The sequence below is a fragment of the Camelina sativa genome, chromosome 15 (assembly GCF_030686135.1).
Source record: "Camelina sativa cultivar CO46 ecotype springtype chromosome 15, ASM3068613v1".
NCBI lineage: Eukaryota > Viridiplantae > Streptophyta > Magnoliopsida > Brassicales > Brassicaceae > Camelina > Camelina sativa.
The window spans coordinates 16793778-16936286 of record NC_141894.1 but is presented as its reverse complement, the minus strand read 5'-3'; the positions used below and the strand labels follow the sequence as shown (position 1 = coordinate 16936286).

At 34.9% G+C, this 142509-nt stretch overlaps 15 protein-coding genes, 2 long non-coding RNA genes and 8 pseudogenes across 25 annotated transcripts; 12 read left to right on the top strand and 13 right to left on the bottom strand.

Annotated features, from left to right (window-relative positions):
* The first annotated feature begins 9211 nt into the window (after positions 1–9211).
* Positions 9212–10063, top strand: LOC109129118 (putative defensin-like protein 148; annotated as a pseudogene).
* Positions 10064–16020: 5957 nt separating this feature from the next.
* On the bottom strand, positions 16021–26909 carry LOC104748573 (protein NRT1/ PTR FAMILY 4.1-like; annotated as a pseudogene).
* Positions 26910–27717: 808 nt separating this feature from the next.
* Positions 27718–29657, top strand: LOC147926752 (uncharacterized). The gene is made up of 2 exons (XM_087486973.1): positions 27718–28019; positions 28106–29657. The coding sequence occupies exons 1-2, from the start codon at positions 27988–27990 to the stop codon at positions 29037–29039; spliced, it is 966 nt and encodes a 321-aa protein (XP_087343099.1). The 5' UTR covers positions 27718–27987; the 3' UTR covers positions 29040–29657.
* Positions 29658–29849: 192 nt separating this feature from the next.
* LOC104772841 (uncharacterized) lies at positions 29850–33713 on the top strand. 3 transcript variants are annotated; one of them, XM_087486970.1, is made up of 6 exons: positions 30008–31948; positions 32041–32389; positions 32453–32632; positions 32720–32819; positions 32893–33283; positions 33383–33713. In XM_087486970.1, exons 1-6 carry the CDS (start codon positions 30100–30102, stop codon positions 33706–33708), a joined length of 3195 nt encoding a protein of 1064 aa, XP_087343096.1. In that variant the 5' UTR covers positions 30008–30099; the 3' UTR covers positions 33709–33713. The 3 variants fall into 3 exon arrangements, 2 of the variants coding, with proteins under 2 accessions (XP_087343096.1, XP_087343097.1); XR_015581585.1 differs by lacking the exons at positions 30008–31948; positions 32041–32389; positions 32453–32632; positions 33383–33713 and adding an exon at positions 29850–29966 and having other exon boundaries at positions 32893–32909; XM_087486971.1 differs by lacking the exons at positions 32720–32819; positions 32893–33283; positions 33383–33713 and having other exon boundaries at positions 32041–32566.
* Positions 33714–33906: 193 nt separating this feature from the next.
* Positions 33907–36746, top strand: LOC104757305 (uncharacterized). The gene is made up of 5 exons (XM_087486972.1): positions 33907–34874; positions 35259–35391; positions 35481–35768; positions 35853–36059; positions 36146–36746. Exons 1-5 carry the CDS (start codon positions 34327–34329, stop codon positions 36491–36493), a joined length of 1524 nt encoding a protein of 507 aa, XP_087343098.1. The 5' UTR covers positions 33907–34326; the 3' UTR covers positions 36494–36746.
* Positions 36747–41051: 4305 nt separating this feature from the next.
* On the top strand, positions 41052–43945 carry LOC104747076 (DEAD-box ATP-dependent RNA helicase 20-like). Of its 6 annotated transcripts, none has more exons than XM_087486807.1 (6): positions 42097–42364; positions 42579–42843; positions 42986–43168; positions 43258–43341; positions 43455–43498; positions 43709–43945. In XM_087486807.1, the coding sequence occupies exons 1-3, from the start codon at positions 42279–42281 to the stop codon at positions 43019–43021; spliced, it is 387 nt and encodes a 128-aa protein (XP_087342933.1). In that variant the 5' UTR covers positions 42097–42278; the 3' UTR covers positions 43022–43168; positions 43258–43341; positions 43455–43498; positions 43709–43945. The 6 variants fall into 6 exon arrangements, 5 of the variants coding, with proteins under 5 accessions (XP_087342928.1, XP_087342929.1, XP_087342933.1 ...); XM_087486805.1 differs by having other exon boundaries at positions 43619–43945; XM_087486806.1 differs by having other exon boundaries at positions 43587–43945.
* Positions 43946–45501: 1556 nt separating this feature from the next.
* On the top strand, positions 45502–47514 carry LOC147926751 (uncharacterized). The gene is made up of 3 exons (XM_087487192.1): positions 45502–45529; positions 46231–46784; positions 47140–47514. Exons 1-3 carry the CDS (start codon positions 45502–45504, stop codon positions 47512–47514), a joined length of 957 nt encoding a protein of 318 aa, XP_087343318.1.
* A 7848-nt stretch (positions 47515–55362) lies between these two features.
* On the bottom strand, positions 55363–56025 carry LOC147926750 (uncharacterized). The gene has a single exon (XM_087487191.1). It carries the CDS (start codon positions 56023–56025, stop codon positions 55363–55365), a length of 663 nt encoding a protein of 220 aa, XP_087343317.1.
* A 1008-nt stretch (positions 56026–57033) lies between these two features.
* On the bottom strand, positions 57034–58962 carry LOC104747074 (serine/threonine-protein kinase OXI1-like). The gene is made up of 2 exons (XM_010468644.2): positions 58368–58962; positions 57034–58286 (listed from the first exon to the last, which is right to left on the bottom strand). Exons 1-2 carry the CDS (start codon positions 58748–58750, stop codon positions 57404–57406), a joined length of 1266 nt encoding a protein of 421 aa, XP_010466946.2. The 5' UTR covers positions 58751–58962; the 3' UTR covers positions 57034–57403.
* Positions 58963–61039: 2077 nt separating this feature from the next.
* On the bottom strand, positions 61040–62287 carry LOC104747073 (uncharacterized). The gene has a single exon (XM_019236951.2). The coding sequence runs from the start codon at positions 62098–62100 to the stop codon at positions 61267–61269; it is 834 nt and encodes a 277-aa protein (XP_019092496.2). The 5' UTR covers positions 62101–62287; the 3' UTR covers positions 61040–61266.
* Positions 62288–62757: 470 nt separating this feature from the next.
* Positions 62758–66284, bottom strand: LOC109124676 (peptidyl-prolyl cis-trans isomerase FKBP62). Its single transcript, XM_010468642.3, has 13 exons — positions 65884–66284; positions 65698–65784; positions 65135–65395; positions 64969–65043; positions 64797–64877; positions 64513–64707; positions 64335–64427; positions 64051–64226; positions 63836–63958; positions 63603–63749; positions 63388–63515; positions 63160–63256; positions 62758–63042 (listed from the first exon to the last, which is right to left on the bottom strand). Exons 1-13 carry the CDS (start codon positions 66068–66070, stop codon positions 63004–63006), a joined length of 1689 nt encoding a protein of 562 aa, XP_010466944.1. The 5' UTR covers positions 66071–66284; the 3' UTR covers positions 62758–63003.
* Positions 66285–76299: 10015 nt separating this feature from the next.
* Positions 76300–77298, top strand: LOC147926749 (uncharacterized). The gene has a single exon (XM_087487190.1). The coding sequence runs from the start codon at positions 76300–76302 to the stop codon at positions 77296–77298; it is 999 nt and encodes a 332-aa protein (XP_087343316.1).
* Positions 77299–77741: 443 nt separating this feature from the next.
* On the top strand, positions 77742–78401 carry LOC147926748 (uncharacterized). Of its 2 annotated transcripts, none has more exons than XR_015582973.1 (2): positions 77742–77993; positions 78078–78401. It is a non-coding gene; the product is annotated as an uncharacterized LOC147926748 (long non-coding RNA). The 2 variants fall into 2 exon arrangements; XR_015582974.1 differs by having other exon boundaries at positions 77748–77993; positions 78111–78401.
* Positions 78402–82574: 4173 nt separating this feature from the next.
* On the top strand, positions 82575–83751 carry LOC147926747 (uncharacterized; annotated as a pseudogene).
* A 1412-nt stretch (positions 83752–85163) lies between these two features.
* LOC147926746 (uncharacterized) lies at positions 85164–86142 on the bottom strand (annotated as a pseudogene).
* Positions 86143–88669: 2527 nt separating this feature from the next.
* LOC147926745 (uncharacterized) lies at positions 88670–89921 on the top strand. The gene is made up of 4 exons (XM_087487189.1): positions 88670–88693; positions 88772–88995; positions 89080–89161; positions 89238–89921. The coding sequence occupies exons 1-4, from the start codon at positions 88670–88672 to the stop codon at positions 89919–89921; spliced, it is 1014 nt and encodes a 337-aa protein (XP_087343315.1).
* A 350-nt stretch (positions 89922–90271) lies between these two features.
* Positions 90272–90790, top strand: LOC104789106 (uncharacterized protein At4g04775 pseudogene; annotated as a pseudogene).
* A 483-nt stretch (positions 90791–91273) lies between these two features.
* LOC104748569 (uncharacterized) lies at positions 91274–93510 on the bottom strand (annotated as a pseudogene).
* Positions 93511–103138: 9628 nt separating this feature from the next.
* LOC104748568 (zinc finger BED domain-containing protein DAYSLEEPER-like) lies at positions 103139–105402 on the bottom strand. The gene is made up of 2 exons (XM_019236754.2): positions 103836–105402; positions 103139–103471 (listed from the first exon to the last, which is right to left on the bottom strand). The coding sequence occupies exons 1-2, from the start codon at positions 104391–104393 to the stop codon at positions 103139–103141; spliced, it is 891 nt and encodes a 296-aa protein (XP_019092299.1). The 5' UTR covers positions 104394–105402.
* A 6847-nt stretch (positions 105403–112249) lies between these two features.
* Positions 112250–112767, bottom strand: LOC147926744 (uncharacterized; annotated as a pseudogene).
* Positions 112768–113996: 1229 nt separating this feature from the next.
* Positions 113997–114518, bottom strand: LOC147926743 (uncharacterized). Its single transcript, XR_015581776.1, has 2 exons — positions 114404–114518; positions 113997–114308 (listed from the first exon to the last, which is right to left on the bottom strand). It is a non-coding gene; the product is annotated as an uncharacterized LOC147926743 (long non-coding RNA).
* A 2562-nt stretch (positions 114519–117080) lies between these two features.
* LOC104747071 (peptidyl-prolyl cis-trans isomerase FKBP15-1) lies at positions 117081–118889 on the bottom strand. The gene is made up of 6 exons (XM_010468641.3): positions 118713–118889; positions 118516–118565; positions 118216–118278; positions 117833–117923; positions 117615–117719; positions 117081–117301 (listed from the first exon to the last, which is right to left on the bottom strand). Exons 1-6 carry the CDS (start codon positions 118783–118785, stop codon positions 117216–117218), a joined length of 468 nt encoding a protein of 155 aa, XP_010466943.1. The 5' UTR covers positions 118786–118889; the 3' UTR covers positions 117081–117215.
* Positions 118890–119217: 328 nt separating this feature from the next.
* LOC104748567 (pentatricopeptide repeat-containing protein At3g25210, mitochondrial) lies at positions 119218–120894 on the bottom strand. The gene has a single exon (XM_010470183.2). It carries the CDS (start codon positions 120746–120748, stop codon positions 119615–119617), a length of 1134 nt encoding a protein of 377 aa, XP_010468485.2. The 5' UTR covers positions 120749–120894; the 3' UTR covers positions 119218–119614.
* A 13357-nt stretch (positions 120895–134251) lies between these two features.
* LOC104748566 (putative F-box protein At3g23260 pseudogene) lies at positions 134252–135313 on the top strand (annotated as a pseudogene).
* Positions 135314–137375: 2062 nt separating this feature from the next.
* LOC104747070 (vacuolar iron transporter homolog 2.1-like) lies at positions 137376–138833 on the bottom strand. Its single transcript, XM_010468640.3, has 2 exons — positions 138362–138833; positions 137376–137831 (listed from the first exon to the last, which is right to left on the bottom strand). Exons 1-2 carry the CDS (start codon positions 138716–138718, stop codon positions 137529–137531), a joined length of 660 nt encoding a protein of 219 aa, XP_010466942.1. The 5' UTR covers positions 138719–138833; the 3' UTR covers positions 137376–137528.
* Between the last annotated feature and the right edge of the window lie 3676 nt (positions 138834–142509).

Here is a 142509-nt window from a genome sequence, read left to right as displayed (position 1 = left end):
GTCCATAGTTCGTATCACAGATACTGAGAATTGGTAACTTGTGTACATTTTTGACCCTAGCTACATTTTGTTAAGATATTGCTGTTCCATGAAAAAAATGTGACTGAATGGTGAATTGCAGGTGGGGCGACACTGATATTCGACATTGAGCTTGTTGCTGTGAACGGGGAACCAGCCAGCAAAGGAAAAACAAAGAATGAGCTTTGACAACTTGGCCAGAATAGAAGTTAATTTTAATTGGCAAATTAATGTATATTGCTATTTTTGGATATGACAATTTAGTAACAACATGTACAATCTTCCAATTTAGTTCATAAACCGTGTCCATTTTTCTTTATACAAGGGTTTCTTTCTGCATCTTCAATATGTTGTATGTAGAGGCAGGAGAAATCTCTAATCACAGACATGTGTAAAGTAAGGTGCAACCCAACTAATTTTTGTTACAGCGATCCTCGTTGAATGAAGAAGATATCAAATCTTCCAAGGTGCTCTGTAGAACTCCGTTGACATCTCTGAGAAGCGTCCAATTCACTTGAATAAAAATGGAACACTTTATCCAAATGTTCCAAGGTGCTTTGCAAAGAAGTCTCCTGGTGGTCAAGCAAAAGTAGCAGCAAGGGAAAGAGAATTGGTCATGATGATAGGTTTTAGGGTTTATTTGGTGATAGTCAATCTCCACAACAACAAAACGCTATGTTAAATTTCTAGAAACTCATATATAGCAATAACATTAAAAACACTATTTTGCACTGCTATTAATACCTCATTTTCTGTAGTGATTTGTCACGGATTCATATTTTTGTTTGAAAGGATTGCAAAAAGTTGCATATATGTTACGTATTTACAACTTTATACCAATAATCATCCCTACTATTAATTGAAAAGACTTTATAAAACTAACTTTTGTTTTGTAAGAAATTACAAGGGTATGTTATTAGTGTTATGACCATTTTAATATTTCGCCATAAGAATACAAATGTCATTTACTCTCACACCAAAACGGATAAACACGCGGGTCGTAATAACCCGGTAATCTAACCCGGTTTTATGTTATAATCTCAATCGTTCATTGTTTAACATCTTATAAAATCTTGACCCTATATTTTCTGATCCTTTTAATAATAGCCGCTTATCACTCCTTCAAATATAAACAAAGAAATGAAACTCTTTGGCGGATCCTCTCTTCCTCTCTCTCTCTCTCTCTCTCTCTCTCGATAGGATGACGTGATTCTTGGATTGAGCTTCACCACGAAGAATTGAAGAAGCCGATGCAAAGTAGTACATATAGATATTGTCCTCTTCGGCAATAAGCAAGATCAGTTTTCTCTCCTAATCTCTTCTATTTGAATGAATTTGAAAACAATTGCGAGATCTGTTTCTATTATGGATTGTTGATGAGTAATTCCTATCATATATATGGCTTTCTCAATATTGATACCGCAGATCAGATGCTTTGATGTCCCAGTAAAGAGGCAGTGCCTGTGAAAAAGAGAGGTGAAGATAGTAGAAAAGAGATCTGAGATGATTTGGTGATCAATTTGAGGAAGAAGAAGAGATCGACTTCGAACATGAGTCCAGCCTTTAGCCTAAATACGCTTCTGAAAATCTCTCCTTCTTCTATCTCACTTAATTTGATATGTTTGTTTCAGTTTTTTGTATTTTTCACGGCCAACAATTTTCTTAATCACACACTGAAATGTTTTCGTATGCAATGGGTTTCTCAAATTCTTCTTGCCTAAATTTTGGGTTTTAGGTGATTTACAAAAGTCTTGATTTCATGATCACACTTTGCCTTTACATGCACTGCAACACAAAAGAGATGCATATGTATTTACAGAAATACTTAGATAGATAATCCTCCTATCTACTGGGCTATACACACAAGTAATAAGATCTGCACATGCCACAATCAACAAGCAACAAACAAACTAGGAAATATGCAAAGGAAACACAACATCAGCCGCCAGCTGAGAAAGGTGTCGACTGACACCAAAAGGTGTCAACCGACACTAGCCACCTAGTTTTGACAGATACCCAACACATGCTCGACATTCCCGAAAATCCTAGCAGTGTCGATCGACACCTCCATATGGTGTCGACTGACACTCACCAAAGCCTTTGTGCCATCCTCGGCTTGGTGTCAACTGACACGGATGTTTAACATCGTTATCCAGCTTTGAATTCTGCCTCCAACCGCACCAAGCTCAGCCAAGGTTCCTGCAAATGTCTCACCAAGCAATATAATGAATGAAATCACACAGACAAGCAAGGAATCAATCCACAACTCAGAGAAAACACTAAAACGAGAGATCTCGGCTTAGATCATCCATGGTCATGCACTCACCCTTAGAATAGGAAGATTTTGATCCTGAAACGACGAAGCTAGCACCACAACAACATTCCCCACACGTCCTTAGCCTTTCCAGGAAGAAATCTCACCAATAGACATAGAGAACCTCTAGAAACCTCAAAAACACTTACATGAACTATTCTCTCTTCTTTTGTCTCTGAAAAGTGTCGAAACTGGCTAAAGACTTAGGAAGTTGAGATTTTCCCTAATAAACTCGAGTCTTAGGGTTTTCCTAAACCAAAAACACAAACCGGGGATCAAAAGCTGAACTGAACAACCGCAAACATAAGGTGTCGATTGACACCCACCACTCGTGTCGATCGATACCCTTACCAGTAAACCACAACCAGTTCACAAGTGTTACAAAGGGTAACCCGCTAATTAAGTGGACTTAAAAGTTCATTGAAAACAACTCGTCAACATGAAATTTCTGTCAATCAATGTAAACATATAAAGTTATTTTTTATGAATATTTTTCAATTAATATACAAGAAATGTTTTTTAAAATTGTCTATTTTGATTTTATTATAAAATAATTTAATAATATTAAAGAAATTTTGTAATAAATTTTCTCACGATTTTGCAGGGACTCAATGATACGTACGAGGCCCAACATCCACCTACCATTTATCAGTATAGCAGGAGAAACAAGGCCCAAATGTTGTCCAATAAGTGAAGAGCAAGGAAGGATCCAGAAAGTCATGAGGTGTCCTGGTTTGACTGAAAGGATAAGGTTTAGGCATCTCTAACCTTAATTAAGTAGTGAGTCACCAGTATTAGCTGGCATTATCCAGTGTATCCAGCCATAACGGTTAATAGGTATGAACAAGACAAAGTAGTATAAAGAGTGGGGTGAGGGTGAGTAAATAATCATCGAGAATCTGGGTTAAGTTTGTAAGGGGGAGGGAGAGGATCTGTAAGTTCTCTCAGGCTGTATTTCGTTTTATCATTAATAAAGAGTATTGTTCTTCATTCATCTTTCTTGTTAATAGTTTACATTGACAAGCTTAACAAATTTGGTATCAGAGCATTCGATCTTGGGAACCTGCGCTAAGCTATGCCACCCAAAAAATGGAGGAACTAGAGAAACTAATGAATAATCTGCAAAAAGATGTCCAAAATATTACCGACCTGGAGGAACACATCAAGGACATTAAGAAGCAACTCAAAAAACTTGACGTCATGGAGAAGCAAATGGGGAAGTTGGATATCCTCGAGCTGCTCCAAAAGCGCTTGATGGGGGAGGAACGATGGTCGTGGGTGACAAAGGATCCACCTTCAGATGCAACGACCAATCCAGCGGATGTGATCCAGCGACTGTTCACTCCTAGTGTGGTACCAGCAACTGTTCTGACGCAGACGCAGAATGAGGCACCAGAAACAAAGGAACCGCTAACGCAAAAAATAGAGATTCCTCTGTTCAATGGCGAGAACGCGAAAGGCTGGGTGCAACGAGTGGAGCAGTACTTTGAGATGGAAGATTTCTCGAAGGAGGAGATTCTCAAGGCAGTTTGTATTTGCTTTGATGGTGATGCTTTGACATGGTATCGATGGAAAGAGATCGTAATCCATTCTTGGGGTGGGAGCAGATGGTTTTGGAGAACTTTTCTCTGGCCCACGATTTGTGTGCAAGGGAAAGGCTATTATTTTTCGGTCAAGATGAGTCCACCGGAGAGTATTGCAAGGACTTTATCGCTCTAGTGTCCAATGCTCCGGAGGTAACAGAGAAGGTGCTAGAGTTGGTGTTCATAATTGGGCTGAAGCTTAAGATACGAGCTGGAGTTAAGATGTTCGAACCCCGGGGTTTAAAAAAACTGATGAGTCTCTCCAGAAAGGTGAAGGAATGGTCAGGCGAACCATTACTAGAGTCGTTGTCGGATGGTGGGGGAAGGACGATGCCACGGTTAGGAGGAGAGTGAGTGGTCACGTGTGGTAGTCAACAACCACATGGAATTCAACCAAATAACAGAGGGGTATTATCATCCATCCACAAGTCAAGCAATTTATCCGACAAACAAACGTCGTCGTATCAACAAAATGGAAACTCAAATGGATCTCAAGCTAAACCTAACCAGAGCTGACGACTACCTTACCGTAGATTGGTGGATGTTGAGGCTAATGAACGGAAGGCGTAGGGACTCTATTTCCAGTGTGACAAATGATTTCACGCTGGCCACATGTGTCGCCTGAAGGAGCTTCAAGTGATGGTAGTATGCGAAGAGGTACGGGATGGAGAATGTTTCTATGATGTCGAGGAAGAAACAACAGATGTCGAGGAAGAAACAACAGACGTCGTGACTAGTGAGGTTGTTGAATGGGCTGTTCTCTCCTTGGGATTAGCCGCTGGAATCTCGTCTCCTCGTACAATGAAGCTCAGTGGACTGATTTGGAATGAGGTCACAATCCTAATCGACAGCAGAGGGTCACACAACTTTCTATCAAACGCCAAGGTCCACCAGCTGGGAATCACTCCTTGGGGCACTCAGGGGTACGTCGTCCGAATGGAAACATGTATCACTATTCACGGTACCGGAATCTGTCAAGAAGTGATTCTGGAGCTTCCGGATTACATCTTGGTTACCAGCTTTCTTCCACTCGACCTAGGAGGAGTCGATGTCATATTGGGGATGCAGTGGCTAGAAACGCTGGGAGAGATGAGAGTGAATTGGAAAGAGTAGGTGATGAAGTTTCTGGTGGGCGATAAGTTGGTGACAGTTTGCGGGGCTCATAGTCTTACTAATACTGCCATCTCCCTCAAAGCCTTGTGGAGAATACTCAGACAAGAAGGAGAAGGATTGTTAGTGGAGTGTAGCAGGTTACAAGGCGAAGGAGTGGAGAAGAAATTATCACGCCCTGATGAGTTCTCTCATCTGGTGAAGGAATTTGCGGGACTGCTTGAAGAGCAAAAAGGGATTACCAAAATCCAGGGAAAAGGAACATGTGATCCTGCTTAAATCGGATGCAGAACCTGTTAATGTTCGCCCTTTCCACTATCCTCATGCCCGAAAAGAAGAAATAAATAAACAAATAACAACCATACTCACTGCATAAATAATTTAAGAAAGTGGAAGTCCATTCTCCAGTCATGTTCTCCTGGTAAATAAAAAAGATGGCAGCTGGAGGTTTTGCGTGGACTACAAGGCCCTCAATATAGCAACGGTACCAGATAGCTATCTGTAACGCCCCCGAACCGCTCTATGACCACAAAGGTCATCGGGCAGCCACGAGATGCCACTTGCAGAACTGCACCGAGGTGATCCGGCTGAGGGACGGAAGCTGCAGACTTCCCGACCGGTCCTCCCTAGCACAATCCCACCCGCTACCGAGGTTACTTAGGCTTTTCAACCCTCGCGGCCTGGTGCGTTGTGTTGGCCCGGACAAGGCCGAGTATCATTTGCAACTTGCCATGCTTTCCTGAAAACCGAATATATCACTTCAATAAAATATTTCCTCGAAAATAAATCATCAAAGTAATATGCATAGATAGTTGGAAAACTTTACTCTTAGTCGTTTAAGAAAATATAGGGTTTTACAAGAAACGCAAGAAAACCCTATCCGGTACCCTAACGTTTGCTCCGGCTCTAGACTCACTTAGGCTTTCCTGCAAGGCCAAAACGAAGAGACATGAGTAATCCAGGATTACTCAGTGAGTCTGGGTACCCCTTTCTATCCTAAACAGGATACTACTCTTCCCAAGCCGACTACCCCGGCAACCAAAGAAAGCAAGCAAGCCACAAAGCTAGCGATAACATCAAAGCAACACAGCTGGAAGCTTTAGCGGAAGCAAAACAAACCACAACCAAGCGAGGCAGATTCGATCACTACGAACCAACTCGGAAGATCTCGACTCGCTACTCACCATGCAAGACGACTAAAGAACGCTTTAGACTCTTACTTAGACCCACTTGCTAAGACGTCTAGTATACTTGAAATACCGTAGACTCTTAGACCACACGCAACACGCAACATGCAACATGCAAAGACGACTAGACATAGACAAGGAACACTTGAATACTCTAGACTCTTTACACCTAGGGCCCTTCGATACCCTGTTCCATTCCAACACCTGCTCCATGCCGAGACCACACAGGTCACCAGCATGAGCCCATACACACTTAAGCCACATTGTCATGCAGCAGTCACGCCGGTAGCTAGCCAGCCGTGACAGTATCCCCGCGCGAGTGGTCTTCGGGAACTCACGCGTGACACTAATAATTGGAACAGCGGATCGATACCTTACTAGCTAAGACTCAAGAAGCAAGTTCAAGAGACTAAGCTACCACCACACACATACCATCCTCAATTCAAGCCGTGATATACCAAGCACACCAGCTTTATATCACGCAAGAAAACTAACATAGAATAATCAACAAGAAGCAAGAAAGTAAATCAAGCAACTTTAAGATTATTCTACATGCATGCACCCTTCATGCTTAAACCATTCAAACCCACTTCTCGCATGTAGATTCAGTCGCTTTAACCACTTACAACCCTTATATCCAACTCACGCATGCGATCAATCTCAACCAAATTTTATGCATTAACATGCAATCCACTTTACTTCCCAATTCATGCATGAACCCGATTTTAAGCAAAGCTTAATATTTTCAAATCCCTCTAGGTTCGATCATGCATGTAACTCTTAAACCACCTTTTAAGAGTTTAATTTACCCAATCTCTTCTTTAACCGCACGTCAAGTGAATCCCCCATATTCACCGTGCACATCAACTTATTCTCGCATGCATGCAATATCCTTTAACCGCAACAAAAGAAGCGACTCTACATGCTTACCACAGACTCACCTTTACGCGTCAATGATTTCCCTCGGACTTCAATGCACCTCACGATCAGACAGCTTCTCCTCTTGATCACCTCGATCCACAACCAACTCCTTGACACCAACGCCTCTCCTTCGATCTCTCTCTCGATCGTTCTCGACCTCTTTCTCAACAATCACGTTGACACAATGTCGATGATTTCTTTCTCTCTCTCGATGATCTCTTCTTATTTCTCTCTCGAAATAACTTAAGAGCTTTTGGGTGTTTTTGTGCTAAACACCCAAATGAAATCGTTTGCCGTGTATTTATAGGCAAAATTTCGAGGCTTCTTCCTTAATGCCCTTCGACAAGTGTCACCTACACCCCTTGCATGTGCTGCGTGAATCCCACCTCCAATGGGAGCTCGCCATTAATCCACTAATCCCCCTTGTATTAGTGCATGTAAACTCCTCCATTAATGCATGTAAAGCTTCTTATTAGTGCATGTCACTTAATCAAGGCTTAACCTTAGCTCTCAGCCAATAGGACTCTGCCAAATCCTCTTAATCAGCTTGATTAAGTTAATCCTCCCACTATCTCCATAATCTCCTTAATTTTTTAATCCTTCCACTAACTCCACCTTAAATAAAATAATCTTCCCACTTTCCTTACTTCTCAATGGTCAGAATTTTGAGAAAAAGAATTTTCTCCCCAAATACTCGATCCTTTGTCCGTCACCTTCGACTACGCGTATCGGACATCTCGACACTCTTTCTCGGGTCATCGGCAAAATTTCTCGGGCTCTCGACAATTTTCTCGAGTACTCGGCAACTCCTTCAATCCTCGATAAATTTTCTCGAGTACTCGGCATCTCCCTCGATCCTCGACACATTTTCTCGAGTACTCGGCAACTCCTTCGATCCTCGACAAATTTTTCTCGACCAACTTTCCTCGACCTTCTTGGCCCATTTTCTGACTCCTGATCGGTCTTAGGGTCTCGGTCGTACATCCGGTTACTCCGGTCTTTGGCTCGGCCATTGTCCAACTTACTAATATTTTCTCGGGCTTCTCTCGACCATTCCCTTTTGTTTTCCTTCCTCTTCTTTCTTTCGTCTTTTCCGGGCCATTTCTCCGATCTTTCATTTTAAGATTTCTACTCTTGGTGAGGGTCAGTACACTATCCCATCCCAATGATTGACTAGCTCCTGGATGAGCTACAAGGAGCTTACATCTTCTCCAAACTCGATTCAAGGTCAGGGTATGACCAGATCTTAGTGAAAGCAGAGGATGTTCACAAGACAGCATTTTGTTCCCACGATGGCCACTAAGAATTCTTGGTAATGCCATTTGAATTGACCAATGCACCAGCTACTTTTCAATCCCTGATGAACGATATATTCAGACCCTTCCTGAGGCGATTTGTGCTATTCCTATTCGATGACATCCTAGTCTATAGCAAGACCATTACAGAGCATCAGGAATACCACAGAACTGCATTGCAGGTACTCCAACAACACCAATTGTTTGCTAACCACAAGAAATGTCAGTTTGTTAGCCGACAGATAAAGTACTTGGGACATGTAATATCAATAAATAAATAAGCCATTATCAATTGTTGAGAATATTTATCTATTTATTTTTTTTAATTTTGTTTATCTAAATATTTATAATTAATAAATTTTAATATTATCCTCTTAATTTATTTTAAGAATAATTTTACATTTTTGAAATAATACAAATTATAATTTTACAGTTTAGAGGTTTAAAACGAATCTATCTTTTAAGATATTCTTGAATTCATATGTGTAAATAAAGGAACAAATTCATATAAAAAAATAAGAGAGTTTAACGCTTTAACCTATCATATAAGAAAAGAAGAAAAAAAAAAAACGAGTTAAAATAGATCTTTTAATTCGGAGTATGAAGTGGTACATGCCTTAATTTAGACGTGTTTAAATGGGAGCGAGGTACATCAATTTGTTATACTGTGTATATATATATATATATATATATATATCAATTTGTCAATTTTTTTGTTTACATATAACTACAATTTTTTTTTTCTAAGGTTCAAATCACTATCAATTTTTTTTATTATCTAAGATGAGTAAATCCTTTCAACCTCATTCACCGTTCTTATTTTCATCACAGTTCTTGTACTAGGTTTGTATTAACATTTAGTATTGTCCAATATTACATACATACAGTATTATATTAATGTATCAAATATTGTTTATTCTACAATTCAGTTATATCGAGTTCAGTTTTTTTATGCACAATACGTATTAGACCTGACTAGAAAATGAGTTCAAAATTGTTTGTGACCACCTAAAGATACTTTGAAATTTCTTCACATTTTGGTTAATTTCTTAGTTTATAAATTGGGTTCAATGGTCTTAAGATATTATGAAGATTGTTGTTATATCAATTGATTAAACATATTTCCATTGCTTTTAACAATTTTTTTTTTCCGTTTTCGCTGCATAGATAAGTGTCTCTATATAGTTCTATATGATCCATTCAAATTATTTTAATATAATAATTATTTGTAACTACATTTTTATGAATGGATATACCTAAATTTCTTTGAAACATCTATCTTTCCTATAAGAAGATAAAATAATACTTTTTCATTTTGTATACATAAACTAAAATGTATATTCCAAACGTATTATTATAACAGGAGTGGTTGGAAATGTGGAGCAAAAAAGCCAACGTAAGTGTTGGAGCATTGTAAACAAAGACCGCTGTGTAGTGAAGGAGTGCAAGTCTCTGTGTTTGAAGAAACATCCAAAAGGAAGATCTATATGCATACCTTCAGCCCCTGGAAAACATTTTCAATGTAACTGTCGTCATCCTTGCCTTTAACTGCGCCTATTTTCTTCTAAATAAATAACAAATCACAAATACTGTAAAGAGTAAAGACATGTTTTAGAACATGTGATTTTGCTAAGATATGCTTTTATATATCCACACGAGAACATAAGTTTAATTATGTTTGGTTCGTTAACTACTTGTATCATCCTTTTGCTGTTTAATGAAATAGTAATGAGATGTTAAAGTATTAAAGAAACAAAAAACACCTTAATTATGTTTCTAATCTCAAAAGTATTATACCCGACCTCACTACACACTATAATATATTTATAGTTCCTCTGACTTTTTTTGTTTGTCATTCTAGAATAAAAAATTTATTTCCAATACTTGTCGTTTTAGATTTCCAATGCATATGTTCAGTAAAAATATCAATTTTATCCCAACTATTTTAATGCTTTGACCAATAAAAAATTAAAATATATATTAAAGAAGGAATAAAATAAAAAAAATTTTAATTATTTTTTTAATTTGTGTAAAAAAACCTTAAACGACAAGTAATTTAAAATGGAGGGAGTAACATTTAAAAAAAAAAAGAATTTGATTACATGTTAACATATTTATGGTTATCAAAACGAATTCATTGCCATCTTATAACATATGATCACAAAACGAGATACCCTCATTCAGCTAAAGAAAAATTTCAGTCTCTGTTCTAAATAGAAAATGTTACTTTCACACTTTCTTAACTAGGGTAGAATCACAAATTATGAAATTTAAATGGCGTAGTTACTAATTCCTCCCATTATTACACGACATATCTGTAAGAAGAAATTTAATATGAAGAAAGTTCTTTCTTTATTTTCTTGATACTCTCTTAACCATTACATGAGGCTATACTTCCTATTTATACAATCATAAAACTCTAGTTCCCTTGACACATGTCATCATTGGTCAAAAGGTTAAGAACGTCAAATCGATTACTCATTGCTGTCTTCATTTTCGTACTACGGCTCCTCTCTGTCGCTTTTACTTTAGTGGTTGAAACTTCCTCTGCAACGTCCTTGTCTTGTTGCAGAGTCGACCGTTGCTTGGCAGGCTTATTGGACTGCTTCACAATCTGATTGTTGTTGTTGGGCCTCTTTTCAGGTTTTGAAGTCCACTCTGTTTTGGAACCTTCTGCTTCAAAAACAGGTTTTGACTGAGACTCCTCTATACGTCCCTGCAAACTTTGTGTGGGTGACACATCCACACCAAGTTTGAACCGTAAAGTTGCAAACGGTCTGTAGAGAAGAGATTTGGTGAAGATATCAGCTAGCTGGAGAGGAGCAGGTATATGTTTGACGATTAGGGCTCCCAAGGCTACTCTTTCTCGGACGTAATGGTAATGAGTTTCAAAGTGTTTGGTCTTGGAATGAAAAACCGGACTTTCTGCCAAGTAGATAGAGGAGAGATTTGTCGCCATACAGTTCTGGAGGATCCGGTTATGGGATGCGAAAATCTCTGAGCATGTTGTTAATCCAGACCAACTCAGAAGCGGTTTCAGAGAGTTGTCGATACTCGGCTTCAGTAGAACTTTTGGAAACAGAGGATTGCTTTTTGGATGACCAGGAAATGATATTCTTGCCTAAGAAGGTACATTAGCCGCCTGTAGACCTTCTTGTGTTCTTGCATCCAGCATGGTCACTATCACTGTAGGCTCTAAGATTGAAATCAGTGTTTTTGTTGAATAAGATCCCCATGGTGGAGGTGCCCTTGATGTATTGAAAGATACGAAGAAGTAATTGAAAATCTGAAACCGTAGGAGCATGCATCTTTTGGCAAACGAAATTCACTGCAAACCGTATATATGGCCTGGTCAGGGTGAGATATCGCAGTTTTCCTGCTAGACTGCGGAAGTAAGTGGGATTTGCAAAAATTTCCTACTGGTGTGGAACCTTATGGGGATTCTCTTGTATTGGTGTGAGCATTGGGGCACAATCGATCATACCAGCAACTTGAAGAAGATCGTCTGCATATTTTTCTTGAGAAAGAAACAAGCTGCTGTCGTAGAAGGTAGCTTGGATGCCTAAAAAATAATGAAGTTTGCCCAAATCCTCCATCCTGAATTCTGTATGCATACTGTCGAGAAGTTTCTTGATGAGTGCGAAATTGTTGCCAGTGAGGACCATATCATCAACATACAGTAGGAGCATCATAATATCTGACCCGCACTCATAGACAAATAGAGAGGGATCTTGCATTCCACAATTAAAGCCGAACTCCAACAAATAGGTACTGATCTTGTCGTACCAGGCTCTAGGAGATTGTTTTAAACCATAGAGGGACTTGTGGAGTTTCCAAACATGATTTGGTCTTTCTTTGTCAATGAACCCTGTAGGTTGTAGCATATATACATCCTCTGTGAGATCACCATGCAAAAAGGGATTTTTGACATCCAATTGTTTCAACTCTCACTGACCTACAGTTGCAGCGTGGAGGACCATACGCACCGTAGCAGTTCTAACCACGTGACTGTAAGTTTCAAAATAATCGACTCCTTCTTCTTGATGAAAACCTTTTGCCACTAATCTCGCTCTTAATTTGTCAAGGCTGCCATCTGCATTGAGTTTTGTTCTAAAACCCATTTACACCCGAGAACATTCATTCCTGGTTCACGAGGTACCAAAGAAAATGTGTTAGTTTCCTTGCAAGTGTCGACTTCCTCTGTCATAGCGTCTGTCCAGCCCTCATCTTTCAATGCCTCTGTGACAGTTATTGGTTCCGGATAGGATACTTTTTGCGTAAGTAGAGCATATCGAGAATTTGGTTTTCTCACTCCGACTATGCTCTTGTTGTCATTGAGTGTTTTGGCTTAGTTGATGTGCCGATTTGTTGTGTTTGCTGATCAGTTGGTACAGCTTCACTGCTTTGACCATTGGATGATGCAGCTTGTGTAACGACCTTGTCTGCATTTTTTGGAAGAGATTGAGGACTGTTTGGTGAAGCACGGATGTCATCTTGTTCTGTCATATGTGGAATGCCTTCTTGTTCTGCTACAGGACTCACACTCAAATGAACCAGCGCTGGTTGAGAACTGGATAAAGCAGAACTGGTAGAACCGAATTAAAGACTAGTTGTATGCTGTAATGGTGCATTAGAATCAGCTGCAGGACTAGTTGCAGGTTGCAGAGGTGGAAAGTCTTCCTCAGAAAACAAGTGTTGTGTTTGTGCTGGCTACGTTTGACTTGGTGACTGATTTGATTGAACCGGAGAGCATTGAAAACTTTGTTGCCAGGCTTGCAGCATAATTGTTTTACCAGGTCGATGAATACGTTGATATTTGTCAGAGAATGGGAACGATGACTCCTCAAACAGAACATGTTTGCTAATATCAATTCTCCCTGTTGGTGGATATAAACAGTGGTAGCCTTTATATTCGATGTTGTAGCCTAAGAAAGCAGAATGAAGGGACCTTGGATCAAACTTATTGTCAGCATAGTCTCGTAGAGTTGGATAACAAGAGCAGGCGAAGGTTCGCAAAGCAGTGTAGTAAGGCTTTGACTGATAAAGTTTCTCATGTGGACTCTTGTTATTCTCTAAAGTCGAGGATGGGAGAATGTTGCTCATGAAGTTTGCTGTGAAGAAAGCTTCTACCCAGAACTGTTGAGGAACCTTGCTAAAGACCATCATGGCTAGACCAAGTTCAGTGATGTGTCTATGTTTTCTCTCAGCAAGACCATTCTGTTGAGGGGTGTATGGAAAAGAAATGAGTTGTTGTATCCCATTCTGATTTAAGTGAGTAAGAAAAGCTTTGCTTGTGAACTCTCCTCCACCATCACATTAAACCATCTTCATTTTGCAGCCAAACTGATTCTCAACAAGATTTTGGAAATTGCATAAAGTAGAGTAAAAATCTTATTTATTTTTCAAAGGATAAAACCAACAAAATCTAGACCAATTGTCAATGAAGATTACATAGTATCTGAAACCCTGTCCAGAGGTAACTGGAGCAGGACCCCAAAGATCACAATGAATCCTTTATAATGGCCTAGTTGAAACAAACTGAGAATCGGAAAACGGGAGATGACTACTCTTCCCAAGATGACATCCCTCACACATCGTCTTGGTACTTTTATTGACTGAAATAGCTTTACTCTTGACTAGCTGCTCCAAAATCTTATTATTAGGGTGTCCAAGTCACCTATGCCACACCTCATCATAAGCTGCTTGTTGTCTAGATGAGTGGAACACTTGACCAGGTGGATTCTTGACTGTATAGAGGCCCTTATTGTATGGACCGTTGGTGAGGAGCTTCTTTGTTGCATGTCCTTAACAATAACCTCATCAGCATCAAATTCAATTGAACAAGGGTAATCTCTGGTAAGCTTAGAAACAGATAATAGAGATTTTGCAATATCAGGAACCACTAGAACATCCTTTAGAGGTAAATTACCTGAAGTTGTAAGTAAAGAGGCTGATCCAGTATGTGTAATAGGCAGAAAGATTCCATCTCCAATCATGATAGTATCATTACCATCATACTGTCGGGATTGTTGAAGGTTACCATGAGAGTTTGTAACATGAGCGGTAGTTCCGCTGTCCGTAACCCACTCATGGCCTCCTTGGTCCGTAACATCAGTGATTATCAAGGCCGCCAAAGCTGCAGGAACCTCAGTCTGATAGGTGTTATCAAAATGGTACCAACATGTAAACGCAACATGACCCTTTTCACCACATATAACACACTGGTCTATTTTCTTCAGAGTAGCCCGAGGATCCAGTGGAAGGAGAGATTTGTTGGTGAAATCCTCTGCCTCTCGTCGAGTAGCCTCCTCTGCCTCGAGATCTGTGAGAGTGTCCTCTTCCTCTGTTACTGTAGAATGAGCTGTCTGCACGCTGAGTGTGAAAAGCCAGGTGAGGGGTGATGCTTGAGTCTTTAGTATAAGCCATCAATCGATCATGATATGCAGTGAGCCGAGGAATCACATCTTCGAGAGTTGGAGATGAAGTTGAGTCCATGGTTCCTTCTATAGAGGTTTTAATCGGCTCATACTCTCTACTTAAAGTATTCAAAGCTGCAAATATCTTCATCCTCTCACTAATTGGACTTCCTACTGAAGCAAGTTGCTCACACACTCTTAAGCTATTTTAAGTACTCTAACATGGGTAAGTCTTTCTTTTCCATAGTTTGCAGTTTCCTCTGCAAGACAAAAAACCTAGCTGAGGAGACCTTATTAAAGTGACCAGCTAGAAAGTTCCATACCTCCTGAGACGTTTTTGTGTTGACAACCTCAGTGAGGAGCTCTTTGGATAGAGATCCAAGAAGCCATGCTCTGACGACTTGGTCTGACCGAACCCATGCTTGATGCACCGGATTCGGAGTGTCTGCAGTGCTAACAGACTCTGGTTGTTTGGTGGAGCCGTTGATGAAACCCAAAAGTCCCTGACCAGAGAGAAACGACTCGAACTGGGTTTTCCAGAGCAAGTAGTTTCGCTCAGTGAGCTTGACTGTCACACAATTTGTAATATTCAAAACAGGTTGCGAATAGAGCTCAGTGGACAAAGCCATGGCTCTGATACCATGTAAGAAGAAATGTAATATGAAGAAAGTTCTTTCTTTATTTTCTTGATACTCTCTTAACCATTACATGAGGCTATACTTCCTATTTATACAATCATAAAACCCTAGTTCCCTTGACACATGTCATCATTGGTCAAGAGGTTAAGAACGTCAAATCGATTGCTCGTTGCTGTCTTTGTTTCCGTACTACGGCTCCTCCCTGTCGCTTTTACTTAAGTGGTTGAACCTTCCTCTGCAACGTCCTTGTATTGTTGTAGAGTCGACCGTTCCTTGGCAGGCTTACTGGGCTGCTTCAGAATTTGATTGTTGTTGTTGGGCCTCTTTTCATGTTTTGAAGTCCACTCTGTTTTGAAACCTTCTGCTTCAAAAACAGGTTTTGACTGAGACTCCTCTATAACATCAACCATTATGAACCACCACCAAAAAAAAAACCATTATGAAAATATACTTGGTTTAGACTTCCACTATATGCATAGCATTTTTAACTAAATTAAGGAATTCTCTATATACTAAGCAACATACTATGTTCTTTTTCTTAATATCTTATTTCCCAAAAGATATAATTGAAAAGATTAAGGGTATTAAGAACACATAAAACCACATAAAACAGTTTGAGCCTAGACTCATTAAGCTCCTCGCGGAGCAATCTCGTGTCGCCATTAATGACCTCCACAAGTACCGAACTGAGGAAGAAACCCATTGAAGTAGAGCACCACCCTAACGCCGTGCTCATGCTCCTCATACTCGCGGGAGCTTCTCTAAAGAAGAACTCTAGCATTCCTCCAAGAGTCAACATACCCGAGAAACTCAACAAAACATATTGAAGCTCTAACCAGAACACTGAGATTTTGACGTTGTTGTGAACCGCTTCATGTTTTCTCTTGACCTCCACGATGGATGCTACCGCCATTTAGAGGAGAGAGCTAAGCCATATCAAATGCGTTTCAAATTGAAGCTAGAAGATCTTTCGTTGTTGCTTGATAAGATCCTCTTGCCAAGAAGCTCGTAGAAAGCTAAAGAAGAGAGCATGCACATGATAGGTATGGCATTGAGGGAAGCCACAGGGATCTCAAAGGAACGAGATAGTATTATGTTCATCATCATGCCTTGTTGTCCTGAGAAGGTTACGAGTTGTGCTACGCAACAGTTCATTACAATTGTGCTCCCAAATATTGGTAGAAGAGCTAGAAACGTTCTTGTTTCTTTAGAGATTTGTACCTTGAAAACGAAAAAGTAGCTAGCTTTTAGTGATTTAAAGTACTCTCTCTCTGTTTTGAAAACACTCGTGTGAAGTTTGCAAACTTGAAAGATAAAAACTTAAAAGTAAGTGCAAGCAAGATTTAACGAGTTTGGATCCTTGGGAGGAATCCTACGTCTCGCCGGAGAAGATCTCCGGAAAATCCACTAAGAAACTTAGCTCAAACCGAGCTCTCAATCATTGTTTACACTTCTCTTACTTGTTCTTTCACTCACACTAACTCACACTTCTTCTACAATATGCTTTTATAGACCAACCAAGACTACTCTCTTAACTAGGGTAAAGAGAACTTAACTCTGGTTAAAACTTCCCGTTTAGCTTGGTTTTCAAGCTTGGCACAGATTCTGAGGTAGGCGGAGAGCAACGCAGGCCTGCTTTGCTTTGCCTCCTTAAGATTGGACCATCTCCACAGTGTACGAACCTGAGATTGTGTCTGTTGCAGAGAGAACAGCTAAGAGTTGGGAAGCTTCTATACTCATCTCAATCTTATCTTGAAAGCCTCTGACTCAACTCGTGTCTTCTGTTTTTTCCTCTTCTCCTTGAAACCCTCTTTTCCAAAACCAGTCTTTGACTTCTCCTTTGCTTGGTTTCACGAGACTTGAAACAACCCAGAACTTGGGAATCAAACTAATCCCCAAAAAACTCCACCTTGGTTTGAATACCACCCCAACTTGATTCTTCTTCTTAGCATACTTGGATTTTTCTCTTCTCCGGATTCTTCACTTCTTCTTTTAGTGACTTGAAATTCTGAGCAACTCCAAAGCGTTTTGAAGTTTGCTCACAGGAACAGTCTTTGTAAAGATATATGCAGGATTCCATAATGTAGACACCTTTACAACCTTTACTTCTCCTTCTGCAATCTTGTCTCTGATAAAATGCTAACGCACATCAATGTGCTTAGTTCTCTTGTGATGAACAGAGTTCTTTGATAGTGAGATAGCACTCTGTGAATCACACATGACTTCAACATGATCTTGCTCGAATCCTAACTCACTCGCAAGACCTTTTAGCCAACTTCCTTCCTTTATGGCTTCAGTCAATGCCATATACTCTACCTCAGTAGTACACAAAGCTACTACCTTTTGTAGGCCTGATTTCCAGCTGATAACATTTTCACCTGCAGTGAAAACATATCCATTTAGTGACCTTCTTTTATCAAGATCAGCTGCAAAGTCAGAGTCACAAAATCCTTTGATCTCTGAACTGTCTTGCTTAACCTTAGATCTTAAGTCCCTTTGATGTATCTTAAAAACCCACTTCACAGCTTGCCAGTGTTCTTTCAAGGGTTTACTCATATATCTGCTCACAACACACAAAGGGTAAGCTAGATCAGGTCTTGTTCCAATCATCGAATACATGATACTCCCAACAGCATTTGAGTAGGGAATTGACTTCTTGTACTCCTCCTGAGAAGCTATTTCTTCATTTGATGTAGCTTTAAGCTTAAACTGGACCCCCAATGGAGTTGAAACCGCTTTTGACTGATCCATTCTGAATTCTTGAAGGACCTTCTTCAAGTATTGTTTCTGTGACACTTCAAGTGTCCCATTTGTTCCGTCTCTCTTGATCTCCATACCCAAAATCTTCCTTGCTTCTCCCAAGTCTTTCATTTCAAATTCTGCACTTAGTAAACTCTAAAGTTCTTGAATTTTCTCCTTTTTCTTGGCAGCAATGAGCATGTCATCTACATATAGAAGCAGGTACATGTAGGTGTTGTCCTCAAGCTTTTGATAGTAGATAGTGGTCAAAGCTGCTTCTAAGATACCCTGAGTTCTTCATGAAAGTATCAAATCTTTGATTCCATTGCCTTGGTGCTTGTTTTAGCCCATACAGAGATTTCTTGAGAAGACATACCTCTTCTGTTTCTGATCCGATTTTGTACCCTTCTGGTTGCTCCATCAATATGTGTTCATCTAAACTGCCATGTAAAAACGCCGTTTTGACATCCATCTGCTCCAATTCAAGATCTAGTTGAACCACATATGACAAAATGAGCCGTATGGAGACATGCTTCACAACTGGAGAGAAAATTTCTTGGTAATCTATCCCTTCCTTCTATAGATAACCTTTAGCGACAAGTCTGGCTTTAAATCTTGGTTGATCAATCCCAGGTACACTTGATTTCCTTTTGTATACCCACTTGCAGCCTATCTCTTTGCTTTTCTCTGGTCTCTCAGTTAATGTCCATGTCTAATTCTTGAGCAATGAGTGCATTTCTTCATCTATTGCTTCTTTTGAAGACTTCGCATCTTTATCCCGTACTGCTTCATTGTAACAGCATGGCTCAGGATATCCACAGTCTTCAGTCATCATTAGTGCAAAACCGACTAATTTTTCTTCATCTTTACTGACTTCCACCAAATTAGAATCCCTGAACTTTAGTGGTGGTCTGGTGGGTCTCCTCTCTCTATCTATGGCCAACTGATAATTCTCCAATTTATTGTTGACTTGAGATTCTTCATTCTATGGGTCGCTTTCTTGTTCGTTGTCCTCACTGAGTAGTCTCTCAGCTTGATCAGACTCTGTGCCTTCTTCAGCTCCACCTAGATCACTGAAATTCCCATGATTGATTTCATAGATAATTGGTATTTGAGTTTCCTGTGGTTTAGTTTCTGGTTGTGAGGATTGATTTTAGATGTTTGTACATCTTTTCTTCTTGAAACGTTGCATCTCTGGTGACAACACATTTCTTTTCCTCAACTAACCAGAATTTCTATCCTTTTACACCATGAAGATATACTACAAACACCCCTTTCTTTGCTCTTGGATTGAGCTTCCCTTGATCATTGTGGATGTAAGCTACTGAACCAAACACTCTTAACTCCTCATATCTTGGTCTAGCACCTGTCCAAACCTCCTCTGGTACCTCAAACTCAAGCGCAGATGATGGGATCTGTTTATTTGATAAACTGCTGTTGATGCAGCTTCAGCCCAGAAGATTTTTGGAAGCCCTTATTCAATTAAAACACTTTGAACCTTTCAAGAATGGTCATGTTCATTCTTTCTGCGACACCATTCTGTTGAGGAGTGTAAGCACATGTTTTATGTCTTACAATCCCTTCTTGCTTACAGAAATCATCAAACTCTTTGTTGCAGAACTCTAAGCCATTATATGTCCTGAGTATCTTAACCTTCCTGTTTAACTGAATCTCAACCATCTTCTTCCATTCCAGAAAACTCCCATAGCTTCTAACTTCTTCTTAAAAAAATATATCCATGTCTTCCTTGAGTAGTCGTCTATGAAAGAGATGAAGTATTGACATTTTCCCAACGACAAGGGAACATTTGGTGATCCCCATAAGTCAGAATGTATGTATTCTAGCTTCTCCTTGGTAACATGTTTCCCAATACCGAAACTGACTCGATGTGCTTTTCCATAAACACAATCCTCACATAATTCCAGATCTGTTACCTTTGAGCTGTCTAGGTAGCCTCTTTTAAGCAATGCTTTCATACTCTTCTAACTCATATGACCCAATCTTCTATGCCACAATCTGGTCTCATCTTTTAAACCCTTTGAGACATTTACTTCTCTAGTTAGAACAGATCCCTTTAACACATAGAGTGTGTCAGTCTTATGACCTTTAATTAAGGTTGTGCAACCTTTGTTGACATTCATTATCCCATCTCTTGACTGAAACCAGCATCCCTGATCTTCAAAAGTACCAAGTGAGATCAGATTCTTTGACATTCCTGGTACATACCTCACATTCTTCAGAAGAACTGTTGAGTTGTCTTTATTTTTTATCCTTATGTTCCCAACTCTTTTTACTTCTGAGTATGTATCGTTTGCCATTCTCACTCTTCCAGAACATGATTTATTTAGCTCAATGAACCAGTCTCTCCTAGGGGTCATGTGGAAGGAACAACCTGTATCCATGATCCATTTCTCTTTAAAGTCTTCATCAAGTGATATAAGCGCTTCTGTATCCATGACCTGTCACGACTGATGATTCTCCCCTCTCCATGGAACCATCTCTCTGCTGCTTGTTCGTCTCCTTCCACACATAGCACTGTTTTTTATAGTGTCCGTCTTTACCACAAATCCAGCAGGTTTTCTTCCCCTTAGACTTGCACCTCTTGTTCTGTTTCCCTTTGTCACCTCCCTTGTCTCTATTTTTAGATCTACCCCTTTTTGAACAAACAAAGCATCCGAACTTTGCTTTGGTAGCCTTTCACTTGCTCCTAGTTCAAGCTCTTTAGATCTGATAGCACTAGTAATCTCATCTATATACAAAGAGGTTTTTCCATACTTCAATGTATCTTTAAGCTGGTCGAACTGCTTTGATAAAGCCATAACCAGAATAATAGCCTGATCTTCATCTGAAACAATCACCTTAACATGTTCTAGATCAGCTATCAACCTCAAGAAATCATTTATTTTCTTCTCTATTGTCATACTATCACTCATCTTATAGCCATAAAGCCTCTGCTAAAGATATATCCTATTTGGTAATGATTTAGCCATGTACAAATGGTCTAGAACCTTAATCAAACGTGCAGCGGATCTTTCCTTAATAATCGTCCTGAGGACATTGTCTCCTACACTTAGAATGATAGTAGATCTTGCCTTTCCTCTTTTCTCCTTCTGAGACTTTTCTGCAACAGTTTCAGGCTTGTTGCAGCTTGCTTTCGAGCCTGTGTAACAGTCTCTGCTGTCATCCCTTCACCCTTTTCTGCAGATGACTCTTCATTCTTAGGAGCTTGTTCTTCGTCCAACCCTTCCAGCAAACCCAACATCTCCAAATGTGCTAAAAGCTTTTCTTTCCAGAGCATGTAGTCACCTTTCCCGTCGAACTTCTCCATCTCAACCCTTGATGAAGACATGGCTTCAGGTCTAAGATAAAACTTCTCTAAACCTGGAGCTCTGATACCATTCTGTAGAGATTTGTACCTTGAAAACGAAAAAGTAGCTAGCTTTTAGTGATTTAAAGTACTCTTTCTCTCTCTCTCTCTCTCTCTCTCTCTCTCTCTCTCTCTCTCTCTCTCTCTCTCTCTCTCTCTCTCTCTCTCTCTCTGTTTTGAAAACACTCGTGTGACGTTTGCAAACTTGAAAGATAAAAACTTAAAAGTAAGTGCAAGCAAGATTTAACGAGTTCAGATCCTTGGGAGGAATCCTACGTCTCGCCGGAGAAGATCTTCGGAAAATCCACTAATAAACTTAGCTCAAAACGAGCTCTCAATCACTGTTTACACTTCTCTTACTTGTTCTTTCACTCACACTAACTCATACACTTTTTCTACAATATGCTTTTATAGACCAACCAAGACTACTCTCTTAAATAGGGTAAAGAGAACTTAACTCTGGTTAAAACTTCCCGTTTAGCTTGGTTTTCAAGCTTGACAGAGATTCTGAGTTAGGCGGAGAGAAACACAGGCCTACTTTGCTTTGCCTCCTTCAGATCAGACCAGCTCCACAGTGTACGAACCTGAGATTGTGTCTGTTGTAGAGAGAACAGCTAAGAGTCGGGAAGTGATGTCACTATATTTTACCATATTGATGGCCTTGTTTAGTTCATGTTTTGCATCATATACAAGTGATTCCTTAGGTTTTATAGCCATTTATGTCCAAATATGTACTTAGGATGTTTAGAAGCATGCATTGCATACATTTATGCATTTGGAGTATTATTAGGTGTTATGGAGCTCTAAAAGGGTAAGGAAGGACTTGCTGTTATTTCTGGAGCTAAACAAGAGGATTGGAAGTATCAGGAAGGGAAAAGAAGGCTCTCGACCATACCACTCGAGCAGGCACACGGTCAAGTACATGGTCGGGTTCATAACGAGCTCCTCAAAGATCAAACCGAATAAAGATTTTCCGTTGCTATTCAGCTTCAGAAACCTTCATGAGAGTTGTATGACATTGATGTAAATTTCCAATGCCGGTGGTTTCAAGGCAACCGGAGCTGTCGTTCAAGAGTTATACCTGTTTTACTGAACCGATATCATTCCAGATCAAAGACTGGAGTTACTTGACGGACCAACCACTCGACCATGCACTCGACCGAGCACATGGTCGAGCACTTGCAGCCGACCTTCTATTTTGTCTTCTAGCTAAGTAGGGCTACCCCTTCCTCCTATAAAAGGACAATGCACCCTGCAGCCGCCTAGAGAGATGTCATAACCTAGTTTTTGCCATTTTTAGCTGCTTTTACTTTATTGCATCATCTTTTATCTTTTCTAGCATTTTTGCACTTTGTAACCTTCATAACTTTGAATCTATTGAGTATTTGCTTTCACTTCTTTGTATTAAATTGTTTATCTCTCTCTTATCTATCTGATCATGCTTGTTTTATCATTTTCTGGGTTTGTGTTCTTCATCATGATTTTTAGATCAGATTAGTGCCTTAGGATCTTAGAGATGGGATAGGTTGGTAAAGAGTTATGTTTATCTAGATTGTTTAAGCTTGATTTTTTATAGATCCCTTCTGGGTTAGCTGTGCTCTATGCTGTTCTTATACGGAGAGGGTAAGGATAGATCTTAAGCTTCTTAGCATCACACCAATGTCTAAGTTGCTAGATAAGGCTAATACTAGAGATTATCATGAAGCATGCTAAGAGATTTGATGTTTAAGATGATTTTTGACATTAATGATCTGGTTGTTTATTGCCTGTTTTTATATGTTCTTAGCTAGTGAAAGCTAGGTCTAGGAGTATCTAAGCTTGATTGTTATTGCCATGAGTGTGGATTAGCAAGTATTAGAAGATCATTGTCTAGGGATAGCTTTTGTGAAGTTTGTTAAACAATCTGGGTAAGCTTAGCTTGATACCAACCAATTACCCCAATCTCTAGGACCTATTTGCTCCTTGTTTATTACTGCTTTCTCTGTTAAATCGTTTATTTTGCATCTCTGTTCTTTATTTTGCTTATGTTCTTCTGTTATGCATCACTCGGCCAAGTGCTCGACCACCTACTCGACCATGCACTCGACCGAGTGCTAGGTCGAGCTCCAGTTTATTTTTTTTTGTTTATGCATTGTTCTGTTCTTGTTTTCATCTGCTTATTAGTCAATTCTCCTTAGTATTGTTTATTGCACTTGTTCTATAGTTTAATTCTGCATTAGTACTGTCTTAAGTTGCTTTAATATTCTGCATTTCATTTCTTTCATTAGGTTGTTAGAAACAAATCAACTTGATATTTGGCTTAACTTGAATGCATTGATCACATCTTGACTGCTTGCATATCACACTCTTTATGGATTGACATCCTTTATGCTACAACATCATAAGGGTATTAAAACACCTTGCATTCCACATCATCATCTTGCTTATGTCTCTGTTTGCATGTTATCATACATTCATTGCATAAGTAGATCTAGAAAAAGTTCTTGTTTCAGGAAGCCTCTATACTCATCTGTTTTTTCCTCTTCTCCTTGAAACCCTCTTTTCCAAAACCAGTCTTTGACTTCTCCTTTGCTTGGTTTCACTAGACTTGAAAAAACCGAGAACTTGGGATTCAAACTAATCCCCTTTCTTCAACTTGTGTTGCTGAGATCTTGTTAGCTTCGCTTTATTCAAAAACCTGGAGATTATATAGTTTACATGATAGTTAAATATACCAATCCCAAAGTGCATGAGTCTCTGAATTTCACTAAATTAAGTCATTAATCATTAGTATACACATGTTATAACGAACTTTTGAATATCTCATAGTTAATAAGTATAAAATAGCGTTTCAAAATATATTAACAACAATAATGACTTCAAGAAAATATTCAGTTTCTTAAATAGTTAAATCATACTATATAAAAAGAGAAAAAAGATGGCTAGCTACACGAAGTAGAAGAGAAAACATGATCACACATACCAAGTATACTATTGTATTTTCAACTACACGAAGTATATGTATTACATGGCAACATGCATGAAATATATGACGTCATGTGATCAACACCATAGATATACAATCCAGTTCACTGGTCGATTGACTCCGGCGAAGACCGACGTTGACTCTGGCGTTGACCAAAAAAATGTATTAAAATTTTTTTTCTATTAAAAATCAAAAATAATAAATATTATATATAAACATTTTTTGGGTTTTCATGATTAATAAGCATATTCAATTCAATATCTAAATATTTTTATATATCTCTAATGTATTTATTCTTATAATTAGTTAGTTTTTATTGTTAAAGCTAAACTAATATTTAAATAAAAATCATTTATAATTATTTTTAAGATTTAATATAAGGTATTTTCAAAAATACTCTTATTCTCCCTTTTACAAACATACCCTCAAATCAAGTATATTGTTTTGCTAAAATGATTTTTTTGTATGTTTACCTTTTATATATTAGAAGTAAATATTGTAAATTTATTTTGTTGTTGTTTACATGTTATTAAGAGTATGTAAATTTTATAGTAAAATAATTTAAAATTTTATACAACATTTACCATGCAAATTTTAGAGTACAGAGTCATATACTCAATCTTTTGCATATTATTTTTCTAATGAAAGTAGTTGAATTTGATTTTATTGATTTTGTAGTATTTAAATAATCTGATTATCAAAGATTTATATACGTATATAGATATTTTGAAAATAATTATTAATGGTTTTTATTTAACTATTAGTTTAGCTTTAACAATAAAAATTAACTAATTATAAGAATGAATACATTAGAGATATATAAAAATATTTAGATATTGAATTGAATATATTTTTTAATCATGAAAAACCAAAAATGTTTATATATAACATTTCTTATTTTTGATTTTTAATAGAAAAAAAAATTAATATATTTTTTGGTCAACGCCAGAGTCAGCATCGGTCTTCGCCGGAGTCAGTTGACCGGTGTACCGGATTATATATCTATGGTGTTAACCACATAACGTCATATAGTTCATGCATGTGGCCATGTAATACATATACTTCGTATAGTTGAGTATACAGTAATATACTTGGTATGTGTGACTATGTTTTCTCTTCTACTTCATGTAGCTAGCTATCTTTTTCCTATAAAAAGTCGTCCATCAAACTGAGGTATAGTCTAAGCGTCTAGCTAGTTTTACATCTATATACGTCAAGTATATAGCAAAAGAATCTCGTAGTGTATCACATCTATATACAGTAAAGACCACAAGAAATCTATTTTCGATGCTTATATGTTATGTTTTGTTAATTTTAAAGGAACTATGTATAAGGCCCCAAACGATGGTTGTGGCACTTCACAGGACCGTTCCTGATATTTTCGGAGGAAGAAACAACGAAATGAATCTACAAATAGGGTAGGCTAATTTATGTTAGTTTAGTGTGAATAAAGAAAATAAGATAAATATGGGTTTAGAATAATTACTTGAATTTGTTGTGATGAATGCTTTTGTCAGTAGAGTTTTGATTCTGTGTGACCTCCGCATCCGTTACATACTTATTTCGGTTTCTTGCGGCAGAGACAAACATATTCAGAATTCTGGTCAAAGGGCTTCCTGTTGGGCGCTTGTATCGATACATCGGGCATCCCACGACGAAAATGAAGATCGCCGAGGCTAAAACCGCAGTGGTTGTATTGAAGCTGGAGCTCCATACTTTGTTCTCCTCGATCCAAACCATAAGGGTTACTGCCAAGAAACCTCCAAGGCAAACAGAGAAGAAGAACCAATTGAAGAATCCTGATATTAGCCTCTGGTTTCTACTATCGAGCTGGTCACCTCCATGAGCAGGCAACGACCCCTTGACACCTCCAACACCAATAGCTATTGCATAAAGTCCGGTGAACAGAACCGTTGGTTGAAGAGTCGATGGTGTTTTATCTCCATGAGGTTGTAACTTATGGTTATGAGCTTGGACTGTCAACAAGATCAAACCCTATAAAAGAATGGAGTAAACTTTTCAGTTCTGTAATCAATTTGACTGTTTAACATGATTTAATGGGTTATTAAAAATACCAGTAGTTTTTTGACCAAAAATAAAATAAAATAAAATAAAATACCAGTAGTTCAATGGAACAAAAGAGGACGACAGCTGCAAAGCGAGTGAGAAAAGAGTCCGCGACAAAACCACCAAAGACTGTGAGCAAAAACGATGTTCCTACGAAATTACTCACCATGGTTGCTGCTTTTGCTGATGAGTAATGCATTGATTTCGTAAAGTACATCATGAAGTTGGTTGAATATGCTAAGAACACCATATTCTCCATCGTCTCTACAACTGTGTACATTAAGACCATCACTACAAAAGAACTATACATTGATAGCATATTATCATAGCATTATTTTTTAAAGTGCTATGTACGAAAAATTTGAGATTTTGGTTTCTATTGATAGCAATATACTAACGCTAAGATATGAAAATGGTATAAAAAAGACTAAAATTGCGACATTTTGTCATTGGAGGGGAAATTTTCATTAAGCGGTACATTTTCCTTCTTCTCGAAACGCTTAGAAGACATAACATAACACTTAGGTTTTTTTTTCTCTCGTTCGTATCGCTAAGTGTTTTTCTCTCTTCCCTCATCTCTTTCCACTGATATCTCCAGCGACAACACTGAAGCAATTAATCCTCTCTCTGGGCATCAGTTCGTCGAAGCAATAAGTCATCTCGTTGGCCATAAGTTCGTCCTTACATTCTCCATATCAGCTCGATTTCATCTCGCAAGGCAAGGTTTTGTCTTTCTAGTGTTAGTTCTGTTATTTATTTTGCCGTCGACGGCGAGATTTATGGTTAGGTTCTTTAGATTTGCTGTTTGTTTCAATTTTCATCAGATTTAGGGTTGTGTATCAATTTTGTTATGAGATTTAGGGTAATGTAACATTTTTCTGATTGTGCTTTAGATTTGCTGTTTATCTTATTGATTTATGAGATTTGCATTTGATTTAGCTTCATATACGTTCTCTTATACTTCACTTGGCTTTGATTTAGCTTCATTTCGCTTTGTCTACAAAGCTATATTTCATTTTGATATTTTTTTTCTCATTATCGGTGTCAGGTTATACTGATCTAACAAGCTAGACATTTTTCTCAATTATATACAGCAGGTAAGTTCTATCTATCCAATTTTGTGGTGTTATGTATGGTGGAGTTATTACATTGTTGTGGTTGTTTTGTATTGAGTTTTATTTGGTGGGGATATGACATTAATATGGTTTCAGCAGTTTATGTATCTTTTTATGTTTGATGTGTTTTTTATTTGGATTGCAATGACTGTTTTTGCTTCTTTCTAGTAGTGTAATTAGTAAGAGAATTAGTTAGTGTTGTCACGGTATGATATGTTGCTCTAACGGTTTTATTTAAGGTGAGATCATATAATGTTTGACAAGGCATGGGTGCATCTTTGCAGGTATATCGATGTTAATTTATACATTTCTGGTTGTTGGCTGGGTTTTGGGGTATTTAATAAATGTTTTGCTTGTCAGTCATTTGTAGACTTGATCCTGCTTATGAGAGAGGTGCATGGAATTTTGTTCGGGCTGCGGGTGCAGATAATGATGACAATCATTTGATAATTTGCCCTTGCAAAGATTGTCGCAATGTAGATCGTCACTTAGGGGCTGATGTTGTTGATCATCTAGTAACCAGGGGTATGGATGAGGTCTACAAGTGCCGTAAGGATTGGTACCATCACAGAGAAGTTTACTCAGTTTTTGAATGTGATAGCAAAGTAAATCAGTGTAATGAAGAGATTGCTGGGTTGTACAGAGCTGCTGAGTATTTAGATAAGGATTTGGCTGGGTTGGATGAGTTCTTTGAAATTGCAGAGAGAGAGGACAAGAAAGAAGATGTGTTCCTGGCAAAGTTAGCAGATGCAGAAACACCTTTATATCAAAATTGTGCGAACCATAGTAAGCTATCAGCGATTGTCTCATTATTTCGACTTAAGACACAAAATGGGTGGTCTGACAGGAGCTTCAATGAGCTACTTGAGACACTGCCAGAGATGTTACCTGATGACAACGTGCTACATACATCATTGTATGATGTGAAGAAATTTTTGAAGTCTTTTGATATGGGTTATCAAAAGATACATGCTTGTATCAATGATTGCTGCCTATTCAGAAAGAAGTTGAAGAAGCTTGATAGGTGTCCACATTGCAATGCTTCAAGGTGGAAGGTTAACAAGGAAACTGGTGAAGTAAAGAAAGGTGTCCCACATAAAGTTTTAAGATACTTTCCAATAATTCCATGGTTGAAGAGGATGTTTAGGTCTGAGGAAATGGCCAAAACCTTAAGGTGGCATTCTACTAACAAGAGCAAGGATGGGAAACTCAGACACCCTGTAGACTCTGTCACTTGGGATCAAATGAATGACAAATATCCTCTATTTGCTGCTGAGGAAAGGAACCTGAGGCTTGGGTTATAAACAGATGGCTTTAATCCGTTTAACATGAAGAATAGTCAGTATAGTTGTTGGCCTGTTTTGTTGGTAAACTACAATCTGCCTCCACACCTATGTATGAAGAAGGAGAATATTATGCTCACACTACAAGAAAACAGGCAATTTACGACTACGATTGGCGACTAAACTCGTAGTCGCCAAATTTAGTGACTATATACCGACTGTTTAACTACTACTTTACAACTGCTAAAACTTATTCGTAAATTAGTCATTTTTTACCGACTGAAATGAATAGTTGGTTCAGTAGTCGTTAATTAGCAACTATTTTACGACTGAAAGACAAGAAAGTAATTTTGTCAGCAAACAGTAGCTGAATTGGCGACTACATGGTGACTACTGCGGCGAGTCGTTAATTTGGCTACTAACATATGACTAAATTCGTTAGTCGGATATTTGGCGACTACTAAGCGACTATTGAGGTGAGTCGCAAACATGTCGGCCAAAAAGAAACACGTTTTTTTCGTTTGTGGGGTTGGTAAGCTTTGTTTTGTTGCGACTGTTAGTTTGAGTCACATCAGAGTCGTTTTACAGTCGTTTTTCAGTCGCCAAATTTCTCTATATATACCACACCTTCCTTTCTTATTTCATTCACACCACAAGCAAGAGCATTAGCAAGAAAGAAATCGAGAGTAACAAAAAAAATTTTGAGAGTGAGAAAAAAAATAGAGTGAGAAAAAAAAAACAAGAGTGAGAAAAAAAATCAAAAGAGAAAAAAAAACAAGAGTGAGAGATCTTTAATAATGGCGGGAAGTTCTAATTATAGTCATTTTCGAGAGTGGATGTATAAGAGGCTTGATGAAGTGACGGGAAATTTCACGGAAGAGTTCAGCACCGGGGTAGAGGAGTTCATGGCTTTTGCAAATAGTCAGCGTTTAGCACAAAATAATGGTGGTAAGTTTCATTGCCCTTGTGATAAGTGCAAAAACGGTAGGCGTCTTCCAGGGGGTACAATTTGGAATCATATTTTTTGCTATGGGTTTATGCCAGATTATTATGTTTGGTATAACATGGGGAAGAAATTAATATGGGCATAGGAACGAGTTATGTAGATCCGACGTTTGTAAGTGGGAATGAAGAAGTGGGTAATGTGGTAGGAGATAGATATGTGGATATGGTGAATGATATATTTCGTTATAACATAAGTTTAGATGATAATTATCATCAAGATAATTATCATCAAGATGGTAGTTATCAGAATGTCGAGGAACCGGTACTTAACCATTCCAAGAAATTCTACGACTTGTTAGAAGGTGCAAAAAATCCATTATATGATGGTTGCCATGAAGGTCACTCACAATTATCCCTAGCTGCTAGAGTCATGCAAAATAAGGCAGATTATAATATGAGTGAAAAGTTAGTGGATTCGGTTTGTGAAATATTGACTGATTATTTACCAGAAGGAAACCAAGCTACTGGTTCACATTATGAGACCGAAAAATTGATGCGCAATTTAGGCCTCCCATATCATACAATTGATGTTTGTATTAACAATTGTATGATATATTGGAAAGATGACGAAAAGGAAGATAAATGTCTGTTTTGTGGTGCACAAAGATGGAAGCCTCGGGAGGGCCGACGTAGAACCAAAGTACCATATAGTCGTATGTGGTATCTTCCTATTGCTGATAGATTGAAGAGAATGTATCAAAGCCACAAGACTGCAGCAGCAATGAGATGGCATGCCGAGCACCAAACAAAGGAGGGAGAAATGAATCATCCTTCTGATGCAGCGGAGTGGAGGTATTTTCAAGAACAACATCCCCGTTTTGCCGAAGAACCCCGTAACGTGTATCTTGGATTATGTACCGATGGGTTCAATCCATTTGGGATGTCTCGAAATCATTTTCTGTGGCCTGTGATCTTGACGCCATATAATCTACCCCCTGGTATGTGCATGAATACCGAGTATTTGTTTCTTACAATCTTGAATTCTGGGCCAAATCATCCGCGAGCTAGTCTTGATATATTTCTCCAACCTCTTATTGAGGAGTTAAAAGAGTCGTGGTCTACTGGAGTTGATGCGTACGATGTGTCCTTGAGTCAAAATTTTAATCTAAAAGCAGCGCTGATGTGGACGATCAGCGATTTCCCGGCATATGGCATGTTATCTGGATGGACAACACATGGTAAGTTGTCTTGTCCAGTTTGCATGGACGATACAAAGTTTTTTTATCTACCTAATGGAAGGAAGACATGTTGGTTTGATTGTCACCGGAGATTTCTTCCCCATGGTCATCCTCTTAGGCGGAATAAAAAAGACTTCTTAAAAGGTAAAGATTCTATGAGAGAGTATCCACCTGAGTCTTTGACCGGTGAGCAAATTTACTCTGAGCGATTGAGTGGTGTGAATCCACCAAAAACGAAGGACGTCGGTGGAAATGGTCATGAAAAGAAGATGCTGGGATATGGGAAGCAACACAACTGGCACAAAGAAAGCATATTGTGGCAGCTGCCATACTGGAGGGACCTCAATCTACAACATAATATTGACGTGATGCATACAGAGAAGAATTTTTTGGACAACATCATGTATACTCTTATGCGTGTGAAGGGTAAATCAAAAGATACCATCATGTCAAGATTGGATTTAGTGAAGTTCTGTTCTCGGCCACACTTACATCTTGATAGTAGGGGTAAAGCACCTTTCCCGGCATATGCATTGACAGACGAAGCCAGAACAAGCTTATTGGAATGTGTGAAACACTCAATTAAATTCCCAGATGGTTATTCGTCAGACTTAGCTAGTTGTGTTGATATGGAAAATGGAAAGTTTTCAGGCATGAAGAGCCATGATTGCCATGTTTTTATGGAACGGTTACTTCCATTTATTTTTGCAGAACTGCTTCACAAGAATGTCCACCTTGCTTTATCAGGTACTCGTTAATTAATAAATCAAAATTTTATTTGTTTATTAAGTACTTATATAATTCTTAATGTGATATTGAAGTTTGAATATATCTTGTAGGGGTTGGAGCATTTTTTCGGGACTTATGTTCTAGGACTTTGCATACAAGTCGCCTTCAAATTCTAAAACAGAATATAGTTCTCATCCTATGCAACTTGGAAAAGATCTTTCCACCATCCTTTTTTGATGTGATGGAGCACCTGCCTATACATCTCCCTTACGAAGCTGAATTAGGAGGTCCTGTCCAATATAGGTGGATGTATCCTTTTGAAAGATTTTTAAAAAAATTGAAAGGAAAAGCAAAGAACAAAAGGTATGCAGCAGGATCAATTGTTGAATCATATATCAATGACGAGATTGCATACTTCTCAGAGCACTATTTTGCCGAGAACATACAAACAAAATCAAGGTAAATGATCAAGATTTGAATTTATTGTGTGAATATATATTTAATTTTCAATCATTTGGTCAGGTTAACAAGATTTGATGAAGGTGAAAACCCTGTATATCATGTGCCTGGAGTGCCTTCTATATTTACTCACGTTGGCCGTCCAAGTGGGGAAATGCATGAAACATGGCTCTCAAGCCGAGACTATCAATGCGCCCACGCATATGTTTTAAGAAATTGTGACTATTTCAAGCCAATTGAGAGGTATATATATAATTAAGTAGGGATCACTCAAATTATATATAATTTTCTATGATCTCTCGTATATTTTTGTTTGTCTTGTATACATAGTATGTTCGAGGATTTTCTTTCAGCAAAATATCCAGGACTTCCCGAGAAGGAACTCTCCGCCAAAAGAGCAGACGAATATCATTTATGGGTTAAAGAATATGTGTGTGACATTAATATTCTATATATAAATACTTATTAAAATTATTGAAAGTAACTTATACATATATATGCAGGTTACTTACTGGAACGCCACAAATCCATTTCCTACTTGGGTTCAAGAGATATTGCATGGACCTTTGAACAAGGTCAAAACATGGCCAATGTATTTTACAAGAGGCTATTTGTTTCATACAGAGAATCACGGCGCTGGACGTAACACATGTAACTATGGGGTATGTGCTAAGGGTGAAAATTACACGGATGAATCTGATGCAGCGGATTTCTACGGAACCATAACTGATATCTTAGAGCTTCAATATGAGGGGATGGTTAATTTGAGAATCACTCTTTTTAAGTGCAAGTGGTATGACCCTGTTATCGGTAGAGGCACTCGGATCAGCAATGGTGGTGTCGTAGACGTACTTTCAACAAGAAAGTACAATAAATACGAACCATTTATTCTAGGTAAGTATATATATATATATATATGTGTGTATTTATTTATCTATAAATAAAACATTATTGTTGATATGCTAATGTAACTTTCATAATTTGCAAATGCAGCCTCTCAAGCAGAACAAGTGTGTTATATTCCGTATCCATACGTTAAAAAACCGAAGCAAATATGGTTCAATGTTCTAAAGGTGAATCCGAGGGGAAACATTTATGGAGAATATGTCAACAGTTCAGAGACAACTCTTTTGCAAACCGAAAATGATGATGTTGTATTGATGACTACAATTGAAGATATTGTACTTGACAATTTGGAAGAGGAAGTAAACCCAATAAATCTAGATTACGGCGTTGAGGATGTGGAACCTGAAGATGAATTCTTGTGTAATTTATCATCTTCGGATGATGAAGAACCAGATGATGAAGAATCCTCCTAATTATGTCTATGTCAAATTTGTGGAATAAATAATATGTAATATATCTTGAATTGTGTTCTAAATAATACGTAATATATATTAAATGTTACGTTTAAAAATATATAAACTAAGCCAAATATATAAATTAAGCCAAATATATTAAATGTTATGTTTAAAAATATATAAATTAAGCCAAATATATAAATTAAGCCAAATATATTAAATGTTATGTTTAAAAATATATAAATTAAATTATATGGATTTAAAAGGATTAAATTAAGCCACTGATTAGCGACTATTAAGTGACTAAGTTCAAAATACTTGGGTTTAATTACCTCAATCCGTTAATGGACCTGATTATAGACTTCTTAAACAAGCCCAGCCTTATAAAAAAATTAGTCTTTACAAATACCAACCACTTAGAGACTGATAGGCGACTAATTTGAAGCTTATTGGGTTAATTAAACACGAAGTCCATTAACAGCCCATCACACACGACCTAACCCTAATCGTTAACCTAATCTCTAATCATTCTAACATTTCTTCTTCTTTGTGTTCGTCGCCGTTTTCTCTCTACATCGAAACCCTAATCTTTGCCGTTCTTCCCCGTAAATCGCCGTTTTCTCTCTAACGACGAAGATGCCTCTAGTCAAGAAGCTTGGACGCAAGAGAAATGTTGCCCCCACCGCTTCTCTCAGACCCGGTGGCTCTAATCCATTGTCTAAGGTGAGAAGACTCAATCCTCTACCGAGTCAATACAACTTCACTCCGGCGGCTGAAAATCCTACGCCTCCGACGCCTCCGACGCCTCAAGAACAAGTCCGCGTTTCTCCCCAGATATCGACATCCGCGGCACCGCAAGTCAGAAACTATCCACCACCGCAGATCCTTTTTCAAAGCTCCGTGAATCGAGTTGGTGTAGAGCATCCATCTCGGTCATCAACCGAAGTGATGAACAATCCACCGGTTCAATCGAATCCGTTGGAAGATTCTGCGAGATCTCCAAATGCAGCCTCTCACGCTCAAAGTCATCCTTCTTCTCAAGGTCACAACTTCGCAGAGTCAGATCCAGTCTTGCCGGAACTCCAGGAGGACACGTTGAGGGCTCTAAACGCGATACTTATGGTGCCGGACCGTCATACGTTCACCACCGTCCTCTCTCCGGAACCGAAGCCTAACACGACTTGGTATGTCTACGTTTTCATAATTTTACAACCGTGTTCTAGTTAGTTGGTTGATTTTTGTTGTCTTGTTGTAGTAAGTACTCTTAGGGATTCATGTCTGTTATTGGTTGGTTGATTTTTGTTGTCTGATTGGTTTAACTAACCGTGTTCTAGTTAGTTGTGAAACAAATTCTGAAACAACTGTGTTCTAGTTTGTAAATTAGTTAGACTTACAACCGTGTTTCAGTATTTCATGTCTGTTATTGGTTGGCTTCAGATTGTAGTAAACGAGTGAATGTGTTTAATGTCTGTTTCAGTGTGTAGTAAACGATTTTAACTAACTGTTATGTGACTTGATTCTTTTGTTATGTCTGTCAAAGAACTGACTTGATTCTTTTGTTATTTGAGGTTTACTCATGATGCAAAATCAGCACTGGTTCGGAAGATTACTAGAGTTTTTACAAACAAATTTGATGGTCCATACTACAATTGGTCATGTGTGCCTCTGGATAGACGAGAAAGATACTTCCTTGAGTTTGCGGTATAGTTTTATGTTCTGAGTTTCATTCATAGATAGGTTTTGATTAAGTTGTTGTTCACTAATGTAATTTTATTTTCCTTTTTTCATAGAAAACACACACTTGGGATCCTTTAATAACAGGAACAGTGCAACAGTATTTCTATGACATATGCCAACGACGGATGAAAAACATGGTTAGCGACGTTAGGACTAGTCGAGTGCAACCTAAATGGATCGAGGGTGACCTGTGGAAAGTAATGGTTGCTCAGTGGGAGACTGAAGAAGCACAAGAAAAGAGTCGAATCTATTCCAAAGCTCGCATGTCAGACCGTAATGGTCTCGGTCCTCACATGCACTTATCTGGGCCAACATCTTATCAACAAGTCAAACAAGGCTTGGTGAGTAACTTTGTTTTTTTTTCTTACACCTTTGCAACTTAAACTTATATCTTAACCCTTTTCTTTGTTTTTGTAACATTCCAGGAAGAAAAACTTGGGAGACCAGTGAGTCTCGGTGAGGTTTTCAAAGAAACTCATACAAAGCCAGATGGTACATATGTGGATCGCAAGGCTGAGAAGATCTTTACAACTTATGAGAAAAACTTACAAGCTAAGCTATCTGAGACTGAGTCAGATCCTTCACAAGTTCATGAGCTCACAGCAGAAGATTATACTGCCATCTTTCTTCAGGTAAAGTTACATTTCTCACAATCTATATTTAAAGAATCTTTAACTTTCATATTCTCTATTTACAGTTTCACCTTTTTTTTTCTCAGTCCACCGAGAAGGATTCACGAGGTAATATTTTTGGGCTCGGTAGCCTCAAGGATCATCTTCAGGGTCTTCTCAATGGCAGCAGCTATCATCAACAAGGACAGTCATCATCGTTTGTAGCATTGCAAGAGCAAATGAAGGAAGCTCAAAGGATCATTGAAGAACAAGTTGCTTATGCGACAAAACGTGATGCTGAGTTTGCTGCTCGTGAAGCAGAACATTCCAAAGTTGTGGCTGAGCAACAGAAGAAGATAGATCGCTTGGAAAAGTTCATGCAGAAACTTGATCTGGCCTTTCTCGAGTTCCATGAGTCTGAATCAAGTGATGCACCCATCGACCCTCCTACATAAAGTGCATCTCCTCCTTAGGTTAATTCTTAGGCTACTTATCTCTCTCTATTTCTTACTCTAATGAACTTGACAATTTGGGATGATGTGTTCTTCCTTATCACTTAAGAGAATCATAGTGTTAGGTTCTCTCTTTTGGTTGTGACAAAAATATGGTTCTCTCTTTTTGTAATGGCTTATGTGGTGTACTAATTACAATTATGGTTAACTTTTGGTAATTAAAAATGCAAATTTTAAGGCTTTCTTTGATTATAAATTTGAGTTATAAGCAAAACAAAAAAAAAAGATTCTGGTTTTTAATCCCTATAGTCTTCAAATAGTCATTAAATCTAGATTAACATAGTCGCAACACAGTCGTCAAATAGTCGTCTCGTAGTAGCCAAGTAGCCGCTACATTTGACGACTATATCACAACTATTCTCAAACTAATCTCCTTCACATCGCATTAATCGTTAAACTGTCATCAAATAGTCGTAAATGTTTACTGACTATTTTACGACTATCTGTACACAACGACTGTTCACATTTTAATTAATCGTAACTTAGTCACAAAACAGTCGTAAACGTTTACGACTACCTTACGACTACTTTTACGACTACGTGGATTAGTCGTAACGTAGTCGCTATTTACCGACTAAATTACGACTGAATTTCCTACCGACTAACGTTTTACGACAACAGTGATTAGTCGTAAAATAGTCGTAATTTATGAAATAGCGACTACGAAACGACTACAAATGCAGTCGTAAATGGCCTGTTTTCTTGTAGTGTCACCTTGCTCATTCCTGGTCCACATCAGCCTGGTAACAGTATTGACATCTATTTAGAACCCCTTATAGAGGATCTAAACTATTTGTGGAACAAAGGAGAGCCAACATATGATGCATTTAGTAGATCTGTGTTTACGCTAAAAGCAATGCTTCTGTGGACCATTAGTGATTTTCCTGCCTATGGGAATCTTGCTGGATGCAAAGTGAAGGGAAAAATGGGTTGTCCTTTGTGCGGTAAACACACAAATAGTATGTGGCTTAAGTTTGGCAGAAAGCATGTTTACATGCATCATAGAAAGGGTCTTCCACCATCACATAGGTATCGGGTTAAAAAGGCTTGGTTTGATGGACACGCAGAACATGGGAGAAAGTCTAGGATTTATTTAATAAAAAAAAGAGAGTTCAGAACCATCACAAGTGACTAGGCTTAAGGTCTGGGTCAAGTCACATACCAAAAAGGATGGAACCCCAGTCAACACCCAAGCAGCTGAGAAATTTGTAAGTTATTGAATTTCCCTCACATGAGTTTTCGTTTAGTATTTGTTCTCAATTTACTTTCTCTACATATGTATGTTTCCTAAATGACGCAGAAGAAGGCAGCTCAACTGGTTGATCATGCTGCTTCGTCAAATTCAACAAACCCAGGAGAAGACAACCTATCACAACTATTAGGACCTGATAATCCAGGTCGTCTGAGGGCAATGGGTAGAAGCATGAGTAAGACCAAGTTAGCTAGTTTTCAAGTTAAGAAAAAGTTTATGGCTGAGATGGAAGAGAAACAGTATCAGTTAGTTAACAAAGTACATGAATTGGAAGACAAGATTGCTAGAATTAGACATGTTACTTAAACTCACATAGTTGTAAATATCTTCATACAATGTTTTATTATATGTTATTCTGACTTTGTTTTATTTGTGACAGAGGCAAGAACCTGAAGTTGGTGAAAACTCAGCTCCTACAAGAGCCAGAGTAAGCTAATTTGAGATTAGTTATTTCTGTTCATACGAATTCTCACATTTGTCAATAAAATTATTGTAGAGTGTTAACACGCAAGCACGTCGTCACTGTGTGTTGGTTGACTGATCTGGTACTGATGAAAATGTGGCTATGGGACTTCTTTTATCATCTGATCCGGATGACTTCATGAATGACATCCCCTTGGGCCCTCTTGCTGTTAAAGTTTTGGTTGAGAAAGCAATAAACACAGAAGCCTTTCTTTGGAGACCTTCAGTAGGGATGTTTAATGTTGAGCAAGCTGTTGGTGAAATGATTGGATGGCCTGAAAGTAAATGTGTTCTTATAGACCAGATGGGATTTTATGCTGAAGAGATTCCTCTTAGGGTAAAGTTTCTTATACATAACCATACTTCTTATTCTAATATGTTGGCGAAATGATTTATGAGTTTATTATTTTCTGCATTTGATAGAGCCCAACAACAGATTGTTTGAACAAGTGCAAACTGTTGGACTGGTCTGGTGGAACTGATGGAGTTGTGGCTGAAGGCCGTTGGCAGTGCAATGAACCAAAAGCGTTGGTTAATGATATCCCTCTTAGACCAAATCCAGTCAAAGTCTTTGTCGATGTGGTACATGGAGGAGATACATTCCTGTGGAGGCCTACGCCACAAATTAGATACCTTAGGGACTCTGTGAAGTCATTCATAGCATGGCCTGCCAATAAGTGTGTTTTAGAAGATGCACCAGAATCAACTTTTCAAAAGTCTCCTACATCATCTATAAAAGCACCAAGTCCTAAAACTGCATCAAATGGTAAAAATTCTGCATCTCCAGGTTCTAACACTCCAAAAGCGCCTGTAAAGATAAATCCACCACTTTCTCAGTCCCCACTCCAAAATTCTCAGGTACTTTTTGATATGGTATAAAGTGGCTCTTATTTTTCTGTTATTCGAACTGTAATATAATGGTTTCTTTTGTAAATATTGTAGAATGATATTGTCAAAGAAAATCAGAAGTGCAAGTTAATGGAGATTAGCGGAAAGAACCAGGTGGTTGCTGAAGGACGTTGGGCTTCAGACAACCCATACCAGACTGTTCATTTCGTTCCCTTAGGGCCTAATGCAGTTAAGGTTTGGGTTGACATAGTGAAGGTGAATGATGCCGCAGTTTGGAGGCAGTCGGCTGAAATTGAATGTATGGGAGATGCAATTGGGACAACCATTGCATGGCCAAAGGATAAAGTGATATTGTGTTAAAACTTATCAAGTTTACTCTACTACTGTTTCTGTTTGATCTAAGGCTTGAATGATGAATTTGAATTCTGTAATGAATTATTAGATTGGTAATGTAGTGTTGGTTTGAGAGATGTTTGCTAAATCATGTTTCAGGGTCGTATTCATACAATTGATAGCTGTTAGCAAGCCATATATCATAGCATTAATGAAATATATTGTAAAATACTATAGCAAAAGAAAGTGCTGCAACAAACCAAATAGTAACACTTTCCCAACGCTATAATGAAACAAATATAGCAACAAGACCGAAAGCTATCACAAGTTAGCATAATCAATAGCAAATACAAACCGCCTATTATATAATAAATATAGCGTTTAGACGAAAAGCTATCATAAGATAGTCCATCCATAGCAAATTTAAAAAACGTTATTATATAGAACTTATAGCGTTAATAAAAGAAGCTATCATAAGGAAGACCAAGTAATAGCATGTCAAAATCAACGTTATCAAATATTGAAAATACGATAGCAAACCCAAAAACGCTATAATATGTGTGCAACCTATTATAGCTGCCGCTGACATAGCGTTTGATAATTCGCTAATAATGATATATAATAGCTGTTTTCTATTGCTAACAAAACCTAATGGTATGCATACGAAAACTTACTATAAATGAATACCTAATGGTATATTAGTGATTTTACAAAGTTTTTTTTTATATTTCTGATTTTTATAAATTTAATTACCACAAGCAATGAAAGCAGGTATAGTCCCACCATGTTTGCCAGAAATTGCCCTCTTTACCTCTCCAATCTTCAAAACTTCTCTTCCATCTCAATCTGCATCTCTTCGTCCTCTTAGATTAACTATGAAAGAGTATATATTTGGTTGGTTGCTTCTTGGTTTAAGTATATAAAGAACCAAGAAAAAAACTGCGTGAGAGGTGTTAATGAAGAGAAGAAACGGTGTAGCATTTACCTATTTCGCAAGAGTTCACTGTCATCTAAATTTGGTTTCTTTTTATTTGGACGGTTGCAAATAATTGCAATATTTTTGTATTACTATTTTAATTACAGATAATATTATTATCACGATGCTCAACGGTTTTGTTATATTTCTCTAGATTTTTTTTTTGACCTAATTTTGATTTAAATGAAGATACTAATAAGCAATAACTGTGGTTTGGTCTTATGTACTGGCACCTCGTACCTTGGAGTTCTACTCCACAATATAGAGGATGACCAAAAAGGCCAATTGGACTATGTTGGCCACAAATAACAACATGTGTAGTAATTTTTTTTTAATCGACGTTGTCCCTGCTAATACCCACATTAATTAATTTCCAAGGCCTATAGAAATCATTTAAGGCATTTCACTACAAGAAAACATACTTTTTCCGACTACAAATGGCGACGACATATGTAGTCGCCATTTTTAACCACTATTTAGCGACTATTTGGCGACAATTTTACGACTACAAAAATTTAGTCGTATAATAGTCACTATTTTGCTACTACTTACCGTAGTCGGTAATTTAGTCGTAATTTAATGACTATTTTATGACTATATTGTATAACAGAACATATAGTTGTTAAATAGTCGCTAATTTAGCGACTAAGATGCAACTCATGGTATAGGTCGCCAATAAGTCGTATATCAGTCACTATTTAAGAAAATATAAATTTTCAAAATTTAACTGCAAAACCTTAACCAAACTCCAAAACCTAAATTATAAACTTAAAGTTTAAATCCTGAATATTTAATTCTTAATATTAGAAATTATTTCTTAAACCATAAAACTAAAACATAGCCATTCTTATATATACATAAAACCAAGCTTTAATGCTTAAAAGAAAATCTAATTTTTCAAAACTTAACCCCAAATCTTAAATCTTAACCCTAAACCCTATACCCCCAAACCCTTAACCAAACTTCAAAACCTAGATCATCAAATCTAAATTTTGAAGTTTAAATTCTTAATCTTATAAATTAATTCAAAAACCATAAAACCAAACCATAACCATTATATATATGTATATAACTAATTTTTCCAAACTTAACCCCAAAAAACTATAGTTTTCCAAATCCTATATTTTTATCAACACACTTAACCATAAACCCAAAACTTATGCTCAAAAACCCTTAACCTTAAATTTAAAACCTTTATAATTCATGTATAGAAATTAAATCATAGATCATTCACCCAAAATATAGCCATTGAATATCTATAAAACCAAGATGTAAAACTATTTAGTATTTACATATAAATCAGTCTTTCCAAAAACTATATACTTACAAAATTTATTAAACTTAGTCATTTTAAAACCTAAAAAAAAATATTTTTAAATCTAAATCAAGTCTAATATTCTTCTAAATTTCAAAACCCCAAGTCCCAAATCATAAATTTCAAATGTCATTTCCTGAATTATGAACCCAGAATTGCAAAGTATATATGTTTTGATCCAACAAATTACTCTTTAAATAATGAAAGCTTTTTATTGGATGATATGTAAACACATGGATTACACTATCAACCGTTGATTAATTTAATCCAACGGACAAGGTTTTTTCCTGCTCTTGTTTCTCTTTCGTCTCCTTCACGAGGGATTGATTAACTTTCTCCCCTTCTCTTCTTTCTCCTTTGTCTCTTTAGCCGATTAACTTTCTCTCCTCCGCCCGCTGTTTCATTCTATTCGATCTTCATCTTGTCGTTGTTTTCATCCTCTCAAGTTTTTAGATCTGGTACCAGAGCATTTTTGCGGATCTCAGATCTCGTAATTACTCACGCTCTGGAGTAGCCTTCATTCACTGTCGAATCCCTGAACATGAGGAACCTACCCGTAAAGACTACTTCCGAGAGCGAACCAAATTACTTGATGCTGACCGCTCTGAATACAACACACCGTCGAAGGTAAGTGTGTGTGTGTTTGCTTTCGTATTGAAATTGATAAAACTCAGAATTTTTTTTCCACTTAGTTGCTCTATACACTTCCTTTGTACCGAGTATGAAGCCAGTCCGGCTTAATTTTGATCGAATTCGTGTTCTTTAAGCGTTTTCGATTCTCTGTGGTGTTTACTTTTGGAGAAGAAGAGTTTGTTTCATTTTCAAATTTGTGTGTTCTTAGTGACTCAGGGTTTGGTGGGGCTTCATCATACGGAAGCTCATGTAGTCATACATCAAGCATGAAAAAGGATAGTGATGGCAATGACTCTCCAAGGAAGCTAGATTTGGATGGTTTGACTCCTTTCGAGAAGAATTTCTATGTCGAATCGCAGGCTGTGGCGGCTATGACTGAGGCAGAAGTTGAAGAGTATCGTAAGCTGAGGGAAATTACTGTTGTTGAGATATTACCAAACCTGTCAAGAGTTTTCGTGATGTTGGCTTTCCTGGTAAGCTGATTTCATATCCAAAAGAACTACTACTGGATTTGACTTCTGTTTCATTTGATTTAGACTGTGATCAGTTTCACTTACATGTCTATGTAAGTTCTTTTGTATATATCTACTGATAAGAGTTTTTTGATTGGCCTAGATTATGTTTTGGAAGAGATTAAGAAGGCTGGTTTAACTGAACCTACTACGCCTATACAATCTCAGGGCTAGCCAATGGCAATGAAGGGACGTGATCTTATTAGCATTGCTGAAACTGGCTCTGGAAAGACTCTTTCCTACTTATTACCTTCAATCGTCCATGTCAATGCCCAACCAATTATAGGTAACGCTTGAGTTCTGCTCGTGAAGTTCTTGTTCCTGGTTCTTGTTCGCTGTTAAGTTCTTTTTCCTGGTTCTTGTTCGATGTTACAGATTAAAATGGACACTATTGAAGTCAGTAACCTGAATAGGCAATATCTATTTCGTCCTTCTCATGTTGGGCGCTCCAGGGCTAAGGTATATTTGCTTGAGCTAAGTCCAAGGGAATCCAGTTCATAAGAGAATTCATGTGACCATATAGACTCACAGTTGTTAACCAAAGTTGTTTGGGTTTATTAAATCGAGTTTAGGAGGTATATGTGAGCAACCTGAGCTCATTCTCCCTCGCTTCAAGGTATGTAAGCAGCCTGAGCTCATTCTCCCTCGTTTGTGTTTGTTAAATCCAGTTTATGTATATTTAAGCAAACTTATTTCTTCTCCAGCTCAGCTAATTTCTCTCTGATGGTGTCATTAGGCAATCTGAGCTCATTCTCCCTCGCCTTAAGTTCCTTAAGAAATGCTTCCATCAGCTCAGCTTCCTTTCTCCTTGTCCCGGTCTTTGCAGTTTGCTTCAGGTCAAAATCTTCAACATTCATCTCAAAAGCAAAAGACTTCTTGGGAAAGCAAAGCAACCTCCTTCTCCGTCGCTTCAAACATTAACCCTTGATGTTTGTGCATTTCCAATATTTACTTTCTTTTTTTAGTAGTATGATGTATTCTTTGTATTCTTATTTTTAACTATGTTTTTAGTTTTATTTTGTAATACAGTTTTTTTTTTATATTATGGTTTCATAATAATAAATATAGTATTTTTTATTTTTAATATCAATTCATTCCAATAACTTATATATATTTAAAAATAATTAATAAAATATATATATTATCAAAATAGTATATATATATAATGCTGTATAAATACAATATTGTTTAAATACATAATCATAAATTAGTCCTCAATTAGTCACTAAATTTGGTGACTACATTATGACTATTTAGAATAGTCGTAAAATAGTCGTAGTGTAGTCGTTAAATTTAGTGACTATATTACGACTACATTTACGACTACGCAAAATAGTCGTAATGTAGTCGCTATTTGGCGACTAATTTTACGACTATTTATTTTAGCGACTCTCGATTTACGACTACTGGTTTTAGTCGCTATTTAGTCGTAACACACTGTTTAGCGACTAAATAGTGACTAATAGTGCAGTCGCTATTTGCTTGTTTTCTTGTAGTGTTTACGGATGACCAAGTTGCAATGTATAAAAGTTTTATCTGAGATACTTGAGGGGAATCGACCTTTAGGCTTTAAGTATACAATCTCAAATGGGAGGTGTGTATTCAAACTGGGAAAACTTGATAATAATTTCAATAATCTAGTAAGAAAATAAGCTATGTATACCAACAATTTATCTATTTGTACAAATTAACACCAAAATTTTGGGTGTCCAAGAAAATAAATGAATTAATTTTGTCTTTACATTATGATACATAAGAAAATAAATTCTACATATTTAGTACATACGAGTTAATGGAAAGTAACATTCGTTTATTTTTCTCTATTTCTAATAAAAATGCTAAAATAGTTAAAATAAAATTATGAAATAAGATTATATTGTTTTTTTTAGTAACCGGAAGAAGACCTAGTGGCAATGGAATACAAAAAATATACTTTACTCGTTATTTTATCTTCTTATACTGAAAATTATTTTCTAACATGGCTTGAAAGTTGAAACTGATGCTGTCATTACTGAATGAAATCAAAGTTTTAACTATAGAAATATAGAATCTTCGAAAGCTTCAGGAAAATGAGAAAAACACTAACTTTTTAAAAGTGATATTGGTCATTGGATATCAATCGTCTCAAAGGTTCATGCATCTACCATTTCTTTTCCTCTTATATTCAGAACCGAAATATGCTAAACAAAAAAAAAATCTGAATATCATATAACGCCAAAAATAAATAGGTTTTGTACCATATATATGCCATTGATTGTCATCATGAGATATTGGTTCTAGATCTTCTACGTGCTAGATCTTCATTGACTACCGCATATATGCCATTGATTGTGAGCATGAGATATTTGTTCTAGAACTTCTATGTGCTAGATCTTCTATTGTTTCTTCTGCGTTAGTTCATTTTGGTTCTAGATCTTGTAGTGTGCATTGGATCATTCATTTGTAGAGTCTATATATATAAGGGAACTACAGTTCATTCCAATCAAATTGATGTTAAGATAACCAAAAATTGACATTAAGTAGAAGTTCTTAATTTTATTATTGTAATCATACAAAAATAACATATTGAACATAACAAAACTATTGGAAAACAGCTAAAGATGTATTCAATGCGGATATATGCAGACTCTACAGATGTATTCATCTCGTAAGTGCATTCGGTGCAGATATATCCAAACATCTTTTTTATGTGAGAATATCAAAAACAGAGACATATAGATTATTATAATCTTGGTAGATTAAGTGATCATGAGAAAAGTAATGAGCATATATTTAATATGACTGCTTGGGTTGAATTACGGTGTAGACTTAACAAAAATGAAACTATTGATAAAATTGCTCAAGATAAATTTAGGAAAGAAAAGGAATATTGGAAAAATGTATTAATTAGAATTATTGCAATTATAAAATATCTTGCAAAGCATAATTTGGCATTTCGTGGAACCAACGATACATTATATCAAAATAGTAATGGCAACTTTTTAGGATTAGTAGAGACGTTAGCAGAATTTGATCTTGTGATGAAAGAGCATGTTTTTAGGATTACTAGTGGAAGTATTCATCATCATTATCTTAGTCATAGTATTCAAAATGAACTGATTCTCTTAATTTCTTCAAAAATTAAATCAAAAATAGTTATGAGAATTAAAGAAGCCAAATATTTTTCTGTGATTTTGGATTGCACTCCTGATGCTAGCCATCAAGAGCAAATGTCAATAATTATAAGGTGTGTGTCTTTTTCCTCAAATTGTTTTAAAGTAGAAGAGTACTTTGTTGAATTTATTCAAGTAGATGACACAACAGGTATAGGGCTTTTTGAAGTGTTAAAGGATGTATTAAAATCTCTAGATCTTGATATAGATAATGTGAGAGGTCAAGGTTATGACAATGGATCTAATATGAAAGGATACAAACAAGGTGTACAAAAAAGACTTTTGGATTTGAATCCTAGGGCATTTTATACACCATGTGCTTGTCATAGTCTTAATTTGGTTTTGTGTGATATTGGAAATAATTCGGTGAAGGTTAAAGATTTTTTTGGGGTAGTACAACGCTTGTATTCTTTGTTTGCTAATTCTATAAAGAGGTGGGATATTTTGAAAAATAATGTGAAAAGTTTAACTCTTAAGCAATTATCAACAACCCGATGGGAAAGTCGTGTTGAGAGTATTAAAGCTATACGGTTTCAGATTATGGATATAAGAGAGTCTTTATTTGAAGTGGCTGAAAATGATAATGATCCAATGATTCAAAGTGAAGCTAAATCTTTAGCATTGAATGAGCTTAGTAGTTTTGAATTTTTGTTATCTACTGTTATTTGGTTTGACATATTGCATGTGGTAAATATAGTTAGCAAAAAATTACAGTCAAAAGATATGCAGATTGATGTTGCAATGACCGAGGTAAGTGCCTTAATTTCTTATTTTAAGAAATATAGAGAAGTTGGATTTGTTGAGGCTATGATAAAAGCTAAGGAAATTACCACTGAAATTGGTGTTGAACCTATATTTATTGAAAAAAGAATTATCCGTAGAAAAAAACAATATGATGAAGTTAGTGGTAATGAAACTTTATTATCTGCAGAAGAAACATTTCGAATTCAATATTTTTTGTATCTCATTGATCATGCTATTAGTTCATTTAATAAGAGGTTTGAACAATATCAGTTATATGAAAAGATGTTTGGTTTTTTGTTTGATTCCACTAAACTGAAAATGTGTGATGATGTGAGTTTAATGTCTCATTGTAGTTATCTAGAAAACAGTTGATTTAGTAGACATTGTTGGAGAGGAACTTTTTATTGAGCTAAAGTTTCTTAAGGAGCTTTTACCAAATGAAAATATGAAAGCTCATGATATAATAAATTTTCTTGTACCTTTTGATAGTTTTCCATATACTACAATTGCTTATAGAGTTTTACTAACTATTCCTGTTAGTGCTGCTTCAGCTGAAAGGAGTTTCTCCAAACTGAAATTATTGAAGTCATATTTCAGGACTTCTATGTCACAAGACAGATTAAATGGACTAGCTTTGATGGCTATTGAGAATGAGTTTTTGGAAGAATTGGATGTTGAAACTTTGATTGAGGATTTTGCTTCAAAACATGTAAAGAGAATGATGTTATTCACTTGAGCAATGACTGATTTTTCCTTGTATTTTTTTCTGTGAAAACAGGTACATCATAATCTATGAATTAGGATGGAAGGATTGACTACAAACAAAATGTAACGATGATGCACTTCGACTTTTGCACCGGGTGGAGCTGATGCTTACGCCGGCACTGAGATTATATAATCGTTTACATAGCGGATACGTATTAACTACCATAAATAACATATCATACCATGCCAAAAAGAAATTTTTTACCACGTTAAACGTCATTCAAGTGAAGCAAGTGGCATGGCGGATAAATCTAACAGTTTGTTCGACTCATAGATGCTTTTAAGATATAAAATAAAAATTTATTCATTTTGGGTACCTCATATATACCATTTTTGTCCTACATCTTCCTATGTGTGTGTTGGATCACTCATTTGTAGATTTATATATATTATATATATATATATATATATATATATATTTATATGAACATTTGTAAGGGAAAATATAGTTCATTCCAAATCAAATTGATGTTACACTACAAGAAAACATTACCAGTTGTGACGAAATTTCCAACCGATATATTGGTCGGTTTATATAACGTCCATATTCCAACCATTAAGCGACGCGAGTAAAAATTGGTCGGTAATCGGTTGGAAATTAGCGACACATTCATATAGTTGGCAATCGGTCAAAAATTACCGATGAAACTAGCAACGAATATATCCGTTGGTAAAAGCCGACTGTTTTGCAACCAATTTCCGACGGATTTTATACTCGGTCGATAAACGGTCAGTTATAAGTGATCAGTTTAACTGTTGGTAAACGACTATAAATTTTTGACCGATTAACGACTGACATATTACCATTTTTGAATCGATCGGTAAACGGTCAAAATCATGTTACCATTACAACAGATCAGTTAGTTACCATTGTTAAATTCAAAATCTGTCGGTTACATTCTAAAATTTTTATATAAATTTTGGAAATATTTTCTGTTGTTGGTTGTGAGAAATAAAATCCAAACACTTAAAATATGGCTTCACGAAATCAAAATCAAAGATAATGTATGTATAATACGCAGTAAAATTCCAACATTAGGCTTCTGACGGAGGAGTTTGCTAACAGAATCACCAAATTTATGGAGTTCGCCACTAATCAAGATATTTGCAAAAAAAAAGGGTATGATGCTCTGTCCATGTCCTATTTGTGATAATAATAAATTTATCAATATAGATATAGTGTGGAATCACTTGTATAGTTATGGGTTTAGACCAAATTACAAGGTGTGGTATTATCACGGGAAGTTGATTTAAGGAATGTAGCTAGTACTAGTGCATCTATTGAGGAACAATTAGAAGAACCTAGAGGCGGAAACATAGGTATAGTTTAGATGGTTAATGATTCATTTTGTAAAAATATTCCCTCGTTTATAAAAGATAGAAACATATGAGAGGAACCAAATTTAGAAGTAAGAAGATTTTTTGATATGTTAGATGCAGCTAAGGTGCCAATATATGATAGTAGAGAGGGTCATTCCCCTTTGTCAGCTTCAACTAGGATGATGACCATAAAGACAGATTACAATTTGTTTGAGGATTGTGTTGATGCGATAGCTGATTTTGTGAAAGATTATTTACCATAAGATAATCTGTCACCGGCTAACTACTATGCGGTGGAGAAAATGGTGTCTGGTCTTGGTTTGCCATACCAATGATTGATGTTTGCATTGATAACTGTATGATTTTTTGGAGCGCCAAAGAAAATAGGTTATCATGTAAATTTTGTCGCAAACCTCGTTATCAAGAAACCGGTGGGAGAGTATGAGTTCCTTTTAAGCATATGTGGTATTTGTCGTTAAGTGAAAGACTAAAAAGGTTCAACTAATTTGATCGCACGGCGGCTCATATGAGGTGGCATGCAGAGCATTCTAACCAAGGAGATATTGCACATCCCTCGGATACAGAGGCATGGAAACACTTTCAAGCAGTTTATCCAAGTTTTGCATCCAAGAGCAGAAACGTCTACCTCGAAATTTGTACAGATGGTTTTAATCCATTTGGGAAGCATGGGAGGCAATATTCATTGTGGTCAGTCATTGTAACACCTTACGGTTTACCGCCATCTCTAGACATGAAATGAGAGTTTTTGTTCCTCACCATCCTTGTTCCCGGGCCAAAACATCCAAAGCGATCTCTTGATGTGTTCTTACAGCCATTGATTCAAGAGTTGAATGATTTATGGTTGCATGGTGTTGAAACTTATGATGTTTCATGTCAAGGGAAATTTATGATGCATGCAGCGTTGATGTGGACCATAAGCAATTTTCCAGCGTAAAATGCTATCAGGATGGACAACGCATGGGAGATTATCATGTCCATATTTTTAGAAATATACAGATGTATTCCAATTAAAGCACGGCCGAAAGACGTGTTGGTTTGATTGTCACAGACGTTTTTTGTCAAGTCTTCATCCATATCGTAGAAGTAAGATATTATTTACGAAGAACAGAGTTGTTCGAGATACTCTACCACCAGAGTTTAGCGATCAAGATCTGTTAACGCAATTAAGAGACTTTAGTGAAGAAATGCCTCCAGATGGCGGTGGAAATAAACATGCTCCCGTTGGTGGTGTAGGCGAGTATCACAACTGGCATAAACAGAGTATTTTCTAGAAATTGCCATATTGGAAAGACCTTATATTGAGGCATAATCTAGATGTCATGTACAATTGAGAAGAACGTTTGTGATCATTTGCTTCACACAATGTTTAATATTCAAAGAAGACAAAAGATAATTTAAAGTCGAGATTAGATTTGCCAGATATATGTGCATGTGCTGACCTACATGTCATAGAAAACGGCAAAGGTCCAATTCCTAAATTTAGATTTGACCAAGTTACGAATGAGGCGTTTTTCCAATGGATTATCTGTAGTATTAGATTTTTCGATAGATACGCGTCTAACTTGCGAAATTGCGTTGATAGTTCAGAAAGACAATTATTTGGGATAAAAAGTCATGACTCCCATGTTTTTATGCAACGTTTGCTTCCATTTGCATTTCATGAATTTTTCATACAAACATCCATGAAGCTATTACAGGTATAAATAAGATAACACTATACTTGATAACTACTTTAATTTGTACTTTACTCATATATATATTTTTTTTTCTTCTTGTAATTATAGGGATAGGAGCTTTCTTTCGGGCCTTATGCACAAGATCACTCACAGTAGATGGGATTTGACATTTGTAGGATAGTATACCTGTTATCCTTTGTAATCTTGAAAAAATATTTCCGCTGTATTTCTTTGATGTAATGGAGCATCTTCTAATTCATATTCCTAGAAAAGCAGCACTAGGTGGTCCAGTTCAATATAGGTGGATGTGCCCATTTGAGTGTTTCATGTTCCATCTAAAGAAACAAAAAACAAAAATTTAAGCAAAGTGGAGGGTTCCATTGTATCTCAAAACATTGACGAAGAAACAATAAATTTCTCTTCATACTATTTTGCACCAAAAGTCCAAACAAAAAGTAGGAAACCAAGCCGTAATGATGACAGAGGAAAAAAAACTAGTTTATCTCACAAAAGTTGGACGTTTAAGTGGAAAACGTAAGAAGAGGCGACTAACAGATCAAGAACAAAGATACTTGTATACATATATTTTGCTCAACTGTGAGGAAATATTCACATATGAAAGGTATATTTAATTAACTGAATAGAACAACATTATTCCAAAAAAGCAAAAACGCTTAAATTATTATCTTGACAACAAAAATGTCTGTGTTGTGAAACCACTATATAATAGTGTATGAGACAAGAGAAAAAAAATAGTAGAAGACAAATACACTTATAAGTTTTGTGTTTTGTAATGTTTTGTAAAGAAAACAAGAACTAACAAAGGGAGAGAGATGGAGAGAGGAGACACGAGAGAGAGAGATTGGAAAGCTTCTTTGATCAAAGACAAAACATATACATTACTCTCTTACAACTCCATATATATAGTGTATTACAAAACACATGAGTCACACCCCCATTAGTTTTGGTAAGGACAAGTGGAAGTTGGTGTAATATTACACTAACAAGTGTCAAGACATGTGTCTTGTGATGAATAATCACACTTGTGTTTTACAATACTCCCCCTTGATTATCCATCACCATTGACGAGTTACGTACTACCTCATTAAAAACCTTGTCACGGAAAAACCCATAGGGATAAAAACCATGACAAGGGAAAAAGAGTATAGTAACGTAATCTCCCCCTCGAAAATATATGTATGATCCTTTCATAAATCTCGTAGATGACGAATTCCAATACTATGAATATGCTTTCTGAATGTGGTAGTCGGAAGCGCCTTTGTGAATAGGTCTGCTGCATTGTCACTTGAGCGGATATGTTGGATATCAACTTCCTTCTTTTGCTCGAGTTCTTAAGTGTAGGAGAAAAATCTTGGAGGTATATGCTTTATTCTATCGCTCTTGATGTAACCTTTTTTGATTTGGGCGACACAAGCAGCGTTGTCTTCGAATAATGTTGTTGGCTCTTTCTTGGTGATTATTCCACTTGATTCTTGTATATGGTTAGTCATTGATCTGAGCCATACACATTCCCTCGATGCTTCATGAAGAGCAATTATTTCTGCATGATTTGAGGAAGTGGCGACCAAAGTCTGTTTCTGTGAGCGCCATGAGATTGCAGTTCCTCCAATTGTGAAAACATATCCAGTTTGCGATCGGGACTTATATGGATATGATAAATATCCTGCATCTGCAAAACCAACTAGACCAACCAAAGAGTTTCTAGGATAGAATAATCCCAAGTCAATCGTACCTTGAAGATAACGGAGAATATGTTTTATCCCATTCCAATACCTGCGAGTAGGGGATGAGTTGTATCTTGCAAGTAGATTCGTAGCAAATGCAATATCCGGTCTAGTGCAATTTGCAAGATACATGAGTCCACCGATAGCACTCATATAAGGTACTTCGGGACCAAGTATTTTCTCGTTATTTTCACAAGGTCTGAATGGATCACTATCGACATTCAAAGATCTGTTGACCATTGGAGTACTCAAAGGAGTCGCTTTGTCCATATTAAAGCGCTTTAAAATCTTTTTCGTATAATTTGATTGATGCACAAATATTCCATCTTGGAAATACTCTATTTGAATCCCAAGACAGAATTTAGTCTTTCCAAGATCTTTCATTTCAAACTCTTCCTTCATATGAGTTCTTGCATCATCAATCTCCTTTTGAGTTCCAATTATATTCAGATCATCAACATATATAGCAATGATCACAAATCCCGATGAAAATTTCTTTATGAAGACGCATGGGCATATTTCATTATTAACATACCCTTTCTTCAATAGATATTCGCTTAAGCGATTATACCACATGCGCCCGGATTGTTTTAATCCGTAAAGTGATCGCTGTAATTTGATCGCACAAATTTCATTAGACTTAGAGTCTAATGCCTCAGGAATCTTAAATCCTTCTGGGATTTTCATGTATATATCATTATCCAATGATCCATATAAATATGCTGTCACTACATCCATAAGGTACATTTCTAAATTCTTAGAAGCCGTTAGACTCATTAAGTACCTGAATGTAATTGCATCCATGACTGGAGAATATGTTTCTTCATAATCAACTCCAGGTCTTTGAGAAAAACCGTGTGCAACAAGTCGAGCTTTATATCTTGTGATTTCATCTTTCTCATTTCTTTTTCGCACAAATACCCACTTGCAACCAACAGGTTTTATATCTTTAGACGCAGTGACAAGAGGTCCAAAGACATTTCTTTTATTGAGGGAGAGCAACTCAAGTTGCATAGCCTTTTTCCATTTCTCCCAATCAGGCCTATGTTGGCATTCTTATACGGACCTTGGATCTGGATCATCTTTTTCATGATCGATCTCTTTAGATACAGAAAAAGAGAATATTCCATCATCATCATCGATTTCATATCTATACCATAACATCCCATTTTGGGCATAGTTAATAGAAACCTTATATTTTTCTGTATCATCCTGAGGACTTTTCTCTTTATTTGGTTCTTCCTGAACCTTTTCATCTCCCATTTTCTTTTTCTTTCGGGGATTTTTATCTTTAGAGCCCATTGGCCTCCCCTTTTTCAATTGAACCTTAGGTTTATTAGCTTTGTTTCCATCGAGTTCCTCTCTAGGAATTTCAACTCTTGATGGTGCATTTGCAGCGGGGATATATGATTTTGTCACCCTTTTTGTATCTATGAACGCATCTGGTAATTGATTTGCCAAACTTTGTAAATGTACAATTTTCTGAACTTCCAGTTCACGTTGATTTGTAGGGAGATCAAGATATAATAAAGACGGTGTATACCATGTAATATCTTTTGGTACTTGTTTAATTCCTCCCCCTAATGCTGGAAATTCATCTTCATTAAAATGGCAATCGGCAAAACGTGCCGTAAACATATCACCAGTTTGCGGTTCAAGATATCGAATTATACTCGGTGATGCATAACTGACATAAATGCCCAATCGCCTTTGTGGCCCCATTTTTGTTCTTTGCGGTGGGGCTATAGGAACATAAACCGCACATCCAAAAATACGGAGATAGGATATGTTTGGCTCTTGGCCAGATGCTAATTGTAAAGGGGAATATTTATTATATGCGCTTGGTCGTATTTGGACCAATGCCGCAGCATGCAATATAGCATGACCCCATATAGAAATTGGGAATTTTGTTCTCAATATTAACGGTCTAGCAATGAGTTGTAGCCGTTTAATCAAAGATTCAGCCATGCCATTTTGTGTATGAACATGAGGAACCGGATGTTCCACATCTACTCCTATTGACATACAATAGTCATTGAAAGCTTGTGAAGTGAATTCACCGGCGTTATCAAGCCTGACTTTCTTTATGGCATAATCAGGGAATTGAACTTTCAACCTGATTATTTGGGCAATGAATTTTGCGAAGGCCGTGTTTCTTGTTGTCAATAGACACACATTTGACCATCTACTAGATGCGTCAATCATTACCATAAAATAACGAAACGGCCCGCATGAAGGGTGGATAGGTCCACATATATCACCATGTATTCTCTCTAAGAACAATGGTGATTCATTCCCAATTTTGGCTGGCGATGGCCGAATTATGAGTTTTCCTTGAGAACATGCATCACATGAAAACTCATAAGATCTAAAAATCTTTTCGTTCTTCAATGGATGACCATTGGAATTTTGCACAATTTTTCGCATCATGACTGAACCAGGATGTCCAAGTCTTTCATGCCATATCTTAAATGTACTAGTAAACTTAGAGTTTACTGTAACATAAGATGCAAAATTATTTATTTTTGTGCAATACAATCCAGAGGATAACATTGGCAATTCTTCCAATATATGTTTCTCCTCAGATGTTATGCAAAGATATTCAATGTCATTCTTATTCAGAGTCTCTATATGATATCCATTTCTTCGGATATCTCTGATATGAGACTTGGGGCAATATAATGCATCAATTTCAAATTTTGTTCCTCTTGGCATTGAAAAACTGGCTTTTCCAGAGCCTATAATAATCTTTGCATTACCACATATAATGCTCACGCTTCTAGCGGAGTCTTTTATTTTGAGAGAGGAGAAATGTTTTTTCCCTTTAAGTATTGAGTGCGTTATAGCACTGTCTGCTAGACACATATCTCCATCCTCAATCTCAAAATTTGACATTTTCTGAGATAGAATATTTATAAAATAAACATTAATAAAATAACATAAAGTTTTACAAAAAAAGCTTATCATATATTACAATAAAACTATTATCCAAAAAGACATTTTATAAACATAAAGTACATATCAAACTATGACAAAGCATATCATGGCATATAGGCCTTATTCGCATGATTTTCCGTTTTCAATATCAACGAGAAAATCTGCTATATCAAGATGGGGTTCATCGTTTAGGCCATGGAAAGAAGGTCCAGCTTTATCATAGATGAGGTTGGTCTCAACATCCCTTTCTTTTGCCTTTTGGGATGCTTGGTACAGATCGGCCAAATGTTTTGGAATACGACAGGTCTGATACCAATGTCCTTTCATGCCACATTTGTAACAAGTACTTTCATCTTGTTTCTTTATTACGCGACCAACATTATTAATTTGAAGATGCTTGTTGGTTTTTCTTGCGTTTAAGTCATTAGGAGAGAAACCTCTTCCTCTTCCTCGTCCACGACCTTCTCCACGACCTCCTCCACGACCATGACCACGGCCTCGACCGCGTCCGCGTCCACGTCCTTGTCCTTGCCAATTATTATAGCTGGATGTAGCAACATTCACTTCTGAAAGTGGAGCTGATCCAGTTGGACGGGTTTGATGATTTATCATCACGAGCTCATTATTTTGTTCAGCAACATGCAAAACTTGCATTAATTCAGAATATCGAGTATACCCTCTTTCTCGATATTGTTGCTGTAGGAGTACATTTGAAGGATGGAAAGTTTGGAATGTTTTCTCGATCATATCATAATCGGAAACTTCTTCTCCGCAGAGAGCCATCCTTGAAGGGATTCCAAACAAAGCGGAATTGTACTCACTTACACTTTTGTAATCCTGAAACCTCAGGTTTAGCCATTCATGTTTGGCTTTTGGTAAGATCACATACTTTTGGTGATCAAACCTATCCTTGAGCGCGATCCAAAGATCTACAGGATTTTCTCTCGTGATGTATTCATTTTTAAACCATCGTGGAGATGATGACGCAAGAACATCATGGTTCTTGCTTTTTCCTCTTCTAATCCCGTTTCTGACGGATCAATGGTTTTGAGAAGCCCATTCCCTTTTAGATAAAATTTTACATCCAGTGCCTATGTCATATAATTTTTTCCAGAGACATCAAGGGCGGCGAATTCAAGCTTTGCTAAGTTTGACATGATTACTATATAAATAATAAGACAATTTGCTAAATATAAAATTTTATGAAATAATTCTGTAAAATCTTGTTTTTAGCAATAAATATATACTATAAAACAAAATTATAAGCTATATAATATATTCATAAATTGAAACAATCAATTTAGGAGGCATAGCCTTCCATATAATTCAAATATATAGATCTGAACATATGATCAAGGAGGCAGAGCCTACCATAATGATCAAGAATGTAGATCTAAATGATCAAGGAGGCAGAGCCTACCATTAGATCAAGAAGTATGTATAGATTTTTACTCTATAGATTATACATATAGTAACATGCATGTAAAATAATTAAATTCAAACAATTTTAACAAAACTTAAATCTTACCTCAAACGGATGACGGATCGAGAGTTGATCGTGCTGATAACGTGTTGTGAAACCACTATATAATAGTGTATGAGACAAGAGAAAAAAAATAGTACGTGTTGTGAAACCACTATATAATAGTGTATGAGACAAGAGAAAAAAATAGTAGAAAACAAATACACTTATAAGTTTTGTGTTTTGTAATGTTTTGTAAAGAAAACAAGAACTACCAAAGGGAGAGAGATGGAGAGAGGAGACACGAGAGAGAGAGATTGGAAAGCTTCTTTGATCAAAGACAAAACATATACATTACTCTCTTACAACTCCATATATATAGTATATTACAAAACACATGAGTCACACCCCCATTAGTTTTGGTAAAGACAAATGGAAGGGTGTGTAATATTACACTAACAAGTGTCAAGACATGTGTCTTGTGATGAATAATCACATTTGTGTTTTACAATAGTCTGAGATTTTTTACTTTTTTTTTCTTTTTACTATTTCCACCTTTCATTATTCTTATAACAGATTGATGGACCCATTTTGACATAGTCCAACAAGCAACAGTTTGTGCCTACCCTCTACTTACACTAAAGGCTAAAAGCTAACCCTTCTCTCCTGTTTAAGAGAAAATGAACAAAAGAAATTGAATTAGAATACCAAAAAATTGTTATCACTTTCCAAATCGTGATTATTATTATTCAACCCCTTAACCCATTCCCCATTTTTTTCAGCATTATTCTTATTATGATCATCACCAGTCTGTTTCTCACGTTCTTCTCTTGCTGCAAAAATCTCTTGGACGATATTCTCCACGTCCATTTTTGTATTTACTTCTTTGCCCTTATCACCACCGTCGTCATCCAGCGGTGGAATATACGGCGGTCGAGAAACCAATATCACTTTCTCCCAATCAACACCTTTGAAGAAATCGTGACCTTTGATTTCCTCAACGTTGATCCTACGGCTAGGATCTTTCTCTAACAACCTTCTTATCAAATCACGCAATGACGTTGTTTCACCGGTTAGATTCGGCGGTTTAGATAAAATCCAGTAAAACGTCTCTTTCCGGTTCGATCCTCTAAACGGCGTTGTCCCGTACAACATCTCGTAAAGAACCACACCTAACGACCACCAGTCAACGGCGAAATTGTGACCGTCGCCGGTGATAACTTCCGGCGAAACGTACTCCTCTGTTCCTACGAAAGAATTCGACTTTTCTCCTGAAGAATCTGACACGGGCAACGTAGATGATGATGAGCACACCGAAGTCGATTCCTCCGGCGAGATCCCTGAGTTACAAAAACTGGAGAAGCGGAAGAGAGGTTTCTTCTTCGTCGTCCCCGGAGACGTTTTAGACGGTGACGGTGAAGGTTGCGGCGTTCTTGGAGCGAGGTTTGTGGAAAGATCGAAATCGATTAGCATCAAATGCCCATTTTCTTGGATCATCACATTGTCCGGCTTCAAATCTCTGTATACGATTCCTTGATTATGTAAATACTCAAGTGCTAGCACAAGCTCCGCCGCGTAAAATCTGAAAAATCAAGAAAATAAAAATGAATAAATCAAGAACATTCTTGAAAGACTTTGGTCTAATAACAACAAAAAATTTTACCTGATAATCTCGTCGGAGAACATGTTTTCCGATTGCATTTGCCTTAAAGAATTGAGATCTCGACCGGGACAGTAATCAATGGCGTAACCGATGACTTTATCGGTAGATAAAACGCCGTGGAGAGAAGGAAAGAGAGGATGATCGAAACTGTTTAATACTCTTTGCTCGAAACTGACTCGCTTGTACTCATCTTGAGTCTCTTTATCATTCTTGTTCTTCTTCTTTTTGATGGCTTCTCTAAGTATAACTTTCAAAGCAAGCAATTTAGCTTCGTCGTCTTTGACCAAGAACACAACTCCTTTAGCTCCACGGCCTAGTAATGACAAAACCTCGAGTCGGTTGAAGTCCAGAGCTCGGCTCTGTTTCTCATCTCCCTCTCGCATAATGTCTAAATTGTTACTAGCTCTGTCTGAATTAAGACAGCAATGACAAAGGTGACTTCTTATATGTGTATATTATATAACTTATAAGCTTCTCAAAGGTCCCTTAATTCTTCTTGCCTTGCTGGGGAAGATTTCAAAAAAGGTGAAATAAATTTTTTTTAAAAAGGTCAAAAGTAAAGAAACAAGAAATCGCCTGAGATTCGTTGCCATGCGTTTGACCATTTTAGTTTTGAAACTATTTAAAAAAGTGATTTGTTGGTTTGAACAAAAATGTATTATTCGACGTGTCGGGGACAAACACGTGATGTTTCTAGAGGATGTGACATCAGGGGTGACGACGTTTACGTTGAGGCGAAAGCACCTAGAAGGCGTGGAGGAGGAGGAGGGGGATGGGGGAAGTTCAATGCCTTGGAAGACGCGGCGGCATCCGATCGTGGAAGCTTTGAACGGTCCATATAAGAGTCTACGTTATGGACTACTTCAACATTAATAATATAATCATTTCATTTATAAAGCCCCCAAAATGGGATTGATTTTTTACTTTTTATTTTAAGAATGGACTAAGGAGACAGAAACCTCTTTTTTTCCTACTTATAAGTTATAAACTCAAAAGATCGTATAATTTTCATATTTAGTGTGTGAAAAATATGGTAATTATCAGTTTTCTAAATCAAAAAATTAACAAAAAAAAAAATATATAGGTATCAATAGAAAAATGGATAATAGGAGCTTTATCAAAAATTGATTTGTTAATATAAGAAATTACTAATGACTGAAATCAATTATTTTAAATCAACATTGACTGATGATGTTTTAAATGTATTTAAATTTTAAAATAGAAAAAAAAATTAAATAATAGAGTATATTTACAGAATTTTCAAAATAAAGAAAAATTTAAATTTGTAGAATATATGCAAAAAACAAATACAGTTTCAAAGAAAGATGACTGATGATGTATATAAGCAAGCATACAAATAGTTGATCAAACAAGATAAAGCTGATGACAATTTCGTATCAACACAAGTATATGGTGGAAACGATAAGCCAAAAATAAAATAATTCAAGAAATATATTTTGATAATCTACAATATTCAGGATTTATGTTACTAAAAGCAGTTGAGGTCTCATGCAATGGGAATATATAAGTTATTAACTTATTACATTCAAGGTCGTGGTATGTAACTGAGAGAGTCAAAGCATCTACTACATTGGTTTAGAACCTCTCATGTGTATCTTAATATTAACGTATTGATTTTTTTATGTAATTTAGTTATATATTTAAACTTAAATTTTAAAACAAAACAAGTGTTAAGAGAGTTTCTTTATAAGAGCTCATTTTCTTTTTTCTCTACATTTTAATCATTTTAATGAAAAGTATCTTGTTAAGATATCCCAAATTAAATGGATATACAATTAGAGATCGATCATGTGTTTCTTACACCAAGATCCCTCACATAAAACTATATAAGTTTGGAAGTTGATTGGAGACGTAAAAGATTTAGAACTCCAAGATAGAAGTTCCAAATGGAAAGTATAATGTTATAAGTCGAAAAAGAAACATTGATTTGTCAAAAGTGGAAGTTTTGGCTTAGAAAACCCTTACCGGTTTCTTAATTTGCAAGAAACTGCTACCAACGTACGGTGGAGCTCTTGTGTTTTACGACAATAAGAAACTGAAAGGGTAGAGAGAAACTTTCTAATCTTATATGAAAGTTAATCTGAATTTTGTAAAATATGTTTAATATTTTGAAATTTGTAAAATATGTTTATTATTTCAAAGTTTTATGTAATATAAAAAATTTAAATAATTGTTTTATCATCTTACATAATTAAACTTTGATAATTAATAAACACAAATTAAAAAATTATTATTTAAATGCTTGAGTAACTTTTTTGGAGTTCTCTAGTAATAGAGTGATTTTGCTTAAGTTCTTTTAGGATTACTTTATTTAATTTATGATTATTTATATAATAAATTAATGTGAGAGTAACCATGGTGGGTTACTCCACTAATGATGGTCTAAAACGGCTGAGATGGCGTATCATGATTGGATAAGTGGAGGAGTTTGCTGTGGTCTGCGGAACTGGAGAAGAAAAACGTGTTATTACTAGCACCGACTCAATCAATTTTTGTTATTCTTCACATTTTAACATGTCTACATACATGCACTGCTAATGTGCTTTTTCATTGGCATATTCTCCGTTATATTTTTTTTATCCAGTTTGATAGATACTTAAGTATTTGACATTTTGGTCTCATTCTAAGATGTTGATTGACATTTTGACCTCTTAGTCTTTAATTTAATAATTTATAACAAACCTTTTTAAAAAAATACTTAACATACATGGTCACGGATACAAACATCGCGTTAACCAACTTTTGTGGGTAAAAAATACAAATCCAAAAGAAAAAAATAATATCATTTAGATCACATCACTCAGATTGAATAAATTGAAGTTGTCTCCAACTATTCGCCTACACTTTATACTAGCCGGCCTACTCCATACTATATAGATCACGTCCTGATGAACAAACGAGCATTGACGGCACCCTCATGATCAAACCCTAAAGATCGGCAGCTTACAGCGTCACTACTCAACGGCTTCACTCCCAAACCAGATCCAACCTTTCTTTTGTACGGACCAAACCACTTGTGTTGCAAATAAGAGCTTCTCCGCCACGGTGGGAGAGACAAGCCACGGCTCTTCATGGACCGCTTCGTAGCCTCACATGACTCTCTCACGATCGTCCTCAGATTCTCTTCTTTCCCGACAAAAACATTAGGAAGCAACTGCAACACACGCGTGTATTCTTGCGTCGGCCTTGCGATCTCGAACTCCGAAGCAAAGTCTAGATCAACGAAGTAACGGACGGCCGTCGGCTTGTAAATGACATCAATGAAATCGTAACTCCCGGCGATGAGTTTGGCCGATGAGCTCCATTTGGACACACAAACCGCCGCGTCGTGGCCGAGCTCTCGCAGAAACGAAGCTACCTTGTTCTGAAAAACAGATTTGTTCCTTGACCTAAAACCGGAATATGCCTCCACGGCTCTTAAAACGTGAGCTAGCAATAGATTCCGATAAGGATCAGAATCAGAGAAGGTCACCGCCATCTTCAAGATCTCCTCACTAGCTTGGGAACGTTCGACTACAGAATTCTCAGACAGGTCGGAGTCAGGGTCGTCGTAGAGTGTCTCTTCGTGACCATCGTCGAAAAACCCGTGTACAAGCTCGCAGAGTCGAGGAGAATCTTGGTCTAGGATGCAACCGTGGCTACTTAAGATCCGAGCTTTAGCTTCGTCGTCGAGTGGATCAGTGACACGTTTGGTTCTTGAGAAAACAGCCATTGATATTTGAGTGAATAGAGAACTATTTTGGTGATTTGTGTGAGAATGTTAGTGAGAAATGTAAAGGTGAGAAAATCAAAATATAAAGTGAGTTTATGTGGAGGATTTATCGTGGAATATTCGTAGATTTCTATGTATTTAGTTTACATTTTTGTAATTAGTTTTGGGAAAAATAAGATTTGGTTTTAATTAAGTCTTATCTCATTTGAGGTTAAGACCGATGCCTAGGAAACTAGGAAGTATATCCGAATGGTACCTGAGGATTATTCCAGTTCGTAAGATATATTGACGTGGACGGACGAGATTTAAAGCGTCTATAGAATATCCCCTTTTGTAATTCTTACAAGAAAATATTATCCGATCCAATATTGTGGTAACACCTTATCCGAAAAGTTAAAAGTTCGATTTGATGCAATCAGTCATCCATGGTTGCCGACGATTTCAAGAGTAAGCTTGTGAGGGTTGGTTTGGATCGATCGACCATGAGATTGACGGAGATGAGTTGAAAGAGATGTAAAGACCTCTGAAGTCTGAATCGATTAGAGATTTCCATTCTTTGCTCACTGACCTGAATCTCGCTATGTTCTTCAATTGGAAACTTGTAAAATCTCCATATATAGCAAATAAACTCGGTATCATATCAAGAACACAAGGGAATCTTAAAAATTAGGCTTTTGGCTTTTTGCCTTCATAGTTCCATGTTCTACCAACAGCAGACGAATTTTTTTTTAAAAAACAACACATGCGATTAAATCACTAGCTCAAGTCCAATGTTATATCATCATACAAGTCCCCTGTTTTATAAATCTCACTAACGCTCAGTTTGAAAAACTAAAAAAGCATTGCAACAAACGAAAAGAGAAGAAAATGAAAATGCAGAGTGCTTGGAACGTTTTCAAGGGCTCAGGTGCTCATTGCCTCTCCATCTTTTGATGATTCCTTCTGCAAATTCACACCAATACAAGATTTGGTTATATCATCATAAAAAATCCCACTTTCTACTTTAGTCTTCTTGTAACATATATGACCAAACCATTTGGATTAATTAGAGATACTTACAGTTAGTTTTGCAAACATGTTTCCATAAAACTTGGCTTCCTTTTTGTTGAACTCCTTCATTTTCTCCTTCAACCTTCTCTGTTCCAGCTTCACTTCCCTGTCATTTGAAAATAAAATAGCAAATACAATGTTCACTCTAGTGTATGAGAAGACATTGCAAAAAACTATTCACCTACTCAAAGCTAAATTGGATATAGATAAGATGCGTATAAGACTAAGAGAGAGAACCGGTTGTTGGGATCGATTTCAAGGGCCTTCTTGACATCAAACTCAGCCAAGTCTAAATCAGCCAACTCCATGTATGCTTGGGCTCTCCTGTATAAGGCCTTCACATTGGTGCTTTCAAGCTCTAACACCTAAATACCAAAAGCACCATTTATCTTCAGCTAGGTTTTGAAACTGAAGTAAAGGATTAGTATTCTAAATCAACCAATTATTATTACCTTTGTGCATAGTTTTTCAGCCTGCTTGTAATCTTTCAATTTGAGTTTGCAGGCTGCATCGTTTAGATTGCACGCCACCTTCAATGCTTTTGCTTGCTTCTTCTCCTCTTCACTGAAGGATGTGTCGTATTCAATGAATTTGACAGCCTGAGAAGAAACTAAACCATGTAAGATGATGTCCAACATTAATAAAAACTCACACATATCAACAAGCAGTTCATAACATTATATACCTTCTCGTATCTCTTCGACGCCAGGGCATATTTGCCTGCTTTAAACTGGGAATTTCCTTCTTCCTTCTTCTTAGTAGCAGCTTCTATCTTTTCTTCAGTGTTCATGTCCCACGATTCCCTTTCCTAAATACCCAATTGCAAACAAGTGTTGGGACACTTATACTTTCTTACTGGCTAAAATGTGAAGAGCATAAGCATCTAGAAACTATACTAACCTTGTCGAAAGTCACAAGATCAACCTCATAGTAGACAGTTGAGTTTGGTGGCACCACAGCCAATTCCTGTTTTGACTCATTAGAACCAAAGGCGTACTCAGGTTCTACTGTCACCAATGCCACTTCACCCTTTTTCATCTTCATGACAGCTCTATCAAGTCCATCGACCACTTGCTCTGTTTAGGCATCCAGCAAATGATTTACCATGATAAGTAAACCAGGAAATTCCAAGTTGTCGTCTTTAAGAAAGTTTAAGTGAGTGGTTACAGAAAGAGCGTAGTTACCTTCATCTGTTTTGAACTCAAACAGTTCCTCATTCTCACCATGACCTTTCTTCAGGAATACAGTTCCATCTTGAAGCTTCCCTATCAATTTCACTGCCAGAAAGAAACAAATAAAAGCCTCGTAAGAAACCATTATCCTTGGTTAAAACATTAGTGCAATAAAATCTGAAATGCAAACCTTTCGCAACTGCCCCCTCGTTAGGACGCTCATATCCTTCCCCTTCCTTCAAGATTTTCTTCATAACCTTGTTGTCATCAGTTACTTCTGAAACTGTTTTCCAGGAAACTAACTCCAGATTGATCTCAAGTGTCGCATTTGGAGGAACAGCGCCTTCACCAGAAGAGGCTGGCTTTCCCTTCTCCCCAAAACCATCTGCCTCATTTATAATAAGATTGGAATAAGAGAAGATATACACACCATGACAGAATTAGGGAAAAACAAAGTGAGGCAAATCGTCTTACATTGTGGTTTAACTGTCAGAAGGACCTTTTCACCCTTTTTCATGGTTTTCACAGCCTTAGCAAGTGCGGGGCAGAAATTTCCTATTAACCACATAGATCCCAAAAACTGTCAAGAGAGCGAAGATATTTTCCAACATGCCCATCATATCTGAAAAGAAATCAGAGCACGAACCATCTTTAACAGTGAATTCTACGCCATCAGATTTCCCAACAATGGTACCATCGTCAAGTTTAGCCTCGAACTTAACTGAATAAACAAACAAGAAATACCGTTAGCAAAATCAAACACAACCCCATCTCTAAAGCTCTGGTATACTCATAACAAAGTGAACACATACCAAGAACTTCATCGAGATCCTTTGGGTTCTCCCACTTCTCTCCCACAGCAAGAATCTTCTTAAACACACCACCATCTTTGCATATGTCCTTAACACTAACCCATGTAAGCAACTCCACATCAAACTGAAGCGTGGCGTTCGCAGGGATTGTCGGCGGTGAACCAGATTCCCCATACGCTAGCTCCGCAGGGATAGTGAAAACAGCGTTTTCACCTTTCTTCATTGTCTTAATACCAATATCCCATCCTTTAATAACCTGACCTGCAAAACCACAATGCCACGATAACAAACAAACAAAAAAACCAGAATAAGCCAACTACCACAAACCAGTACTCAATTTTTAACAACTCAATAAATCAGATAGCTCGTTGTCAAGTTGAACACTATAATCACCAAGATCTTACTGATAAACGCTATAATCGCTAGTCACAAATCCAAGATACGGAAACTAATTAGGTCTTTAGGAATAGTCAAATCAAGCTAAAACAATTGTATCGAGAGAGAGAGAGAGAGAGAGAGAGAGAGAGAGAGAGAGAGAGAGAGAGAGAGGAGATTCAACAAACCTTGTCCAAGAGTGAATTTAAAAGGCGTTGCTCTGTCACGGCTAGAATCAAACTTCGTCCCATCTAACAAAGTCCCAGTGTAATGCACTGCAGAAAAACAAAAATCAAAGCTCAGCTTCGTTCCAAAAGAAGAGAAAAAAAAAACGCAAATCGAGAGCTTAATCTTCGAATCGATTTGGATGATACCTTCAACTTCATCGCCATTCTCAGGAGTCTCGTAACCTTCACCTTCCTTAACAAGCTTCTTCTTCAAACCTTGTTGGATCTCTTTCTCTTCACCGACTTTGAGATACGCAGCGGCGTCGCCGAAATCCATGTCGATGTCGTCGTCGTTCATTCCACCGACCGGAGGCATCTCGTAATCTGCATCCATCTTTCTCGATTCAATTCAAAGAAACGCAAAGTAGAATCAAAATCGCGTGAAAGAGTTTTTGGAAGAGTGTGACTCGACTCGATTTATATATACGAGAGGTTGAGTTTTGGGTTGAATAAAAAAGGGTTCTAGAGAGTTCCTTAAATCTTTTATGCCAAGGAGATGACGGAGTTAACTGACAGAAGAAAGATTGTTCCAGAAACACTTGGGCTTTAATTCATTTTTTTGTTTAACTCTTTTAATAGGCAAAATTAAATGTCAAAATTGAACAAATATAGATTAGGCCCAACAAGGCTGGTTAACAAGTAAACAAATCTGACCCATGGATAAAAAATACTTAGGATCCGCGGTAAATCCACCGCGGGACAAAATTATTTATAACTAAAATATTTAAATTATAAGTTGTATTTATTGGTTAAATATATTATAATTATATAATAATTGTTAAATAAACTATATAATACTGCAATATAATTTTTTTTTACATAATATTTACTTAATCAATTTAATTAGATATGTCTATTCTCTGATACCGACAGTGTTAACAAAATAATGAAATGATATTTTACCCTTATAACACCGAATTAATGATATTTTTAATTTATATAAATATTGATAAAACCCGTCCCGCTATATAACCCCGTCCCAAGATATTTTAACTCACACTATATCATCTTAATTTTTAATTTTTATTGTGTATCTACTGTATAATATTTATCATATTTAACTTTTTAAAAGTTTTAAATATTTTTCATATTTAACCTTTTAAAAATCTTTAAAATAAAGAACCGGAATAAACCAAAGAAATAATTTTTTTTAAGTTTGAATGCCTGATAATTCAAGCTTTCTACTTATTTGTATTCAGAATCATTTTGGTCTCTTTTATAGTATGACTCTGAACCATTGCCCTTTTTTTAAGATGATGTGCGATATTGTGCCCGTATTTTTGTATTCATCTATTGAATAATATATGTCCGTTTTAAAAAACTTTTTATTACATCATATGCAGGAAAAATCACAATTTTTATTAACTAAATGTATTATAGAATAATTTAAGATAATTTAAATATAAATTCAAATAAAAAATGAAAGGGAATCATATATTTATGTTTGAATGAGGTAGAAAGATTTCTTTATGTTTTAAAATCTTACCTATAATTAATTTTAAAGTTTTGGTAACTAACATTAATGTCAATGCATTAAATGAAAAAACTTTCCAAAAAGTATTTTTGAGAAAAAACTGCTGCAAAAATACTAGTATAGATTAAACCATCTCCGACATATTTTTTTTTTCTTACTCTATTTTAGAGTAATTTTCTCCAATGAATCATTTTATTTTTGTCTAGAATTGCTCTAGGATTAGAGAAAATCATATACATAAAAGTAAGGTTTTGGTCTCTTCTTATTGGTTGATTTTCTTTTAATGTTTTTTAATTTTTTAATCTTTTTTATTTGCTTTCTAATTATTTAATTGCTATAAACAATATTGACCCAATTAACACAATACATTTAACTCATACATTAAAATAAAATTATAACTGAAAATAAAATAAATTATCCATTAATCATATTCCAACACTCAGTTTATTCAAACACAATAAATTATTATTGTAATTTATTATTGTAATTCCATAGTTCTATATGTAACTTCCATCAATTCTTATCATATAAATAAGCATTCTTTCATTCTCTCGTATTAGCATTTTTTTACTTTCTCATTTTCACGTACTCTTCTTTTCTTCCACTTCTGTCATTCTTTTCCACAATACCTCAAATCATTTTTCATTTTTTGTTATTTCTTATTTTTGTTGTATGGGTTACAAAAAAAAGAAATGAAATATCATTGTAAATTTTTAATGCTAAATTTTAATTTTATAGACTACATGATATATATTTTACATTGTTCTTATTTTTTAAGATTCATCTCCGTTATCTAATTTGGCTTATCATCTTATAAGTAATCATTCTCTCATCCTCTCTCACCAATATTAAATGTTGTTAAATCTCACATGTGTTGTAAGAGTTTCATTCTATATTTTAATTTAGAAAGTATTATATATATTTAACATTACTTAAAATTTTATTTTATTTACATAAAAATAAAATATTTCTTTTATATTTCTTGTCTTTCTAATCTATTCATATTTATTTTTCAAATTTCCATAGTTAAATTAAAATTCACCTATGTCCTTATTGGTTGATTTTCATTTAATGATTTTTAATTTTTAAATTTTTTATTTGCTTTCTAATTATTTAATTGCTTTAAAAAATATTGACCCAATTAACCCAATACATTAAACTAAAATTATAACTGAAAATAAAATAAATTATGCATTAATCATATTCCACCATTCAATTTTTATTCAAACACAATAAATTATTATTGTAACTCCATAATTCTAAATGTAACTTCCATCAATTCTTATCATATAAATAAGCATAATCTCATTCTCTCATATTGGCATTCTTTTACTTTCTCATTTTCACATACTCTCATTCTCTTCCACAATACCTCAAATCATTTTTTTTTTTTTTTTTGATTTCTTATTTTTGTTGTATGGGTTACAAAAAATAAATGAAATATCATTGTAATTTTTAATGCTAAAATTTAATTTTAGATAATACATGATATATATTTTACATTTTTCTTATTTTTAAAGATTCATCTCCGTTATCTAATTTGGATTATCATCTTATAAGTAATCATTCTCTCCTCCTCTCCCATCAATATCAAATGTTGTTAAATGTAACAACCCGCCCCGTGGACCCCACTAGCCCACCGCTAGCTGCCCCAACGGACCATCCGTGGACCCCACTAGCCTCCCACTAGCCGTCCCAACGGACCCCAAGCTGGCCCTGCAGGGCATCGATCCTAACCCATCACTGTGGATATTCAAATCCACCAGTAGGTTATTGGTGCGCCAGGCGTTCCTCGAACCCTTGTCCCCACCCTTTAACAACCTTCCCACAGGACAAGCTGTCACCAATTGATCTGCAGGTCTAGCTCTCGACATCTTCCGATGGACCGCTCAACAACGAGGCTACAAACACAACCACAAAGCTTACCATGCCATGATCAAACAAGCAATTACCAGAAAACGGAACAAATTTGTCGAAATCTTAATGGAAGAAGTAATCACTGGCGCTTGTGAAACGAGTGTTCCTCTCTACAATTGCATCATCAGATTCTGCTGTGGTCGTAAGTTTCTCTTCAATCTAATAACTCGAAACCTGATCTTGAGGCTTATACTTTGCTTCTAAGCTCATTGCTCAAGAGATTCAACAAATTGAATGTGTGTTATGTGTATCTTCACGCTGTTAGATAGCTCACTAAGCAGATGAAGTCGAACGGTGTGGTTCCAAATGCGTATGTGTTGAATATGATCATCAAGGCTTATGCAAAGTGTCTTGATTCCAGATACAGAGAACATGGTTTTGAACTAGGAGTCCATGAAACTTAACATTTCTTTTTCTTTTTTACTCTTTCAGCTAAAATGCTTTAGAGAGAGGCTGCTAAGTGCTAATTTTATTTTTCATCCTTCACGAAACAAGCAAACTATAGTGTAACAGTAAGATGACGAAACAAAGTATATATAACTAACTGTTTGTTTCAATGAAACAGAGAAAGCAAAAGATTCGCCAGTTTTAGTTTTTTTTTTTTTTTCTAATGTAATTATACTAAATAAAAGTAGGAGCTATAAGCTTCTAAGGCTGTCCACCTAAGCTTTAAAACAACCAATAGGGATTCAACATGTCACTAATTAATATTTTTAGAAATTTGCAGAATTTTATATATTAAAAATTATGTTAAACAACCTATGAGGATTTGACATGTCATTCATTAACATTTTCTAAATTTCCAGAATTTTTTAGAAAAAGGAAAATTTTAAATTTATGGAAATAAAAAACTATGTACAACATCCCACATTGACTAGAAATTTTTTAGACAATGGTTCAAACCAGTATAAATAAGATTAATATGTTTCTAACAACGAATGAGCAGGAAAGCTTGATTTATCAGGCGTCCAAGTTTAAAAGTTTAATTCGGTTTGATCCGATTTTTTATTTGATCAAAGTAAAACTTTAAAAAGTTTCAAAAAAATATTATAATATTTAAATTTTTTAAAATTTTAAATATTATAAATATTGAAAATTTTAAAAGCTCTCAGCTTTTAAAATTTTTTTAAATATTATTATTTTAAAATTTAATAGTTTAAAATATTATAAATATTGAAACTTTTTAAAAGGTTCAAATGTTATATTCGAACCTTTTAAAAGTTTAAAATATTATAAATATTGAAACTTCTAAAATTTTTAGCTTTAAAAAGGTTTCAAAATATTATAATTTTAAAATTTTAAAAAAATTTTAACATTTAAAAGATTTTTAAAACCTAAGCTTTAAAACAACCAATAGGGATTCAACATGTCACTAATTAACATTTTTAAAAATTTGCAGAATTTTATATATTAATAATTATTTTAAACAACCTATAAGGATTTGACATGTCATTCATTAACATTTTCTAAATTTTCAGAACTTTTTAGAAAAAGGAAAATTTTAAATTTATGGAAATAAAAAAACTATGTACAATATCCCACATTGGCTAGAAAATTTTTAGAAAATGATTTAACCCAATATAAATAAGATTAATATGTTTCCAATAACAAATGAGCAGGAAAGCTTGATTTATCAGGCGTCCTAAGTTTAAAAGTTTTATTCGGTTTGATCGTGATTTTTATTTGATCAAACTAAAACTTTAAAAAGTTCAAAAAAATATTATAATATTTAATTTTTTAAAAAATTTAAATATTATAAATATTGAAAATTTTAAATGCTCTTAGCTTTTAAAAAGTATTTAAATATTACTATTTTAAAATTTTAATAGTATATTATAAATATTGAAACTTTTTAAAATTTTTAAAAGGTTCAAATATTATATTTGAACCTTTTAAAAGTTTAAAATATTATAAATATTGAAACTTCTAAAAGTTTTAGCTTTAAAAAAGTTTCAAAATATTATAGTTTTTAAATTTTAAAAATTTCTTAACATTTAAAAGCTTTTTAAAAAATTAAAATTTCTAAATTTTAAACATTTGAAATATTATAAATATTGAAACTTTTAAAAGGTTCAAATATTAAAATATTTAAACTTTATAGAATGTTTTGAAATATTACAATTACTTAACCTCCATAGAAATTTGTGCAAAAAAAAACCCTCTAAGTAGTTTTTTTTTGTAAGAAAACCCTTAAAATCAAATAAATGCAAGTCAATACTACAATATCAAAAGTCACCCACAATATAACCCTTCCCTGTATTGATGACGTGGCAACTTAAAAATCTTACAGTTTTGAAATAAAAAAATGGCAACATGTTTCCATTTATTTTTAATAAAGATTAAAGAACAAAAATATTATTTGTTCTTCCTTTGTTTGTTTATATCTCCGCAGTAGTCAAAAATCTCTAATTGTTTTGGTATGAATTTAATTTCAGTTCTGCGGGACTGCGGGACTGTTTTGCTCTTACCGTTCAGTTCTTGGATCTTAGATGAACAAGAACTCAAATTTATGAACTGGGTAATCGATTTTGAACTTAAATGTTCAGTTTTTTAAACCAAATTGATCTCAATTTTGATTTGTCTTTTTCCAGGGAAATGTCTTGAAGAAGATTATAAATTTTGTTTTAGATTAGGACTTTGATTTTAATGTGTATAGGTTTTGAAATTAAATTCATACCAAAAAAATTAGAGATTTTTGACTACTGGGGACATATAAACAAACAAAGGAAGAACAAATAATTTTTTTGTTCTTTAATCTTTATTTAAAAATAAATGGAAACATGTTGCCATTTTTTTTATTTCAAAACTGTAAGATTTTTAAGTTGCCACGTCATCAATACAGGAAAGGGTTATATTGCGGGTGACTTTTGATATTGTAGTATTGACTTGCATTTATTTGATTTGAAGGGTTTTCTTGCAAAAAAAAACTACTTAGAGAGTTTTTTTTGCACAAAACCCAAATTTTAAGATAGTATATCTATACTAATAAAAAGTTGAAGTTATAAACTCCTAAAGGTGTCCATATTGGATTTTAAAAAACCAATAAGAATTAGATATTTCGCTAATAAAGTTTTTGGAAATATAGTAGTAATCTATATTATTACGATTTTTTAGAAAAAAAAAAAAAATCTATAGAAATAAAAGAAATATGTACAATGTCCCACATCGGCTAGAAAATTTTAGACAATGGCTGAGAACCATTATAAGTAAAAATAATATGTTTTTAACTATAAATTTATCAGGTTTGCTTGATTTATGCTTATTTATCAGGTTTCCAAATTTAAATGTTATTTGATTTATTTTAGCAAATTAAAAATTTTAAAGGTTTAAATATTTATTATATAATGTTTAGAAATATTATAAATACCTCCATAAAAATGTGAAAATATTATAACTATTTAAACTCTATAAAAGTGAAAGTGTCATTGATATTTAACTCTAAAAAATGTTACAGATAATTAAATTACATCTAAATTTTAATATATTTTAAATATTTAATCTCTTTTAAAAATTTAAAAGTTTAAGAATTACTAACTATTATATATCAAAATTTTTAATATATTAAAAATATCTTACTTATCTCCGTTTGTGTTTTATATCTCTTATGAGCTGTAAAACATGTTTTTGTGTATGAATTTATAGATGATTTGATACTTTTTGCAGTAAAAAAATTTATTTTTAAGTCTAAAAAAAAGGATTGACGTCGCAAGACCTTGATTTGATGTTATTTGAGTTTAAAGAAGAAGGATCGGCGAAAAGCACAAATATTGTTTTTACTATACATGTGTTCATATTACTTTCTCTGCAAGTAAGGATTTTGGTTTGAGAAGTAGATGGATGAAATTATCAATAATTGAGTGCATGTGTTGACTATGCTGGTTTTCATGAATTGCACAATTTTTATGAGAAAAAATGATTTTGGTCTTGGAGTTTGATGGGTTAACAAGGTCTGTGGTAGTCTAGAAAAAGGTTTTTCAGTAAAAGAATGTGAAAAAGTTGACGAGGAAGAACAAGAAGAAGAGTATAACAAAGAACTGGACAGTAAAAGTAACGATGACAATTACCATAAAATTTGACAATGAAAATGACAAGAAATAATATGAAGAATAAGAAAACATTAAATAAAAAACATGAAAACATAGGTGATAGCGATCAATTAAATATGAAAAAGGAGATAAATTCATGATTATAAATTTGTTTCATTTTTCTGGTGGCCAAAGAAATGGTTTAAGATATATGAGGTCACCAGTTTGATCCGCCTCGCCTGGACGTCGAGTTAGATTCATGATTTTCTTATCAGATTTGATTTTAAAACACAACTAATTTTTAAATTTTTTAAAATTGTGTATATGAAATTTAATTTTTTCCTTAATAGTAATTTAAAGTTTTCTGTAAGATAATATTTCATTAATGTCATCAATCATATATAATTTTTATCAAAATATATCAAATAAACCCACGCGTAGCGTGGGTTCAAAACCTAGTCTATACTAAATAAAAGTAGGACCTATAAGCTCCTTAAGATTTTAAACAACTTATCGGGATTTGACATGTTACTCATTAACATTTTCTAAATTTCCAGAATTTTCAATATTAAGAATTATTTTAAACAATCAACCTATAAGGATTTGACATGTCATTCATTAACATTTTTTAAATTTCCAGATTTTTTAGAAAAAGGAAAATTTTAAATTTATAGAAATAAAAGAACTATGTACAACATCCCACATCGGCTAGAAATCTTTAGACTATGGTTCAGAATCAGTATAAATAAAGATTAATATGCTTCCAACAGCGAATGAGCAGGAAAGCTTGATTTATCAGGCATCCAAGTTAAAAAGTTTTATTCGTTTGATCTGATTTTTTATTTGATCAAACTAAAACTTTAAAAAGTTTCAAAAAAATATTATAATATTGAAAACTTTTAAAAGTTTAAATAATATAAATATTGAAACTTTTAAAAGTTCTTAGCTTTTAAAAAGTTTTTAAATATTATAATTTTTAAATTTTAATAGTCTAAAATATTATAAATATTGAACTTTTTAAAAGGTTCAAATATTATATTTTGAAACCTTTTAAAAGTTTAAAATATTATAAATATTGAAACTTCTAAAAGTCTTAGCTTTTAAAAGGTTTCAAAATCTTATAATCTTTAAATTTTAAAAATTTCTTAGCTTATAAAAGGTTTCTAAAAAATTATAATTTATAAATTTTAAAAATTTAAAATATTATAAATATTGAAACTTTTAAAAGGCTCAAATATTAAAAATATTTAAACTTCATAGAATGTTTGAAAATATTACAATTACTTAACCTCCATAGAAATTTTAAAATATTATATCTATACTAATAAAAAGTTGAAGCTATAAACTCCTAAAGGTGTCCATATAAGATTTAAAACAACCAATAAGAATTAGATATTTCACTAATTAACATTTTTGGAAATATAGTAGTAATCTATATTATTAAGAATTTTTAGAAGAAAAAAGTAAAATTTATAGAAATAAAAGAAATATGATTTGATATTCTTGCAGTAAAAATTTTATTTTTAAGTCTAAGAAAGAAGGATTGACGTCGCAAGAACTTGAATTAATGTTATTTGAGTTTAAAGAAGAAAGATCGACGAAAAGCACAAATGTTAAACTTTATTTGCTTTATTTGCGAGTAAGAATTTTGGTTTGAGTAGTTTCAATACGTGTGGATCTTAAACCGAATAAGTATATGGATGAAATTATCAATAATTGGATGCATGTGTTGACTATGCTGGTCTTTATGAATTGCACAAATTTTATGAGGAAAGAAATGATTTTGGTCTTGGAGTTGGAGTTTGATGGGTTAACAAGTTGTATGGTAGTCTAAAAAAAGATTTTTCAATGAAAAAATGTGAAAAAGTTGACGAGGAAGAAGAAAAAGAAGAAAAGTATAACGAAGAACTAAATAAAAATAACGATGACAATTACCATAAAATTTGACAATGAAAATGACAAGAAAGAATATGAAAAATAAGAAAACATTGAATAAAAAACACGAAAACATTTTTCTGGTGGTCAAATAAATGGTTTATTATATGTGAGGTTACCAGTTTGATTCGCCTTGCCTGGACGTCGAGTTAAATTCATGATTTTTTTTATCTGATTTGAATGTATAACACAACTCATTTTTATATTTTTTAAAATTGTGTATCTGAAATTTAAATTTTTACTTAATACTAATATAATTTTTTTATAAAATAATATTTCATTACTGTCATATATCACATACTCCCTCCATTTCATAATATAAGATGTTTTAAAGAATATTTTTTGTTTCATAATATGTTTTAGAGAATATTTTTTGTTTCATAATATAAGATGTTTTTAAGTTTCTATGCTACTTTTAGATTAGTTTAATAATTTTTATTATGCAGTTTTATTTATGATTGGTTGAACTTTTTTAAAGTGATCGTTTCTTATATTTTTAAATGGAGTGAGTATATATAATTTTCATCAAAATATATCACGAGTGGGTTCAAAACCTAGTGTTAAAAAAAGGTTTAGTCTTCAATGAGAATTTAGCCCATGTGCTACAGAGGATTGTTTTTTTTCTTTATTGTGGGCTACTCGCCAAGTAATCTACACTCAGCAGCAGACACACTAAAGGAAAGACTTGACTAATCAGAGATCTAAAACTCCCTAAAATTCACAAGGTTTCATCGATTGTTACGGAGTGGTCGCATCAGAAGAAGAGTTTTCCAGTTTAAATGGATTTAAAAACGAACATACAACTCATAAAGTGTTCATTGATTCAAATTCAATGCTAAAAAAAACTACAAGCTATGACTCACTTGACAAGTTGATCAACAAGTAAAATCTAAAAATAATCTCAGATTCACAAGTTCTTTAGCCAAAGGATTGACAAAAAAAAAAGTGAGCTGGTTATTGGAGAGAAAGCACAATATTTTTAAGGATTTAATTCTCTTGCGCGCCTATCTCAATATTTTTAAGGATTTAATGATTTTACTTACAAATTGGCCATCGCATGTGAGAAAACTTGGTGAGCAAGTAGTCCATATCCTCTGTGATTAATAAATTAATAGTAGCGAAAGGTGAACATCACTACCGATTCTTTAATTAGGGTTCTCTTTTTTCCCAAATCTCGTGCCTTCCGCTAAGATCTTTCATTATTCATTCATCATGTCTCTGTTTCTTAACCAGGCTTCGATGTTGTGCCTAGGCAAACCTGCGTCGATGAGATCCTCTCTTTTTCTCTCTAGTGGCTTCTCATCTTCCTCACTGCGAACCCCTCCTTGTTCCATCAACGGTTGTGGATTGAAGGTTAGGAATGTTACTAATGGTAGCCGCACTTATTTCCGGAAGAAGGACGACGGAATCGTGAGTTTCAAGGAGGAAGATGAAAGGAAAATATGGCGAGTAGTTTGCAATGGCTGGGGAGCTACTTACGACGGCGACGGAATTGTGCATTTCAGTGCTTACAAAGGAGAACCGAAACGCTTTTCGTTGCCTTCTTTTGTAACTTTGCCTCATTGCCAAACTCAGATTGTCACCAACGTGGTTATGTCCTCACCTTCTCCTGAGGAGGAGGACTGTGTCGTGGCTGTCAAATTTTTGGGGCCTCAACTCAGTTTTATCAAACCCGCTCAAAGTAACTCTGAGTGGACCAACGTCAGAATCGCAAACCCTTGCTTCTACACCTCCAAAGTCATGTTTTCCAAGAAAGATGGCATGTTCCGTATTCCCGGATCTGGAGGCCACATCATCGGATCATGGGATCTCCACACATACAAGCAAACACCACCCAAGATCCAGAGGTTGCGGTTCCGAAACCTTCCCAAGCTGACCAATACCCAACGCGACCTTCTGGAATCTTGCTGCACGAGCGAATTCTTGCTGCTGGAGTCACAATCAACCGATGAAACTTTCTTGGTTAGATGGTACAAGAAGAGCTCTAGAAATATCCTGAGTACAAAAGCTGTAATGGTTTTCAAACTAGAAGACAAAGGAAACGCTATTTACACTCAAGACATTGGAGAACTCGGCATTTTACTCTCTGACACTGAACTTTCATGTGAACCTGCTAGTTCCAATATCTACCTCCTAACGCCCAACCACGTCGAAATATTTGATGCCGACGAGTTCTTTACTCTCAATCTGGCTAGCTCCCCCATTCTTTAGTTAGATTTCTCTATTATAAAATATTGCACTACAAGAAAACATGGTGAAATCCTACCAAATTTCCTTCGAAAATTTTGGTAGGAAAAATTTCCTACAAAAAACTTACGACTATTTTACGAAAAATAGTTATCGTAGGAAATTAGTATGAAATTTTCTACGACGTATAATCTTAAGAAAATCGTAGGAAATTTCCTACGAAATTCTTTTAAAATTTAAAGTCATAAGAAAATTCGTAGAAAAATAGAAAGAATTAAATAAGAATCATAGCGGTACGAATTTGGTAGGAAAATTTCCTTCCAATTTCTTACAAAAGCTGTACTGAAACAATTTCGTAATTAAATAGTAAGAAACTTTTCTTACCAATTTCCTACTAAATTTATTTCCTACTAAATTCCTACTAATTTCCTAAAAAAAAAACATAACCTACAGAATTCCTACAAACTAAATAAACCTAGATTTATTTTCTTCCCTTAAAACATTTCAGGCCTCCACCCAAACCTAGATCTACTAATCTTCGTCTCTTTATTTTTTTTCTTCTTTGGCTAAGTTCTTCTCTTCTCGTCTTTTTTTTTTCTTAATAGATTTTTAAGGCTTTAAGCAAGAACATGTGAAGCGCCTAATCGAGAAAAATGGAGGTTGCAGTAGGAGAGACGAGGAGATCAGTATGTTACAAGGATTCTGTCTCGGAAGATTTGGTATATGCTCTAATCCTTAGTATCGATTCATTTGTTCAAGTTCGATCTGATCTTTCCGGAAACTTTGATATCTTTGAATCGAAGATTTGGTTTCGTTGGTTGAAACTCCCTTCCCAGCGGCGGCGTAGCTTGGATAGCGGCTCCGATGTGGCGAGGCCAGTAAGCTACGGCGAGGAAACAAAAGAATCTATGGCAAGGAAGGAAATCTTCACGGAGGCGATACTTTCTTCCGCTTCTCCGATGATGGATCGTTTATTTCAGTTTAGGCCGGTTTATAGTCTTAACCAGACCAGTTGGGTTGATTTGGTTATCTTTTATGTTTAAAATAATAATAATTTGATATAAATTGATTTTAGATTTACTTGTTTGTAAATAAATGATTTTATATATATCATTCAGATTAATCGTTAATGATTATTTTATTTTAATTCAATTTCAAAATTAATATTAATATTGAAAAAAATATTTTATATATTATTTATTAATTTGGAAGGAAAATCATAGGAATCTCACAAGTATATTTTGGTAGAAAAATAGAAGGAAACATATGGTAGGAAAATTGTAATATAGATTTGGTAGGAAAATAGTAAGAAATAATTTTTTTACGAACATTTTGGTAGGAAAATGGTTAAAAAGTTTTTTTCTATTTTCCTACAAAATTCTTACGAAAACTTTTTTTGTAGGAAATTGGTAAGATTTTTTCTACGAAATTCCTACCAAAAATGATTTCCTTCGGGCTATTACCTCCAACATGTTTTTGTAGGAAAATGGAAGGAAACACCTCTTTTTTTCTATTTTCCTTCGAAATCTGCAGTAGGAAAACAACATGTTTTCTTGTACTGTTGAGAGTCTGTCTTCTCTTTTAAAATATCTTTCAAACCTCAAATGCATTACCATTTTATATCATTCATTTAAATGAAAGCATTATTGGGTATTGGCAAGTATTTGTCTATATCTTATATAATATGACAAAGTTTTTGACATATGTCTTTCTCACTAATTTTAAAGTAAACATCTTTTTATATATTTCATTTCATTTATATCTTATATGGTGTATAGTTTGCATTTAAAATAAAAAAATTCACATTCTTACAAAAAATATATTTCTTCCAACTTTTAGTTTTAACATATAATATACTTCCTAATGAAAGCATATACCATATAACCTAAAAATAAAACTACTGATCAAACCAATTAAAACAAAAAAAGGTTTTATACTTTAAAAATAAAATTGAAATAAATTAATTTATGATAGACTAATTTTAATTAAATATATATGTTCTAATATATTTAAAAATCACATTGTATTCAATAATTATATATATTGTATTAAAGACAAAATTCAGATAAAATTAAATTATATTTAATATTCTATAAGTTACAGTTTGACTGTCTTTAAAACGTATGTACTAAAAGAAAATAAAAATAATATAATTGCTTAATCACCCCATGAAATAATAGAAAACTATAGTTTCAAAAAATAATCTAATGGTAATTATACTTTTTATTTTAAAATTATTAGAAAATAGAGATAATATATCGAATCTAAAAAATATTAAATTTGACACACTTTTCTTTCATGAATTTTATTCAAAATTTAATGCGATATATATTATAAGATATTTCATAAATTTTTAATATGCATTATTCAAAAAAAAATATATTAAGGGTGATTACAAGATCAGAGATTAAAAATTATAGCATATGATAAATCGTGAATACACTTATTAATTATTCAAAATAATCATTGGTGATTCTTCTGTTACCTAATAAAAAACATTAAATTTGACACATTTTTCTTTCCATGAGTTTTATCCAAAATTTAATGCGAGATATATATAGTATAAGATATTTCAAAAAAAATTATGACATGAACCATATTTTAATATGCATTATTCCAAAAAGAATTTTATTAAGGATGATTACAAGATTAGAGAGTAAATACTGGAGCATATGATATATCGCGAATAAACTTAATAATTATTCAAAATGATCATTGGTGATTCTTCTGTTATCTTGTAAAACATATTGTATCTCATTAGTACAAAATTCAGGTTTTAAAATTTTAGTTTATTGATTGGATGAATTTGAGTCGGTCTGATTTTTTTTCTCACAAATTTTATTTTAAAATCATCAAAATCTGATGGAAAAGTCAACATATAAATTATAAGTTCAAATATAGTTAATTAAAAAAGACATTTAGATGTAAATTAAAAAAATTAGAAATGTAGTTATGTCAGAAAAATAATTGGAATGTAACTACTGTTGATATCAATTTTTCTAATTTTGTCTTCCCTTCCATCTACACCAATTGACATGTTGGAGAGTTCATTTTTTTGATAATTAAAAAAATATAATGAATAAGAATAGAGACAAGGACCGAGAAATAACCCATCATCATAGAAGTATAACACATTGTAAGCATTCATATAGAGTTTCTAATTCACAAGAAATTTGTTAGGAGGCTAATTGAAGGAAATAACACCGTAGCAACATATTGTAGAGTCAAAAAGAAAATCAAATATTAAGATTGAGTTAAAGAATATATAAAGTTGTAAAACCACTCGCAAAGAGATAAATATTTATCAACTATTTTTCTTTATGATTGAGAGTAAAACATATTTTTTTTTTTCATGGTTACTGAGTTTTGATAGTAATTCTATGGTTATAGAGATCTAGCGAATCATCATATAATTCTTGATCGCATCCATATATTAAATTTTTGGAAAAGATGTAGGGAAAGATGAGATTTATCTATAAATATTTGTAAACTATTTTCACTACTCAATTTTTGTTTTGAATGTCTGATATATGGTTTCTACACAAACCTCATGTGTGCTAAGACTATCTCCAATATATATTTTTATTTTTACTCTAAAATAGAGCATAGTTTTTTTCAATATATCAATCTATTTTATACTCTAAAATAGAGTTAGTGTAAAAAAATAATGTTGCATATAGAGTAATCATACCATTTACTCTATTTAAGAGTAAGATATAGAGTAGGGTTAGAGCAAATATTACTCTAAAACAGAGTATTGACTTTAATATAGAATGAGGTTGGAGATGCCCTAAGGACATCTTTATCAGTGATACCGATGAGAGTGTCTAAGTGAGACTCAAAAATTAAAAAAAAAATTATAATATAATTGTCTTGTAGAAGATATTTTCTTCGTCTCTCTCCTCAAGCATGTCTTACATTTATATTAAGAAAAGAATCAAAGACACCAATAGTATATGCGATGGATATTATCTAAGAACCTAACAATTTATCACAAAACGATAAAATTCAAAACAACGAAACTTTAAGGGATTTTTATTTTATTTTGCGTCCAAACATTAAGAACCATATATATAAAAAAACACATATTAAACATTTAACAAAACAATTCATACTAAAAATCTATTTCAAAAATATATTTGTAAATTTAAGATATATCATAATTAATAAAAATAAACGCAAGCCTATTTCTAGTAGACAAATAATAGATGCTTTTATTTGGAATGTGCAAGTATTTGTCTATATGCACTATCAAATAGTCGACTCGATCTTTCATCTTGGTCCCACATTATGAATCTTTAACTCATTCGAAAAATCTACAAAGCCACTGTTAGCAATTTTACAAAACTAAGGGCCATAAACATTATATTCTGGCTAAGTTGTAATTTTTTCATACTGCGAACATAACTAAAAGTGTTAGTGAGTCTGGTCACGGGGAAGGACCTAGCCAACCAAGCCTATCGTCATAATTTGATTTAAGGTAAAAACTTTTCTGTTTTAAGTTTGGATTTGCTTTTTTTCTAAACATTCTTTGAAAATGTCTTTCCTGATGATTGTGCAGGGTTTGATGAGGCGGCATGAAGACAATTAATGTAGCTGTTTTGGGGTAGGTTTTGTTATAATATCGAGAGAAGAAGATCTCTGTTTCTTCTCTCTTTAAAGAAGACAAGAATGAAATTTAAACTTTTATTAGACTGAAACTTGTTATTTACATCAAGAAAAATTGATTTATGTATAGAAAACAAATAGACACAACAACTCAATGAATTATGTCTATTCACACTTGTATCTCTCCAATGAAATAACACAAACTGCACATCATGACCGAAACGTTTAACCAAACTCAATTATCGAACAACAGGTTTTTCTAGATGATGCACTCAGATATGTAGGTCTTTGGAACGTTGGTTTATTTTTGCCGTTTGTTTTAGGTCTTTGGAACCTTGTTTAAAACAGCTTGTTATTTCCTCAGTTTTAAGAATTTGGAACCGTGTTTTTTGTTTGGCTTGTCATTGCTTCCTGTTTGTGATATTTTGTACAAACCATCTATTGTCTAACTCAACTCGTATCTCGTAATCTACTAACAACATGCTTAATGGATTCGTCAGTCGTTAGAGAAGTGACACCAAACTGTTGTGTTCGAGAATTTGAAGAAAAACGAGACGGCATGTTTGATTATTTTTGTTTTCAGTTGTTCATTCTTATAACGATGTTTGATGTTGTTTGTGACTTCTGGGGTTTATAGTTCTCGAGTTAACAAAAAAATAGTCTAAAACGGTGTCACCCGACACGTGGCATCCATGTCCTCGGGTTTTAACTGTAATTTAGCGCTGGTAGAGCTCGTGTATGTTTTAGCACAAAAATATAAGTTTAGGTTGTGAATTTAAGTTTTTGCTAAGTGACGGAATGATTTAGCACAGTTCTATAGTTCACGTATGAATTTAACTTGGTGAGCAAGTCCATTTCCTCTGAAGCGACTAAAAAAGAAAAGGGAACATCACTACCGATTCTTCAATTAGGGTTTTCATTTTCACAAATCTCTTTGCCTTTCATCATTCTCTCTAATCGTTTCTCATCTTCCTCACTGCAACTTCCTTGTAATCGTCTCTCATCTTCCCCTCATGTTACTAAACGTCGCCACACTTGTTTGGCAAAGAAGAAGGTGCCTGTGGATGATCAATATGAAATTATGTGGCATCCTTACACTTGCTGGTTAGCTACTTTCAATCACGATGGAATCTTGGGTTTCATTCATTCTTGTTGGGAGTCAGGAGAACCAAAACACTTTTCGTCGCCTCCTTTGGTAACTTTACCTCGTTACCAAACTCAAATTGTCACCAACGTTTCCTCATCTTCTCCACTTGATGACGAGGACTGTGTTGTGGCTGTCAAGTTTTTGGGGCCTCAAATCAGCTTTTTCAGGCCTGCTCAAAGTAACTCTGGGTGGACCAACGTTAGAATCGCAAACCCTTGCTTCTACTCGTCGCAAGTCATGTTTTCCAAGAAACATAGCATGTTTCGTATTCCTGGATCTGGAGGCCACATCATTGGATCATGGGATCTCCACACACACAAGCTAAAAACTCAGAATTTGAGGTTCCGAAACCTGCCCGGTCTAACCAAGACCCAACGCGAGCTTCTGGAATCTTGCTGCACTAGCGTACTCTGGCTGGAGTCAGAATCAACCGATGAAACACTCTTGGTTAAGTGGTACAGGAAAAAGCCTCTGGAAAGATCATGAGAACAAAAGCTGTAATGATGTTCAAGCTAGACCATAAAGGAAACGCTACTTACACTCAAGACATTGGAGATCTCTTCATTTACCTCTCACAAAATGAAATTTCGAATGAAATTACTGGTGATCCGGCAGCTGAATTTGATTCCGGTCTCGACCGGAAGCCTAACTACGTGAAAGTCCTTGATGGCGACTGGTGCAGCTTCTCTATTAATCTGGCTAGTGGTGGATTATGTTTGTAGAATAGTATCTGTATGGCATTTGTCATATGATGTGGGATAATATTTGCTATCATCTCTCTTCCAATTAATTATGTTTAAACACCAAGATGCTTTATTTGTGCAAGTATTTTGTGTGTTTACCTATATATGCAGTGGCTATTTATCTTCAGATTGAAGAAACTGATCAACGGAAGAGGCAAAAAACGGCCCAAATGTGTCTCTTGTGAAATCAAAACAGACTAAGAAATAATCGTCGTAGGTTTCCGAATACTTCTTTGTAGCAAACCAATACGCAAGCCTATTTCCCTTGAGAGTCACGCCAAGGTGAAAAAAAACGTATTGTCCAGTCTGGTGTGACATCTAGAACCCTCCATGAATCAGAGTTAAAATCGTAAATTTTGAACTCATCAAAAGTAGGACGCGTAAAATTAATAAACCTCAAGATTTTGTGGGATTTGCTACTCTTGTCGTATCCAAGAGCATAAGAATACATATTGATTATGTGGAAGTTGTGTGTGGGCTCGATCGACCGGGTATGACCCCAATACGGGTACCAAACCACGAGACTAGTCTTGTCTTTCGTGATGCTGATACATAACAATATACCGTCGCAGTGAAAAACTTGAGACATCTCAACTTCATCGCCTAAGCTATAAGTTCACCTTCCCGCTTTAGATATGATTAGACGTTGTTGTTGTTATGAAAAATTGAAAACTCTCATCAAATAGACCCTCAAATTCATCATCATGACCACCATAAACTCCTTTGCTTCTGCTACTTTTGCTTGATCACCAAGGTACTTCTTTGCAAAGCCCCCACTTTTGGTTAATGTGTTCCATTTTTTGCAAGTAGATGGAATTCTTCTCAGAGATGTCAACGGAGTTCTACAGAGCACCTCCTCCGCTATATCCCTTGGAAGATTTGATATTTTCTTCATTGAACTGGATCGATGTAACGCAAACTCGATAGTAAAAAAAAAAATGAAAAAAAAAAAAAACCCGTAAGCTTAATCAGGTCGGTTTTGCAAACACAAAATATTATGTCGGTCGGTGTTTTAGAAAACACAAAATAAAATTCGCTTGAATCAAAGCTCGAACTCAATAGGATCACACCCTCTCAAAATCTTGAATCAAAGAAAATTCCATCTAGTTAACTTTTCCTGCGTTAATTGAGAAGCACTAGAACGAATCCATAACACTCTCAAGGTACAATCTGATATCATCAACCTAACTGATTATTACAAACGTTGTTGTCTTTGATCATTGATCATTGCTCTGTTTTTTTTTTGGTAGATGACTTGTGTGGATGATAAGTCACTGCAACAGTTTCAGAACTTTCTTTCTGGTTTGGTTTCCGAATAGAAACTAGAGTTTATGTGTTTGCTAAAAAAAAAAAAAATATACATAATTAATTGGAAAGAGATGATAACAAAGTCATAAAATTATACGAACTTCGCCACTAGCCAGATTGGTAGAGCAGAAGACCCAACCCTCATCAACGGTTTCGACATGGTTAGCTTTCTGCTTGAAAAGTGGATGAGCTGCAGCTGCGGGTTCACACAAAATTTTATCTTGTGAAAGTAAAATATAGAGATCTCCAATGTCTTGAGTGTAAGTAGCATTTCCTCTGTTGTCTAGCTTGAACACCATCACAGATTTTGTTCTCATCTTCTTTCCAGAGGCCTTCTTGAACCACTTGACCAAAAAAGTTTCATCTGTTGATTCTGACTCCACCAACAATAAGCTCGTGCTGCAAGAGTCCAGAAGCTGGCGTTGGGTCTTGGTCCGGTCGGGAAGGTTGCGGAACCGCAAACTCTGAGTTGTTGTTAGCTTGTGTGTGTGGAGATCCCATGATCCGATGACGTGGCCTCCAGATCCAGGAATACGAAACTTGCCATATTTCTTGGAAAACATAGACTTCGGAGGAGTAGAAGCAAGGGTTCTCGATTCTGATGTTGGTCCACCCAGAGTTACGTTGAGCAGGCCTGAAAAAGCTGATTTGAGGCCCCAAAAACTTGACAGCCACAACACAGTCCTCCTCATCAAGAGGAGAAGATGAGGACACGTTGGTGACAATTTGAGTTTGGCAACGAGGTAAACTTACCAAAGGAGGCGACGAAAAGTGTTTCGGTTCTGTCTCCCACATCCTATCAACGAAACCCACGATTCCATCGTAATTGAAAGTAGCTAACCAGCCAGGGCAAGCTACCCACATCATTTCATACTGATCATCCGGCACCTTCTTTGCCAAACAAGTGTGGCGACCTTTAGTAACATGAGGGGAAGATGAGAGACGATTAGAAGGAAGTTGCAGTGAGTAAGATGAGATACGATTAGAGAGAAAATGAGAGGATCTCATCAACGCAGGTTTGCCTTGGCACAACATCGAAGCCTGGTTGAGAAACAGAAACATGATGAAAGGCAAAGAGATTTGTGAAAATGAAAACCCTAATTGAAGAATTAGAATCGGTAGTGATGTTCCCTTTTCTTTTTTTAGTCGCTATAGAGGAAATGGACTTGCTCACCAAGTTTTCCATCTCCAGATTTAGGTAGTAGAAGGCTGAATCTTTCGTGGGCTTTATTTGAACCATTTAGATCGTGCATTCAAAATGTGTTTCATTTTACGAATTTTAGTTATCGGTTCTGAATCTGATTATATATTCCAGGATAGCACCATTTAGATCGTGCATGCAACACTTTTAGAGCTTTCTTTCTGGTTTTGTGTGGATGGTAAGTCACTCCAACAGTTTATGTGTTTGCTAAATAAAGTAGAAGAACTCTTTTCATGTGTTTGACTAGAACTAGTTTTGTCTGTTGTTTTGTCAAATTTCTTATTTTTAGTGCTCCATCCAAGTGATAAACAATTACAACGTTCTTTTTTTATTTTCTTTTTACCGACATATTTAAGTAAAGAGAGATTAAATATTTTTTTTTTTGATATTTCTCCTTTTTTTTTATCGGATTTATTATTGATTGCAGATTATTGAGAACTATTATATATGATTCTACTATGGACAATTCCTTCTGACCCTAATAGATTCACTACATAAACGCTCTTCCTACAGTTGTATGAACCATGGCGAACAGCAATAATTGCGCATCACTGGAGATCTTATGTAAATTTGCCTCCTTAAATCTACACAATTAATAAATTGCATTATCTGGGGCTCGAACTCCAGACTTCCTGATGTAGAAGTATTAATGAACCCTAGGCCAACCACTGGGCCAAGAGTGCTTCCACTTTGATATTTCTCCTTTATAAATAGTTTATGAGAAACGACTAAAATTGTATTTTCAAATCCTACTTTTATGGAGGACACAAGAGATCTCTAAGGAAAGGTTAGAAATAAGTCTTGTAATTCATTTTGATGAGCTTCAACATGTCTTTCAAGGTGAAGCTTGGTTATATGTAGAGACAAACAGTTTTCAAAAAATCTAATCTCATCAATCCATTTTTGTTTTTTAATTACAATGTTAAGCCGTCATATAAATTATATAATTATATTTTATTTTAAAATTATAATGTAAATAAAAGAAATTTCAATCTGTGCTAAAGCACGGGTCATAATCTAATTCTCTTATATGTTGATATGATTTAAGAGGTGTCTGGAGATTGTTTCCAGCGAGATGTATAGGCTAAGCATATAAAATATGGGTTGCAGAGCTCTTTAAAACTTTCTCGTCTCTTGAATTTTTATTAATTTCACATAATCACATTAATTAAATGATGAATCTTATCAAACCTGAGAGTTATCTATATTAACATTTTTGCAGCATTTTTGTAAGTAGTTTTGAAATTTGAAAGTATTTATAACTAATGCCATTATTATTAAAATATTTTTCAAAAAATTGAAAGATAAAATTGAAATATGCAAAAATAAAGTATGTGAATTAAGTATCCTCCTATCAATCTAGTATAATGTTCCTTAATTATCTTCACCTCCGAATCTAATAATCTGCAAAACTAAACAAAATTTTTGTCATTCCAGTATAGAAAATTTTATATTCGCTCTGATCAATCATATTTAATTATTTCAAAAATTTTAAATATTTAAAAAAGTTCCTCCAGATTTTCCTTCTTCAATGTATAGAAAATCTAAAAAGCCCTTCTGCTAAATATACAATATTTAATCTACAACGAAATTTGTGGATAAGTACAACTACCAAATAAAATCCCTAAAAAATACATAAAAAATAGGGAAAATTATAAATCAAGGAGATTTTTCCAAAAATTTGGCCATCTACACTTTTTTTCAAAAGTTTGGTTAAATAGGTTTTGTGATATAAAATTAGTCAATTATGCCCTTAATTGTTTTTCAGATATATTTTGTTGATTTTTTGTCTCCCGAAATTAAGAAACATCAATTAATCGGTTTTTTGGGCTTCATCAAGTGGGCCTAAATTGTTGTGTTTTGGGTTTTGACAAATAAGGGAAATTGATCGATTGGAAACCAATTAAGGTTAATTTTTTTTCCCAAAAGGGCTAATCGCGACAAACCCTTCCGCCGTATCTCACCATCGTCACCATCTTGCGTCACCATCTCACTGTCGTTTCTCACCATCGTCACCATCTCACCGTCGTCTCTCTCCATATTGACCATCTCACCGTCGTCTTTCTCCATCGTCACCATCTCTCTCCATCTTCACCATCTTCCGCCGATTTGATTTCTTCACCGTCTTCTGCCGTCTATCCATCTTCACTGTCTTCCGCCTTCTATCCATCTGCTTCTTAGTCGTTTTGGTGGTCTCCTCTTCACTATCTCAAGGTCAATCCGGTTGAATTTCTCTTCTCCATTGCTCCTTGTCGATCGAATTGGGTAAGTTAATTTGTGTTTTTTTTTTGCATGTTTAAATTTTGTCCTTGTTTAATCTCGATTTCAATCTAGAATTGTCCAATGATAAGTAAATTATCAAATTTTCAGTTTGGATTTCTCTTAATCATGACTCCATGTTTATCGAATTTGGTATGTTTAATTGTGGAATTGTTTTGGTAATTTTTAACTTTTATTCTTTTGTAATCTCTATTTCAATCCAGAATTCAGGTTAAACTGTTTGATTTAGATAATCTGTTGATAGACCTCAATGTAGATACACAAGACTATCTAAAGAACACAGTAGGACACTTATCTCAAAAGTCTGTTGTGTCCGGATTTGATCCTACACTGAGTCCCAAAGACGCGGGTAAAGATGAACCGGATGCGGTGTTGACTTTCGTTTCTGATGATCTATGGAATGCTTTTGAAGACTGGAGTAGGATCCACTACGAGTACGTGATTCAAACATTTTTATATACATGTTATGATTTATCAATTTTTTTTTTTGTAATCTTACAATTGTTTTACTTTTACAGAAGCATTCAACTGGGTCCAACTTTACTTGATCGAGAATTGTTTGAGCGAGTCATGATGGGTGGCAAATGGCTTGGAAACGAGGTACGTGTCAATCTTTTGAAATATTATATTTTATATTCTTAAAGTATGACAAACTTAAGTCTTTAAATATTTACAGGAAATGGATGCAACGATGTATATTTTTCGGGAGCATACATCTTTAGGCCGCCTAGAGTTGGATCGTGTAGGTTTCATGAATTGTCAGTTTAGCGAGCACGTCAAGGCCGACTACAATAAGTTTAGATCGACAGGACGAACCCACACTTGGAATCACCTCTTGTTAGAGTATGCCAAAGGTGAACTGCCATCTCATGGAAAGACAGGAAAAAGTTGGGCTGTAGATTTGGACAGAATTTATGCACCGGTCTTCATTAACGGTAATCACTGGATCTCAGTTTGCATTAACTTCAGTCTTAGAACAATTGAAGTCTTCGACTGCAACCAATACCAAAACAGAAGACACGTTGAGCCATTCGCTAATGTCATCCCTCGTCTCGTGAAGGAGATTCACAAAAAGGTTGATGGAAAAGCTCCCTTGTTGACTCCATACGAGATCATCCCGGTTCGTATGCCACCTAAATTAAATAAGTCAAGTTGTGATTGTGGAGTTTATGCCCTGAAGTATATCGAGTGTCACATGTGTGGTCTATCTTATGAGTTGATTGACAATGAAAACATCAAGCGTGCTCGTTTGAAGTTGGCAGTCGATCTTTGGTCAGCAGCAAAGGATCCTGTGCTAGTGGAACGAATGAAAACTTATGTGCGTCCAGTGTATGCGGCTGAGTTTGTAGACCTTGGCTAATTTTTAAGTGTCTTTATGATTGTTTTGTAAATGATGGTTTTTGATGCTTTTGCTTGTTAGACTAATATAAGAGTCATTAGTATTAATCCTTGATGTATATTTGCTTTAGGACTGACTAATATGAGACTCAATAACATAACCTCATAAGCATAAGAACACAAAAACATACACGATTTAAACATACCGATGACCCGATGTAAGCATACCGATGACCCGGTTTTTAATTTTAATATTTAAGGAAAAAAATAAAATTAGGGATCGTCTTTTCCAATACTTGATCTTCTCCAATACTCTCTTATTCTTCTTTCCCGATACTTTCTTCTTCTTCATCGTAAAAACTGATAGGAGCCATGAGCCAACGTTCTTCGGCTGGTTCGTCAGGGTTACCGTCCAGAAGTTCTCAGGTTGGAGTTCCGTGTAGATGCTGGTGTGGTGGAGAGATTAGAACCTACACCTCAAAGACGGAAGAGAATCCCTGTAGAAGATTTTACAGATGTGTTGTTGGTGTGAAGGTAATTTACTTTTATTTGTCGTTATTCATCACAATAGCTGAAATTTATTAAATATTGTTATCCAAACAATGATTTTAGGAGAAGAAGGAGAAACACATGTTCCGTTGGGTTGATGATGCTGTACTAGAGGAGATTAGGATGGTTGAAAGCAAACAAAACCAACTCTTAGAGGATCTAAAAAAGATGGTACCAAACAATGTGGAGCTCCAAAAGGAGATGGAAGAAAAGATGGAGAAGCATATGATTGAGATCATCAGGCAAGAGCTAATGGTTGCAAAAGAGAGTATGGAGAAGTCGAACAAGCAGAGGATTTGTGTACTTAGTCGTATTGGCAGTTTCAATGGCGTGGCTTTATAAGAAGATGATATGATGTCTTTGCTTTCTGTATTTTGTTGTTATGCTTAACACTTTTTGTTAGTCTTGTTTTTTGTACTCTGGTTTTAATGAAAGTTTGATTGAAAGAAAACTCAAACAAGGAATTTCAAAACACATGAGTGAAAGTTTGATTGAAAGAAAACACCAGCAAGGAATTTCAAAACACATGAGTATTTTATTAGTCTTAAATCAACACCATCAACGAATTTCAAAACAAATGAGTCTACTAATCGAAAATAAACACCATCATTCATCACAAAGGTGCTGCCATGAAACACAACCCACGAATTTCAAAACAAATGAGTCTATTAATCGAAAATAAAAACCATCGAACACCATCATTCATCACAAAGCAGCTGCCGTGAAACACAACCCAGAAGCTACCTGAAACATAACGAGTACCGTAAATATAAATGAAATCAAAAATTCAAAAACAGGAATCTTAAGTTGATGCACTAACCATTGTTATATCACGATATCACAAGTCGTTCTGTTATGCCCTTCTTTGCCACACCGCGCACACTTATGTCTCTTTGACCCTTGTGAGTTTTGTGATGATTTTATCTTGTCTTCAGCTGATTCATATCTTCTTTTTCTTCGCCGTCATGGATGTCTTCTTGTTTCAGGTGGTCAAACTTTTGCATCTTCAACATGCTGTGGGACTCGCCATTCTTCTTTAGGAACACCTATTGGATTAACAGTTTCCTCATATTGCGATCTCCATGCAGTAGTGGTATACACATCATCAGCATAAGGATATAGATCCTTGCCTATATCAAAAGCTCCTTTTATAGCATGTCTACAAGGGAGTTTTTGGATACTGAACTTTCCACATGAACAAGTCCTTCTTTCTAAGTCAACAATGTAGTCTACTCCATTACCTTTAACCTGGATCTGCTCATCAAATAACCGTTCATGAATTTACCTTTCACTATTCTTCTTGAAATCTTTTTCTCCACCTCAACAGTTAAAGGATCTTTATGCTTTGCATTTAACTCTCTACTCTCATAAAACCAGTGTGTCATCATTTCTCTGATGCTGTCTAACAAAGGAATTATTGGATACTCTCTGGGTGTCCTCAAAGCAGCATTGATTGATTCAGCTGCATTGTTGGTGTTAATATCATACCTATAACCCGGAAAATGACAGCGAGCCCATTTTGTCACATCGGCTTCCTCTAGATAACTTCAAATAGCAGGACTAATATTATTAATTCGCCCAAACTCTTTCTCAAACTCAGCAACTCTATAAGCTTTTGATGCTTTTGCAACCTTACCAGCGACACCTCTGCCCTTATGATATGTTATCACATTACTAACCAAGTGGTGGATGCAAATACCATGTTTAGCCAATGGATAGATGTTTCCAATTGATTTAGCAATCGATGTAGCTCTATCTGACACAAATGATAAACCTTCTTCATCAGCTATAACCATCTTAAGTTGCATAAAAAACCACTCCCATGAACAATCATTCTCAGAATCAGCAATTCCAAATGCGATTGGATACAAATTGGAGTTACCATCTACAGCTGTAGCAACTAGGAGAACCCCTTTGTATTTATTCTTCAAAAATGTACCATCAACTACTATCACTTTCCGCATTGACTTGTAGAACCCTCTTGTTGATTGACCAAAAGAAATAAATAGATATTTAAATCTTCCCTCAAAGTCAATTTCATAATTCGTGAACGTACCAGGATTCGCTTCTTGTAGCATGTGCAAGTATTTTGGAATCTTAGCATAACTTTTCTCAGGAATTCCTCTAACTTCGTTAACTGCATACTCCCGAGACTCCCAAGCTTGGTGATATGTTAGCTCGCAGCCGTACCTTGAACGAATAATATTAACTATATCATTCGGTTTAGGACCTTCCTTCACACCCTCATAGCTTTGCTTAATGAGATGTCCAATTGTTCTTGCAGATGGAGTCCTACAAAATGAGTTTTTTTTTTAAGGGGCCCATGTATGGTTACCCACAAACTTGTTGATTTTGAAATATGTAGACGCTTGTAAACACTCAGCCCGGAGACGCCAGTTACAAACACTATCAATGCAGCGTATACACCACCATCTCTTATCAGATTTTGTAATCCTGTAGTCGCAGTTATATTTCATTGCATACATTTCCATAGTAGCATGTAAAGCTTCCTTACTGCTGAAATATTCACCCTTTGTTACCATTGAATCTTCCAACTTAAAACCAGCAGCATCAACAAGATTAGCATCAGTACGCTTTTCTAATACATCATTAGTCGGCTTTGGTGAATTCCTTGAAATAACACCTACTGATTTTCCCACATCAACTTCCACATTACAATCATCGCTACTATCAACTGGGAACTTATTCAGATCGAACTGGACTTTACTCCTATCACCTTCATCAACTACTCTTTTGAAAGTAACACACAACCGAATCATGTTTATCTTTTTCAGATATGCAAGAAAATTTTTCATACCTCTATCATTTGTCACAACAACAGGAGGACAATCAACTTTAACCTCTGTGGGTAGATAACTGAATTCCACATCAAACATATTTTGCTCTATTTCATAGTCTTCTGAAACCATAACCTTCAACTCTTCAAGAGATGTAGTGGGTTGCAAAGTCAGTAATCTAGCACGTTTTTCTTCATCATCAATAAATCTCCACTCCTTCTTGGCATCCAGTGTCCATACACCACAAGTAACATAGATTTGCATCATGAACAGGTAAGTGAAAGCTTTTGTGGAAGGTGGAAGAGATGGTGATCGTTAAGGTATAATGTCGATTTTTCTTAATTTGTTTATCTTCTAAATAATTTAGAATACGCATTCTATAATGTATTAGAACAAATCTAAACAATAATTACGAAATCTTAACCATAAATTAAGAATATTTAAAAAATATTTAAAATTATTCACTTTCCTTATTTAATTTATTTTCTTTCTATTTTAGGGTATTCTAAGGTTTACAGATTACAAATTCTAAAAATTTCTATGATATATCTTCTACTTCTTTTAGTATATAGGGTAAAACGTAGAAAACGAATTCTGAATTGATGTAGAATGAAGAAAAACGTAGAATACATATTCTTAATTTTGTAGAACATACAAAATTCAGGTTCTGAAATTTTTAGAACAAATTTTTCGTCTAAACTTCTTAGAACATGTACAAACTATAGAATGAACAATCTAAATGTTTCAGAAAGAGAAAAATCGTAGAAAGTCTATTCTAAACAATTTAGACCAGAAATCAGCAATTTACAAACTGATTTTTGACACCCAAAACATTTTTTTTTCAAATTTTTTTTTTAGCAGTTGTATACTAACATGGGTTTTCTGTTTGTTTATTGGTTCAAATTTTTCAAAACTTCACTATTTCTATTAGTAGGGGCATTTTCGTCACAATTGACAATATTGAAAAAAAAGTGTAGATGACCAAATTTTTGGAAAAAGCTCCTTTATTTATAATTTTCCCAAAAAAATATCTTAACTTCCTAAACATTCCGATTCCGTAATATCCATTGATATCTATATAAAATATAAACACAGCCTCAAAGATATGACACCAACATCTACTGCCAGAACAAACATAAAAATATTATATTAGGGAGTGTCACTTGCTTTTCAAAGTTTTTTTTTTCCACACGCCTAAATACATATCTTATTCTTCAAAATTACATACATTAACATAACTTGTGTAATTTTTTGCTCTCTTTATTCTCAGGATAACTAAGAGAATGATTTTAAACAGGTTATTTTAAAAAGGTACGTTTGCTTTAGCATTGTCACATGCCTTTCAAAATTATGTGTGTTTTCACAAGTCAAAGTACATATCATATTTAAAACTTATTTCGATTTCTTACTGTAGGGTAATTCATAGCGAAGGCAATATTGAGAAATAAACAAAATCTGAGTTTAGCTCACCTTTCCCAAGTATCATCATTATGTGTATTACTTCCCTAAATATAAATTGTATATTCGATAACATAAGGTTTTTGTAATGCAAATATTCGAAGCCTAATTGCAGCGGATGACACTATGCTGGCAAATTTATATTTGTGAAGGCTATGTATTTTAAGTATGAAGTTAACTATCTTTTAACTTCTATATTATAGATTTCCTTTATATACAAACGGAATAGTAAATTATCGATTTAGTATGAAGTAAATCTTATGTTACCTATTTTAGTCTAAAATTTTAAAGTTATTATCTATATAGCTAATTAATTTTTATAAAAGATTTAAAATATATTATTTAATAAACTTTAACAAAATTAAATGATTATTGGACGGGTTATGATAAATATTCTTATAAATTTAAAATATCAATAATCCATCGCTATGACCATCGGTTTTATATATTAAAAATAATAAATTTCTAAAGATATATTTATATAGAAAATATAGGCCTGCTTTGAACCGTTAAAAAGACGGTCCTCACAATCAAGTCTATCAGGATTACAGATTTTAATAAAGTACGACTGCAGTTGGGGGTTGTCCCGAAAACTACAGATATATGATTTAAATAAGGGCAATTGACAAAAATAGCACCAATTTTAGTTTTTCTTCCAAAACTAGCACACATATTCAATTGTTCCAAATATAGCACAAATTTATATAATATTAAAAATAAAATATTAAAGAAATTAAAATAAAGATAAGAAATCGTGATTAGTGCTATTTTGGAAGACGGTGTTCTCTCTCCGTCCTCTCTCTCCGTCATTCCAAAACCAATCGCAGACGGTGTTCCACCAGTGAACCAAATCGGATCTTAATCGTAGGTGAGTCATCAAATCGAGGTTAGTGAAAGCAGCAGTTGTGTTCGCGACATCGAAGAGAACCCAAAGCATGAATCTAAAGCCTAGAGATATCTCAAAGATCTGGTCTCCAGCCAAACGTATATTGGCCATGACGAAGAAAAGAGACGACGACATTTACATGGACGTTACCCAATCTAAGGTAGTAAAATTTGTAATTTTCTCAAGATTACCTTTTTATTTTATTTTTCTTTGATTTTTTTGGTTAGCCATGGAAACTAGGGAGACAAGAGATTCAAATAGATTCAAATTGGTTTGAAGTTTCTATTGATTTGGGTCTCTCAATCATGAACTCTAGTCCCATCCTTTTTTGTTTATTCGTTATGTATTTTATAAAATTGTGTTGGTGAATTGAACTTTAGATGATGATGACGCTTAAGTCTACGAACAACTTAACCATTTGGTCCTTGGAGATTTCTTATTCTTCAAATTTTGTTAGGGTTATCTCAGATTAGATTTGTCATTTGTTCATTGCTCATGACAATAAATGGTAGATAGAGGAATTTAAGAGATCTAGTTTTAGATGATACATGCTTGTTGTTTGCTTTGAGTTCCATAATTAAACAAATTGTTCTTGAAAGCAAATTGCAGAGCTTGTGATGGAACTTAGCTCTCTTGTGAAGATCTCTGCAGATGTTGATCTAAAACTTGATATATGATGTTTGTATGATTCATTGGAACTGTTTTTTTTTTTTTACAGACATTTTTTTAGAATGCGCAAACATAACTCATGCCAAGACATGAAGTTGTGAAGAAAACAGTCAAGCTCTAACAATCACATTGGGGAACTCATATCATTCAGTCCTCAAATCCAGCTTCTGAATTCGTCATATGCAACTTGTGATGATTTTGCCTTTATGTGAAAATTCATGAAGCATTGTTGAGAATTCGGAAGACCTTCCTGAAACATATTCCCTGATTTCAATTTTTTATTGCAGGTAATAGGGATTAAAGAATTTTCCAATCTACATGATGTATGTGAAACTTTTAGATTGTTTTGGTACTTGTATGATCTGCATCATAACAATGTCACAAGTTTCTGTTAGCATTTTGTTTTAACTGTGATTAAACTTCAGGAACAACATATAAAATTCATGAAGTATTCTATGTAATTCAGGAAGGATTCTTTGAATTTCAGGATAACCTTCATAACAAAGTTTAGAGTTTATAACAAGAGAATATGCATAAAAAATGAAATCAGTACCTCTAGTTAATAGAGTAATCTACTGATATTTGACATATTGAAACAAAACACACAAAATTAGAGATTTAGAAACATATTTATTTAAATTTAGGAAAGATTCAATAATATTCAGGAAAGACTTCTTGAAATTCAGGATGGAGTATATGGCGGCTCAGCCTGCTTACAGGGACGGGTATTATCCAGGTTAGCCTTATGGATACCCGATTCAAGCCCACGCGCCACAGATTTTTAGCGATGAGAATCCAAACACGTGTGAAAATTCAAGAAGCATTGTTGAGAATTCATGAAGCATTGTTGAGAATTCGGAAGACATTCCTGAAACATATTCCCTGATTTCAATTTTTTATTGCAGGTAATAGGGATTAAAGACTTTTCCAATCTACATGATGTATGTGAAACTTTTAGATTGTTTTGGTACTTGTATGATCTGCATCATAACAATGTCACAAGTTTCTGTTAGCATTTTGTTTAACTGTGATTAATCTTCAGGAACGAACATATAAAATTCAAGAAGAATTGTATGAAATTCAGGAAGCGTTCTATAACATTCAAGAAGCATTCTATGTAATTCAGGAAGGATTCTTTGAATTTCAGGATAACCTTTATAACAAAGTTTAGAGTTTATAACAAGATAATATGCATAAAAAATGAAATCTGTACCTCTAGTTAATAGAGTAATCTACTGATATTTGACATATTGAAACAAAACACACAAAATTAGAGATTTAGAAACATATTTATTTAAAATTTAGGAAAGATTCAATAATATTCAGGAAATACTTCTTGAAATTCAGGATGATCTTCATAAACATAATGGTTTAAAAGGTTCTTGCATAAATCCTATAATGGTTGAAAACAATTCAAAGCATAAAATTTATCATATTAGAGTAATTTGTGATACATTAAGGTACCACATAAATAAAATATTAAAAACTCATTTATTTTAATTTAGAAAAAAAAATTATAAAGTTTAGGAAGACATCATTGAAATTTAGGAATGTCTTCCTGAATGTTCAGAAAATCCAAAATTGGTGACGACCAGAATCAAAAAATCATCCACGACTGTACTCTCATCTGTGAGTTAACGAAGAAACCTGTAATAGTTTCTAAAATTCATCTGAATTAACCATAGCTCATATTTTCTACAATAACAAAAACATGAGTTAGACAAAACTCTGAACATAGATATATTATTCAGTGTTTCCCTTCTCAGTTTCTCACGACGAGCTCTACTTCCTGGCTTGTTACATAATCCAGTTCATCTAACGTGCATACAAAATCATATTAAACAAAAGAAGCTGGTGGTAAACTAATCCATGTAAATAACCAAACAATAAGCACACTACTACAAAACTAAAAAAAAGACTGAATTCAAACTCCAAAAATTGGTAGAGACCAAGAGAAATCATTAGCTGCAAACATTTCTACAAATAGCAAACACACCACAAAACTCTCACCATTCTCTGTATAATCCGTCATTGTTGATAATCTTTCTTTCCAAACACAACAACATCATGTTAAATAATACTAAAGAGCTTGGTAACAATAGTAACAATACTTCTCTAAAGAACACATGCCTACTCTTCCCACTGAAACCTTTCTCCACTCTCTCAATCCTAATCCAAATCTCATGCCCTAACCCACTTTCCTCCACACAACTCACGACCCTCCCACAACCATCATCGTCATATATCTTCTTCCTCTCATCACCGCCGTAGTCATAGAGGTTTCTTGGGTTAAAGACGGTGACTTTACAACAAGAGAGAGTTGTCAGCTACTGAGATTGCCAAGGATCAGAATCACAATCATAATGTACTAAATCCATTATGGATTTGGCTTCCATCAACCTACACAAGCCAACCAGTGTTGCTAAAGCATTTGCAGATTCTTTTTACCACACTAACATCATACCATTTTTTATGTTCTTTACGGCGAGATTGTGAATTAAAAATTAGTACCTGAGAGTGTTGATCTTAGAACAAGATCTTGGTAACCAAATGATGACAAGAATCGCCAATTGATCTCGATATCACCGGAGGTGGAAGAAAACTACGAAGCAGATCCAATTTGCTTTTCATCGATGCGACTTTTTCGTCGTCGCGTTCAGCTTCGTTGGAAACAAAGCTGCTTATAACTCACGCGAAGCTTCTGCAATCGGCAACAATCTTGAATTTTACACCATCTTCGATCTACAATGTCTTTAATTTTGCAGATAGACAATGGAGATGAAGATAGACAATAAAAAATGGAGATGGAGATGGATCTACACTATCTTAGAGGAAGATAGAGATGAACGATGTTGTAGATAGAAAATGGAGCACCGGAGATGATGGAGCACCAGAGAGATGGAACACCGGAGACGATGGAGCACTGGGAAACTCTGAGATTAGAAGTGAAGATCTCTGATCGGAAAATTCATCAAGCTTCGCCGGAGAGAAATATAATAGAGATCGGGTTTTGATTTTTTGAGTTTTTTTAAATAATAATATTTCTCTCTATTAATTACTCAATATTAAGAAATGCTAGTTTTGGAACAATTCAGTGTGTGTGCTAGTTTTGGAACAAAAACCCAAATGTGTGCCATTTTAGGGTATTTCTCTTTAAATAAATATATTATATATATTTATATATAATATTTTTACGTAGTTATGTATAGAGCTGCCAAACAGGCATGTCCGCGTCCGCCTGGACAGACCCGCGATGGACCGCATCTTCCTTTAGACTGCAGCGGGTCGCCCGCTATGACCGCAGACAGATAAACCAATGTCCGAACCCGTCCCACAAAGACCATTGAGTATGAGTGTGACAATCCATCCCGTAGACCCCACTAGCCCACCGCTAGCTGCCTCAATGGACCGTCTGTGGACCCTGCTAGCCCACTGCTAGCCGTCCCAACGTACCCCAAGCTGGCCCTGCAGGGCATCGATCCTAACCCATCACTGTGGATAACCCAATCCACCAGTAGGTTATTGGTGTGCCAGACGTTCCTCGAACCCTGGTCCCCACCCTTTAACAACCTTCCCACAGGACAAGTTGTCACCAATTGATCTGCTAAAGAGGGAAGTTTCCTGAAATGAAAGTGTCCAAAAGTGGAAAGTGCTAAACTTGGAAAGTTTTATGTGAGTTAGAATTTGTCCATTTTTAGTGGTTGTGAGCCTTGGAGGGGCTTGTGTGGCCTTAGTGGCGGACTTTTAAGTCATTGTGCCCGTGTGTGGCGGTCTTTTGAGATATTGTGTGGCCTTTGTGGCGGACTGTTTAGCCAGTTGTGTGGCCTTTGTGGCGGACTGTTTAGCCAATTGTGTGGCCTTTGTGGCGAACTGTTTAGCCAGATGTGTAGCCTTTGTGGCGGGCTGTTTAGCCAATTGTGTGGCCTTTGTGGTGGGCTGTTTATCCAGATGTGTGGTCTTTGTGGCGGGCTGTTTAGCCAATTGTGTGGCCTTTGTGGCGGTTTGTTTAGCCAGATGAGTGGCTTTTGTGGCGGGCTGTTTAGCCAGATGTGTGGCCTTTGTGGTGGGCTGTTTAGCCAATGTTGCATGTTTAGACGGTCTTTCGGGACAAGTGGTATTTGTGACGGTCCTTCGGGAACAATGACCTTGGTGGCGGTCCTATTTAGGAAATTTGAGTGGCCTTGGTGGCGGTCCTGTTTAGGATATTTGTTTGGCCTTGGTGGCGGTCCTGTTGAGGACATTTGATTGGCCTTTGTGGCGGTCCTGTTTAGGACAGATTGTTTTGCCTTGGTGGCGGTCCTGTTTAGAACATTTGTTTGGCCCTTGTGGCATGTATATGATCCATGTGCGGTCATGAGGTATTTCAGTGAGGGAATATGTGGTTGGTAGGACATTGTGATGTTTTACGCGAGCCACGAGAAGGAAACCTGGATAGAGGTAGGACTCTGACGTGTTCATAATTGTTTGCTCGCGATTCTTGGGGGACTTTGGTTCTCCTAATACTGCCATATTCTGAGACTTTGTGGCTTGGGTCCTCGGGAGTATGGTTGGTATATCGACTTCGGATGACGATTCAGGGGCGCGCTGTAGGGTGGCAACCTGATAGACAAATATTGGACTTCCTTTTATATATGGCATGTGGGCTTAGGCCCAATGAGGAGCCAACATAGTAGCATGCAGACTTAGGTCTGATGAGGAGCCAATAAAAACTCAAGGTTTTAGACCTATGGGTAAAGGAAAATCCAAAAGTCTAGAGCAAATAATGCCTGGAACGTGAGTCTATCACTTAGAGGTGAGCTTCTGTAGATCAGTCGGAGGAGTGCGGACCATGGAGACGGTTGCACGGGGGTCCTTGACTGATGGTTGTTTGAGATTCGAGGACAAATCTATGTCGGTGGGGGAGAATTGTAACACCCGCAAACCAAAACTGTGCGTTTCGGAAGAGGGTGTCGATCAACACCAAGGGGGTGTCGGTCGACACCATTGATTTCTGGTTCGATCAGATTGATTCAATTATCGATTTTGGCCGGTTTTGTTTAAGGAAACCATTGAACCGAGTTGTAAAAGGGAGAAAACAACCTAGGGTCGTGTTTTTGTGTTTGTCTCGCCGCTTTCAGAGAAAAAGAAAGAGAGAGTTTGTTCTTGAGGTTCTAGAGAGAGTTTGTGAGATTTCAAAGCTTTGTGGGAGAGATCTTGATGTGGGAGTGAGGATTCAAGGCTAGGAACGTGTGAGAAGCTTGCTGGAAGTGTAGATTCGTCCATTGTTGGTCAAAAACTCTCGCAAAGAAGTGAGTGCATGACCATGGCTAATCTAATCCTGTGATTCCTTGCTCTTGCTTGTTTGTTCCTGTGTTTGTGTGTTTTTCTTGCTGAGATTGGTTGCTACAGGTTCCTACGGAGGCATATGGCTTGGGTTTTGAGTATTGGAGCGAGATTCGACTCTCTGCTTTGAGCGGATCGCGGTTGCAGAGGGAGTGTCGATCGACACCAGTGAAGCAGCATCGATCGACACTGTGGAGTAGTGTCGATCGACACCGTTGAGCCAGTGTCGGGCGACAATTGACTGGTGTCGGGCGATACCTCCCTTCCATCGAGTCAATGTTTGTTTTCCTGGTTTGTATGCTTTGTTTGTTGATTGTTTGGAACATTGGAAGTACTGTTGCTTGTGTGTATAGCCTAGTAGATGAGAGGATTGCCTCACTGAGTGTTTATAAAATACTCATGCATCTCAATTTGTGTTTGTGGTGCAGGTAAAGGCAAAGTGTGATCGTGGAATCAAGGCAATGAAGAGGAGGATGTTCTAGGGACTCGATTGGTTGTTGTCTGGCATTGCTAGGTTGCTAGAGTTGGGTCATTAGAAACATTGCTAGGTTGCTGGTTCTATGTTTCTTGTTGTTTGGTATTTGGATATTGTTTATGTTATAATATTGGATTATTATTGGATATTGGTATTGTTATTACACTGTTGATTGTGATTGTTGTTAGGTGGCTAGTGGGTATGGGACCACTAGTTGTAGTTTATTTATTATATTATATTTATATATTTATTATTTTTAAAAAAAGATGGTCGGTCCTTTCAGTTTGGTATCAGATCAATTGGTGGCGACTTGTTATGTGGAAAGGTTGTTAAATGTGGGGACCAGGGTTCGAGGAACGCCTGGCGCACCAATAACCTACTGGTGGATTGGGATATCCACAGTGATGGGTTAGGATCGATGCCCTGCAGGGCCAGCTTAGGATCCGTTGGGGCGACTAGCATTGAGGCTAGTGGGCTAGCAGTGAGGCTAGTGGAGTCCACGGGACGGGTTGTTACAATGAGGACCAGCTCGGGGGCATTATAGTTTCAATGTACTATCATTTTAGATATGTTACTTGCTAACCATGTCCATCATTCATTGAACATGAATCTGAAACATTCAAACTCAAACAAACCTGAAAAACCATTCTCAAACTAAACATGAAAAATATAACCAAAAACCTGCAGTTTTTTAAAAAACAGAACCTGCAGTTTTTAAAAGAACCGAGACTTGCAGAGTGTAGTAGTATAAAACCAAAACCAAAGCTGAACTTAAAATTCAAACACTTAAAATCTGAAACAATGGAACCAAAGCTTAACTTTAAACTCAAAGACTTAAAAGTCTGAAACAAAACTAAAACTCAATGTCACATTTTTAATTCGAACTAAAATCTGAAACTAAAGTACTAAACTGAAACCCAAAAATAATTTCAAACTGGAACTCAAGATGTTTCTTCTTCATCAACAATCGATTGGAAAGAAGGTAGTGCCTCATCTTCACTAATTAATATTTTCTCCTCCTATTCAGATTTCAAAAATAAAAAACAAGTTAATACACTGTTTAAGATTGTAAAATTGAAAACTTATGAAACACATTTGCTTTCAACACCTTTTAACCAATTGCGACTGCATATTAATGCTTGAACATTTTTTGGTAGACGACAACTTCTATACTTGTTCAAAACTCTAGCTCCAATGCTAAAGGAGGATTCAGAGGCTACTGTTGTGATAGGAATACTAAGAAGATCACAAGTCATGGAAGCCAATTCTCCATAGCGCTGAGAGTTATCTTTCAAATACTTTAGAATATCTAAACTCTCAAAATTCTTCATGTCTATTGCCGGTTCATCAAGATACATTTGTAATGACGTCTTTCCACTAGCAAAAACAGTCTCCTTTCGAAAGGCTAAGAAATCCTGCATAAGAAACAGTAGGAATTAAGAAACTGAAACTTTAAAACAAAAACTGCAATTTTTTATAAAACCAGAACTTGAAATACAAAAACCTGCAATTCAAAATACCAAAACCTGCAGTTTTTTTTATAAAACCAGAACTTGAAACTTAAAAACTTAAAAACATGCAGGTTTTAAATACCAGAACCTGCAATTTTTTAAAAACTAGAATTTATAAAAACAGAGACTGAAACTAGAATTGTTCAAAACTTATCAGAACCTGCAGTTTTTTTATAAAACCAGAACCTGAGACAGAGACTGAATACGTACTTGATCAAAACCAAAACCTGCAGTTTTTTATACAAACAGAGAATTTAGGAGTGCTTACATCGTAATTGCTGAAGTTTCCTCTTTGTCCTTCATTGTCATCTCTGTGGTAATCTGTTTCACATGTTTCTGGAGATTGTGATGCAAAAACTGACTTGTTCTCATATGATTCAAACAAAGTAGTTAGTTTATTTTTCAAGTGTTCAATCTTCTGTTGACAAGAACTTTTATCAAGTTTACTAAAACAATAGTTTGCAAGTGTTAGCTTCAACCTTGGATCAAGCACTATAGTCATTGCAAATAGATCACTTACTTCTTCCCAGTACTTATCAAACTTCTCCTTTATGGGTACAATCATGATCCTAATAACTTCATCTTCACTAAACTCATTCACTGTCAACCAGTTATTGATCTTCCAAACTTGCATGAAGTACAAGTTGGAAGTTGGATATGTGGGACCTGAAATAAGAGTAGTAACCTGATCAAACGGCTCCAACAAATCACACAAACTATTGAGTCGTTTCCATTCATCTTCTGTAGGAAAAAACTTATAGTTTTTCCCATCAATAACTTTGAGATTAGCAAATGCAGCTCTATAGTTGAGAGCCCTATCAAGCATCTTGTATGTTGAGTTCCATCTTGTTTGCACATCCAACAACAAACCAGCCTTATGCTTTATACCAACAGATTCCACACATTTTGCAAATAGTACCTCCCGGTGTTATGATCTTTGAACATACTTGATACTCTTTCTGATTTTTTCCAACGAATGACCAATCACTGCCAGACAATCTTAAACAATGAGATTAAGAACATGTGCTGCACATCTCACATGAAAATGCTCTCCTCCACACAACAAATCGTTTCACAACACAAGCTGATTTTTCACCATCTCTTGCATTGTATCATTGTTAGTAGCATTGTCTAAAGTAAGTGAGAACACTTTTTTTTTCAATCCCCCATTCCTTCAGTTTCTCAAGAATCTCCATAGCTAAGTGTGTACCTGTATGTGGAGGCGGTACAACACAAAATGCTAGAATTTTGTTGTTCAACTTTCAATTCTTTTCAATGTAATGTGTTGTTAACCACATGTATCCCTCCTGAGTGATTGGAGACCATAAATCAGAAGTGAGACTGATCCTTCTAGGAATATTAGCTAATTCTCGCTTTAAATTCTTTGCTTCATTTTCATAAAACTTGTAAACATCGGCTGCCGCTGTGTTTCTGCTGATAAATTTCACATCTTCATTCAAGTACTTCCAAATCGATCTTACTCTCTCATACTCAACATAAGCAAATGGGAGATCATGCTGAATGATACATTTTGCTATCATTTCCCGAAAAACCATATGATCTATCTTCCTAGCTTGCAACCTTGCTTCTGAATTAATCATCATTTGACTAATATCTCCATTTCTAGGCTTAAGCTTACACCCTTTCAAATGACGTCTGTATGAATTTGTACCATTTTTGTGTGGATCATAAGCAAGATCTGACTTACAATTCTTGCACAATGCTCTTTCTTCAGTTTTTCCCTTGCGATCCTTCTTAGTAATCACCGTAAAGTCATCCCACACATCTGAACATTGTCTTCTTTTTTTCTTTGGTTGTGAATTTTCTTTGTCACCATCATCACCATTGTCTAGGCATGTCAATTAGGGCTAAAGCCCGCGGGCAGGCCCGGCCCAGTCCTGAAAAACATCGGGCTCGGACTTAAAAATATATGTCCAGAAAAAATCGGGCCTTTCGGGCTCAGCCCGTTTGGGCTGTAGGGTTTTTCGGGCTTAGCCCGACCGGGCTCGGGCCAGCCCGAAAAGCCCTCTAACAAATATATTTTTACATTTTTGTTAATATTTTTGTTTGACTGCAATATTTGATTAACAATTTATTGTAAATGAAGTTTTAAACTCTAATCATAATTTTCATATTTACTTAATAGCCATACTTAATACTTTAAGATTTTTATTAATGATATTTTATATGAATTATATATTAGTTTATTTGCTTAAAGTATCAAAATTTTATTTAGTTTTAAACCTTTTCTATTAAATTAAGTTGGTTGTAGTGAATATAGATGAGTTATTAAATTTTTGATTGATTTGTTTTATAGTGCACCTTCAAACACTGTTTTTTTAGGCTTATAAGTTTAAATTTTTGATCGGTAAGATAAGCCCGAAAAAGTCCGAAAAGCCCTGTAGCCCTGTTAGGGCCGGGCTCGGGCTTTGAAATATAGGCTCGGAAATATTTCGGGCCGGGCCGGGCCGGGCTCAAACATATGCGGGCTTTACGGGTTTCGGGCCGGGCCGGGCCGGGCCAGCCCGGTTGACACCCCTACCATTGTCATCATCATCGTCGATCTCAATGGTTGACCTTTTACTAGGCTTAGATGTTTCAGCTCCATTAGCTTTGCCTTCTCTTCCTCTGTTGTGGTGACTTCCCTTTATCACCATCATCATCATCATCATCATCATCGATTTCAATTTCATTGGATGACCTTTTACTAGGCTTTCATGTTTTAGCTCCACTAGACTGTTTTCTCTTCCTCTGTAATGGTGACTTTTCTTTGTTAACATCATCATCCTCGTTGATTTCAATTTCTCGCTCGTTTTCAGCATTTGCAGAATCAACAATTCTCTGTGACTCCACATCTAACGATCTAAGATTGCAAGAATTACGTGACTCCTAAAACAAACACAAACTATTTCTTTTAAGTTTCAACAAGGCTAGTATCACATCTAACGATCTAGACACTATATTAGTAAGTATTAAGTAGTAGGCTAGTAGCATACCATAGCAGATTTCTGGATCTCAAGACCTGAAGTTATGATAGTTGATGGATGATATGAGAATCTGAGTTGTGAAACTAGGAATACGCTGAGTCTTTGTCTCGGTGAAGTCGAGACTCTTTGTAAACGCTACCTAATTCAACGATGTAGCCTGTAGGTAGGGTTTTAGACTTTTAGCTTTTATGTTAAGTTTTTGTTATTATAGTTTGATGAATTATAAAACCTCTCTTAGAGACAGAACCTTTCCCTAAACCCGCTAACCCGCTTACCTGCAACGGACAGACCCGTTCAACCCGTGTTCCGCCTGGACCGTGCCCGCTATGCCTGATGTTTTGTGGACAAAATTTATCTGGATCAAGCCTGCCCCATAACAGTACTAATCGGGCCATGTCCGCGGGCTCTAAGCCTTTTTGACAGCTCTAGTTATGTATATAAAATATGTGAAATATGTGATAATGTGAGGAAATTTAATGTATACCAATTAAGATATTTACAAAATATCAATATTATAAGTTATTTTAAAATTTTCTTTATTTTTTCTTTGCCACTAAATTTTTATAGAATAATTAATATAAAATTTAGGTCGGTGACATGCATAGGCATACTTTAACGACCGCGGTCTTAGCGGGTTGACCCACTGTGGTCCAAGAAAAAAGAAATGTGGACCGACCTGTTTGATACTTTTATATACATGATTATTATAAACAAACATGTACAACTTAATAATATAAAAGGATATTAATACTAATTTATAACAAAAATAAATTATTATGTTGTATACCGCAGATTAAATCGTAGAATTAACAATCAAAATACAACTATGCAATCTTAAACATCAAATAAAACATATAAAATTAACTAACAATTACAACTTGAAATCTGATGATTTTAGTTAAAAAAATAATCCCGCGGTATACCGCATATTAAAATCTAGTGTCTAGGTTAATTCTGATTTTGCAGAAAATCTATGTAGCTAATTGATTAACAAAACTCACAACAATATATAGTATCGAATAGTCTATCATATGATATTTATATCACAGTCTTTTTGACATATTATTGAAGGATGGTGATCGGCCGGTATGCCATTTTCGGATGTGTAACGCAAAAAAATTTAAACATATCTTTTTCATATACTAGAAAAAAATATAGACAGTAGTAATTCATAAGAAAAAAAAAATCATTTTCAAACTTTCATATAAGGTTTACAATTTCCATAAACAGTTGAAAAACCACAAACAGTTAAACATTATGTTTTTATGTGCGAAATCTGGCTATACTTGAATTTTTGTCTGGCTATTGTTTCATTTTTGTTTGCGAATGCGAGATCTGGCTATACTTGCATTTTGGTTTGCGAAATCATTCATCAAACTCACGTAGTTGACCTTGTGTCATATGGTTTAACGATGCTAATGATCGGTCATTGATGCGATGTAACAATTGCATTATTGGAAACGAAACATCGGATTTACAACTATTATTTACCAAAGACGAAAGAAAAATATTATAAATTCAAACTAACAATTAAGTTTTTTTTTTTTTAAGAAAAGCAAATTGACTAATATACTTGCAAAAGAAGGCAAATTAACAAAATTTTAGCTAAGAAACCCTTAATTTTACAATTATTAGCTAAAAAGGCATCTTACATATAAAGTAAACAAAATTTTAGCTTAAAAGACCTTTAAATTTTTAGATCCAAATCAGTGGGTTAAGTTACTTTGTTCTGTTAACAAAATTTTAGCCAAAAACACTTTCTATAAATATTTTTTTGCAACTGTCAGTAGCAACTTTTTTTTTTTTGAAACACTTGTCAGTAGCAACGGGAAAACGGCAAAAATCAACCCAGACTATTTGTGAAACGCTTTTTCATACCCAAACTATGATACCATACAATTATTAATCTGAACAAACTAAAATTTCAAATTTCCTACCTAAACTTTATAAAATTAGCCAATTCCAACACGTCCGTAATCGGTGTTACTTGGCTATTTAACGGTGCTGAGTCAGATGCCAACAAAGCAACCACATGGCATCTGGACATCAAAACGACGTCGTTTTGATAGTTTAAATAAATAAAATAAAAAATGGTTACTACTCCCGCGATCCAAACCCGTATTACCTCGCTTATCACTTAAACATTGTAACCATTCGGATAGAGAGATTTCTTTGAGATTGATTAACAATGATGCCATATATTGGCTTTCGTAAATCTTCTTTTTCTAATGCAAACATATAGAATAATTTAAGATAATTTAAATATTAATACAAATAAAAATGAAAGGAAATCATACATTTATGTTTGAATGATGTAGAAAGATTACCTTATTTTTTTGATCTTATCTATAATTAATTTTGAATTTTTTGGTAACTAATATTAAAGTTAATGCATTAAATGATAATTTTTTTTAAATGAATTTTTTGTCAAAAGTTGCTGAAAAAAATACTAGTTTGCATTAGAAATTCAGATCTAGGTTTTACTAAAATTCGTGGAACTTAAAAATACAAAACAAAAATTCGATCTGTTTGCAGTAGAAAAAGAAGATTGACAGAAGATAATATATTATATCGTTGTTAGCCAATCACAAGGAAATCGGTGTATCCGAGTGGTTATGTTGTACAAACGATGAGCTAGGTTAACGTGGGTTCGAATCCTGGGAATAGTAGCAACTTTTTTTGATTTTATTTAAGCTACCAAACCGACGTCGTTTCGATGTCCAAATGCTATGTGGTCGTTTTGTTGGCATCTGACTCAACACCGTTAAATGACCTAGTAACACCGTTTACGGACATGTTGAAATCGGCTAATTTAATAAAGTTTAGGTAGGAATCATGGGAGTAGTAGCAACTTTTTTTGATTTTATTTAAGCTACCAAACCGACGTCGTTTCAATGTCCAAATGCCATGTGGTCGTTTTGTTGGCATCTGACTCAACACCGTTAAATGACCTAGTAACACTGTTTACGGACATGTTGAAATCGGCTAATTTAATAAAGTTTAGGTAGGAAATTTGAAATTTTAGTTTGTTCAGATTGATAATAAAGTTTAGGTAGGAAATTTAAAATTTTAGTTTGTTCAGATTGATAATTGCATTATACCATAGTTTGGGTATGAAAAAGCGTTTCACAAATAATCTGGGTTGATTTTGGCCGTTTTCCCCAGTAGCAACCTATAATACAGAAGCAACCTACTTTTATTCCTCCTTCGTCTTGATACACTTCACATCTACCGTCAAAATAATTTTTGTCTTTGCAAGCTCGATTACATTTTTTGTCACCATAAAGTCTATATTTTGTACAACTTACCACGAGCGAAAGGGGCTTGGTAAGTGGAACATGTTCCTTTTTTGCTTTTTTCCATATACTCCTAATCAATCAGTGAACGATATGTAAGAAATATCTGAATATTTCTAATTAAACTAAATCCATAATTTTTTGTTTTAATTAGCTAAATTAACAAACAACAGTTCTCTAATAGAAAAGTCATTAATCATTTATTTTTGATCAATTAGACGCCTAAACTACCGCTTAGACCGCATAAAATTACATTATATTATTTTAATATATATATTTTTATTTTAACTAAATATATTTAAAATTTTAAGTTTTATATTCATATACATATTTATAAATGTTCATATATTATTAATCTAAATTAAATAAATGTGTTTTTACTAATTTTAGTTTATAATTTATTATTATTTATTTATTATAACATATATTTTACATGATTTTATATTATGATAATATCATATATAATGTTTTTTAATATAAACGCTTAAACCGCCTAAAAACGCGTAAACCGCGATTAGTCGTTCTAGGCGCTAGACGCTGGGTCACTGCCTACATACCGCCTAATGCTTTCTTGAACAATGGACACAATCGTCTATTGGTTGTATATAAAGATTATTTTTTTCTAAAAATAGAAGAAAAGAAAAGATAATATAATGTAGTCCATAAGTATCCGTAAGAAAGTAGTTATGTATATAAAAAAATAGAAATTTGATAGGCCACATATTTTTCCCTTTTGTTTCCTATCTTTATCTTTAGTTAATTTCAATTAGTTTATCTTTAAATTTTAACAAATACCATATGAAATTATTACTACTAATTATATATAATTATTGATTATTCTTTCTGAGGTTTTAAATTCCACTCTCATTTATACTAGGGCAATTGACAAAAATAGCATAATTTTAAGTTTTTCTTCCAAGCATAGAACACACTCTATTATTTTCCAAAACTAGCACACAAACTCTACTTTAATATTAAATACACTGAAATTATTAATAAAATGCTTAATTAAAATTTTTATCCTTCTCGATTGTTATTTATGAGATCTCTCAATTTCTCCAGCGACGATTGTAATCGGAGAACGATGAAGCAGACAAAGAAACAATTCCCATGAGCATCCAATCTAAACCTTACTTCCCCACGAGCTTGAAGTATCCTAGATCTCTCTGTGAACAACGATTACTTTTTATCTTCATCGGGATTTTTGTCGGATTCACTTTCTTCATCCCCCAGCCTTCTCTCCCGTTTAGGTGCCTCTGAGTCCATATTTTCGATAGAGAAGTTACTCTTATGCTACATGCGATCTTTCATGATTTCGATGCTATTGGGCTTGCTTAATTTACAATCAAAAGTATGTTAGTTTCAATCTCCTTGTTCTCTTGTTCCGTTTGTGGCATGATTTTATAACCCTTGTTTTGGATTTGTGATTTTGAGGGGTTTGTTTTGCAGGGGAAAAGAGTGGTATATGCCGGTATATTTGATTTGGAAGGTTTCTATTTCATTTGAAATGAACATCTCTCAAAAATGTATCTTAGCGTATTTGTATATTCTCATGGCTGTTCATCTTCCTAAAACCACAAAATTTAGGAAGACCTTCCTAAACATCAAGGAATAACAATATAGCTGAACTTTAGAAAAGGTGAGCTGATTTGTTTACTTAGAATGATAACATTTTCTTAGTCTGAATCATTCACTTCCCATCTTTCAACAATGTGTTTTTTTATTGATAATAATGGCTCTCAGGCTAGAAATCATTCACATCCCATCTCCCAGCACAGTCACATTTGAAGATTGAGGAAGCATTGTTGAGAATTCATGAAGACTTTCCTGAAATTTATTCCCTGATTTCAAATTTGCTGGGAATGGGGTTGAAGATTTCTAGCTATGTCATGCTGCAGATGACACAAGACAAGTATGCTTTGGATAACTGCAGATGAGACTGTGTTCCTTTATCCAATTTTACTATATATGTTGTTTAGACATATATGATGCTTAGGAAACCTTTTAAGTTTTTTTGGTACTTGTATGATGTATAACATTCTCACATGTTTATGTTAGCACTTTGCTTTATTGTGACTGAGTTACATCAAAGATTATATGAAATTCAGGAAGGATTATATGAAATTCGGGAAAGATTGTATGAAAGTCAAGAAGGATTTCCTTGAACTTTATGATGACTTTCATAAAAAAGTTTAGATTTCCAAAAAATAGAATTTGACACATTGATCCAAAATACACAAAAATAATTATTGAGAAACACATATATTTAAATTTATGAAGGGTTCAATAATATTTGGGTTTAGTCCACAGAACTAGATAAGAGAAGAAGAACAATAAACATAGCATCATCTTCTATTTTATTGGCTTGATTAATAATCTCTTCTCTTTATAAAGAGGAATCAAAGGAAGAATTGAAAAAACTCAAGAAGTTGAGCTTTAAAAGTTTTAATCAAATCGATCATTCTAATCTCCTCTCCTTATGAAGCCTCACTAAGTCACTAACTCCTTCACAAACTCCACCTTCTTCTTCTCCATTACCATAACTTTCTCATCAAAACACTCTAATATCTACCACGACTCTTGCTCCTTTCCTCTACCTCTCACCACCATCTCCATAGTTGTTCCTTTTCCTTTTCTAGATCTCTCTCTTTGTCTTCATGACAAGAGTCCTCGATCCATCAACTCCAGCAAATCTATAAATTGTACCAGATCTTGTCATTATGTAGTTAATACTCCTCAATTTTCTATGTCTCTCTTCATCTTCTTCTTCATAATCCTTATCTTCGTCCTCTTGGTAGTGATTATTTGAATTTGGAGGCAGTCGTGTGAGAGAACAGGCTGAGATAAGAGCAAGGTTCTAATCCAACTCTTCCATTTGATTATAAAGGCCAAATCGAGATACATGACCAGTCAACATTAGAACAAGCTGAGACGACCTCTTCCCCGTGATTTGATTCGATTTAAGAGGACCACAGTCACAGAGAGTCTCGTCGTGAGTCCAGAGTAAGGTTGGGTTGGGTTTTCTTGCTACGGCGGTGGAATACGGTGAATCGAATAAACAAATCGTCTTGGCATTTCTCCCAAAAATTGATGAGGATGAACTAAGAATGAAAATCTCAGATGAAAGGATTGAACACAAGTTTTGCTGGAGAAACCTCAAATCGTGAATTTGATTTTACCACCACCGTCTATAACATAGCAACGGAGACTACGGCAAACCAGTGGAGCAGCAGAATTGAGTTGAGACGTAAGAAACGTAAACCCCTTTGAAGTTTTCTTGCCACGTCAAGAGAGTTAAGTATAAGCGATGACACAAAGAACTCTGTTTCCAAATTTTAATTTTAAACTAGTACGCTTATATTAAAAATGCTACATTTGGAAAAGTTGAACATGGGTGCTAACTTTGGAACAAAAATTTAAAATAGTGCTATTTTAAGATATTTCTCTTTATACTATATAAAAATATGCAACCAACGATGGTATATCAAAATATATATATATGGAAAAAAGAATACTTGTCAAAAATGCCACTTTTTGAAGAAATCTTTTGGATATACCATTTTTTTGGAAAGTTACGGATTTTACCACTTTTAAGAAGAAAAAAATACGTATTTTCAATTTTTTCAAAATACAATACGTACTTAATACCAAACTAGAATCGGACCCGCACATACGTGCGGGAATGTTTTCATAAGGTTATTTTTATCTACAAATGAAATTGTTACGTTGTTGTTAATTAGAAATTTGTTTTGTGTTTTTGTAAAATATTTTTTATAAAAATAGTATGCATATTTTTATTTCCAATAGCATATTGTATATATGCCTACTGATTTATAGTTTGAATTATTGGCTTTAGTTTTGTTTACACGATCCAATTATGATGAAATGTGTAATGCATATCTACTAACAAATTTGACTCCAATTAGTGATTTACAAAGATTGATTGAGCCAAGGTACGTAAGTTTGAAGTGTAAAGTAACAAAAACCATGATCACATAAATACTAAATCGGAATAATCCTGTTTATGATTGTTTATCAACTTGGTAAAGTGTTTATACTTTTTTCTTTTAAGCACATGTATATAATTATTTTTTTCTCACCGGAACTTACATTTTCAACTAAATTGTAATAGTTGCATCCAAGTAGTTATCAAAAACAAACTATTAATGTTTTTGGAGATGATAGTTTAAACATAATTCATAAACTGAAATATAATATTAGAGTTGACACTCTTAGTTATTTCTTTTATTTTGGCAGAAAATTGAAATGAAAAAACAAACTATGAAACACATCCTTTAACGTAGACATCTTGTTACGTCGATAAGCTTTTACTCACTCGTCTCTTCTTGATCTGCTTTGTTTTCAATCACTTGGCCAATTTCACCCGCACAGACTTTTTTCGAGAATTCTATTGGCTTAGGGGGAATCTTGGTGATTGTCAAACCATCATCAGGTAGTCTGCAATATAAAAAATTACAGTAGTGGTTTATTGCGTAATTGATACAAACGACAGTTAGTCAAGTACCGTGATATAATTTTTTTTGATAACGTACCTGTTTTTGACCGATTGCACAGCAGGATAATTAGTATTTATGATTAGCAATGACATATCAAATGCATTAGTTATTGATTTCGCACAGAAGGATATCATGGAAATGATTTTAATAAATTGTATCTCTACTATTACAAAAGAGTCACATTTTGAATAACTTCATTACCATAAAACGTGTGGATTTTCGCAAAACGTAGCAAGCAAGTTACTATTTCGTGACCAGCTTGTTGACATGCCTCCCACATGATATCCTCATAACTCCCCATAAAGTACAGGGCAAGCAGTTGTCCCTGTAAAACAAAACGATTTTTAAAGTTTCACCTGGATTTTTCATATTGATTGTATACGTCTATGTATTGCCAAAGTTAAAATATGTCTGTATATAGATAAAATGTTATCTGTTAAATGTTCAAAACTGTTTACAAAGTACATACCGATCAAGATGTTCTCACTTAGCCCTTCATCAGCAGTGATTGTTTCAAAACTTTTCAAATCCAAATACCAATCATCTTAAATGCATGATTCGTTGCCATGTACTTTCCATAGATTTAGTCAGCTGGAAATTTTCGATGATTCTCCACTCTCCCGCAACTATCATACGGAAAAACTTGTTGACCTGGTTTTTTTTAATAGTTGCATGAATCAAAGTTCCCTATTAAAAGAAAATATAAACAGTTATTATATGTTTTGTGAACATATAGAAATAGAATGAGTAGTATCATTGTAATATACTCACATCAACAACAGTGAGTATGACCTCCAAGGTTTCTCCAGAAAAAGACGTATACTGCTTTCAAGAATGCATAATCTTGACATAGATCTTCCAAGTCGTTTTGAAAGGCTTAATCGCCACAAGACTTGTGAAAACATTGTTATCAGCCATTTGTTTTTGTGGAAGTATTGCAATGGTATATTGTTTTCTGTTTTTTGATTTGAGTAACAATTACATCACGTCAAATGGTTTTTATAGTCATAGACGATGATAGGAAAATTAGGTAAGTAGCAAAAATTTTGCCATGTTTAATATTCCGTAAACGTGGAATAACTCCAAATTTTGCGTAATTTCACTACTGATTGAGGAATATAAGATCTGGTTTCTCATAATCGTTATAATAAATTTTGAATTTGGAAAGCTGACATATAAATAGATGCGCTCAAATTACGTGAATTGATATGTTTTAGTTTACCGTATCTTTGATATGCCATATTTTAGAGTATTTAGTCCTCTCAAAAATTCTTAAGTTTACGTGTGAGTCATTGATTGACAAAATTTCTGGTAATCAAAATCTGTTTGGATACTTTTTACATGTACCGTTCGTTCCCATAATATACGTTCCAATAAATACGTGCTTGCGTAGAAAACTTTGAACTTTTCTATTGGACACGTAATATAAAAGTGGGCCGATTTGTATTATTAAAAAGCCCAACACGTTTGGATCATGATTCATATAAACATGTAATATTAGAATATAGAAAACGCGGAGATCCTATATTATTAAACGCTTCCCTTTTACTATGCGAGTTAGCCTTTTTAGCTTTTTAAACTCAGTCCTTCATTTATGTGTGTTTTCGAATTTTTTTATTACCCATCAATTTCGGATCGGGTTCGACAGAGTCCGCGTCTTTTCAATTTTTATTTAATACAAATGTACCCTTTCTTCTGTTTTTTGTTTGTTCTATTTGTAATGGCATTTCATGTAATAATCTCCAATTTTAAGTCTACATAGTGAGGAATGCTTCCCTTTTAATAGTATAGATACTAAACTCTAAAAACAAATAGAACAGACTAACCCAAACATAACAAATAAAACGCATGTTTAATCAAATTTTTGTAACTTAATAAATGGTAACCCTAAAAACAAATAGAACCGACTAACCCAAACATAACAAATAAAACTCATGTTTAATCAAATTTTTGTAACTTAAAAATGGTAAAATCTACGAACTATTCAAAAAGTGGTAAAATCAACAAAAACCACTCCAAAATATGTTTTCTCATAATTGATTCAAAAAAAATTGTAAATGTCTTTGAAATCAGTCATCCAATATGGTTAAGTTTTGCATTTGTATTTAACGACGACCTTTAGGCTTGTCTCTGGTGATGCTGATGCATAACAATAATAAACCGTAGTAGTGATTAACTTGAATATATAGACTTCATCGCCTAAGCTAATAAGTTTTGCTTTACGCGTCATTATACATGGTTCAACGTTGTTGTTCTGGAGACTGACTCTCACAAAATAAACCCTAAAACCCACCATCATGACCAGTTGAGTTGACCACCATAAACTCTCTTCCCCTTGCTGCTACTTTTGCTTGACCACAAAGAGACTTCTTTGCAAAGCTCCCACATTTGGATAAAGTTGTTCCACTTTTTGCAAGTAAATCGTACACTACTCAGAGATGTCAACGGAGTTCTACAAAGCACCTTGGAAGATTTGATATCTTCTTCATTCAACGAGGATCGCTGTAGGCAAACAAGTTAGGTTGCACACCCACGGTTTATAAACTAAATAGGAAGAGTGTACATGTTGTTATAATACTGTCATATCCACACATGGCAAAATAAGTGATTCTGGCCAAAGTTCTTCTGATTATCTGCGTTTGCACCTTATTGCCAATCAAAATTAACTTTCTATTTTCTGGCCAAGTTGCCATTTTAGAACTGCCAGCATAACTAAAGTTATAACCAAACATATTATTATTGTCTTTAACTAGCAAAGTAATGATTCTAGGCTGTTTTAGATTCAAAATGCCAACAACAGCTACTACTTAACGGTTTCGTTTAAATGGAAAAAACAACGAGGGTGTAATCAAAGCTCATTCTTTGCTTTTCGTTCGCTGGCTGGTTCCCCGTTCACAGCAACAAGCTCAGTGTCGAATATTAGTGTCGCACCACCTGCAATTCCCAATTAATTCTCATTAAACATTGAGTCTAACAGCAATATATAGTCCCTAAAAAAAATGCTGTTAGAATCGAAAATTTCCACAACACAACAAGTACTCTCATTATCTGACTCCCTATTTCTTGGTTCTGATGCACTAACGGTACACATGCATTATTGGTTCATCGATCGTTTAACAAGGTGCAGCGTCTTTCATTGGCTGGTCAATTCAGTATCTTATGTTCTCTCTAGCCTCATCATTAGATAGAAGGATGGAACTGAATAATCTACTAGTAACGTTCAGCCGAGCAACATAACATAACATACCTGGGATTTTTGGTGGTGAGCCGCTTTCACCATAACCAAGTTTGGATGGGATTTTCAACTTTCTCTTCTCACCTACACAAGCTCCCAGTAAACCCTGGTCCCATCCTGCAACGTTTTTTAAATTATGTTCCATTACATTCAATTTTGTCTGTGAATAAAATAATGTTACAATAACAGGGGAAAACAGATGGAGTTAATGCGATGCGATTGAAACAAACCTGGGATGACTTGACCAGTTCCAAGCTCAAACTCAATAGGGTCACCCCTCTCAAAACTTGAATCAAACACAGTTCCATCAGTTAACTTTCCCTGCAAGAGCCAAGAGAGAACTACGTTAATCGCCAAGCTGTTTATAGATCAGATTTCATAATTATTGTTTGTTCTTAAGCTATCAAATACCAACATTTTCTTAAACACCAATGAAGGTGATTCCACATTTTCATCCCCTGATGTTTCATGAACATTCTAAGATATTGCAATAAGAAGAAAACTCCTTCATGGCTCTTCTTTTTTCTCAATCAGAATACTATAAATGCAAGCAAGAAGGAATCTTCGCAGCATTAAGTTACAAAACTAGTAACAGGCTTCAAATAAAACATACCCGATAATGAACCTTGATCTTATCCCCTTTGTGAGCCTGAAGATCACATTTCTGAGGCTTGAACTGTAAGCAAAAAAGAGAAACAAATGAAACCAATGGTCAGAAAACTGCATTAGCCAAAAGAGTATAGAGGCCAAGTCCATTTCCAATTTCCGTAATCATGACCATTATCATCTTCTAATCACGTTGAGATCCAATTCAATTTCATTCGAACAGACTCCTACACAGATAATCAAATTCAAACATGGAAGTTGAAATTTACGATCCGATAATGAGACGTGAAAGAGCGTTAGTACTCACCTTCACACCAATCTGCAACTCTGTCACATCACCTGACTTCTTTGCATAAGCTGAAGATCATCATCATCATCATCACAAATCGACGAGAACATCAAAAAATAAATCAACGGAGATCATCAGATCAATCGGATGAATCACATCGAAATCGAGATGAGTCAGAAGAAGACGCAAAAAGGAGAAGAAGATTAATAATTTACCTAATGTTAGCACAGTAAGCAGAAGCAAAACTCCAGCAGCTTTCATGGCGGATGCAGAGCTCATCATCATCATCTTCACGTTTTCGATTTTGATCTCTCTCAGTCACAGGTTTATAAGATATAGATCTGTTTCGAGGATCCTCTTTGTTGACAACAAAGACGAAACTAAATCTAATGGGCTTACGCCGTATTAATAGGTAGGCCCACTTATAGCCCACTATCCATAAATTATTTCTCGTCACCTAATTAACGTGTTTAAGGCGGTGGAAAAAAACAAAACGCGTTTTAAGCGGCGGATCACGGAGTCACTCACATTGTGCCTTCCTTGGTTTCAGTTTCATTGAATTGAACAAATGTGATGTATATAAAATGGTTTATATATGCAAATCATTGACCAATGCTCCCCTAATCTTGTGAATTGTCTGAAGACGTATGTCTCTTGGTGAAGATGAGAACTGACAAAGAGCTTTGTAACAGAATAATGTTATAAGTGTGTCATCATCAGTAATGATAAACGGAAAGAGCATTTATAAATCAACAAATGTTGTACAGCTTTTGGATTACATATCAGTAACCATTTGATATCCTTCAGGAGAAAGATTCATATAACATCATTCTTATAACAGGTTTACAAGATAATGACATCTTTAAATCTTTCAAACAATAGAAACCGCAGGATATCTCTATAGCTCAAGTCTTAACAGCAGTGTTCCCATCCCTATTGCTTCAACCTGAAATGTGTATCCTAGTATAGTTTGGATCATTACTGAGATCTGCAGGTTCAGTTACTAGAGTATAAACCACACTCTTAACCACAATTATCCATCTTTTAGCCTTTTTTCGAATTAGAAGAGCTCAGCGGATTGATCGACATTAAGATGATCAGAACAGAACCTATTCAATCATCCCTTGTTCAGAAAATACACTTCGTCCATCAACGTTCTGTAGTTCCTTTCACCCATCACCGGATCCCGTTTCTTCCATTCCTCAACCAGCTCAAGAGCTTCATCCCCTCTACCTCCCCTACACAACTCCGTCAAAACTGTATTATAAGTCAACATATCCGGAGACAAGGAATTCGCCAACATGTCATACACAACCTCAACCGCTTCACTCAATCTCCTCTCCATGGAAAGACTACAAATCAAAACCATATAACAACTCCCATTCGGAACCATCCCTTTACTCCTCATCTCCTTGTAAAACCCTAAACCCTGTCCAAGTCTTTCTTTCTCACAAAGCCCCTTAATTAAGTAACTATAAGTATAAGCATTAGGCTCAGAGCCATACAGAGCCATCTCACGAAACACCCTTATAGCTTCATCTACTTCAAGACACTTTGCATAAGCCTTGATAATCATATTCAACACATACGTATCAGGAATCACACCGTTCGATTTCATCTGCTTAGTGAGAGATCTAACAGCGTGAAGATACACATAACACACATTCAATTTGTTGAATCTCTTGAGCAATGAGCTTAGAAGCAGAGTATAAGTCTCAAGATCAGGTTTCGAGTTATCAGATCGAAGCATCTTGTTATAAACATCGAAAGCTCTGTTGAAGAGAAACTTACGACCACAGCAGAATCTGATGATGCAATTGTAGAGAGGAACACTCGTTTCACAAGCGCCGGCGATTACTTCTTCCATTAAGGTTTCGACGAATTTGTTTCGTTTTCCGGTGATTGCTTGTTTGATCATGGCGTGGTAAGCTTCGTGGTTGTGTTTGTAGCCTCGTTGCTGAGCTGTCCATCGGAAGATGTCGAGAGCTAGATCTGGATCGGATTGGGCTCGTAACGCCGTTACGACGTCGGAGTTTGTGAATCCTGGTTTCAGATTCTGGATCCATGTTTCGAATTGAGTCTCGAGTGGAGTTCGGGTTCGAGTCCGGGAAGGGGAGGTGTGTGTTTCCGCCGGAGAGTCAAAAGAAGAGAAAGATAGAGATAGGCGATTCACGGCGGAGGAGGAAATACACGGCGGAGATAAGATACGGGCGGAGGAGAAAAAGATGAGGCGTCGGAGTGTCGCCGACATCGACGGAACGAGAAGTCCGATATTGTATAGTTTAAAGGTGCTCGGGGAAAGCTAATTCTCCGGTGTGGCTCGTTCGTATCGTAGATGATGCCAAATACAGTAATAGGGCTTATCCCATTTTTAAATTAATTATAGTTTGTTTTAGAGAGATTAGAAAAAAAAAAAAAAAACAATTAACACACATAATCATAAATTATTATGATTTTTGGAGAAGAAATCAAGGAAACTTTGTAATTTTTTGAAACAGTTTTACTAAACTAACAATTTTCATTTCTTCAATTTTCTTTTTTTTTTTTCGATTATACTATCATTCTACTCAATATGATTGTTTGTATGTTGATAGAAAATTCTTACATCAATTAGAGAAAATAAAAATAAATAATAACGATTACCAAAAGTAAGTGTCGTATTCCTCACTTTTATATGATAGGCTTAATCTTATCTTCCAATAATCATTAATCATCAATTATCTATCTAAAATGTTAGAAGTACAATAAAACAAAATACAATTACTATGTTACTGAGAGTTGGAATAGGGTTGAATCTTACAACAATCATCAATGATTTATCTAGAACGTTAGTCAGAGTTGAAATAGGATTGGGTTTTGTAGTTATAGAGCATATAAAAAGAAACAAACATACATAAGTAGAAAAAAACAAAAAAAAAACGACGATGGATACATTCTTCATCAACGAAGTTTTCATTCCATTAGCACTATTGGGCATATCTTGTCTTATTTCTCTTGTGGTGTTTGCCATTAAGCGTTGTTGTAATGATGACGGTCCAGACGATATAGGAACCAGGAATCGCTGCATCAATCTCCCTCTGCAGTTTTATTTGTTTTTATTGTTATGCACTTGTTTCTTTCTTTTTCTTTTTCTTAGTTTATGGTTATCTTTTGCTTCTGTATTTAAGATTTTTATCCCATATATGTAGGCCGTTTTGTCAAGTTCGGAATCATTCGAACATTAAAAATAAAAAAATCAATCAGTTTGTATCGGTAGTCTATTTGGATTAGGGTTAAATCCCCTATATAATAAAACGGATGTATACAACTTGTTTTGTAAACTATATAATTTTTATAAGTTTGTTATAAAATAGGTTATAAATTAAATATATGTTGGTTACAAAAAATAGATTAATTAGTCAATATATACTTAAGAATATCCTAAGGAATCCTCTGAAAGAGAATATTCCAATGATTTATAGAATTTCTAAAATAAAATCTTTTGTATTTCATGTATTGTTACAAAATATATATATTGTTAGGCATAAAAGGGATAAACTTTCAGAAGTGAATGGTGCTACATCCAGCTATAATAATTGGCAAGGACGAGGACGTGGACGCGGACGCAGTCGAGGCCGTGGTCATGGTCGTGGAGGAGGTCGTGGAGAAGTTCGTGGACGAGGAAAAGGAAGAGGTTTCTCTCCTAATGACTTCAACGCAAGAAAAACCAACAAGCATCTTCAAATCAATAATGTTGGTCGCGTTATAAAGAAACAAGATGAAGTACTTGTTACAGATGCGGCATGAAAGGACATTGGTATCAGACCTGTCGTATTCCAAAACATTTGGCCGATCTGTATCAAGCATCTCAACAGGCAAAAGAAAGGAATGTTGAGACCAACCTCATCTCTGATGAAGTTGGACCTTCTTTCCATGGCCTAAACGATGAACCCCATCTTGATATAGCAGATTTTCTCGTTGATAATGAAAACGAAAAATCATGCGAATAAGGCATATATGCCATGATATGCGTTGTCATAGTTTGATATGTACTTTATGTTTATAAAATGTCTTTTTGGATAATAGTTTTATTGTAATATATGATAAGCTTTTTTTTGTAAGACTTTATGTTATTTTATTAATGTTTATTTTATAAATATTTTATCTCAAAAAATGTCAAATTTTGAGATTGGGGATGGAGATATGTGTCTAGCAGACAGTGCTACAATGCACTCAATACTTAAAGAGAAAAAATATTTCTCCACTCTCAAAATAAAAGACTCCGCTAGAAGCGTGAGCACTATATGTGGTAATGCAAAGATTATTATAGGCTCTGGAAAAGCCAGTTTTTCAATGTCAAGGGGAACAAAATTTGAAATTGATGCATTATATTGCCCCAAGTCTCATAGAAATTTAATTAGTTTCAGAGATATCCGAAAAAATGGATATCATATAGAGACTCTGAATAAGAATGACATTGAATATCTTTGCATAATATCTGAGGAGAAACATATATTGGAAGAATTACCAATGTTATCCTCTGGATTGTATTGCACAAAATAAATAATTTTGCATCTTATGTTACAGTAAACTCTAAGTTTACTAGTACATTTAAGATATGGCATGAAAGACTTGGACATCCTGGTTCAGTCATGATGCGAAAAATTGTGCAAAATTCCAATGGTCATCCATTGAAGAACAAAAAGATTTTTAGATCTGATGAGTTTTCATGTGATGCATGTTCTCAAGAAAAACTCATAATTCGGCCATCGCCAACCAAAATTGGGAATGAATCACCATTGTTCTTAGAGAGAATACATGGTGATATATGTGGACCTATCCACCCTTCATGCGGGCCGTTTCGTTATTTTATGGTAGTGATTGACGCATCTAGTAGATGGTCAAATGTGTGTCTATTGACAACAAGAAACACGGCCTTCGCAAAATTCATTGCCCAAATAATCAGGTTGAAAGTTCAATTCCCTAATTATGCCATAAAGAAAGTCAGGCTTGATAATGCCGGTGAATTCACTTCACAAGCTTTCAATGACTATTATATGTCAATATGAATCGATGTGGAGCATCCGGTTCCTCATGTTCATACACAAAATGGCATGGCTGAATCTTTGATTAAACGGCTACAACTCATTGCTAGACCGTTAATATTGAGAACAAAACTTCTATATGGGGTCATGCTATATTGCATGCTGCGGAATTGGTCCAAATACGACCAAGCGCATATAATAAATATTCCCCTTTACAATTAGCATCTGGCCAAGAGCCAAACATATCCTATCTCCGTATTTTTGGATGTGCGGTTTATGTTCCTATAGCCCCATCGCAAAGAACAAAAATGGGGCCACAAAGGAGATTGGGCATTTATGTCGGTTATGCATCACCGAGTATAATTCGATATCTTGAACCGCAAACTGGTGATATGTTTACCACAAATTTTGCCGATTGCCATTTTAATGAAGATGTATTTCCAGCGTTAGAGGGAGGAATTAAACAAGTACCAAAAGATATTACATGGTATACACCATCTTTGATATATCTTGATCCCCCTACAAATCAACGTGAACTGGAAGTTTAGAAAATTGTACATTTACAAAGTTTGGCAAATAAATTACCAGATGCGTTCATAGATACAAAAAGGGTGACAAAGTCATATATCCCCGCTGAAAATGTCAAGAGTTGAAATTCCTAGAGAAGAACTTGATGGAAGCAAAGCTAATGAACCTAAGGTTCAATTGAAAAGGGGGAGGCCAATGGGCTCTAAAGATAAAAATCCCCGAAAGAAAAAGAAAATGGGAGATGAAAAGGTTCAGGAAGAACCAAATAAAGAGAAAAATCCTCAGGATGATACAGAAAATATGAGGTTTCTATTAACTATGCCCAAAATGGAATGTTATGGGCTAGAGATGAAATCGATGATGATAATGGAATATTCTCTTTTTCTGTATCTAAAGAGATCGATCATGAAAAAGATGATCCAGATCCAAGGTCCGTATCAGAATGCCAACATAGGCCTGACTGGGAGAAATGGAAAAAGGCTATGCAACTTGAGTTGCTCTCCCTCAATAAAAGAAATGTCTTTGGACCTCTTGTCACTGCATCTAAAGATGTAAAACATGTTGGTTGCAAGTGGGTATTTGTGCGAAAAAGAAATGAGAAATATGAAATCACAAGATATAAAGCCCGACTTGTTGCACAAGGTTTTTTTCAAAGACCTGAAGTTGATTATGAAGAAACATATTCTCCAGTCATGGATGCAATTACATTCAGGTACTTAATGAGTCTAATGGCTTCAAAGAATTTAGAAATGTACCTTATGGATGTAGTGACAGCATATTTATATGGATCATTGGATAATGATATATACATGAAAATTCCAGAAGGATTTAAGATTCCTGAGGCATTAGACTCTAAGTCTAATGAAATTTGTGCGATCAAATTACAGCGATCACTTTACGGATTAAAACAATCCGAGCGCATATGGTATAATCGCTTAAGCGAATATCTATTGAAGAAAGGGTATGTTAATAATGAAATATGCCCATGCATCTTCATAAAGAAATCTCCATCGGGATTTGTGATCATTGCTGTATATGTTGATGATCTGAATATAATTGGAACTCAAAAGGAGATTGATGATGCGAGAACTCATATGAAGGAAGATTTTGAAATGAAAGATCTTGGAAAGACTAAATTCTCTCTCGGGCTTCAATTAGAGCATTTCCAAGATGGAATATTTGTGCATCAATCAAATTATACAAAAAAGATTTTAAAGCGCTTTAATATGGACAAAGCGACTCCTTTGAGTACTCCAATGGTCAATAGATCTCTGAATGTCGATAGTGATCCATTCAGACCTTGTAAAAATAAAGAGAAAACACTTTGTCCCAAAGTATCTTATATGAGTGCTATCGGTGGACTCATGTATCTTGCAAATTGCACTAGACCAAATATTGCATTTGCTACGAATCTACTTGCAAGATACAACTCATCCCCTACTCGCAGGCATTGGAATGGGATAAAACATATTCTCCGTTATCTTCAAGGTACGATTGACTTGGGATTATTCTATCCTAGAAACTCTTCGGTTGGTCTTGTTGGTTTTGCAGATGCAGGATATTTATCAGATCCACATAAATCCCGATCCCAAACTGGATATGTTTTCACAATTGGAGGAACTGCAATCTCATGGCGCTCACAGAAACAGACTTTGGTCGCCACTTCCTTAAATCATGCAGAAATAATTGCTCTTCATGAAGCATCGAGGGAATGTGTATGGCTCAGATCAATGACTAACCACATACAAGAATCAAGTGGAATAATCACCAAGAAAGAGCCAACAACATTATTCGAAGACAATGCTGCTTGTGTCGCCCAACTGAAAGAAGGTTACATCAAGAGCGATAGAATAAAGCATATACCTCCAAGATTTTTCTCCTACACTCAAGAACTCGAGCAAAAGAAGGAAGTTGATATCCAACATATCCGCTCAAGTGAAAATGCAGCAGACCTATTCACAAAGGCGCTTCCGACTATCACATTCAGAAAACATATTCACAGTATTGGAATGTGTCATCTACGAGATTTATGAAGAAGGATCATATATATCTTTTCCAGGGGGAGATTACGTTACTATACTCTTTTTCCCTTGTCATGGTTTTTATCCTAATGGGTTTTTCCGTGACAAGGTTTTTAATGAGGTAGTACGTAACTCGTCAATGGTGATGGATAATCAAAGGGGAGTATTATGAAATAGAATTGTGATTAATCCATCACAAGACACATGTTAGGACACTTGTTTTTGTAATATTACACCAACTTCCACTTGTCATTACCACAACTAATAGGTAGTGACTCATGTGTTTTGTAGTACACTATAAATAAGAGGTGTTGTGTAAGAGTGTAAGAAACACATAAGTTCTTTGATCAAAAGCTTTTCAAAGTCTCTCTCTCTCTCTCTCGGCTGCTCTCTCCCTCTCTCTCTCTTTGTTATTTCTTGTTCACTTTACAAAGTATTACAAACATAAGTTAAGTGTATTTTGGTTATAATTCACAACACATAAGTATTTTGTAGTTTTAATTCACAACAAAAACACATATAAAGAGAATTAAAAACACATTTTTAAAAAAATTAGGAAGGATTCCATAGCTTTCAGGAAGACATTATTGAATTTAAGGAAAACCTTCCATAATGACGAACTCAAGCTTCCACTCAAGTGCTCATTTTCTCATCTTCATCATCAACTCTCTGCTTTGTTTTTGAAATATTTGCCATTATGTATATCATCAATCACTTAACTTTAGAGCCGAAAACCTTCTTCAACAACATGATCAGTTTTATGAATTCATTTTTCATTTTAACATTACTCAAGATATATCTTATATATCACTCCACATTTAAACTAGTTTTGCAACACTACCAGATTCATTAACTTTAAAACCCCAAGAAACACTACCAAGTCAAAACAATTCAAAAACTTATAGCAAGCTAAATACCTACCAATTCTTAACACGAAGTAAAGCTTTTCTCATTGTCTTGAGCAAACCAATTCTCAAAAATGTCCACATAACTAATCTAAGTCACTTTTCTTTTGGTGTTGCTATCACTACTAGGAGTTAAGATTTCACCAGGCAAATCTATCCTCATTCCTTCAGAAAACCTTCTGACATATCAACAGTTTATGCATCATAACAGTGTCACATGTTTCTGTTAACACTTTATTTTAGCTGTCATCGAACTTCAAGAAGGATTGTGTGAAATTCGGGAAGGATTTTATGCAATTCAGGAAGACTTCCTTGAATCGGACCAACAATGTGATTCACCAAGATCAATACGAATACATCGATCTCTTTGAATTTAATATCTATCAATTCATGAACAATAGTCTAATTCCATTATCATTGAATCATCGAATCAGATTTGTTTTGCTTATAATCTTGATAACATAATTTGGAGTGACAGATTTTGTCTCCGGTGAGATCTCAGTTTAATCATTCACGGTGGTGTCGACGTCCGAAGAACAACACGCTCTCTCCAGAAGAAAGCTACTATCTGATTTTGGTTACATGTCTGCCTCCGTTGTCGCTTCTGGTAAAAGAGATATTGAGGTGCGTTTAATTTCATTCATTACCTATTAAAATCGAGAAGACGATTGCTGGATGAATATGATGCCGAAGACGATGATTGGTGGAGATGCTGGAGATGATGATTGCTGGAGGAAGACCATGCCATGAGAAGATAGACACGAAGAAGACGAAGAACAAAAAGATATTTACTAATTAATTTTAGAGATATAATTAATATAATAAAAATGCTAATTTTGGAAAATCTGAATGTTTGTGCTAATTTTGGAACAAAAACTTAAAATGGTGCTGATCTAGAGTATTTCTCAAATTAAAATAAAAACAAACAGCAAATATAACCATTTCTCATACATAAAATTACAAAATTAACAATATAAAACTTACAAAATAGATGTTTTTTTCAAGCCATCATATTTAACATATGATTTTATTGCATAATGTTTATCCAAATTTTTTTTAAAAAGTAATCATATAAATTATATAATATTCTAAAATTATAATATAAATGAAATAAATTTCAACCCGTGCTCTAGCACGGATCTGATTAGTTGTCTTTAATTCGTACAACACTTTTTGAATTTGTTTTGGTTGCGAAACGAAACTATATATATACATTATTTTTTTTGTTTAGTTAGATTTTGCCTCAGTTTCTTGGTTTTGTCTTTTTGACTACCCGTTTATTTGTTATTGGAAATATCACTGACCTGATTGATTGAATCGGCCTTCGGAGTAAACAAACACTTGAATCAAGTTTTTGTTGGCATGTATGATGGTTTGGTTCGGTTAGTAGGAGAAACACTTCTGACTTGGTGAGGATCGGACCTCGGTATTTGGGAACAGAGAAAGAGGATAATTAACAATGGAGAGACTTCGGTAGATGTGAATAGGATGTGATCCATCTCATCCATGCTAGGTGGCTCTTAGGCCTAGACATAAAAATCGTACCCGAATACCCAATTCGGAATTCAACCTGAAAAATCAGGTTCAGATTGGGTACAGATTTGCCTATAAAATTTTAATGGGTTCTATTTTTCAATACCCGTAGATTTGGGTTAGGGTCGGGTAATAGCCGTATCCGTTTGGGTACCCATCAAACCCGAACATATAAACATATTTATAATATTTAGCATTAATATAATTCAATTACCCAAAATTATGCTTATAATTTTGAATATTTCAATTAGTTTATACCTAAATATAAAAAATAATCAAAATATCTAACATAATTTGTTTCATAAGTCAAGATTTAGCTAAATTTAATTAATTTTAAAGATTTTTTTCGGGAATTCGGTAGTTTGGATACTAATTGGGTTCTGAAATTTGTAACCCGAACCGATCCGAACTCGATAGTACCCAAACTGAACCGAACCCATATATAAAAAAAAATTCTCAATGGGTTCTATTTTTCTAAACCCGTTTACCCGAACCCAAATGGGTTACCCGAATGCCCAGCCCTAGTGGCTCTCAAATAAACATATAAATTGAAGAAATCTTAAGCACAAAGGAATATATGAGTTTATATATAGAGCCAAGAGTCATCACAACCGAGCAACCAGTCCTATACCAGCAGTGCACACCTCACCACTAAGTAGCACATGACTCCTAATAGCTGGTGGAGCTCCATGAGGTTACCGGAAGTGTTTAAGATGAAAATTCTGGTGAACACATGCTAAGGCATTGTTGATATGAGAAACAACAACTAGATGAATTCGAATAGGAAACAAGATCTGGGCAGACTTTCGGTTGAAATCGATAAGAATAAAGAAGAATGACGTCTGGATTTATATTGATTTAATCTTTGTTGCGTTGTAGAAAATTACATGTTCCTTTCTTAATCGAAAAACGAGTATTTAAATGAAAACGACTTCGAAACTATCTCCTTCATCTCCTCCGAAGATCTCGGCTCATAATCCCTCGATCTCCTCTCGAACTTGACTCGGTACTTCTTCTCAGATGGATCTTCCTCTTGGGCCTGCCAAAGGCCCGTTACCGCGTGCGACTAATTCTTCTTACTGGGGTTCTTTCATGGGCCTGCTGATCGTCGAAACCCAACACCAACAGGCATGCAACAACTCTTAGATAACTGTAGTAGTGGCTGACCACATAAGCTTTTTCGCTATTTGCACCAAAATCAACCCATCTTTATCAAAGGCTCCAAGGTAAAAGCTAAGCCGAACAGAAACAATGCTAAGGTGAATATTCTTTCGCGGGAAGAACACAGTCCTTTCCAAATTATATGATATTTAATAATTAGCTGATATTTGATGCCAATAAAAAATTAGCATATCTATACTAGTATTTTTGCAGCAAATTTTGCTCAAAAATATTTTTTGGAAAATTTTTACATTGAATGTTATTTAATGTTTATATTCATATCCAAACAAATTTAGTTAACTTTCTCTACTATACTTATAACCAAACACAATTAAAATATTTTAAATATCTATATATATATATCTATATATATAATGTTTTATAATTTATATTGATATTTAGAAGATTTATTCTATATTAAAAAAAATATTCTCCTATCATCTCTTTTTTATTTTAAAATTTAAATGTACTGAATCATCATATAATACATAAAGTTAATAAAAAGGTGTATTTTTCATGCATATATTGTGATTTGAATTTTTTAAAAAAAACATATATTACTCAATTAATATTAAAAGTGTGTGTTCAACATACATATATAGTAAATTGTAAAATTTTAAGAAGTTTATAATTTATGATATAACTAAACTTAATAAAAAGTTTAAAATTATAAATATTTAAACATATTAAATTTTCAAAATTACACAAACGAGTTATATTATATGACGGGTTATATGACATTACAGGATTGTATTAATAATACTAAAAAATAAACTATCAGTAATATGATATTTCAATACAGGTTAAATCCCCATTTTAATGTTTTAACAACATCAATATAAAATATGTCGAATCAAACTGATTTAATTAAGATTATAGTAAACAAAAATTATTGTGTGTATACTATGGTTTATATATTAAATCACTAAAATTACCAAAAGAGTATATTAGCAAAATTAGAATTAAAATAGTACATTAACAAAAAAAAATTTCTTTTTAAAAAACTTACCCCACGGTGTACCGCGGGTCATAATGTATTATATATTATTAGAGTAATGAAATGTTTAAGTGGCCAAATAAAAACAATGAGACCTTATATATAAACTTTAAAATAACATAACATTCAGAAACAATTTGTGATAATGAAACGACCCGATCCGTTTTTTTTTTAAATAATAGATATAATATATAACTAAGCATCCTATACTACTTAATTAAACCAACATAAACCAACACTCATCATTGAGCCAATAACAACCACTAAGCACAGCGGAAACACAACAATAATACAAAACTATCATATCATCATTACAATAACATTACTAACCATTCTATCCAACAACCTAACAAACTCTAACAATGGTTCCAACATCAATAACATAACCAACAACACACAAACGAGACCATAGATCATCCTCCTCCTCATCGCCATGATTCCACGTCACATACCAGCACACCACAAACAACAATTGAGATGCGTAAGTATTATCACAAATACTTAGTGAGGCAATCCTCCCATCTACTAGGTTATACACACAAGCAACTGAGAAACAAATGCTTAACAAATAACAACCAAACACGAACAAACCAGGAAAATCACGAATCAAGCAACTTGGTGTCGACCGACACCAGAGAGGTGTCGATCGACACAGGCCAAATATGGTGTCGACCGACACCTAACTGGTGTCGGTCAACACTCCCTTCGCAGACACGTTCTGCTCGAGGCCGATCGTCGAATCTCCGTTTCCAATCATCTCCAATCCGTCCCAAACTCACCCAAAAGCTTCAGGAACCTATAATAATCATAACACAACCACCACAGGCAAGAACAACACCACAAAACACAACAAATCAAGCAAACAAAGGATTCTCAGGCTTAGATAAGCCATGGTCATGCACTCACCTCTTTTGCAGGAAGATTATGACTCAACAACGATGTATCCAACCCTTAGAAGCCTTCTCCTTTGTTCCTAGCACAAGATCTCCACTCCATAGGAACAGATCTCACCAAAACAGCTTAGAATCTCTTAATCCCCTCAAGAACACTCTCTTTTCTCTCTTTTCTCATAAAACGGCCAAGACAATCTCTTTTCACGATCTAGGTCAAGTTTTCACTTATATATGTGAGTTAGACACTTCAATTGAACCAAACCAAACGAAAACAACAATTTAAATCAATCTGGTCGAACCATAGAAGCTGGTGTCGATCGACACTCCCATAGTGTCGATCGACACCCACCCCCAAAACACCAAATTTGATTTGCGAGTGTTACAATTACTCTCAAATGTACCACTCAGCTCATTTTTATCTTAAAATTTTAGTTTAATATATAATACATCACCAAAGCACCTCTGAAACATTCATGATAATTCAATGATAGATATAGACAAAGTCATAAAGCATAGCACGTTGGTTTAATTGTTTCATTTTTTTCCAACTATTCTTCCTTCAAAGTCCTAAGATACAGAAAAAAAAAAGATCCAAAGAAGATGATAGCTGCTTTGGCAAATTTGATCTTTTGGACTATAAGTTTGTTGTCTAATTCAATTTCTTATGTGATCTTCCATGTCGCAGCTTGTTCTTTTGTTATATTTGTTCAAACCTTCAAGATTCCAGGAGAAGCCATTGATGCACTGATCAAACTGGTAAGAGATACATTCAATTCTTGTATTCCCAAATTGTGTAAAGTAGTTGTTGATGTTATCCATGAAGTATTTACGATCTTGTTTGATTTGGCCAAAGAACGAGTCGTAATAATATCAGATTCGATCTCATTGACGATTTGTGATATGAGGGAGAAAGGAATGCCATGGTTTGACCAATTTCTTAAGGAATGGCCGAAAATTTTTGAAGGATTTATCCATATGTTATCGACCGTTGTTAGTGATTTGTGGTATAACTACAAGGGAGCTTTATATTATGTCTATCGAAAGTTACTAGAGTAACTAATTTCTTGTAAACCTATATATTAAATGTCAACAATATTCGAGAGTTACTAAGAAAAATATAAATATTTGTGAGTTGATGTTCTGGAGTTCTTTTATTTTTATTAATTCAAGATTTCAATTCTTAATATAACCAGAAAAAGAAAAAAAAAAATCTCTGACCCATAGTTTTATTAGGTTATTGACTAATTGTTGAACACAAAAAAGGTTAGCGACAGGTTTTGAGTAGTATTATATATATTCGTAACAAATTTGTGAAACGCGCTCGAATTTAGAAATAGAACCAAATCAAAACTGTTACAGTAACGTTTGTGCGAAATAAAGATCGATTAACAAAACATTTAAGAACATTTTTGGTGTATTTTTTCGTGCATTAGATAGTCTACCGCACACATATATAGTTGGGGATAATATGGTGATTATAATACACACATAACAGATCACTAATTGGGCTGCACGTACGGAAACAAGAAAATTACTGATTGAGCGTCTAGATTTGCATGGCTGCGGAGCCAATGAACTTGGTAAGACGAAGGTAAGAGTCATAACAATCCAACCACCAACAACGACCTTAACGCTCGACTTAGCCACACTTGTCTTTTCTAGGACGGCACCAGCTACACCAACAATGCTATGGTGACCGCAACCCGCTACCACCACCATCCTTAATTTATAATTCACTATGCAAACAGCAGCCAGAAGGGCATTGCCTTCCCACCGAAAACGCTAACGCTGATGCTGTAGCTGCTTGACCGGGATTTGGCAGCCGTTCTTTCTTATTCTCATGCCATTTACATTATATATTTATATAGAAATTAAATGTCATGTCACTAAAAAGAGAAAGGAAAATTTTTTATAGTCAAAAGTTTCGATTACAAAATCCATAGGCTCATATCTCTTACACGATAGATTCAAATGTCAATTTATGTCACCAAAAAATTCACATTGTTACAACAAAAGAGTTTTTACTTTATCACATGATAAATATCTATATGACTATATATATATGTAATATATATATCAGGTGAAGATCTATATCACTATATGCCCAACATGTCACTGATAAGGATAATTTATTAATTGATATACAAAAAGTAGATAGATTGGTTTAGCAAAATATCTATACGAAATTAACCAAAAGAAGAAAAGTTTGATGAGAAGAAACTTTTAGCAAGATGTTTGATGTTTAGTTGAGAAGAAAGTTTTCCTTATACAAGTCCTAATTCTAAGCTAAATGTCATTATCAAGTTTTTCATAATATTTTGACGATTATAAGAATTGTAGTTAATTGAATCTAAATTATCAAGTTGTCCGTCGTGCAATTACCTTTTTTCTGTTTTTTTTCTTTTTTTTTTTTTCTGGATGATACTTTAATTAATCTTTTCCTTCTCCCAAAGGGTCAATATTTTGAGTTACAACGCAAAGCCGAGTATGAAAATAACGACTTATATATTGAATATTTAAGGATTAGGTCTTTCCCGCTTATAGCTGGGGCTGACTTTGCTTTTTTCTATTTTTCTTTCTATCTCTCTCTCTCTCTCCATCGCTCTCTATCTCTTATCCCCTCATATTCTGATTCTATATCAATATCATAGATTTTGATTTTGATTGCCAAAGTTCTTTAATCACACTCGCTATGGATTGGAGCAGCCTTCCGACGGATTTGCAAGAAGAAGTACTCTCTAGGGTTCCTGCTAAATCTCTGGCACGATTGCGTTCAACATCAAAGCAATGGAATACTCTATCGAAATTTGCTAATATACATTCTACTAATGCACAAAAGGAGTCTCTTATTGTTATGATGGAGAATTTTAGGGTTTGCTTAGTAAGGGCCAATTATCTCCATGAATTTGACATCAACATTGCTCCATCGGTTAACGTAACATCTCAATTCTACCTTGAACATCCGCAGTTCAAATCATCACAAGTCGATATATGTAATGTCTTTCACTGTGACAGCTTATTGTTATGCAGCACCGAAGATGATAAACTCGTGGTATTTAATCCATGTTCAGGAGAAACCAAGTGGATTGAACCTAGAAACCACTACAAGAACACCGAATTCTATGCTCTTGGTTACGACAACAAATCCTCCTGCAAGAATTATAAAGTCTTGAGGGTTGATCGCCGCCACGTTCGGGGTGTCAACAATGAGTACGAAATCTATGACTTCACCACTGATTCTTGGAGGGTTCTTGGTCCCACTACCGATTGGTTGTTACCACGAAGTCATCGTGGCGTGTCGGTGAAAGGAAATACTTATTGGATTGCTTGTTACAGTGGGGGGCCATATCATGAATTCTTACTAAGTTTTGATTATTCAACAGAAGGGTTCCAAAAGCTGCCTCTTCCTCATCAATCTGGTTCTGTTGTTAAGGTTTTATCAGTGGTTAGAGAAAACCAACTTTGTCTCTGTGTTACTATTTCAACAGAGTTACATGTCTGGGTGACAGCAATTATTACCGAATCAGTCATGGTTTGGAGAAGGCTCTTTAAAGTGAACGCCAGTTTACATTATGACTTTTCCAATGGGGTGAGTTTGTTGACCAACGAGCAGAACAAGATTATGTTTTGTTGCAATAATTACATATACGTATATCCCGATGGTGGAAATGTTACATGCAAATTACCTTGCTCGCATCTTCTGAATTATGTTCCAAGTTTAGCTCAAATACAACAAGGGTTACGTGACATGTAAGATTTACGCCAATCTATCCAAGTTTTTTATTTTCTTGTTTTCTTTCATATTGTTGCATATTTTAGCTTTGTAGTTTATTTTTTCGGAGGATTGGTCAAATTTACCGGTTTATGTATGTACAGCTTATCTTAAGATACAATTCAGTAATTTCATTTGGATTATTTCTATTATTTTTTCTTCGAAACTTATTATTATTATTATTATTATTATTATTATTATTATTATTATTGAAAATGTATATGAGGAAGGCCCTGTTCTTTTGCAGAGTCGCGCGACACCTTCTAGGGACACCAAAATAACACTAAATTGATTGGTTTATTTTTGACCCAGCAATAAAGTATCTTATAAAAAAAATAAAACAGCGACACTGCTTCTGTTAAATGAATCGCTGAAAAATCCAGCGACGGCCAGCGACAAACAACGACATCTGTTATTTTGAAAAAAAGGAAAGCAGCGACAGCAAACGGAAAACCAGCGATGGCAAAGAAGAAAGAATCTATTGATGTCAGTGTAATTTACTGTCGCTGCGACACTGAAACGAACAGGCCCGAAGAATTATAATAAAAGATTCTGGTCAAAACATTTGACATTTTAAAACATTGTTTTTTTACAATTTTATTATGAAAACTAAATTGAAAGGATAAATATTAGACACAAATATGCGTAGAATTTATGAATGAGTAATTTTAGGTAGACACAAATATTAATTACGAAACACACAACTATATGAGATGATCCAAAAAAATCACAATAATAAAAAAGTAGGAAACAGAATTGTGGTGAAAAAATCACAATAATAATTTAATTTCTACGAAAAAATTGATGAGTGCTTGTTCCACTTCTAATGTAATTTCTACATGTATCGAAGCGAATGGGTGAAGCAAAATGCACTTGTATTTGGATATTATTTCAGGGAGAACTTTTTTTTAATTCAATCTTCAATTCTAAATTCCGAACCTATGGAGATAGTGTTTGCTTTAATTATTGGAAACTCTTTACTTTGCATGTGCTTTTGCTTATCGAGATCAGATGGTATTTGGCCGTTTATTTGAAGCTTATAGATGCTTCAAACGTTTTTCTTAACATGCTCGATCAAAATCTCTATAAATTTACGAAAAGATTTTTGACATTTTCTGGTGGATTTGTAAAACCCACATTCTCTTCGGCCACAGGCTTCTCGAGTTCTAGGAAACGAAATCACTTTTCGAAGTAGTAAAAAGTTGAAAGTTGCAATCTATAATAACAACTAAGGCCTTTTATATATATGTAACATGGACTAATAAGAGACTGCAGATTGCGCTAGACTCAGTTAGAGGTATAGCCTCAGTTATAGATAATCCGCAAATATATGATAAAACTAGGATAAAATGATTGTCGATCTCTAAGTGTTGTATAATTCAATTTCTTATGCGATCTTCCACTTCGTAGCTTGTTTCATATCACTTAACGACAATGTTGGGTTTTGTCAACCTCTACAGTCCCTCAAGCTTAAACCTTTTGCCAACAAGAACACACAAGAGCACAGCAAAACAGAGTAAGCAGTATCCTTGAGAAGAAGAAATCAAAACAGAGCAAGAGAAAGAGAAGAAAGGAGCACACAGAGAAATGTTAACCCGGTTCGTGGTGTTAACTAACCACTACATCCGGTCGGAATCAACAGATTCCCAAACTCCACTATAATCAGAGACAAGTTTACAGAGATAACTCAAGTGACATCTATGGATCTTAACAACCAAAGACTCACTAATAACACTCTGTAACACTTAAGAAAACTCTCCCCAAGATTACACTCTCTCTACCCGATTATAGCTCTCTCTCTTTACATTGTGCCTCTCTCCCTTCTTACGGCCGCTTGGCTTGGCGACGCCTTTCCTTGTGTCTTCATGTCTCTTTATATGAGGGACAACCACAGAAACCCTAGTGCTTCTACCGAAGACTCACTAATAACACTCTGTAACACTTAAGAAAACTCTCCCCAAGAGACAACAACAAAAAAAATCATTCTAACAAAACCATTCTCGAAGCGTAAATCATTCTTAGTCACGTTTTTGGGAAATGAAGATAGAATAACAAAACCATTTTATTAACTTTTTCTTGGTGTTGTGCATTAGATAGTCTACATCACTTGTATAATTTTAAGGAGATAGTGTGATGATTCAAATACAAACATAACGCAACACTACTTGTGATGCATAGGACCACTGAAGAAGAGCCTCTAGATTTGCATGGCTGCAGAGCCAATGAACTTGGTGAGACCAAAGGTAAGAGCCATAGCCATCCAACCACCAATAACCACCCTAACACTCGACTTAACCACACTTGTCTTTCCCAGGACCGCACCGGTCACTCCAAACACAACCAATGCTATGGTGGCCACAACCGCTACCACCGCCATTCTTACCTTATGATTCTCGATGAATACAGCAGCCAGAAGCGGCATTGCTGCCCCCACTGAAAATGCCAACGCTGATGCAATTGCTGCTTGTCCTGGATTCGGCAACCGTTCTTTCTTCTCTTCCTGCCATTAAACTTACACTTTTTACTATACATCATATAGATATGTTATGTCACCAAAAGTCTAAAAGGAAAAAGATAAAAAAATATAATAGTGTCAAAATATCGATTACAAGTTCAATTGGTAATAAATGTTATATCTGTTGTTTCAAACACCAACTTTTATATATATACTGTTCACATGTCACCAAAAACAAGTCACATTGTTAAACGAATTTTGTTTTTATCATAATATACAGTATATATATGTATATTATATGTTGCACAAAAACAAAATATATGTATATTATATAATTTTATATATATAGATATAAAAGAACTGAATATCCAAACGCTTACATGCTACTATGATTGGTGGAAGAGCTTCACGGTGTGTTCTAGGCTTAGGGTACCACTATTTATATACATCTCCCATTTAATAAAAATGGTTACTATGCTTAAATGACTAGCGACAGAATTGGTGTAGCAGATATCTATCGGAAAATACGTTTAGACACAGAATGGTGCGTACTGTGTCTATTATATATACATTACCTCCTCTTGTTCGTCGATTGCTGATAATGATGTCTTATTCTCAATAGCTCTCTTCATCTGCGCAGTTTCAATATCCCTTTGGGTACACACAGACACAAACTCTCCAATAGCCATACTGCAAGCACCCGCGACAAGGCCGGCAAAACCAACGAGCAACATAGCTTTGACGTCTTCTTTGATAGAACCAACACCCATCATGAGGGACGCCACTGTGACCAGGCCATCGTTGGCTCCAAGCAAGGCAGCTCTTAGCCACTGAGCTCTCTGCATGTAGTCCACTTCCTCCTTCTCTTCTCTCGGACGGCTTTTCTGATTCCTTGGGCTGATTGTTTCTGAAAGCTGAAAATTGGAAGCCATGGTGTAGGATTTGTACTGACTACTGGACTAGTGATGTTTACTTGATTTTGATTGATGAGAAGGCTTGTGGAGAACTCACGCCTTATATAGAAAAATAGAGTAAATAGCTTTGTTTATTAATAGTTGTGTTACCTATTAATATATATAAGAGAAAAGATAGAATGGTGGTAGTGTGGTGGAGACGGTAACGTTGGACACTATACTTCTTTAGAGTGGAAATAGAATCGGATGGATCTACATAGCCACCCAAAAGTGCCACCTTGATAAACAATATTATTGGTGAAATGGGTTAATACGATTATTAATACCATACTAGTTTATGTACTCGTCGTCCAAAACAAACGTGTATAATAATCGAGTTTAAGTTCATATGGTTATGGTTTATAACTTTTCTTGGTAACAGTAATTTATATATATATCATGGTTTTGAACTTTTGAATGCGACATATTAATAAAACACACATAACCAATGTCAATTCTTTATACCTTTTTTTGTTTTTAACTTCCATCATAAATATTTTATTCTCTTTATAAATTCTCTTTTTATGAACTCAAAAGGAATTCTCATAATATCACAATTTTGGACTACGAGTACATAAACTAGTATGGTATATGGATATTAAGAAGTAATATTAGAGTCAAAAGAAACGAGTAATATACTCTTGCGTCTCTTGATTTCTCACATCATCTGGAATAATTACAAGATAAAAGTATGTTATTAAACTTAATTATATTTTTGGTTAAAAAATGTATATTAGGATGAAGTTGTAACTCTCCAGTAATTAAAATATTGAAACTGAAAGTGTATAGAATTTTTTTTTTCTGTGATGTCATTGCTAACATCATTCTGAGTGCTATGTCATTGCTAACATCATCTCATATAATCTACTTAGTTTTTATTTATTATTCTTAATAAAATCTAAGATGCATTTTTAAAGGTAAAATTAAGATTTTTTCCCTTTTTGTTGACAATAGATTTATTTATAAACCAATCATTAACCAAAAACGCATTTAATCCAAAACAAATATATACCTCTTTTTCACAGAAATTTAGTAGTATTATACGTTAAACAAATTTAAATATTTTTGAGACATTTGAGTTAGTTTTTACAAATTTTTTGGGATAATTTAAATACTTTCAAGTAATTTTGGGTAGTTTGAATTGCTTTTACTGGAGTTTTCAAGTAATAGTACAGTACAACGGCGGACCTATGTGTATCAAAGGCAGGTCAGCTGACCTCCCCAAATTTTAAAATTTTCCTTAAGATCATTAAAAAACTTAATGAGTTTTGTGTATTTGTATCCAGCCAATTTTGTTTAGTAACATAATATTTTAGTAATTTGACCTCCCTTAATTTTATTGTAACATCAAAAGTCCATTAGTCCATAAGGAAAGAAGAAGATTTTATATTCCTTTTAAATTAGAAACAAAGTTGGCCTAATCTTTTAATCTTAGTATTAAATTATTAACCGCTGAATTGAATTAAGAAGAAGAGATCATCACTTATATGTGGCTTTTTAGTTTTTATTTTTATTTTCACGCAGAGTAAGTCCGTAACTGTGACTCTTCAAAATCGAGAAAGTTTATATTTTGGTGAAAAACTATACTTTGTTTTAAGAATTATATTAATGAGATTTTATTAAAGTTATGATAATACTTAGAATTGTATTATAGTTTATGATTTTTAAAAAATGAACAATTTGTAATTATAAATTTGAAATCATTTTCTTACATAATCATGTGTAAAATTTTGGTTAAACACTTTTAGATGTTGTAGGATGTTTTATATTTTGTATTAAGAAAAATAAAATTTGTTTATGTTTTTTTGACCTAGATAAAGAAAATTTCTGGGTCCGCCACTGGTACAGTAAAACCTCTAGAAATTGATAAACACTTGAAGTTGTATTAAGACAAGTGTGGACACGTGAAGCTTATGTTTAAGTGTCGATATTCAATACGACAGAAACAAATAAACAAAAGTTGTATTCTCTACTCTTGTTCTGTAATACAAGGAGATGCACCTAAGTAACAAACAAGTCACATTGTTAAAACACAAGAAATTTTTACTTTATCATAAAATAAGTAGTAGATAATTTTATATACATCAAATTTTGGTGTGGTAAATATCTATGGGAAAATACGTTTACATTAGTTTTTTTATCTTTCTGAATATGAGAGTCAGGCCCGGCCCTAGATACATTATTTTGATACATTTGTATGTGCTCTCAAATTTTTGAAGCCTATTTTGGTGATAAATTTTTTTTTTAATAAAAACTAAAATTAATAATAGGCTCATAACTAGTAGAAAGCCCTATAAATATTGAAAAAGGCCTCAAAATTAACAAAAAATAAAAACTCAAAATTAGCAAAAAGGCCTCATAATTAGTAAAAATTGCCTCAAAATTAATAAAATTGCCAAATATTAGTAAAAGACATAAAATTAACAAAAAAAATCCTATACTTAACAAAAATAAACTCCATAATTAATAAAAAGTTCCTCAAATTTTTTAAAAATTAGCAGTTTTTACTTTTTTAAAAAGTTCCAAAAAAAAATTTCATATTAGACCCCGAATATTATCGGACCAAAGATGATGAGAGTAACTTTTAGTATTTACTGTTTAGACACAAATTAAAGTGTGCCAACAACGCGTACTATATCTATTATTGAGGATAATGATGTCTTCCTATTCTCAATACTACAAGAAGACATCATTACTCATCATAAATATTTAGTTTTATTCTTTTTTCATTACTCAATGTAAAGCTTAGAGTAAGAGAACCAGATATCTGACACTTTCGATGAAGAAAGCTGTTGTCTTCATGTTTATCAGGAGATGGAGGAAACTCAGTGGATTACCAGCAGCTGATGAACCTTTCAAATTCAAATTTGATTTATTTATTATTGTTTTATTTTGATATTTTAGATAATATCAAACAAAATCATAATATTAACTTAACTTGTAAATTTTAATATATTTTGTATAAATATAGAATTATATGTAACAAAAACAGTTTTACAATAAATGTATCATGAAAGTGAAAGCCAATGTTCTTGAAGTTTAGAAGAAATAAAACAGCATATAATTAGAACTAAGATGCTATGTGTAAAATGTGTACAAGCTCAAGCGTATATACTAAACAAACAACATCGAATGCAATAACCAAAGTAAACCAACTATATATACATTCATTCTAATACTTCCTCTCAAGATGGAAGGAACTTGCATCTTGACCTTTAAAAACTTCAATTAGTATTTATTCCCAATAACACCAGTATCAAAGACATGCCCAAATTGCATATTTTTGAAAATCAAGTATTAATGTGAACTTACGACTTTATATTCACTTCGTTTAATTATATCTAATAGTAAGAAACTTAAGAAAACTTACTAGAGATTAAAAAAAAAACTCTCATAGAAAATATTTAAAAATTAAAATAACCATGCATGATGCAACATATATTTTTTTCTTTCTATATTTGTGTTTTGCAAGGAAATAAATGTTAAGTAATCAACCTATCAAACTATACTTAACGAAACGAACCTAAACAAAAAAGGCAAAGAAGTTTCTTAATTACAATTTCTTTACTTTTTACTTCTCATCGGTCTCGGTTGCTATGAAAACCATCTTTACCTAACATATCTCTCTCTCTCATCTCTCTCTCAAAACAAGAGAGTCTCTCCTCTTTCTCAAGTCCTCCTTTGCATTCCTTCTTTGATGTTTGAGAACAACTAACGAAAATCTTGTTTGGTGGCTGTCAAACGTTCAGCAGGTGAGAGAGAAAAGATAA

Excerpts from the sequence above, each read along its gene's own strand:
- LOC147926752 (XM_087486973.1), top strand. The coding sequence starts at position 27,988 with ATGTTTGACAAGGCATGGGTGCATCTTTGCAG. Across the intron at positions 28,020-28,105 it reads GCATGGGTGCATCTTTGCAG|ACTTGATCCTGCTTATGAGA; the intron begins GTATATCGATGT and ends AGTCATTTGTAG.
- LOC104772841 (XM_087486970.1), top strand. The coding sequence starts at position 30,100 with ATGGGCATAGGAACGAGTTATGTAGATCCGACGTTTGTAAGTGGGAAT. Across the intron at positions 32,820-32,892 it reads ATTTATGGGTTAAAGAATAT|GTTACTTACTGGAACGCCAC; the intron begins GTGTGTGACATT and ends ATATATATGCAG. Across the intron at positions 33,284-33,382 it reads ATACGAACCATTTATTCTAG|CCTCTCAAGCAGAACAAGTG; the intron begins GTAAGTATATAT and ends TTGCAAATGCAG.
- LOC104757305 (XM_087486972.1), top strand. The coding sequence starts at position 34,327 with ATGCCTCTAGTCAAGAAGCTTGGACGCAAGAGAAATGTTGCCCCCACC. Across the intron at positions 34,875-35,258 it reads CCGAAGCCTAACACGACTTG|GTTTACTCATGATGCAAAAT; the intron begins GTATGTCTACGT and ends TTGTTATTTGAG. Across the intron at positions 36,060-36,145 it reads ATACTGCCATCTTTCTTCAG|TCCACCGAGAAGGATTCACG; the intron begins GTAAAGTTACAT and ends TTTTTTTCTCAG.
- LOC104747076 (XM_087486802.1), top strand. The coding sequence starts at position 42,279 with ATGAGGAACCTACCCGTAAAGACTACTTCCGAGAGCGAACCAAATTAC. Across the intron at positions 42,365-42,578 it reads AATACAACACACCGTCGAAG|TGACTCAGGGTTTGGTGGGG; the intron begins GTAAGTGTGTGT and ends GTGTGTTCTTAG. Across the intron at positions 42,844-42,985 it reads TCGTGATGTTGGCTTTCCTG|ATTATGTTTTGGAAGAGATT; the intron begins GTAAGCTGATTT and ends TGATTGGCCTAG.
- LOC147926751 (XM_087487192.1), top strand. The coding sequence starts at position 45,502 with ATGCAGACTCTACAGATGTATTCATCTC. Across the intron at positions 45,530-46,230 it reads TCTACAGATGTATTCATCTC|ATCTTGATATAGATAATGTG; the intron begins GTAAGTGCATTC and ends TAAAATCTCTAG. Across the intron at positions 46,785-47,139 it reads TTGATGTTGCAATGACCGAG|AAAACAGTTGATTTAGTAGA; the intron begins GTAAGTGCCTTA and ends GTAGTTATCTAG.
- LOC147926750 (XM_087487191.1), bottom strand. The coding sequence starts at position 56,025 with ATGGCTCTCTGCGGAGAAGAAGTTTCCGATTATGATATGATCGAGAAA.
- LOC104747074 (XM_010468644.2), bottom strand. The coding sequence starts at position 58,750 with ATGCGAGAGGGAGATGAGAAACAGAGCCGAGCTCTGGACTTCAACCGA. Across the intron at positions 58,287-58,367 it reads TTCTCCGACGAGATTATCAG|ATTTTACGCGGCGGAGCTTG; the intron begins GTAAAATTTTTT and ends TTGATTTTTCAG.
- LOC104747073 (XM_019236951.2), bottom strand. The coding sequence starts at position 62,100 with ATGGCTGTTTTCTCAAGAACCAAACGTGTCACTGATCCACTCGACGAC.
- LOC109124676 (XM_010468642.3), bottom strand. The coding sequence starts at position 66,070 with ATGGATGCAGATTACGAGATGCCTCCGGTCGGTGGAATGAACGACGAC. Across the intron at positions 65,785-65,883 it reads GAATGGCGATGAAGTTGAAG|TGCATTACACTGGGACTTTG; the intron begins GTATCATCCAAA and ends GTTTTTCTGCAG. Across the intron at positions 64,878-64,968 it reads AGAATTCACTGTTAAAGATG|GAAATTTCTGCCCCGCACTT; the intron begins GTTCGTGCTCTG and ends TGTGGTTAATAG.
- LOC147926749 (XM_087487190.1), top strand. The coding sequence starts at position 76,300 with ATGTCTCTGTTTCTTAACCAGGCTTCGATGTTGTGCCTAGGCAAACCT.
- LOC147926745 (XM_087487189.1), top strand. The coding sequence starts at position 88,670 with ATGACTCCATGTTTATCGAATTTG. Across the intron at positions 88,694-88,771 it reads CTCCATGTTTATCGAATTTG|GTTAAACTGTTTGATTTAGA; the intron begins GTATGTTTAATT and ends TCCAGAATTCAG. Across the intron at positions 88,996-89,079 it reads TGGAGTAGGATCCACTACGA|AAGCATTCAACTGGGTCCAA; the intron begins GTACGTGATTCA and ends TTACTTTTACAG.
- LOC104748568 (XM_019236754.2), bottom strand. The coding sequence starts at position 104,393 with ATGCTTGATAGGGCTCTCAACTATAGAGCTGCATTTGCTAATCTCAAA. Across the intron at positions 103,472-103,835 it reads GAAACTTCAGCAATTACGAT|GATTTCTTAGCCTTTCGAAA; the intron begins GTAAGCACTCCT and ends TTTCTTATGCAG.
- LOC104747071 (XM_010468641.3), bottom strand. The coding sequence starts at position 118,785 with ATGATGATGATGAGCTCTGCATCCGCCATGAAAGCTGCTGGAGTTTTG. Across the intron at positions 118,279-118,515 it reads AGTTGCAGATTGGTGTGAAG|TTCAAGCCTCAGAAATGTGA; the intron begins GTGAGTACTAAC and ends TTTTGCTTACAG. Across the intron at positions 117,302-117,614 it reads CTCACCACCAAAAATCCCAG|GTGGTGCGACACTAATATTC; the intron begins GTATGTTATGTT and ends TGGGAATTGCAG.
- LOC104748567 (XM_010470183.2), bottom strand. The coding sequence starts at position 120,748 with ATGTCGGCGACACTCCGACGCCTCATCTTTTTCTCCTCCGCCCGTATC.
- LOC104747070 (XM_010468640.3), bottom strand. The coding sequence starts at position 138,718 with ATGGCTTCCAATTTTCAGCTTTCAGAAACAATCAGCCCAAGGAATCAG. Across the intron at positions 137,832-138,361 it reads CAATCGACGAACAAGAGGAG|GAAGAGAAGAAAGAACGGTT; the intron begins GTAATGTATATA and ends GTTTAATGGCAG.